Source organism: Polyodon spathula, chromosome 20 (assembly GCF_017654505.1).
Source record: "Polyodon spathula isolate WHYD16114869_AA chromosome 20, ASM1765450v1, whole genome shotgun sequence".
Lineage (NCBI taxonomy): Eukaryota > Metazoa > Chordata > Actinopteri > Acipenseriformes > Polyodontidae > Polyodon > Polyodon spathula.
Genome location: NC_054553.1, coordinates 16,643,364 through 16,787,542, shown reverse-complemented (window position 1 = coordinate 16,787,542; position 144,179 = coordinate 16,643,364). Strand labels below are relative to the sequence as shown.

The window sequence follows — 144,179 nt, the reverse complement described above, 5'->3', positions numbered from 1 at the left end:
GTTTATTGAATAACCTGTAAATAATTCAAAACAAGGATCCCTGGTTGTACTTTTAATGGTCAGTGCAAATTTTGCCATTACTCCATCCATTCACAGACAGTCAACACTAGATGTTTTACATTGAACTGCAGTCCAGAGTTTAAAAAAAAATATATAAATATATTGGGCCAGATAAAATTGCATCTGGGCCAGTTAAAAAAAAAGCTCAGTGGGAGCTTTGTGGTGGGCTTGGATTCTACACTTCAGCTTAAAGTTCATGAGCATGGAGCTACTACAGTACAAGCTGCGCAATGTCAGCGTGCTTAACTAGCCATGAATATTACAGCTCCTAATTCATGCATGCCATTATCTGCAGCAGCTTCCCAGTGGCAGCACCCTACACAAGCTCCAGCTGCGGGACATTAAGCAATTTCATGCAAAGAGCACTGAACATAAAATTGATCAACTCTCATAGCAGTTTGCCCGCATTCAGTGCGATGTTAATATGATTGCGCAACATCCAACTCATGTGCAGCACAGTTCAGACAGCCATGCCTAGAGCAGGATGTGCAGTCCTACACGTTATGACCACCTACCTAGACACCATGGTTACTATTCACCATCGCTTCACCATTCATCCTCACGTGAACACAGGACACATCTTGCCTGTCGCTCATATAGTCCACATGCTGTTGACATAAATCGTTGCCACTGTCCTTTAGACAGGGCTAAGTCAGCACACAGATCACATTCCCCGCATTCACCTCACTGGTGATACTCTCATCAGCCTTCCAGTCCTCCACAGCACACTTATAGGGGGGAGTCCCCTCGTCTGCATACATGGCATGAATCCCCCTCATGCAGCGTGTGCTTCAACACCCCCAAAAGAATCCAGGCGTTTGATGACAGGGAACATCAGGGAAATGAGTAGTAGCTGATATTGCGGACCAAATGCTAGCTCCGCTGATCCAACAGGTCCATACACCCTCCTCTGAGTTGCAAGCAGGTGCAGTCCCAATGTCTTTTATTCACCTGATTTTGGAAGGAACAGAGGTCAATGCTTTTGTTGATACAGGATCAGGAATTTCACTCATTACAAAAAAAATGTAAAAATCACTATGATCACAATTCTAGTGAAATCCTTTGTTTTTGCTTCCTCCGTTACAGGATGCTTTTTGGACATGCTGGGCTCTCTTAATGTGCAGCTGTGTGTTGGAAACCAAAATTTACACCATGTGTTTCGTGTTGTGTGTACTGCAAGTCACCCTGTCATTCTAGGCTGGGACTTCCTTTCACAGCACCATGTTATCATCGACCTGCCACATGGACATTTAACATTCTATGGCAACAATTTGCCTCTTTTACTGACACCCCACTGCAGAGCAATGCTGTTATTCTCTCTTCTGTAACTGCCACCATTGTCTGAAATGACTGACAGCCAGCCTGGGCAGCAGTGCAGTGCGTGGCCCTGTGAACCATGCCAGTGATAATTCAGGATTAGCTGTGGCCAGAACGCTAACCACAGCACATAACAGCATAGCAGTAGTATGTGTAGTAAATCCATCAAGCCAGCCTGTGCATCTATCCACCAGACATAATCTTGGACTGTTCTATTCCATAACTGGCTGTCCACATGAAGAATTTCAAATTGTGAGTGCCATCACAGCCTCCATGGAGCAGCAGGCTAAACCTTTGGTGAATGTTAACAGTTCCTGCTTGGCCTCCCAACAAAAGTCTCAACTTGAGAGTCTCCTGCTCAAATTCTCTGACATCTTTAGTACTCATTCACATGGCTATGGTCAGACAGACCTCACATCAGGACTGGTGATGCCACTCCAGTCAAGTTATACCGCACATCACATCCAAAACAAGCTGTAATGCAGAGTGAAATAGCAAAACTGCTTGAACAGGGCGTTATTGAAGAGTCTCACAGCCCGTGGTCTTCCCCTGTGGTCCTCATCTGGAAAAAGCATGGTACATATCGGTTCTGCGTGGACTACAGGAGATTGAATGCTATTACTATCAAAGACTTGCATCACGTGCCACGTGTTGACGACACCCTGGACAGACTCACTGATGCGCGTATCTTCAGTACCATAGATCTTATGTCAGGCTACTGGCAAATTTCCCTCAATCCATCAGACAAGGAGAAAACAACCTTCTCCACAGAGTCTGGATTGTACAATTTCGCATGATGCCAATGGGAATTTTTAATGCACCTCCAAGCTTCCAATGCCTGATGGAGTTGGTTTTGCGCAGCCTTCACTGGAGCATCTGTCTCATCTATTTAGATGACATCATTGTCTACAGTGCAGATTTTGATCAGCATCTTAAACATCGCAGAGACATTCCGTTCAGTCGGCTAAAACTCAACCCTCAAAATGTCACCTAGCTCAATCTACAGTTACCTTCCTGGGACATTCAATTTCCAGTGAGGGTGTGCAGCCTGACCCAGCTAACACAGAGAAGTTACAGACATGGCCAACACCACAATCTCCCACACAGGTCAGAGCTTTCCTAGATCTACTCTTATTACAGACGTTTCATCAAGGACCTTGCCCACAAGAAAGTGCCTTTTGTTTGGACTGACACTGTGAAGGTACTGACCTTCCAGACAGGTGTCAGGCAGTATCCTGGTCAAACCTACTACGGAAGAACAATATGTCACTGCGAAGTGTTACCCAGGATTTGGATGAAATGCCTTCTTGTTATACAAACTCCGAGAACGCTTCACAGCATGCTATTCAAAGGGTCACTCCTTTGCCACCAAAAATTTTACGGATAATAGCTAGAAAAAATAGTTTTTGACTCTTTCTTATTTCTTCGTCGATATGTCAGAAAATAATTTAATCGAATGAAGCCCTTCCGGCCGGAACTTAAAATTGCCATATTAGAGCTTTACGTCAAGGCAGATAGCATTGTAGAAGAAATAAACTAAACATAATGAAAATTAATTAATAGCTTACTTAACGGGAAGGCTCCGCCTTAACATTTTTCAGTATAGAAGAAATGCAGTGCTTTGCTATTGTTTGCCATCATTATTTGCTTTCATTCTCTATGATAGTGTTGACTTGCATTATCGATATCAGTCTAAAGATTGTCGAGACTGACTACGTGACGAAAATTATCAAAGGAAGGAATAACGTCTAGTCACAACATCCTTATCATCCTCTGTCCGACACTTCAGCTACTGTACTTATATGGAACACGCTTTGTTTTTTTCCTTCCTTGGTGCAGCCACCATGTTTAGTTTCAGTAGAGACATGGAAGTGAAGTCACATAAATAAAACTGGTGCAAAACTCAAAAAAATAATACGACATGGTACGTCTCCTTCCTTCTTCTTTACTCTACACTTTTAAATGTGTATTTTTAACTACTGAACTGATTGTATTTTTACCAGCATCAAAAACGCTTGAGATGATTCTGAAATGGTCGTATTTTTTTCATAAAATTATGAATACAACCAAAACCGTCAAAGTGAATATTTGTGATTTACTAATAAATAATGATATTACTAATAAATAATGCAGGAAGATTGTACTTCACTGATTTTAGTATCCAATCACATGATCTTAAAAAGTGTAAAAGTTCATGGCGCGCCCAACACGAGCGAGCACTCTAGAGGTAGATTTGCCCTCGCCTGGTTCGTCCCCAGCACGCACAATGAATTTAGTGCCACCTTAGTGATTCATGTGTCCCTGGGGATGTGCTTGCTGTCTGCTATCTGCCAACAGGAGCGTGTGATTCCTCAATAATGCGCGTGATTTGTCATTGCAATCCACTAGACTAGAGCAGCGCCTGCTGCAGGTGGGTAAGTTTATGAGGTCTTGTGACGAATTGTAGGTGTATTTTTCACAGACCACAATAAACAAATTGAGACACTCTCATTTACATTTATTTATTTATTATTACCACACAAGCAATCTACCACATGTCAGGTGGGTAATTAAATGAGGTCTTGTGACGAATTGTAGGTGTATTTTTCACAGACCACAATAAACAAATTGAGACACTCTCATTTACATTTATTTATTTATTATTACCACACAAGCAATCTACCACATGTAACTGAAAACAATTATTGTATAATTCAGTTCACGGGGCGTGAGCTAGGGGGTAGGGATAGGGCAGAAGAAGCAGAAGGGAGTGGTAAGTAGGACAAAGTGCCAGCTACAGAGGACCGGACCTAGGATAGAAGAGCAGGCGAGGCCCACTCTAGTAGCAGACCAGCGAAGCTGGACATGGAAGCTAGGATAGAAGGTGGTCACTGACTGAGGGCGGTGATGCCGACACGAGCCCAGGGGCAGAGGACCCAGCAACCGAAACCGGATAGAAGGATGGTCACAAACTGAGGGTGGCGATGCCGACACGAGCCCAGGGCTGAAGGACCTAGCAACTGAAAACACGTATGAGAGTTATGACTAGGGGAGCCGCCCCTCAGAGGAAGACAGTCCCGGAAGACCGGGACATGAAAGGAGATAGAGAGGGAGAGGTACCCAGCGTCTGAGACTTCTGTAAAGGGGCGCTCGTTAGACCCCCCAATTGGCTGAAACTTCACGCTGCCTGGGACCTGAGATAAGAACAAGGCATAGAGGTTAGAATGGGACTCGTAGCCACGTCCCGAACTGAAACAGAGTATAGAACAGAGCCTTGAGTGAGGCAAGATAAGCGCAGGACTGACATGGTGAGAACCCCCCTGAAGGTCAAGGGAGGCTGAAGCCTGACCTGAGGTCAGGGAAGTGAGATCACTTGCCCCCCAAAAGGATGGACCCCTGGCTCCTCACTAAATCTCCCACACCGTGAGACAAACAAAAGACAGCACATGCCAGTGCATAACAAACAAAAGACTAGAAGGACAAATGGGACAAACAGGAGGATGGTTAGTAATTTAGTGGGATATGACTATGTGTATCCCTGCTGCTCAATGGAGAGGAAAAAAACCCTTGAGGCTGATTAACGGAAAACCTCTAGTGGCCCCGGCAGACAGGTAGCCCCCACTCCGGGCATGCTAGCATTTTTAGAAGGAGCAACAACTATATCAGGGAAGGATGAATGAATGTAGGAATCCATTGCAGAGGCGGACCGGCTCCCCCACATTCATGATCAGGCTGGGAGGAAGGGGAGAGTCGAGGAGGGAGGCCTGCTCTGGAGGCGAGGGTGGAGAGGAGGGAGGTCTGCTCAGAGGCGAGGGTGGAGAGGAAGGAGGCCTGCTCGGAGGCAAGGGTGGAGGAATGGAGGGAGGTCTGCTCGAAGGCAAGACGAGTGATGATAGGAGTGAGAGGAATCAATAAACAGATGGTCTGAGGAGGGGGTGCTGGGGGGGGGGGTCCTGCTGTGGAGATACCCTGAAAAGGGGAATAGGGGACTTGATACTTAACGGGTGAGTGGACCGACCACGCTGAATTGAACCATCTTGAGGTATGCAGCCAAGTGATGGAGTAAGCATGGAAGGTGGCCGAGAGGCAGCTGATCTCCATGGGTAAATCATTGTAGGGGGAGAAGCGGCTTTTCTGAAGAGTGGAAATTAGCAAATAGAAAATATATGTTGATATAGACAAACAGGAAGGTGAGGCAGGGGGAAAGCTCTAAAGAATCCCACAGAGGGTCAGGCGGAATGCTGATACGGAGAGACTGGAGGGAGTTGGAGAGAATCCCTAGCACGAACCATGAGAGCCAGGTTTTGATTGAAGGGCTATGATTATTCAAATCTGGGTGCAGAGGATTGAAGACACTGAGCAGGCTACAGAATAGGAGTTCTTGAACAAGGTGGAGGGCTGCAGACATGTAATGCTGAGCAGATTGAAGGAGGTTACTGAGAGTAGGATTCAGTCAAATAGCATCTGGAGAAGTTGAGGATTCTGGATGGGGGTTGTGGAAGCAAATGGGACCAACTGACTGAACTTGGATACTGAAAGTAGAGGCAGAAGGAGAGCTGGAACTGAGGGCTGAGGTGGCAGCTGGACTGAACGAACATGAATCGGCTACTGGGGAAGCACGGCGCCTTTGCGTCCCATATTCTAGAAATGAGCAGAGATGAGATGCCGCCTTTCTATGTGTTAGTTAATACAGGCTCGATCAGCAGTTTGCTACTATCATGTCTGCTTGAAATGGAAAACGCAAACTCACATTCAGAGATTTGGGTTTTGCAACTCCAGTTATTCTCTTAATAGTGGAAATCCTTAGCTCATAATCAAGACAGATTTCCAGTCTCGTACCATGTCTCAAACCAAGTATTAATGCTGTAACATTTGGGAGGATGAGCAGAGATATGAATAGGATTGCTGAGGAAGTGGCCCGTATTTTGATTAGATGGGGATTAGCGTTAGCCTTGATTGTGGGAATGCTGCCACGATCTGCGTATTGGAGGAAGGCTGGAGCATTCTAGGCTCTGGAGAAGTGCAGCTGCAGAATTAAACAGTAAACTAGAGCGACTTTTGCGGCTGCAGTAGTGAGCTGATCTGAAGAGGGAGTGGAGATCTGCTGTAGTGAGGAGCAATTAACAGTAGAGGGCGGGATCTGATGAACAGAGCAGAGGTCTGAGGAGGAAAACAATGGAGTGCTGTCAGTAGTGTGCAGAGTGTGCTGAAGCAGAGATCTGCAATAGAGAACAGAGGACTATGATCGGTGCGGTGGTCTGCTGCAGAGAGTAGGGATCTGCTGAATGCAGTAGATATTGGTCTTTCAGTGTTAAGGCAGATTTAGATGGAGCCAGAGATGGGGCTGCTTTTGGGCAGCGATGAAGATTGCAGAGATCTGAGACTGCTGCAGAACCAGAGAGGATGAAGAATGTGTTGCTCCGAGGCATCTGCAAAACCTATTGATTGGTCAGAAGCAGTTTATTTTCTATTGGGGACTCCTGCGAATCCCTCGGAGTCACAACAAACTGCAGGAATGTATAGAAAAGCTGGAACATGCGAGCTTCACAGTGATAGCAAACCAGCTAGAGACTGTATAAAATTTGTGATGTTATACTGCCATCTAGCGGTTATGATTAGAATTAACCATTGATTTGAGTGAAGCCAGGTAGAATATATTTGGTTATTCTGATTAAAATCTTTGTCGGTGTAGAACAACAATTGCATATTCTTTTAGATTTGAATATCTTCGTACATGTTTTAGGACAGTTAGTCATATATATAAATACATTAACACAGTATTTAGATGTCACAATTCGACGAGTTGAACGAGCCCTCGCAGATTCTGAAAGCGCAGCTGCAGCAAGCCAGAAGATTGCAGTACTGAGGCACGGAGCTCGCAGTACCGGATGAAGCTGCCTGGTCACCATGGCGACTTACCACTCCCCGCAGTCGCTCAATGAGGGCGTTGCCGTGGTAGCCCTGGACTGAGAGGCGCCAGTGGAAAAGTTGCAGAACAGCAGTGTTGTTGGAGCATGTTGTGACTGGTCGTAAGCACAAGCCGCCACACATTGAAATGGAGCATGAAATTGACTGTATAGGTCTTTAAAACGTTGAACGTAGCTAATAGAAATCTAGGGCAGGATCTTCTGAAGTAACGGTAATTTGTGCTGGCTCTGGGAGAGGAGGAGGGGTGCTTGATTGCAAGCGAAGAGTAAAGGAATGTTCAGCTGACAGATCTTTGTGGTGGATTAAAAAGAGGAATTATGGCAAGTCAAACGCTGACGATGGGAATGTCGATGTCTTGTTGAAGGAGCTTTAGAGACTTTAGTGGAGGGCCAGTGTGTCTAATAAAGACGCGGACGAGTTGAGAAATGAAGCTGCGGTTTGGATGGTGCTGTTGCTGGGCTGGAGGCTGGAAAGAGCAGGAAAGACTAACGCTGGAGCTCCTGCAGCTGAATGGAGAAGCTGAATGACGAGAAGCAGCACTGGAGCAGGTAGGAAAACATTCGATAATATCTTGGGAGAGCTGTGCAGAGAACTGACCTCCAGTGAAAGGCAACGAAGTGTAGATTAGCGGTGAAGCACGAAAAGACAGCGTCTGAGCGTTTGATACAAAAACAAAACACTAGACAGCGAAGGTGCAAGTGATCAGGGCTTAAACAGAGAATAGATACTAATTGACAGGAAATTGGAATCCCCATGCTGCACGCCCCCTGAACTACGCTAGCTAAAATTTTAATGCAGTACAATCTTCTAAATGTTTGTTTACTTATTTATTTGTAAGTAATTTCATTCCTGCCAGCTTTTTAGAACTGCCTCACACACACACACACACAGATAAACAAACAGAAATGTTGAACTTGAAGGGAGATTATAATTATTATTTATTTGCCATCTGAAAAAGAATCATAGTAGTGGGTTTTGTCCTGTAGTGCGTTTACAGTGCTCAGCCATGCATTTGTGATGGAAAAACAAGGGGACACTGAAATATAGTGTCCCTCCTGGAAATCAAGCAGCAGCTATCCAAAAAGTACCAAACTTAGACAGTGAGTGTGTCTATCTCAACAGTATACTCAGTAAGGTGTGTCACTCTGGTGTGCACTTGTATGTTCGCATTAAAATTGATCACTTAATGGTACTTTTTTGGGTGATTGTCACCGTTGCCATGTTAATCTTGAATTGTCCATGGTATAGTGATGTTTCATAATAAAAAGAAAATAATGTGCAGTTAAACATTTTAAATGATTGGTAAATACATACACGAAAAACAAACTACTTCATCCACAGTAGTGAAACAGTCTGTTGGTGTGGTTTCTAACTATTTCTAACCCACATGTGAGACTGCAATGTTTGGTGGCCACTAAGAAGTTGTTGTTGTCGAGAATGAATGTTTACCGAAGAATGAATAGTTGATACAGTCCCAAATGTTTAAAGAAAGACAAATGGACTTATGATAGATTTACCCATTTATAAGATGGGAGGCAGAGGGTATTTTATAGTTGACTGGTAAGAATACCTGAGATGTATCTATTTATGCACGTTCTCAAATATGAACCCATAAATGATTATTCCACAGATGATGTCAAATATGAACCCATAAATGATTATTCCACAGATGATCTGAGCAGTCTGTGCCTGTTTTGTGGCGAACAAGACATTTTGGAGGATGCAGTGTCACAACATGAATGGGTAAGTTAGTAATGAACACTTTAGTTGTATTTTTAAACTTTCAATTGCAGCTCCAAACATCTTATCAAAATTAAAAGTAACTAAATAAAGAGAAGTAGATGTTTTGTAAAAGTTAATGCAAATTAAATGTATATAGCTTCCATACTTCATAATGATTTCCTAATTAAACTCTCTACACTACATTCGTTTTTCTACAACCTCTACATTCCTTTGTATTTTCCAGATCCCGTACAATGGCTGCAGCAGGTGGTTCCACAGCACAGATGTTGGACAGTCGTCAGTTGAACTCAGCTTTTTTTTTTTTTTTTTTTTTTTGTGCAGCATGCACAATATGAGGACACACTTGTGGTGTTAAAGTAACACGTAGGGTATGTGTTGAACAGGATGTTAGAGGTGTGGGACAGAATATCCTGGAAGCAGGCTGCAGGTTGCTGTGTTAAAATAAAACAGTTAAATGTACCACAGTTGTCTTGCCGTTATTTAGTTAATACAACCACACTAACAGTATACTTTGGTATTGAGTGCAAATGCACACCAGAGTGACAAAGTCCTATTGACAAAGCATGCAGATGAGAGAGAGGCACACTAACAGTATAAGTTTGGTACTTTTTGGAAAGCTCCTGCTTCATTCACAGAGGGGGCACCACATTTTCCAGGGCAACTGAAAAAAATGGTACCTCCTTGTCTAAGTTTGGTACTTTTTGGATAGCTGCTGCTTGATTTCCAGGAGGGACACCACATTTCAGTGTCCCCTTGTTTTTCCATCTACAAATGCATGGCTGAGCCTATACATGCACTACAGGACAAAACCCAGTACTATGATTCTTTTTCAGATGGCAAATAAATAATAATTATAATCTCCTTTCAAGTTCAACGTTTCTGTTTGTTTATCTGTGTGTGTGTGACAGTGAAGATTGTACTGCATTTAACTGAATTATACAATAACTGGATTCAGTTACACGTGGTAGATTGCTTGTGTAGTAATAATAAATAAATAAATATATAAACACAGTGTCTCAATTTGTTTATTGTGATCTGTGAAAAATACACGTACAATTCGTCACAAGGCTTCATTTAATTACCCACCTGAATCCGTTGCTGAAATCACAAGTTTACACAAGCATCTGCCGTCCAGAAGCAATAGAAACTTGCTCCCTTTTGCAGCAGGCGCTGCTCTAGTCTAGTGGATTGCAATGATAAATTACGCTCATTGCGCCGTGAGCGAGGAATCACACGCTTCCGTTGGCAGATAGCAAGGTTTGTTGCAAGCGCATGCTCACATCCATCAGGGACAGATGAATCCTAACAGGCACTGAATTCGTCGTACCACCCATCCTGTACAAGTAGATTCACTGGTGCCCGAGAGAGTTCTGTACGAATGTGACGTGTATTGAATCAGCAGCTGATTCAAATTCAGCACTGTTCTGAGACACGGGGAAGGGGAGGAGCCAACAGCACAGAACAACGCAGCTATAAATGAGGCAGTGTTCCCAGCAACAACGAGTGGAAGCGACAGCGTCGGAGAAATACAGGCGTGGAAAAGTGCAGAGCAGTTTGAAGCAGTTTGAAAGCAGGTTGACGGCTGCAGAAGAAACTGAACTTCAAAAAAAAAAAAAAAAAAAAAAAAACTCATCAACATGGTCCTCAAGCCAATAATCTGTGACACCCGCTTGATGTGGGAAATCTGAGAAAACCCAGCAGAGCTAAACCAAGTGTGCGTAAAGTGCAGCGTGATCCAGGACTTGCATAAACTAGTAAGTATGCTAGAAATGAAGCTAGAAGAAATGAGACAGCAACAGGATCTTGAGGAGCTGGCACACCCACAATTCATGGAAGTCTGCACCACTCCTAACAGACTGAAAACCACCAGGGAGACAGAAGGCCAGAACAGCTGGGTTCAGCTGGGCAGAAGCAGGGAAAAAAAGAAACTTCGTCAAACACAACCACCAGAATTCAAAACAACCAACAAATTTGAGTCACTTCAAAATTTTGATGAGAAAAACCATCAACAAGAGAACAAAAGGAACAACGTCCAGGACCCTATTGACAGTGGTGACCAGACAGCAAAAAGAATGATTGTTGGGGACTCCATATTGAGAAACACAGCAAGTTCAGTTTGCAGTTTGGACTCCCTTACTACACAGTGTGCTGCCTTCCAGGAGCCTCCATAAGCACAACACTGAAAACGTGGACAGGCTCCTAGAACGAACAGGAGAGTAGTCTTTCACGTCGGTACAAACAACATTCGAAGAGACAGACCAAAATCCCTGCAAAACAAATTCAGAGAGCTAGGAAGGAAATTAAAAGACAAGACCAAAACTGTGGTATTTTCTGGGATACTACCAGCACCTTGCAAAGGACCATATGGACAACACAGGGGCGGAGGGGAAGACCCAGTTCTAAAAATAAACAAACAATATGATTAAAAAGCAGGGCTTTCCTACCGCCCTGCTACATGCGTCAATCTAGTCTCTGTTTCGTACCTTCATAGTTTGCTTTTCTGAAATTGTAAACCTTAGCTTTAGTCATCACTTTTGGGATTTTAAAAAGCACTTCAAATGAGACCATGTTGTGGTCTGAGTTTGCTAGTGGTTCTCTGACCTTTGTTTTAGTTATTCTGTCTTCATTATTTGAAAATACTAAATCAAGGCATGCCTCCTCCTCTAGTGGGTGCCTTGACAAATTGTGTTACGAAGCAGTAATTTTTCATTTCCACCATTTCAATTTCGTCCATTGTGCTACCCACTGGGTTTTTCCATTTTATATGGGGGAAGTTGAAATCCCCCATTAGTATGGTTTCTCCTTTGCTACGTGCATTTCTAATGTCATTGTATAACAGATTATTTTGATCACCGTCTGAATCTGGCGGTTATAGCATGCTCCTATTATTATACCCTTTGAATTTTTGTCCATTATTCTGACCCATATTGATTCAGCTTTATTTTCTTTGTCCAGGTTTAACACCAAGTTTCTGTAACACCTATCACATCATAGTTGCTTGTTAGTGCAATAGTTTCAAGTTCTAAAATTTTGTTTCTTATACTTCTAGCGTTTTAGATAAATACATATGGTTGTCTTACCTGAGTTGTTGTCCTTGTTTTGATGCGGTCTCCGTTCTGTTTTTTTGTTGATATCTTCCCCCTTCCTTTCTAGTTTAAATGCTTCTGAACCTGCTTGAGGATCTTTTCTCCAAGTAGATTGGTTCCCTTTTTATTTAAGTGCAGTCTGTCCCACCTATACAGATAGTCCTTGTTGTAGAATGTGGTCCAATGATCAAGATAGGTGAAGCCTTCCCGTGTGCACCACATCTTCAGCCATGCGTTTAGATTAATTATTTCCAGCTGTCCATATGGTCCTTTGCAAGGTGCTGGTAGTATCCCAGAAAATACCACAGTTTTGGTCTTGTCTTTTAATTTCCTTCCTAGCTCTCTGAATTTGTTTTGCAGGGATTTTGGTCTATCTCTTCCAATGTTATTTGTACTGATGTGGATGACTACTATCGGATCATCTCCTGTTCGTTCTAGGAGCCTGTCCACGTTCTCCGTGATGTGCGTGACGGAGGCTCCTGGAAGGCAGCACACTGTTGTAGTAAGGGGGTCTAAACTGCGAACTGAACTTGTTGTGTTTCTCAATATGGAGTCCCCAACAATCATGACCTCTCTTCTTTTTGCTCTGGTCACCACTGTCAATGGGGTCCTGGATGTTGTTCCTTTCATTCTCTTGTTGGTTTTGGTCATAAAAATTAGAAAGTGGCTCATATTTGTCAGTTGTCATATGCAATTCTCCATTATCAATGTTGCATCCTCAAAGAATCAAGCAGGTTAGTTAGACACGATTGCCCTTTCCTAATATGCTATATCCACCGCTACAGCTGCCACAACAGGGACAACGTGTCTCGCCATATCAGCCTCCCAGCCCTATGGGGAAACGCCCTGCTCTCCCTAACCTGTGGAGCAACCACAACCTCGTCTATCCATCTCACAGCACGGGCTGTCAGGTGCCCCACCTGCTCCACCGAGTACACCAATGCCACTTGTCCGTCCTGGACGACAAAGACACTTGCCTCAACATTTAAGAGACTTATTTATTTATTTTTTCTTTTTCTTTTATTGCTGAGCAGTTTATTACACACAACAGGGAAAAAGTTAGCAATGATGGATAGGTTTTTTTTTTTTTAGTGATAGAAATGAGGGTCCTGCGAGATTGATGCATGCTTTTGTATCTTTTAGAATTGGTTATTGTAATGCTCTATTCTTTGGTACTCATATCCATGGTATGTCTCAACTGCAACTACAAAATGCTGCATCTAGAATTTTAACCAGGACTAAGAGTCGAGATCACATTACTCCTGTGCTAGCATCTCTGCACTGGCTTCCAGACGACCACTCAGATCACAGAATGCCAGGTTGCTTACTGTCCCACAGATTAAAGAAACGACAGGTGGTAGAGCATTCAGTAGTAGGGTCCCAAAATTCTGAATGATCTGTCTAGCTCTGTGTCATTTTTTTTAAAACACCCTTTATAATGTAATGTTTTAATGCTAAAATTATGTTCCTTTTATTCTTGCCTTGTTTTATTGTTCTATGTTTTTCTTGCTTTTCTTACATTTTTTAAAATATTTGTCAATGTTTTATTCATGTGAAGCGGCAATTTTTATTGTGATAGGAGATATATTTTAAAAAAAAGAGTATTATTATTATTATTATTATTATTATTATTATAGTAAATGATTATGCAGCTGTGCTCCATTTCTTCTATTAACCACTGAAGTGTTTTCAAAATGCACTGTTTTATCTCAACAAACAGAAACAAATCTAAAGTGACAGGGTGGAATACTCTCCCCACACACACACACACACACACACACACACACACACACACACACACACACACACTCTCCTGCTGCATTTTCTACTTTTTTGATAGTTTTGTGGGCTGTGTACTTTAATAATTGCAGATGTTGTGCACATTTCTAATATAGAATGTAAATCAGTCAGGCATGTATGCTTCTTAGGGGGCTGGCAGTCTATAGCCACAGTTACCATCGGGGAGCAGTGTCATTACTGGGGCCTGTACCTGAAGCACCTGTGCTATTGACCGCTGTAGAGGTGGGATCAGAGATTCTGTATTTCAGCAGCCTTAAACCAAAGCTTGTTATTTTTGGAGGCAGGGAAGTAGATTAAAGGATTGAGGAAGAAGTTCAGGTTCATTATCGATATTGTAGATCAATTTTGAAAAGCTACCTGGTCTCGCAAGGCACTGCTCCCACAAGCATTCTGATCATGTGCTGAGTGACATGGACATGGAACAACGAAAAGCACCTGAAAACAGCCAGGGTGGCCAGAATGATTTTCTGGGACTTCTGGTGCGAACCTGTTGTGTTGCTACCTCCACATCTGAGATTTTTTTAGACGGCTTGACAGTTTGAGGCCCACTCAAGTGTAACAGTACAGCAGAATGAACAGTGGGGCATAACATTGCAGAAAGCAGGCTAAAATTTACGGTAAGTGCAGACTTTTCAATCATGGAGTACTCCATGCACAGTTCCACATTCTCTTCTTCCTTGTACATGTTCGGTAGAAACAAGACAACACTGTTCATAGCACAAGCAAACACCCAGACAAAGAAAAAAAAAAAACATTTGGCAAAGCAGACTGCTAATACACACTATAAAAGTTATACTGATGTACACATTTAGATAGAAAAGATATCCAGTAATTCTGCTCATATCATCCCCCCGTCTCCAACTTAGACAAAGGGCAAAGTAAGCGATTCTTAATGTTAATATTTTTTTTCTCGGTAGATGATCAATACTGCCAGGCTGTTTACTGTGGTCCCAGCAGTGCAGAGGATGCTGTAATATGCACTGAACCACACAGAGAACTCAGTCATGTTGCCATACATGTGACAGGATGCATTGTCAGAACGGCGGACAGGTTTTGCTGTTGACCACTTCATCTCCCTGAAAGATAAACATGGTGCATTCAGAAAGGACTCCTTGTGCAGGAGTCCAGTGAGCATCATAATGTCTAGCTCAACATTAGTGATGAGAAAAGCTGACTAATAGCATGTTTCATGTACTCATTGAAAGATGTGAAATACAGGAAGTGTATATTATTGTTGGCTGCTTTATAAATTGATATGCCATGGTCAATGTGGCAAAGTGCCTGCCCCTGTGTGTGTATTTTGTGTTATATGTTTTATGTTAATGTTGGTGTATAGTCATTGGTACACGGCATATAAACGGGTCTGTATAACAAATGTAATAAAATGTATATTTGTATTTAGGCACAAGGATTGCACAGCACTTCACATGCAAGTAAAAAGTAATAATATGTGAGCATGGGGAATTGCACTTTATTAATTCATGTGCAGTTGTACCGCGACTCCAATTGAATGATTGATTAGCAATCGAGTCTCAGTACAGCTGCATAAAAGCAGCATGTTTTCACTCACTCGGGGTTGTTGTGTTTTCGGGAGTGGAGAACGGGAGAGAGAGAGAGGAAAAGCATAATTCTAAATATCAATTGCTACGAGTGCTGGAAGCACCAGCACCGTATTTGTTTTGTGTAGCATTCGTCCACCCTATTTTGTTAGTGTCTACTCATTTTGTTTGTCTATTTATTTTGGCCTCACGTGCCGTGTGCTGTTTTTGTTACAAACCTTTTATTTTCTGACTGTTCATTTATTAAATGCTGAGCGAGACCATTCGCTCAGCTCCACCAAACTCCACCTCTCTGTCGTTTATTTCCTGGTTCCTGTTTCTGGTCTGACGTCCCCCACTCCGGCCGTCTTTGTGACACATGATGCCAGAACCGGGACTACCAGCGCCTCCTAAATGCAGACCAGAGCAGGAACCTCAGTTTCTTGTTTAAAAAAAACTAACAAACAAACAAAAAAATGTCAGAAGACACCATCAGGCTGAGGGACTGGATCCAGGACAATGCTGGGCTGAAGGCCCAGTGCATGCCCATAGCCACCCGGCCCTGTGGCTGATGGACAGGGAGCGATGGGAGGCGTATGAGAGGGAACACACCCGAAACTCCCTGGAGGAAGGTGTGGAGTTGGTCCTCTGCTACCTGGATGCAGCTATAAACAGAACAGCAGCCCAGGTAGCAGGGTCTCCAGCGCCCAGGCTGGGGGACAGCGAGAGTCCAGCGCCCAGATGGAGGGACCGTGGGAATCCAAAGCCCGAGAGGGAGCTGTTTCCACTTCCACCAGCAGGGGAAGAATGCCTTCTGTCCCCATCTCCACCAGCAGAGGGTCAGTAGCAAGAAGACTACACGCAGTTCCCACCTCTGCTGCCAGGAGACTACACGGCGCTCTCACCTCCGTTGCCAGGAGACTACACGTCTCCTCCACCTCCATCGGCAGGAGCTGAGCAGCAGGAGCTGCCTCTGCCACCTCCACCAGCAGAGGGTGAATGCCTGCTGGGTCCGCAGGAATCCTAAGCCCGAGAGGGAGCTGTTCCCACTTCCACCAGCAGAGGAAGAATGCCTGCTGACCCCATCTCCACCAGCAGAGGAAGAATGCCTGCTGTCCTCATCTCCAGAGGGTGAGTGCCTGCTGGTATCACTTCCCCTACCTTCACCACCTGGAGGAGAGGAGCAGGTGCTTCCTCTGCCCACACCACCTTCCCCTGCAAGTGAGGGAGAGCCGCACCAGTCCCCTGCAAGTGAGGGAGAGCCGCATCAGTTCCCTGTAATAAGGGTAGACTACAGGCCCCTCCCACCTCCGCCGCCAGGAGACTACATGCCACTCCCACCTCTGCCACCAGGAAACTACACGACGCTCCCACCTCCACCACCAGGAGACTACACAGTGCTCCCACCTCCGTCGCCAGGAGACAACATGCCTCCGCCACCTCCATTGGCAGGAGCAGAGCAGCAGGAGCTGCCTCGGCCTCCGCCACCTCCACCAGCAGAGGATGAATGCCTGCTGGGTCCCTGTCCACCAGCAGAGGATGAATGCCTGCTGGTATCACTTCCCCCACCAACAGAGGATGAATGACTGCTGGTATCACTTATCCCATCATCACGAGGAGAGGAGCTGGAGCTGCCTCTGCCTCCATCACCATCAGGGGGAGAGGAGCTGGAGCTGCCTCTGCCTCCATCACCATCAGGGGGAGAGAAGCAGGAGCTGCCTCACCCTGCACCAGAAGGACCAGGAATAGATGCTGGTGGTCCTCTGCAGCCCTTGCATAGGCTGCTGAGGGAAGTACGGGGAAGAACCGCCCGGCCGCAGTGGACGAGAAGAGGGCCAACGCCCGCACCCCAGCTTGTCCTGACTCCTTGCCTTGCTTTTCCCAAGGATGCCTGTCTCGCTTTGCCCAAAGAAGCCTGCCTCGCTTCGCCCAAGGATGCCTGCCTCGCTTCGCCAAAGGATGCCTGCTTTGCTTCGTCCAAGGATGCCTGTTTCACTTCACCTAAGGATGCTTGTCTCATTTCGCCCAAGGATGCCTGCCTGGCATCGCCTGGGGTTGCCTGTTGCTCTGCATTGCCTGGGGATGCCTGTTGCTCCGCATCGCCTGGGGTTGCCAGCCGCTCCTCGTTGGATTCCAGAGGATGCTGCAATATACACTGAACCACACAGAGAAACCTTTCATGTTGCCATACATTTGACAGGATATATTGTTAGAGCGGCGGACAGGTTCTGCTTTGACCACTTCATCTCCTTGGAAAACAAACATGGTACATTCAGAAAGGACTCCTTGTGCAGGAGTCCAGTGAGCATTGTAATGTCTAGCTCAACGTTAGTGATGAGAAAAGCTGACTAAAAGCATGTTTCATGGGCTGGAGTATCCCCAGAGGGAGCTGCCAGCTATAAAGGGGGGAGAGGTCAGGAGAACACCTTCCCCCACAGCAGTTTTGCTGCCGGAGATCTTGGCGGAGGTCTGGAGACCACCAACCCAAGAAGCTTTTCCGCTGCTGGACTTGTCCCGGCTGAAGGAGTCAGTCTGGGAGCTGTCAGCATGTCTGCTGACAGCCACACCATTGGCAGCATTTCCGCGGCCAGTGGTACAGCGGGAGGAGAGATTCGCCCCCCACTGTCAGCACATCTTCTGACAGCATGGCCAGTAAAGCCTGGCTACTGGTAACATTGCCGCCCATCAACCCCTTAAAGTCCCTGTTCTTGGCCCAGGACTTTGAGCGAGTCTTTTGGGATTTTAAGGGGGGAGGTGGCCATTGAGGCCATGTGTGCTTTGCACAAAGGGCGATATAGTGCCCGGTAAAGTGCCTGCCCCTGTGTGTATTTTTTGTGATGTGTTGTATGTTAATGTTGGTGTATAGTCATTGGTACACGGGATATAAATTGGTCTGTGTAACACGAGTATTTAAAATGTATATTTGTATTTAGGCACGAGGATTGCACAGCACTTCACGTGCAAGTAAAAAGTAATAATATGTGAGCATGGGGAATTGCACTTTATTAATTCACGTGCAGACTTTGTACCGCAACTCCAATTGAATGATTGATTAGCAATCGAGTCTCGGTACAGCGGCATAAAAGCAGCATGTTTTCACTCACTCGGGGTTGTTGTGTGTTCGGGAGTGGAGACACCAGTGTCGTACTTGTTTTGTGTAGCGTTTGTCCACCCTGTTTTGTTAGTGTCCACTCATTTTGTTTGTCTATTTATTTTGTGCTGTTTTTGTTACAAACCTTTTATTTTCTGACAGTCTGTTCATTTATTAAATGCTGAGCGAGACCATTCGCTGAGCTCCACCAAACTCCACCTCTCTGTCATTTATTTCCTGGTTCCTGTTTCTGGTCTGACATCCCCCACTCCGGCCGTCTTTATGACAGTCAATTAAAAGCATGCTAAAGTATAGTAAAGCATAGTGTTCCAGCATGGTCCAGCATGGGCCAGCAGGGTGAAGAATGGATAGGTATGGGAAAGAGAACCTTGATAAGCTATGGTTCTTTAAATCAACAATACTGCAGAAGCAAAGCATTGTGGAAACATGGGATATTACAGCATGCACAGTTACCATGGTCCATACATCTAGGTTAAACATATGTTTAAAAACAAAGGTACAGTAAAGGTACATTTGTGGTTAACCACTATGGGACACTCAACATCTCTGTTCACATCAACTTTTACAGACATCATTTCCTCCTACCATACTAAAATATCTCAAGACTTAAGTCATACATTCTGTTAACTACAGCTATTACCGTGCACAAAATAATATGCACTGTGCCTTACAGAACATGGCAGAAGTTTACAAATCTTTTTAAAAATGAAAACAAGTTTGTACTTTACTAAAGTGCATCTATTTTGTTACCCCCATGTCCAGGCAGTTGTTTTATTGAACAGAAAACATCTCAGTTTTGATTTGGTACCAGAATGGGTAGACTCTGTTCCACTGATATAGAGCTTATTTCCAAGCAGCTCTGGTAAAACAAACCCAGTACTGCAATTCTCTGGGATAGCTGTTTGTGGGGTGTTCCATTGTCCCACTGAGCCGACAGCACAGCAGAACAACGCAGTTAAACGAGGCAGTCTTCCCAGCGACAGCGAGTGGAAGCGACAGCGAGTGGGAGAAGTACAGCGTGGAAAAGTACAGAGCAGTTTCGAAGCAGAAAGGAGAAATTGCATCTTGAATTGCTTTAATCAGAAAACGGAGGACATTGGGGAAACACAGCCGCGTGTGTTTTTCTGATAACAAACAAGCTGAAACTCTGAGCAGCTGATTCAAATTCAGCGCCGTTTTGAGACACGGGCGAGGGGAGGAGCCGACAGCACAGCAGAACAACGCAGTTAAACGAGGCAGTCTTCCCAGCGACAGCGAGTGGAAGCGACAGCGAGTGGGAGAAGTACAGCGTGGAAAAGTACAGAGCAGTTTCGAAGCAGAAAGGAGAAATTGCATCTTGAATTGCTTTAATCAGAAAACGGAGGACATTGGGGAAACACAGCCGCGTGTGTTTTTCTGATAACAAACAAGCTGAAACTCGGAGCAGCTGATTCAAATTCAGCGCCGTTTTGAGACACGGGCGAGGGGAGGAGCCGACAGCACAGCAGAACAACGCAGTTAAACGAGGCAGTCTTCCCAGCGACAGCGAGTGGAAGCGACAGCGAGTGGGAGAAGTACAGCGTGGAAAAGTACAGAGCAGTTTCGAAGCAGAAAGGAGAAATTGCATCTTGAATTGCTTTAATCAGAAAACGGAGGACATTGGGGAAACACAGCCGCGTGTGTTTTTCTGATAACAAACAAGCTGAAACTCGGAGCAGCTGATTCAAATTCAGCGCCGTTCTGAGACACGGGCGAGGGGAGGAGCCGACAGCACAGCAGAACAACGCAGTTAAACGAGGCAGTCTTCCCAGCGACAGCGAGTGGAAGCGACAGCGAGTGGGAGAAGTAAACAGTAAACTGCCAGAGGTTAAAAAAAAAGTTTAGGTTACCAAAAACTGAAAACCAATGTACATTTCAGAGTTATACAAAAAGGCCTTTTTCAGGGAACAAGTAATGGGTTAACAACTTACAGCTGTTCTGTAGCAATGGAAGTAAATTAAGCCTTGAAAGTTGATGCTAACAATTCCTACAGATGTTGATTACTTACAAACCCTCTGTCTGTATAAAAGCAGTGTTGGAACAAACTGTGTTACTACACCCTCTTAAGCATTATTTGGACAGTATTGTACTGCAGGAAGTAGTATATTGTTATCATAATGGTGAGAAAAAGGCAATTAACAAAGGAAAACAGACAGACCATTATAACCATTAAAAGTGTAGGTCCTTCCTTTAGAGAAATTGTAAAGAAGGCCAAGGTGTCAGTGAGTACAGTTTCCTACACCATCAAAAGGCACTTGGAAACTGGAGGAAACTCTGACAGGAAGAGGTCTGGCAGACCCAAAGCCACAACAGAATCAGAAAACAAGTTTCTGAGAGTCAACAGCTTGCGTGATAGGTGGCTCACAGGACAACAGCTTCAAGCACAGCTTAACACTGGTCGAAGTAAGCAAGTCTCAGTTTCAACTGTGAAGAGAAGACTTCGAGCTGCAGGTTTGACAGGTTGAGTGGCAGTAAGAAGGCCATTGCTAAGATGGCAAAATAAGAAAAAGAGGCTTGCCTGGGCCATGAAGCACCGCCAGTGGACTACTGAAGACTGGAAGAAGGTCTTATGGACCGATGAATCAAAATTTGAAATCTTTGGTTCAATACACAATGTTTTTGTACCCCGTCGAGTAGGCAAAAGGATGGTTCCTCGGTGACACCAACTGTCAAACATGGAGGAGGAAGCGTGATGGGCTGGAGCTCTTTTGCTGGATCCAGAGTCGGCGACTTGCACAGAGTCAGTGGCACCCTGAACCAAAACGGCTACCACAGCATTTTGCAGCACCATGCAGTACCCTCTGATATATGCCTAGTTGGTCAGGGGTTCATCCTACAGCAAGATAATGACCCAAAACATACCTCAAGGCTATGTCAGAACTACCTTAAAAGAAAAAAAAGTACTGATTAGAGGAAAAACCTCAGAATGGAGTGTGGTAACCAGTGGTGTACCACAGGGATCAGTATTAGGTCCTCTGCTATTCCTAATCTACATTAATGATTTAGATTCTGGTATAGTAAGCAAACTTGTTAAATTTGCAGACGACACAAAAGTAGGAGGAGTGGCAAACACTGTTGCAGCAGCAAAGGTCATTCAAAATGATCTAGACAAGATTCAGAACTGGGCAGACACATGGCAAATGACATTTAATAGAGAAAAGTGTAAGGTACTGCACGCAGGAAATAAAAATGTACATTATAAATATCATATGGGAGATATTGAAATTGGAGAAGGAATCTATGAAAAAGACCTAGGAGTTTTTGTTGACTCAGAAATGTCTTCATCTAGGTAATGTGGGGAAGCTATAAAAAAGGCTAACAAGATGCTCGGATACATTGTGAAAAGTGTTGAATTTAAATCAAGGGAAGTAATGTTAAAACTGTACAATGCACTTGTAAGACCTCATCTTGAATATTGTGTTCAGTTCTGGTCACCTCGCTATAAAAAAGATATTGCTGCTCTAGAAAGAGTGCAAAGAAGAGCGACCAGAATTATTCCGGGCTTAAAAGGCATGTCATATGCAGACAGGCTAAAAGAATTGAATCTGTTCAGTCTTGAACAAAGAAGACTACGTGGCGACCTAATTCAAGCATTCAAAATTCTAAAAGGTATTGACAGTGTCGACCCAAGGGACTTTTTCAGCCTGAAAAAAGAAACAAGGACCAGGGGTCACAAATGGAGTTTAGAAAAAGGGGCATTCAGAACAGAAAATAGGAGACACTTTTTTACACAGAGAATTGTGAGGGTCTGGAATCAACTCCCCAGTAATGTTGTTGAAGCTGACACCCTGGGATCCTTCAAGAAGCTGCTTGATGAGATTTTGGGATCAATAAGCTACTAACAACCAAACGAGCAAGATGGGCCGAATGGCCTCCTCTCGTTTGTAAACTTTCTTATGTTCTTATGTTCTTATGTTCTTAAAAGAACAAGACGATAGGCTTCAAATCATGGAATGGCCAGCACAGTCTCTAGACTTAAACCCCATCGAGCTGGTTTGGGATGAACTGTACAGAAGGGTGAAAGCAAAGCAATCTATAAGTGCAACACATTTGTGGGAACTTCTGCAACAGAGTTGGGAAGAACTTTCCGAATAACACTTGATTTCCATTGTAGAAAGAATGCCACGAGTGTGTTCGGCTGTTATATCTGGAAAAGGTGGCTACTTTGACGACGAGTCAAAAATTTAGATTAAATTTTGCTAAACAAAACGATTCCATGATTTCACCCACTCACACATACACACCCACATCCAATGCACAGAGTACATCTGAGATAATGCAGACAATCCTAAGAATATATCACATTAAGCTTATTAATGGTATATGGCAAGTTTACTTTTAAAGAAATTCTTCACATAACAATATGAGGTAGCTTAATTATAGTTACTTCATCAAGTTTCACTAAAAGTTATTTCACACACTGTGCAAACTAAATAATTAACAGTTCGATTATATGTGAATGTGTTACAATTAATTAATTTAGTTCCATGAAAGGAAAATGCAACTGGAATTATACTCAACGGTTCCTTGAAGCTTAGACTTTTGGTCCGCTGGTTTGGAAACTCAATCTGTTGAAGAGTCCAGTACAAATTCCAGTACAGTCTCCTCTCAGCGATAAAGTCTTCATCCCACTTTTGGATCAAACTCTGCAACAAAGTTTCAATTCTCAATAAAATCAACAAACAGCTGCAACAAAGTCTCCAGTCCTCAGTATAGGATCCACAACAGCGCCTGTCCACTCTGTCCTCTTTGTTGAATCTTTAGCTAGCAGGTAGCAAGGCACGGTTTCTTTTGGATTCTGTGGGGTTTTAAGTGTACAGCAGACCTAGACTGGTTTGCCTGATAACAGTCGCTGTAAGTTTTATGGCAGTCTTCTCACCGGGCCTCAGTCTTGTTGCTTGTGGTCGCTGACTCGCTTGCAGCTTGCTTCCTCGTCTTGGGTCCGTTCCAGGCAGAGTCCCGTCTTGATTCCATTTTAAGGCAGTCCCGGAGTTGCAGCTTTGCTTAGCAGAGTGACAGCACCTTGTTCAGCATTCAATGTGGAGCGTAAAATATTCAATTCCGCTTTGACTTTTATAGTCTTTTTCACTGCTGATTAGCTGCTTTCATGAGATCATTTGTGTATATTACCTCTTTAAACTCCAAGTTCTTTGATGTTTTAATGTCCTTTTCCACCGGGACATCGCTAGTTTATTTCTTCCTTGCGTCAAAACAATTGTTTTTGCTCGTGTGAATTATCTATACATAATTCAACTGTTCATTCAGCCTAATCCAGGTCAGGCGCCATTCCTCTAATCAGTAGGTCATATAGTTCAGTATGTCTGCAAACCAGAGGCCCCTTTCAAGACACAGCAGTTTGCCGTTTCTCAAGACACAGTTTCATTAATGAATTCAGTTACATTTCTAATACACGTTCATGTATTATCATAATCAGGGATTATGTCCTACACTGGTCTGTTCTCATTTCATCTATAGCTTGATCATGTACGGTACATGGGTCACTTTCCTGCTGACAAATTCAGTGTCATTTAGAGTGCTGGTCAATCGACCATCCATTGTGCTTAACATTTTGGAAGAAGGGGATGTTTCCTCACAATTGTAACATTATTCTTCGAAGGGAGAGGAACACCACTGAGTCCACTACTTAAAAGGGGAAAAAAAGCACATTATTTTAATCTGGTCTTTTTTTTTTAGCTGAGTGCCAAGACTATAACTGGTCTTGATCTCTTTCTATTCTGATGGCCATTAGAAATCTGTTGGCATGCTTAGAGCTGTCCAGTGTTCAATATTGTTTCCAGTGTACTCTCAAAAAAACACAGTATGGCATTGGCATACTCCTTATTAGTTACAGGCCATGTGAACTTGCAAAAAATATTGTACTGGAACAGCCACCATGTAAATTCATGTGTTTATATTTCACAAAACAACCTTTCACCACTTCATTAATGCAGCAGATGTGAAAACAGCGCAACAGTGGAAACATAAGAGGCAACCAGATGAGTCACAGCCAAACTAGTCTATGATGGATTTGCACATTCATATTTTGATTAACTGGTGAGAAAAAGCAGATTGGGGAAAACAAAAATCTACTATTTCTCTAATGAAAACAGAAGGTATTGAAGGTAGAAAAAATATTTTTTTTAAGAGAACAAGCATTGCCTCTTCACGTCATCAGCGAGTCACAGCGGCTCCCAGCTCGAGGCTCCACTGGAAGTGAAACAGGCAGACTGAAGTCTTACTTTTAAAACACACTGAATGGAATACAATCTCCTCAGTGCAGCAGAGTACCTCAATGTTTTGAATGGAATCCTTATATGTGTGTTGTCCTGTGCTGAATACAATAACAGAATATTTATGTCATGTGCTGATCATATACTGTTAAACAATGGGATGCAGCTTAAATTCTCAGCATTATTTCTACTGATTGAGGAATATTGTTCTATATGTGGATGGTATCACTGGTAGTCTTTGAGGATTGTAATGCTTTTCTGAGTTCTAACATTTTCCAGCTACTGAAACATAGTAGAATTAACACAAATATACTCAGCAATGAGTAAGAATCACACATGTGCCACAGTTACTTTTGTGATCAATTTTTATTTTGTTTAACATTTTGGTAATTCAAAAATTTTTGACCATCGATAACATTTCCCAGGTAAGTGAACCTTAAAGTGTTATGTCATTAGTTTAACAGTCAAATATTTAAAAAGGCTGTCAATAGTGAAGCTCTAACCTAAATAAAATGACCAAACCAGTTTCGTTCACTGTCATAATCCAAAAGAACCTGAACAGTTTATTTTACAATTATTTTCAAATAAACACCATATTTTCAATACTATTCCACCATTAAGATTTGATTCCAATCTTGTACCAGTCAAAGTTATAACCCACAGTGATCTCTTCTGCAAAAAAAATTAAACAAAGAAAAAAGGAAATTGAATTTAAAGTTGAGCCAGCATTATTTCAATGTTTTGTTTTTTGCTGTTGCGCCTCCAAAAATTTTAAAGTTTTGCTGTTTTGAAATGTGATTGTTGTCATTTTTTTGTATTTGTATTTTTTTATTTGTTAATAAATGTTTATTTCTGTATTTAACAGAGTGAAAATTTGTTTTACAATTTCCACACATGGTTACAGTTCAGGAGGTGCACACTCACTCAATGTGAACTTCACCCCTGAGCTAGAAAAACAGAGGGGCGTGTGTCTACTTGATCACCTTTTCATGCATGAATCCTTATCTCCATTATTAAACATGTACACACATTATATATATATATATATATATATATATATATATATATATATATACACACACACACACACACACATAGAGACACCAAGCACTGCTTTCTTGTTGACCCCTACAGTTAAAAACCCTTTCTTTATAAATTTTAAACATTCTTTCTCTGCACTGCACAAAGCGCTCTGTAGAAATATAATCTCCCTTAACCATTTTTCTTAACCACCAGTCTTAATTAGTAAACTTAACACCTGTTTTTATACATCACATGGATCCACCAATGGTAAACGTACAGTAGGCTTCAACAAAGAGAAACTGTGGAAAAGATGAGCCTCATGTACTCTATTCTATTCCGCTTCACTCTTTCTTTTTTCTGTTGACAAACACTTTTATTGCACCCGTGAAATCCGCAGATAAAAGTACTTCAGTGTGATCAGTCTTCAAGGCTCCTAAAAGAAAAAAAAACGTAATGAAATCAGTGTACAACATGATCAATATCAAAGATACAAGTTGAGTTAATCTTGTTACTGCATACATTAAAAAACCTGTTCATAAGAGAGCAGGATGAACAATGCTTTATACTGTCCTTGCTATTGAAGAGTTGTCATTCAGTTTGGTTTATCATTCATACAGATCAGATGTAATCCCTTCCCTGCTCTCTTGCAGTCACAGCAGCTCACCTGAAGGGTGTTTATACACCAGGGGTGGTATTCACAAAGCTGACAAGTCTAAGACCAAAAAAAGGGCTTAAGTCGCTTTTGCTGACCGAGTCTTAAGTCTGTTTCACGAAACAATTTTCTGGGGGGTCTTAACTTAGACCAGCGTTTCTGTCCTCGTGTAGCATCTTGACTGTCTTCCACTTGAGAGAAAGCCGTTGCCTGAGGGAGAGATTAATAATTTTGCTTCTACACTGGTACTTAAGAAAAATCATTATATCATGTAAATATAAATATGTCAAATGTATATATTTTATTATAGAATTTCGTAATTTTAAAAAATAGTTATAATTTTATTTAAATGTATGATTAAACTGACTTGTTGAATTTATAGTGGTTAGGCTCTCGTTGATTACTTAAGTAAAATCCCTGTAAAGCTTGTGGGAATGTGGCTGGAGCCTTAATAAGGTAATGGTTTAATGGTTAATTAAGGCTCCAGCGCTCGATATAAAAGACCCACTCCAAGCTCATTAGCAGAGAGGGTTCAGAGTGGAGAACGAGTGAGGAGTTGGGAAGTAAAACTAAAGTTGAGAGATAAGCAATTGCTATATGTGTTGGTTAAAACCAGCACGATACTTGTTTAGTTATTATTATTGTTTATTTGTTTGGTCAACGTTTTGTTTTGTGTTTTTTGTGTTTGTTTAAATATTAGTTTTACTATTTAATACTAAGCGCCACAACTTAGTTTTCACCTGCCAGCAAAAGCGTGTTTTGGTTTCTGTTCCTGGGTCTGACATCACCCCTGCAAAGCCACCCTTTCACAATTGCTCAAAGATATTTTTTCTAAAATAAATAACACCGTCTTAAATATAATAGCTCTCTCTCATCTGGCACTGTTCCTGAGTCTTTCAAGTTTGCTGTAGTACGTCCACTGCTTAAAAATCTGTAAACAATGAACAATTATAAACCTTTTGCAAATCTCCACTTTCTATTTAGTCTTAGAGAGAGGTAGGTAACCAATTAAATTCCTTTTTAGCAGCCTATGACATATGTGAGAAATTCCAGTCAGGTTTCCGCCCGGGACACAGTACTGAAACTGCTCCAGTAAGATTGGTGAACGATGTCCTCCTATGTCTGCGGACACGGGTTCACCTACAGTCTTTGTTCTCTTAGATCTAAGTGCAGCTTTTGACACCATTGACCATGCCACCCTGATTGATCGTCTCCAGCATCTTGTGAGATTGTCAGGCACTGTATTGTCCTGGTTTGCATCATATCCCTCAAATAGGCAACAATATGTTAAAATTGGGGACGACATCTCCTTACTATCTGAGGTTACTTGTGGTGTTCCTCTGGGTTCTGTTCTTGGGCCAATTTTATTTTCATTATATATGCTGCCCTTGGGTGACATTGTCCGTAGACATGGGATCAACCTTCACTGCTATGCTGATGACACCCAGCTACATCTGTCTCTAAAACCAGGTGGTGTCTCTTATATAAAAAATGTGATAAGCTGTCTTGCTGCTATCAAGGTATGGATGTCTAATAATTTCCTTATGTTAAATTCAGATAAAACGGAGATAATGATTTTATGATCAAAAGATAAAAAAAATAGATCTGTCCGCCTTCACAAAGGATAGTTTCCCATACTCTCAGAAAACTGAAATGAGGAATCTGGGTGTAATTTTTTACCCTGACCTCTCCTTTGAGCCACATATTCGGAATATAATTAATGATGCTGAGAGATTGATGCATGCCTTCATATCTTCTAAGACTGATTACTGCAATGCCCTGTTCTCTGGAATTTCAAACTGTGTTCTGTCACAATTGCAGTTTGTACAAAATGCTGCAGCCAGGGTGCTAACCAAAACAAAAAAAGTGAGCACCTTACCCAGTGTTAGCAGCCCTCCACTGGCTCCCGGTGCTGTCCAGGACTGACTTTAAGGTCCTTCTTATTGCCTATAAAGCCCTAAACGGTTTGGCTCCTGCCTATTTGAAGGATCTTTTAGTCCTGTATGCCCCTGGCTGGCCACTCCGATCCCAAGATGCAGGGCTGCTATCTGTCCCAAGGATTTTAAAGCAAAGGACAGATGATAGAGCATTCAGTCACAGGGCACCTGAACTCTGGAATGCTCTACCATACACAGTGAGAGACACACCTACATTGGCAATTTTTTAAAATAAAATGAAAACATACATTTATAATGAGCTTTTATATCTTTATAATTATATATGTATGTGTATCTGTTGCTTTTATTTGCTAAACTTTAAAATGTTGTTTTTCTGTTTTTATTGTTTATATTGTTTTTATTGTACTAAATGTACTTCCGAATGTTCTTTTCTTTTTGTTAAACGCGCCTTGGGATGGCTTGCCATGAGAGGCGCTTTATAAATAAAATTTTCAGTTTCCGGTAATGAAGTAACGAGGCGGAGAGGAAAACAGGGGAAGATACATTAGTAGGGCACAAGAAAAAGGGTACACAGGTTGTAGATTTGTTTTACAGCTGTGGAAAGCTTGAAATACATTTTTGCTTAAAAAAAAACAAAACATGATATAGATAACAAACACAAATCTACAACGGAGCTGGCATTACTTTGTATGTTTCTACCTCTGCTAATGAAGTCTTCATTCCTCTCAAGCCGTGCTTTTGGTGCTGCTTGTTATAAATTAGATGTAGATTTACAGTCCTAATTATAGTTATAATGTTAATGGTATGATCTACATTGCAATAACATATTCAATACTGTAATTTCGAAATAAATAAATAAATAAAATTCACCCGCAACAAAGCTGGAATTGCATTGCTTCGGTTATTTGATGGCGATAGATCGGTATGTAAAATATTTGTTAGGGTTTCAACTGATCATCTATTAAAACGGTATGGGCTTCTCAATTCAGTCTTAGGGTAGAATTGCTTAGGGCAATTCTCATCTGGATGATCAAATAAATTATATACTATCACCTGTCGAGCCATGGGAGAAAAAGAAAAAAAAGTTGTTTCAATGGCAGATCTGGACTTAAGCCTCCTTCAGGGTAGTCTTAAAGTTAAGATCTTACTTATGACCAAAATTCTGTGAAGACTCGTTCCTGAATATGACTTAAGTCCAAATTGATGACTTATGACGCCTTAGACTTAAGTCGGCTTTGTGAATACGGCCCCAGGTCTTACTGTCCTTGCTACTGAAGAGTTGTCATTCAGTTTGATTTTTCATTCTACAGAGTGGATGAAATCCCTCCCCTGCTCTCTTGCAGTCACAGCAGCTCACCTGAAGGGAGGCTCTCTTCTCTGGGGGCGTCAGGGCTCTTGCCCTCCTCCTCAGGTTTGTCTACAGCAGGCTCTGCAGACATAATCAGACTGGGGTTCGGTGCAAAGATAGCGGACGTTACCACTGCGTTGTGGGCTGCAGATTGAAAAACAGGCTTAGTTTAGAGAAGCATTGCTGTTAGCATTCTGGTGCCCTCTTTGCAGTCCAGCTCAGGATCCAGGAGGGTACATGTGTACACATCCCCAGAGTTCAATTTTATTTTATACATTTTTTTTTTTTTTTTTAACAATGCCTAATATGGTTTTCAAATGCAGCTTTTGCTGTCTTCTACCACACCTTGATAACTTTATTATTGACTGCACTCTATATATGCACAATTTGAAACATGTTAAAAAAAGAAAAAAAAAGTTACCTTTAATTCCCTCCCAAAAGTCATTGCGATCTCTCCTGACTGAAGTGAACTTGCTCAGATCATGGTATGTGCTCCAGATGTACACATACCTATCTTCAGACCCACTAATTATGTAGGAGTAATCGTGACTGAAAGGAAGATGAATTTGAGTTGCTTTACCAATACACATTTTAAATACACTTGTCATTACATCAGAAAAGTTCTGTATGGATTCAGCCTTACCTGAAACTGGCTTTAATTTGACTGCTGCTGTTGACGTAACCCTTGTATTTCATAGACAGAGACAAGTCTCTCAGATCGTACAGTCGGATTCTTGAGTCATTTGAGGTGACTAAAATCTAAGAGGCAGACCAGAAAATAAAGACAGCGGTCTTTAGTGGATTACAGGTATCTTTGCTTATTTTCAAGGGGATTAATACTATACACCCTTCCTACAGTAACAAAGTAGTCTTCATCCAGGAACTGCTGCAAGACTTCAATGCTGCAGTGTAGAATGTTCCATAATTGCATACATGTTCCACAACTTATCATGCTTATGTCTAGGAACAATGGTTGCATCATCACCCTTTCACAAGGTTTAAACTGTCATATGAAAACAGAGAAAGTTCTGTTTATCTCTATCTCCTTTAGCTTACATTAGAAAATTATTTTAGAACTGTCAGTGTTGCAGACTTCCCCACTAGCTGCTCAGTGAATCAGCCTCCTCATGGTTAGGACTGGCTGGGAAGCCCTCATACCTTGTTCTCTCCAGGCAGTGGTTCAATGCCAGTGATTTTTCTCCCCACTCGGTTTCTGCCCCTGGTGGACCGTACATGTATCTGCGTGTGGTATTTTAAATGCTGCAAAACAAAGGAATGAACATGAATATCACTACTGTCATTACATATACTATACTAGAATTTGTGGGGTTTTTTTGGGAGTATTTGTCAAAATTGGTTATTTTCGGTTATTAAAAATAAACACCACTCAAACACAAACATTTTCAGTTTCTATAACACACTGAATGTACATTTCACTAATACATACACAAACGTTAACGTATTGCGTTGAAGTGAGGATACCCACATTTAAGATTCAGGAAATGTACAACTCTGCATTTTGAATCCGAGAATTGTGAGAAGTAACAGATTTCGTGTTACGCCCCATACCGCCCGCATATCTATCGCATTTTAATGTTAATATAGTGTTATTACTGCAGCTCACACGTTCTAAAATTTGTTTCCAACTTCTCAACTCACTGCCTGGTTTATCAATTACGCTTACTGAATACAAGACCCTTCAATAACAAACAATGAGAAGGCAAACACTAATAATACACTAATACGGTACTGCAATAACACAATCCTACGCTCCTCCTGCATACTGCAAACACTGATACACTCCTCCTGCATACTGCAAACACTGACACACTCCTCCTGCATACTGCAAACACTGATACACTACTCTTGCATACTACAAACACTGATACATTACTCCTGCATACTGCAAACACAGATACACTACTCCTCCATATTGCAAATACTCATACGCTCCTCCTGCATACTGCAAACACTGATATGCTCCTCCTGCATACTACAAACACTGATACGCTCCTCCTGCATACTACAAACACTGATACACTACTCCTGCATACTGCAAACACTGACACACTACTCCTGCATACTGCAAACAGACACACTCCTCCTGCATATTGCAAACACTGACACACTCCTCCTGCATACTGCAAACACTGATACACAACTCCTGCATACTGAAAACACTGATACCCTATTCCTCTACTCCTCCTGCAGACAGAGCTGAAGTTGAAGCAGACTATCGGATCCTTCAAGAATACACTGGATGTTGTCATTAACAATACTGTATAGCCTTCTCATAAATACAGCCTTTAGCCAGCTGCCTGGAGGGTGGGCGATCTATCTAGTCATGGATTCCCAGAGGTTTCATTTCCCCTAACCTGGTTAGGGTTTTTTTGTTTGTCCTTTCTGAGTGCTAATGGACCACGCTTGCAACACAGTGAGCGAGCATAAGTGGGCCGAATGGCCTTTTCTCGTTGTAGAATTTCTTATGTTATGTTTTGCTTCTAGTTAAATAACACCTTCAGTGTTAAACTACACCACTAATGTAGAACTGTAAACATAAGTTCATGGTTTGTCAACATGAAATGGTTGTTTTGTGAAAACAATTTGAATTTGTAACAATTACACTTGCTTGGGACTAAAGTCTTTGTAGGCTCCCTCATGAAACGGCTTCCCAATTATCAGGGTAGGCAGAGATGGCTTTATCCAATTTTATTGGTGTGACAGGGCGGCTAATTGCAGGGGCTGAAATGGAAGCTTTGTGAGTGCATTTAGCAACATGTTTAGCCTCCAGCGAGGAACAATGTCCTTCATAGCAAAATGTTTTTTCCAATATTACAACAGCAAGAGAACATTCAAAGAGGAGATTAAATGTTTAAGAGATACAAATGGCAAAATCATAGATGAAGAAAAAAAAATAGCAAATATATTAAATGATTACTTTTCACAAGTTTTTACAAAGGAAGATACTGACAACATGCCCCACATGTCATCCAGTTCCTATCCAGTTTTAAATAACTTTAGCATAACTGAGGCAGAAGTGTTAAAGGGACTAGGAGATCTTAAAATAAACAAATCCCCTGGGCCGGATGAGATCCTCCCAGTAGTACTCAAAGAAATGAAAGAAGTTATTTACAAACCGCTAACCAAGATCATGCAGCAGTCTCTTGACACAGGGGTGGTACCGACAGACTGGAAAATTGCAAACGTAATACCGATCCACAAAAAGGGAAACAAAACTGAACCAGGTAACTACAGACCAATAAGCCTGACTTCTATTATATGCAAACTTATGGAAACTATAATAAGATCCAAAATGGAAAATTACCTATATGGTAACAGTATCCTGAGAGACAGTCAACATGGTTTTAGGAAAGGGAGATCGTGTCTAACTAACTTGCTTGATTTTTTTGAGGATGTAACATTGATAATGGATAATTGCAAAGCATATGACATGGTTTATTTAGATTTCCAGAAAGCTTTTGACAAAGTCCCGCACAAAAGATTAATTCTCAAACTGAACGCAGTTGGGATTCAAGGAAACACATGTACATGGATTAGGGAGTGGTTAACATGTAGAAAACAGAAAGTACTGATTAGAGGAAAAACCTCAGAATGGAGTGTGGTAACCAGTGGAGTACCACAGGGATCAGTATTAGGTCCTCTGCTATTCCTAATCTACATTAATGATTTAGATTCTGGTATAGTAAGCAACCTTGTTAAATTTGCAGATGACACAAAAGTAGGAGGAGTGGCAAACACTGCTGCAGCAGCAAAGGTCATTCAAAATGATCTAGACAAGATTCAGAACTGGGCAGACACATGGCAAATGACATTTAATAGAGAAAAGTGTAAGGTACTGCACGCAGGAAATAAAAATGTACATTATAAATATCATATGGGAGATATTGAAATTGGAGAAGGAATCTATGAAAAAGATCTAGGAGTTTTTGTTGACTCAGAAATGTCTTCATCTAGACAATGTGGGGAAGCTATAAAAAAGGCTAACAAGATGCTCGGATACATTGTGAAAAGTGTTGAATTTAAAATCAAGGGAAGTAATGTTAAAACTGTACAATGCACTAGTAAGACCTCATCTTGAATATTGTGTTCAGTTCTGGTCACCTCGCTATAAAAAATATATTGCTGCTCTAGAAAGAGTGCAAAGAAGAAAAACCAGAATTATTCCGGGCTTAAAAGGCATGTTATATGCAGACAAGCTAAAAGAATTGAATCTGTTCAGTCTTGAACAAAGAAGACGACGTGGCGACCTAATTCAAGCATTCAAAATTCTAAAAGGTATTGACAGTGTCGACCCTTATGTTCTTAAGTCCCTTTAAAAAATTGCGCTGCCAGGAAGTGAGCTCCTGGGAAGAGTCCTGACATGGCAAATTGCAGTATTACTGCCATGGGACAAGTTGTGGGGTTGAACCCACGAGGCAGATACCATGTCTGAAAGACGCTCCACTGGTACCCGTACTGGGAACGTGTGGACACTGCTCTGACATTCTGTAGACTGTCAGTAACCCTGTGGGACAGACCCAGCCATTCAGGGGCCAGACCTAGAGCTGTACGCTCGATGGGTGGAGAAGCCATAAGGTCCCCCGTGCCTAGGGTGATCAGATACCAAGAGTGAAAAATCGGGACACTTTCAGTTGGTAAGGGGAGGAAAGAAGCTTCATGAACTATTGCACAACGCAAGCGACGCAAACTACATATCTTTCTTCTGTAGATAGGCTTTTTTATTCCTTTGTCTTCCTGTGTGCATTGCACTTAGGCAAAAACAAAAACTTAGAGAAATATAAAAAAAAAAAAAAAAAAAACCCAAAATGGTTGCATTTCTTGTTTACTGTTCAGACGACAGCAATGTTTTTATCAGCCTATCAGTGCGTCTGGACTGGCTTTTCTGTGGTCTGCAGTATGTAGCAGATTTAGGTTGCTAAAATCTAGTTTTCAGCATTAGACGTAAAATACCAAAAATGGACAACAAAGCAAAACAAGCAAAGTATACTTCAGCTGAGGATCATGTCAAGACATTTCCCAAATAAACTGTACATACAGATGTAATTGCCAATTGTTTAATTGGTAATTGCTTTGCACATCTTGTAATGTGATAAAGAAAATACGACTGATCGCTGTAACTTCAGAATCACACATTAAAACAAAAGTCTACTACAGAGGCTGCTGAACAGAGCGTAAAACAAACAACAGCTTTCAGAAAACAAACTGGAAAGTCAGCGCAGGCAAAAAAGTATTTCTGTGTTGGTTGTACCGAAGTTAAATCAGCACTACAGGTACAATGGAGCACAGCAGCCTCGGTTCAAACAACCTGCTGTTTACTTTTTAAATGCAGTTAGAATTTCAGACCCAAATAGGTACGTTTTCTTTGTTTTGACTTGGTACTGATAAAATAAATTACTGGATGGGACAAATAACATGACAACGAACATGCTGCATATATGGACTTTATTAAAGAATGCCAGATACCTTTGGGTAACCGAGTTGTGGGACTGTTTCTAATTGATGTCCACATCTATACAACTTGGCAAAGCTTTGCTTTGCACTTCCAATCAATTCAGTGGATGCAGACGTGCAGTCTCAATGTATGGGCAAATCCACATCAGACAGAGTTGGGAGAGGTTGTGTACTTGCCTTTTAACATGTGACAGCACTCTGTTTTAGTAAGGAAGCAAATACCACTATTTTTAAGCTTTTCTAGTGCTCTGAAATATTAGGTGTATTTAATGTTTAAACAGTTCCACAAAATGTTAGTGAAATCCTAATTATAATCCGAATCCAAATTTTTTCCCCCACTGCATTCTCTCTTTTTTGCATTTTAGTGACAGGTCAACAACACCAGCCATCATGACAGTTCGCCAGTAAAACCGGACGCACAGGTGCACACACCAAGAAAAACACATGACGCATACTGCATCATATGACTGCAGGTTAATGTGATTGGATAGCAAACAACTCACTGAAACAACACTCCCTAAACCAGTAGAGTATGCTGTTGCACCGCGAGGCAGTACAACAGCCACATATACAAATTTCCTAACAAGAAAACACATTTAACGCTTAGGCTTTCAACGTTTACTCTAAAAATCAGGGCAAATGGTGTCCCGACAAAGCCCCTAATATCATGACAATCCGGATTTTAACGGGAAGTCTGGTGTCACCAGCTGTGCCTGGCTGAGCAGGTTGCGGTGCTTGGGCAGTCTCCACAGCTGGGCGTTCAGGAGCTGCATCAGGGTTGAAAGCCACCACTGTTGTGTTGTCTGTACGGACAAACACATGTCTCCCTCGAACCTCCGGCAAGGCCAGGTAACCTGCCTGCAACTCTAAAACATTGATGTGGAAACCTTGCCAAACACACACCTTGCAAATCTGAGGGCGCATGCACAGGAACCCAATCAAAGGGTCTGGGAAGCTGCTGCTGTCAGGCCCAGAAGTTTCTGGAATGTTAGTACTGTGAGTGCTCTGGGCTGAAAAAGCTCCAAAACAGATGGCTATTCTGTGCACTCTGCCATCCGACAGAGTGGCTAGAATGGCCCTGGAGTCCATGCACATTCCTAGATAGGAGGCTGTCTGGGAAGGCGTGAGCTGGCTCTTCGCATGATTCACCTTAAGGCCCAACTGTTGAAGGTGGTTGGAGACAAGTTCTGTCTGGGTCTGTGCTGGAGACTGAGCACAAATTAGCCAGTCGTCCAAATAATTGAGTACTCTGATACCTTTGAGTCTCAATGAGACCAAGACAGTTTCCATGCACTTTAAGCCACGGGGAGCTAGGGAGAGGCCAAATGGCTAGACATAAGAACTCGTTCGCTGTTCCCTGAAAGGCGAACCGCAGGTATTTCCTGTGCGCTGGTTTTATGGGGATGTAGAAATAGGAGTCTTTGAGATCCACCGTGGTGAACCCGTCGCCTGGCCTGATTGACTACAACAGCTATTGCACTGTCAAGATTTTGAACTGCCTTAGGCTCAGATACAAGTTGACTAGGATTGGTCTGAGGTCACCATCCTGCTTGGGCACAAGGAAGTACCTGGAGTAGAACCCTTGCTCCAATTGGAGGGGGTCTATCATGCAAATAGCCGGTATATACAGCAGAGCTGCTACCTCCTGAGACACTACAGCGGCGTCCTGTGGGTCTGTGACTGATGTTGCAGTCATGCCCCGAAAGAGAGGGGGATCATGCTTGAACTGCAGCGAATAGCAGGTCTGAAAGGTAGGAAGCCAGATGTCTGTGGTGCACTGATGCCAACAGTGCAGATGGCTCCCTGACATAGGGCTCTGGGCCTGTGGCAGCAAAGCTATTAAACCGTCCGGTTCCGAACATCACCTCTGGCAGCCGGCACAGCCGGCTATGCCAGCCTTTGAGGCTGCTGGGGCCTAGGACGGCAGCTCCTTAGTGGATTACTACACGCAGTGAGAGTGCTGCAGAATCTTGTCCACCGCGGGACCAAACGTATGCCCTGGAGTGATCAGGGTGTCCAACAGTGGTGCTTTGTCCAAGTCAGACACACGTACCTGGGAATGGCAAAGCTGCTTACGTGCAGCTACCAGCGCAGCCAAGTTTCTATACACAGCCTGTCTGTTGATCTTGGACACACGGAGCAGGTTTTTGTTAACCAGACGCAGCTCATCCAGCTGTTGTGGTGAAAGCCTGTGGTTCTTAGAGAAGGACCGCAGCAAATGCAACTGGTAGGCTTACCAAGATGCTATTGTAGTCCCTAGCTGTGCGGCAAATACGCTGGCTGAATAGACTCTCTTGATGATCACCTCAAAAAGACCCGGCACTGCTTGTTAGGGTAGGCAGCGTCCTTGGATGGGTGCGCTAAATTAGGTGCCTGGACCAGGCGGCAACAGAATCCTCAATCGGCGGAAAATGGGCCAGGCCTAGCTTTTCCGCATCATGCACCCTATAGTGCGTCCACAAAACTGGATCTCAAAGAGAAAATCTGAATCAACTGAGGTGGATATGGGAGAGGTAGGGACAACATCGGGTTGGTACCGGCGTGGTAACCTTGGTCCCAGTTCAGTTCCGGTACAGTACTGAGTCGAGAGCAGAGCGGGTCAATGTCCTTGGAACGGGTCCACCGTTTTACAGTAACCGCGGGTGGCAACATACAGGGATGCCCACCTTTAGTGGAACGGTATATCAGGTAAAATATTATTTTAATTAATGCATTACAAAAGAAAGCTAAATTGGTATATTGAAACAAAAAGTATGGTACATAAAGCGTGTGGACCTAGTCAGCGCATTCAAGGATAGGCCATTGGGAGAGAACACATAAACCACACATTATGACACAGAACAAAAACAAAAGCGGGAAACACACATAAAGCAATAATGTTGGGCACAGTGAATACTCAGGACCAGAAGTAGTGTATGAATGAATGTTAATGTGGTTTACATATTCTCTCAGCGAGTCAACGACCACTTGCTGTTCTGACTTGCACTGGTTGTTCTTGCTCTGTGCTGCTCGACATGATTGCCACTTCTACATTCAAAATTGAACCTTGTGGTGACGCAAGTGCATTCTGTCTCTTAAAGGGATTGTTGCCTGGTCCTGATTGGATAGCATATTCCAAAACCTACTCAGTATTGATTGGCTGGGCACTGTCAGTGCACCACTAAAACGCGCTTACGCTGGGTTTTTAATTTCATCAGAATCACACTTTTGGAGAAGCCACTCCTGGGGCAGACGTGACTGACTTTAACCACTGCGTTTGGGATTCCACTCGTTTCATCAGAATAGAGCCCGTAGTCTGCATTCTTAATATAGCTGTTTACCACGCAGACAAAATCTCTTTTCCTATGAAGGTAGCTTATGTCTGATAAATTTTGTTTCCATCAAGTAAGATAAGTAGGTGCTTTAAAAGAAGAGTTATCATTCTGGTACAGTAGTCTCCGCGTATAGGAACACCTCCTAAGAGAATACTTCTCCTATGGGAACACCCATTGTAAATGCTCCAGCTAAAGGAACAGGAACTTCGCTTAAAAGAACACCTGCCTGCCACCACTACCAATTTGTTCACAACTGATACAGTACTGTTTTTTAACCTGATAACTCATTATTCAATATTTATTCAATATTTTCAAATGTGACTTGTCATCACGAGAGTGTCTTGAGGCACACTGATTGGTTTATTAAATCTTTCCAGAACCACCGTCATATCATTGACTCTGTTTGTAAAGTGATTTCCCCAAGTGCACCTCATCACTACAAAATGCCATGTAAACAAACGGTGAAATGCAACGTTGTTTCTCGTGCTAGAAAAAGCTGAAAATTGTTCAAGCTCTTGAAAAAAAGTTGTCGAGCAATTTGGTGTTACCGTTCTGGTGAGTTGCTTCACCATTCTGTTCAATAGTCTTGTATATTGCTACTGCACTTTTTTAACGTGTTAATTTAATTTGACAGTTACATTGTTATTACAGTTTATTAACATACACTTGCCTATTGTTTTGCTTTTACTTATTCAATTCATATGTTGATGCATGTGCATCATGACAAGTAATACATATATATTTATTTATTGAATGATTGATTCATATTGTTACTGGTGGCTAACTCCGTCTTAGCGAACACTTCAGGTATAAGAACACTTTGCTTGCTTCCCAAGGGGTGTTCCCTTAGCTGGACACTACTGTACTTATATATCAGGAAATTTAACTGCAGCAAAATTAGGTTTCATCAAACAAAACCGATTTCATAACACTAGTCACCACTGTATTGAATATTTCCCTCCAATGGTAATATAATGTATATAAAACACTGGCTTCTCTCACAAGTCTCCTCCTTGTTTGAGCGTTGAGTTTTGAGGGACGGCCTTTTCTTGGCAGTGCTGGGTGGTGTGATGCAGCTTCCACTTCCTGATTATTGATCCAACTGTGCTCACTGGGATATCCAAACACTTGGATATTATTTTGTACCCTTTCCCAATCTATGCATTTGTATTACTTTATCTCTAACTTCTGTAGAGAATGCTCTTTGGTCTTCATTTTCCTTCAGATTCACAGCCTTACCAATGATCCTTCGACAGTGGGGTTTTTATCCAGAAAATGTGACAGCAACTTTAATGGTTCACAGGTGGAGGCCAATGGTAAGGTAATTGGGTCCTCGTTAGGGCATTGGGTCCTCAAGAAGCTGCTTTATTTTGGGCAGCTATTAACAACCAAACGAGCAAGATGGGCCGAATGGCCTCCTCTCGTTTGTAAACTTTCTTATGTTCTTATGTTCTAATTTCATCAGTGAAAACTGGGAGCTTCCACAGCACAGGGGTTTAATACTTATGCAAGCAAGATATTTCAGTTTTTTATTTTTCTTAAAAATATTTCCCAACATAAAACCAATGTCACCTTACAATAATTGATTCTGAGTTTCAGTGTTTTAAAATAAAATATCAAACAGAACAAAATTTCAATGTACCATTTGTAATTCGGTAATATGAGAGAATTGGTCAGGGGTCTGAATACTTTTGCAAACCACTGTGTGTGTGTGTGTGTGTGTGGTGTATGTGTATGTATGTATGTATGTATGTATGTATGTATGTATGTATATATATATATATATATATATATATATATATATATATATATATATATATATATATATATATTATACACACACACACACACACACACACGCACACACACACACACAGTGGCCATTAACAAACTGACATTTTCTGGATAAAAACCCCACTGTCGAAGGATCATTGGTAAGGCTGTGAATCTGAAGGAAAATGAAGACCAAAGAGCATTCTCTACAGAAGTTAGAGATAAAGTAATACAAATGCATAGATTAGGGAAAGGGTACAAAATAATATTCAAGTGTTTGGATATCCCAGTGAGCACAGTTGGATCAATAATCAGGAAGTGGAAGCTGCATCACACCACCCAGGCACTGCCAAGAAAAGGCCGTCCCTCAAAACTCAGTGCTCAAACAACAAGGAGACTTGTGAGAGAAGCCACAAAGAGGCCAACAATCATTTTGAAGGAGCTACAGAGTTCAGTGGCTGGGAGTGGAGTAATGGTGCACCAGTCAACCATATCAAGAGCTCTGCATAACACTGGCCTGTATGGGAGGGTGGCAAGAAAGAAGCTGTTACTCAAAAAGTACCATCTGAAAGCACGTCTGGAGTTTGCCAGAAAGCATGAGAGTGACACAGCTGCAAGTGGGAAAAGGTTTTGTGGTCAGATGAGACTAAGATAGAGCTTTCTGGCCAAAACTCAAAGCGCTATGTGTGGCGCAAACCTAACACTGCCTCAAGACACACCATCCCTAAAGTGAAGTATGGTGGTGGCAGCATTATGCTGTGGGGATGCTTCTCATCAGCAGAGACTGGGCATCTTGTTACAATTGAAGGAAGAACGGATGGAGCGAAATACAGGAAAATATTGCAAGAGATTCTGCTTCAGTCCGCTAAAAAACTGAAGCTTGGGAGGAAATTCACCTTTCAGCAGGACAATGATCCCAAGCACAAGGCCAAAGCAACATTGGAGTGGCTCAAGAACAAAAAGGTGAATGTCCTACAGTGGCCTGGTCAAAGTCCTGATCTCAAACCCACTGAGAATCTGTGGCACTATTTGAAAATTGCTGTCCTCAAGCGTCGTCCAACCAACCTGAACAACTTGGAGCAAATCTGCCAAGAAGAATGGGCCAAAATCACTCCGACACTGTGTGCAACGCTGGTACAAAAGATTTAGAAGTAAGTAGTTTTTCGAGATTTACGATTATACTGTATATCTGTCCTTCTTCGCCAGATAGTTCTTCCACAACTTTGAGGTGTGTTTCGGGTCATTATCTTGCTGAAGAACGAAGGACTGCCCAACTAGCCGTAATCCTGATGGAATGGCATGCCTCTGAAGTATGCTATGATAGCCATGCTGGCTGAGCTTGCCATGTACTTGGTAAAGATCACCAAGTCACTAGCAAAGCAATCCCAGACCATGACACTGCCTCCTCCATGCTTGACAGTGGGAACCACATATGCAGAACTCATGCGCTCACCCTCTCTGCATCTTACAAATACTCGGCGGTTGGACCCAAATATTTCAAATTTTGACTCATCGGTCCATAAGACCGCCTTCCACTCCTCAAACGTCCAGTTTCTGTGTTTTTTGGCCCAGGCAAGTCTCTTCCTCTTATTCTGCACTCGTAACAATGGTTTCTTTGCAACAATTCTTCCAGTCAGGCCAGCTTCACGAAATCTCCTCTCAACAGTTGATGTTGAAACATCTGTACTTCTAATAGCATTTAGCTGAGCTTGCATTTCAGGGGCAGTTAATCGCCGGTTTTGCAGACTTGTGACTCGAATGAACTTGTTCTCTGATTCTGAGGTCACCCTTGGCCTGCCGACCTTGTTCGGTCCTCATGAGTGCCAGTTTCTTTAAATCGATTGATTGTCTTGGCAACAGCAGTTACAGACACTTGCAAAGTTCTTGCGATTTGTCTTAAAGATTGACCTTCATTTCTTAAAGTAATTACAAAGTAAAGTAATTAAGTCTTTTTTATTTGCTTAACTGAGCATATTTGCCATTTTCTGCTCCCTTACATTCAGGAATGACAAACTTGTGCCTATGCTACCTATATTTATAGTAACCATGGACCCTCACCTGTTAACAATAATTGGTGACAAAAGGTTAATTAGGTAACATGCTAGTTAACTCAGAGAACATCTAACAAAGACACTTTTATACTTAGGCCAGTGTTCTAACACCGTGTTGTACACATTTCGGACTTTTAACTGACTTGGGCTTCAACTGAAATCCCCTTGCTTTGGGTGACCATTTCATTGAAATTGAAAAGATTTACATTTTCATTTAAAAATTAAATTTCTGAATGCAATTCACTTATGATTATCAGCTTATATAAGTACATATTTTTTGTATATATATGTACTTAAGCATATTTTTAAAACATGATATATATATTTATAATATAGATCTATATATATAGATATATATATATATATATATATTATATATATATATCTAATATATAATTAAATTATAACATATAAATATTTAAAACTACCAATGTTATAATGTTAATAATAAATACAAATATATTTTAATTTCCACTTGTCACCTTACAATAATTGATTCTGAGTTTCAGTGTTTTAAAATAAAATATCGAACAGAACGAAATTTCAATGTACCATTTGTAATTCAGTAATATGAGAGAATTGGTCAGGGGTCTGAATACTTTTGCAAGGCACTGTGTGTGTATATATATATATATATATATATATATACACACACACACACACACACACATACAAGATTTACATTTTCATTTAAAAATTAAATTTTTGAATGCAATTCACTTATGATTATCAGCTTATATAAGTACATATCAAATTTTTGTACTTATGATATATATATATATATATATTTTTTTTTTTTTTGATAATTGTATCATCTTATAAATTTTGAGTGATATATGATGTTATTATTGATATAAATATACAAACAAAATCACTGATTTAGTAGGTTAGTAAACTCGTCCTCTGCCAGGAATGTTTAAAAACCCTGTGGTAATGTGTGGCTGTCGGCTAGTGCGTTGTTAAACTAGCCGGCAGTCACACAATTAATAAAATCATGCAGAATGTGGCCGAGGGGTAAAGAGAGAATTGAGAGTTTAACCCCTCGGCCATAGTAAATAAAAGCCTGCAGCTCTCTGAACGCTGTGTGGTGTTCGGAGGTGGAGAACCGGAGAGCGAGAGGAGAGAGAATATAGGAACAGTGAGGGCGATTTGCAAAACTTGACCTGTGTGTTCGTGATTTATTTTTGTTAACCCGTTTTATTTTGCTCTGCCATTTCCTGCCACACGTGGTGTGCAACGAGGGATTACCAGCGGCTACTGGACTCAGGCCAGAGGAGGTACTTCAGAAAGGGTACTGCAGCTGCAGCAACCACCCGAACGTCCTGCGCCTAAGTGGGAGGAGCCCGAATGTCTTGCGTCTGAGTGGGAGGAGCTGGAGCGTCCACAGCCCAAGAGGGGGGAGTCGGTGCGTCCACAGCCCAGGTACCCACTAGCAAAGGGAGAATACCTGCTGGTTCCACCTCCACCGCCATGGGAGGATTGCTTGTCATTTCCACCTCCACCAGCAGAGGGAGAATACCTGCTGGTTCCAAAATATACAGGAACAGTGAAGGCTATTTGCCCAGCCTGACCTGTGTGTTCGTGATTTATTTTTGTTAACCTGTTTTATTTTGCTCTGTGAGTAGTGTTTATTTTTGTTTGAACATTTTATTTATTTTTGTATCTAAAATAAAAACGTTGCGCGCTGCACGTGTTTGAACTGCAGTACCTACCTCTGTGTTTTTGTTCCAACTTCTGGCCTGATGTCACAGCAATCCCATTTCCTGCCACAGGGCTGTTCACTGTTTTCTGTATTTCACGATTTTTGGATTTTCAAGCCAGAGGCAACGCTATAATAATATTTTATATATATTTACTTTTTAATTAAAAGCAAAAAGTAAATCTAATTTAATTTCAGTTACCTCTGTGTCATAGAAGATGCATCTCCCATCGTAAGTGCCAATAACAGCATACTTCCCATTCTGACAGAAGTTAGCAGCTGTTATCAACCTTGTCTGGCCGTCCACTTCATTCCAGAGTGCCACTTTCTTGTCAGGAATGTTCCACAGACGCAGTTTGCCATCCAGGGACCCACTTAAGAAATACCTGTCATCCTAAAGAGGAAACAAAATTCATAAAGCGGGTGAGAGAAGCAAGGTTATTCTTTACACAGAAACACATGGTAAAGAAATGATCTTCTCATTCAAGCTATAATGTTGAGCAGGTTTTACTTTAAACTAAGTATCTATGCTTCTTTCCTCTTATTAATGTAGAATTAATCTTACTAGTATGTTAATAAATGTTTATGTATTGTGTTCATATTTTCTAGAGCGAGCTTTAAATAGTTAAAATACACAGACATAAAGAGGGGATCAAGGCTGACTGTAGACCCTGAATGCACTGACTAATCATTTCTACTCTCATGAACGCTCCATCGCAAATGTTACACACGCATGTCTCGAACTACAGTATATAAAACAGTTCACAAGAGGGGAACAATATTCCAGCATCATGCACTGATGACGCTCTTTATTATACCGCCAGTCCGTGGCACTACTGTGCCACAACAAAGAGCTTCACAGATATGATGGCAATGGGTTCCACCAACAGTGCACTCTAAATGAGCTCAGTGCTAAAGTATAAAATGTGAAGCGCTTACCCTGGGATGGAAAGCAATTGCAGTGACGAAGTCAATATGCTGAAAGCAGCATAAACACTCCCTCCGGGATATGTGCCACAATCTCACAGTCTTGTCCATGGACGAAGAAAGCAAAAAGTAGTTCTGCAGAAAAAAAAAAAACTGACTAGTTCATATGATTGATAACCAATAACTACAGTAAAGGATATTATATTCCAATCTCCTGCTGTGTAAACTTGGCACTTCTGGTTTTCAGTTTTTACTTATGACCATTTTCTTTTTATAGATGTCTAAAAATCAAGAGTTTATCTGAGCTTTATATTTTATTATGCCGTATGAAATGTGAATGTTATTTCTAGCATTCTGGAGTTTTTCTAAACTCCTACCTTAGACCAGGAGAGGTCAAGCAGATCTGCAGTGTGGCCTTTGTACTTGCAAAATGGCTGTTGTCGGAAAGGAATGCTTTTATCATCAAGATCTGGATCTTCAGGAACATTATTCACCTTGGAACAGAATTAGGCAGGTTAAGATGCTGACTTCTTCAGTGCTGTGATGTATTTTCATTATTTGTAATATTACCGTGTCATGTTTGTACAATACAAGAACAAAATGAGTGCTGTTCTGATTTAGCACTTGGTGTTCTCAGGCTGTTTCAAAAACATCTATATAATTTGGCACAGGCATTACAGACAGGAATTTCAACCTTACAATACTGTGTATTGTGGCCGATAATAAAGACAACACTGTATACCTCTGTATTTATTTTATAACAGCAAAATACACTTACTCCAGTGTCTGTCTCGGACTTTGAAGAATTCAGACTTTCTTGAGAAGGTGAAGGAGACACACGACCTAAAGAAAGCCAAGGCAAGAAACACTTATCATAGATTTACAGTAACAAACAATAGAAAGAGCTTTACCTTGTGTCTATATTAGAGGAAATAGCATCAATGTTCCTGGAGTGCTGTAATCATTCCACGAATGAGGATGGCTGAATAACCCATGGTTCGGAGTAAAATAACCACAGCACTCCACAAACGCCCACAATACTGTTTATACAAGTAGTACAATGTATGCAAAAGAAAGTATTTTTAAAGCTAAGTTAAAAAAATAAATAAATATGGAATTCAAGAAAATTATTATTTCCTTTGTTCTTGCACCCACAAGCAGAGCTTGAAGTACAGCAACTTACTTAGGAGATTTCCATCATTGCTTGTCATGGCTCTAATTTGTTTCAAAATGTGCTACTATATCTGTTTAAAAATTCACTTAACCCTTTGCGGTCCTATGTCGGATCAGGTCCGACGTTACAATTTTCTCTTTCCAGTCCAATGTCGGACCCTGTCCGACATCAAAGAGACATAAAGCACAGGTCGTTTTTTCTCCGGGAAAAGCAGAGAAAACCTTTCAGTGGCCGAGTGAGACCGACAGGAGCCGAATGAAGCCGAAAAAAGAGCGTATCTGATGCACCACAGAGATAAAACAAACATAAACAAAGGAGCTAGCTGCTACTGCATCCAGCGCTCAAAGAATATCACGTACATTTGCAGAGCTTTCTGAGATGTCATAGTAATAAAATAATGACTTGGATCGCATTATTGAGGAGTTTGGTGATAAAATGAGTGATCAGGAGAGGATTTATCAGTATGCACGTCTACAAAGAGTTATGTGAAAAATACAGTGAACAAGGGGTGGGGCTTAGCTGGAGATACAGTACTGAGTGTCCTTTTGCGATTCAGTGCCTTTTAAACCTGTCTTACTCTGTAAAAAAATATTACATATTAATGTTACTCAAAAAAACAGCGCGTGTAAAATAAACAGCGCGTGTGAAAATAAACTGGCCTGAAAAGCGCTGCATAAATGGACAGCAATGGACTGCAAAGGGTTAATCACCTTCAGTGTTGTATTTCATTCTCATGTTGCTGAAATAGTCAAAGGCATTTTTCAGAACCCATATTCGGACTACTTTGTCTTGCCCAGCAGTCGCCAGTAATCTTCCACAGTGAGAGAATTTCATGGTCCACACAGCGCCCTAGAGGAATGTAATGAACCACGCAGTTAGAAAACTGGACAGCATTCACATTTATCATCTTCGGTTAATGTGCAAGCTATTCTTTACTTTCTTTTTTTACACAGAGAATTGTGTCTGCAATCAACACCCCAGTAATGTTGTTCAAGCCGACACCCTGGGATCCTTCAAGAAGCTGCTTGATGAGACTCTGGGATCAATAAGCTACTAACAACCAAACAAGCAAGATGGGCCAAATGGCCTCCTCTTGTTTGTAACCTTTCTTATGTTATGACAGCTTGATTGGTCAGTACCTTTACACTAGCACAACCTACACAGGCTACATCTCTGCCACAAAGAGTCTTACCACAGTATATGAGGGCTTATATTTACCATTAGATGCTGCTAGAACATGGCTGACTGAAGTAGCAGAAGTATGTACTATATGCTAATTGACAACAGTGAGTCAGATTAGTTTACTACCCACCAGTAAACCACATTGGAGAACACTCCATGAACAGGATTCAAAAAATCTGTTACATTTTTCCCTATCAAGCGATCGACAATTATTCAAAACCACCCTATACTTTTTCCTACTACATTTACACCACCAGTCCCCAACAAGCGTCGGGACAGATGATCATACAAGTCCTTCAGGGAGGCACAACACATTACTGCAGCCAAATAACTACAGAGAGTGTGTGTTTTAAGAAGGGTCTGCTTTACTGAAATTAAGCTTTAAAAAAAAAAAGGGGGAGATACTTATTTCAACTGAAACTGAGCTTAATTGCATTAAAAGTAGAAAATAAGTCCCTGATTTATATATATATACACACGGTACTGTGCAAAAGTTTTAGGCAGGTGTGAAAAAATGCTGTAAAGTAAGAATGCTTTCAAAAATAGACATGTTAATAGATTATATTTATCAATTAACTAAATGCAAAGTGAGTGAACAGAAGAAAAATCTAACTCAAATCCATATTTGGTGTGACCACCCTGCAAGTGTACCTAGAAGAATTGATGCTGTTTTGCCTTCAAAGGGATTTTGTAGGCATATAGTCAGGTGTATGATTAAACAATTATACCAAACAGGTGCTAATGATCATCAATTCAATATGTAGGTTGAAACACAATCATTAACTGAAAAAGAAACAGCTGTGTAGGAGGAATAAAACTGGGTGAGGAACAGCCAAACTCAGCTAACAAGGTGAGGTTGCTGAAGACAGTTTACTGTCAAAAGTCATACACCATGGCAAAACTGAGCACAGCAACAAGACACAAGGTAGTTATACTGCATCAGCAAGGTCTCTCCCAGGCAAAAGAACAAGGCAGACATGGGCTTCCAGATGTGCTGTCCAAGCTCTTTTGAAGAAGCACAAAGAAACGGGCAACGTTGAGGACCGTAGACGCAGTGGTCGGCCAAGGAAACTTACTGCAGCAGATGAAAGACACATCATGCTTACTTCCCTTCGCAATCAGAAGATGTACATCAGCTCAGAATTGGCAGAAAACAGTGGGACCCTGGTACACCCATCTACTGTCTGGAGAAGTCTGGTCAGAAGTGACCTTCATGGAAGACTTGTGGCCAAAAAGCCATACCTCCGACGTGGAAACACGGCCAAGCGACTCAACTATGCATGAAAACGCAGGAACTGGGGTGCAGAAAAATGGCAGCAGGTGCTCTGGAATGATGAGTCAAAATTTGAAATATTTGGCTGTAGCAGAAAGCAGTTTGTTCGCCGAAGGGCTGGAGAGCTATACACGTGAGTGTCTGCAGGCAACAGTGAAGCATGGTGGAGGTTCCTTGCAAGTTTGGGGCTGCATTTCTGCAAATGGAGTTGGGGATTTGGTCAGAATTAATAGTCTCCTCAATGCTGAGAAGTACAGGCAGATACTTATCCATCATGCAATACCATCAGGGAGGCATCTGATTGGCCCCAAATTTATTCTGCAGCATGACAACGACCCCAAAAATACAGCAAAAGTCATTAAGAACTATCTTCAGCATAAAGAAGAACAAGGAGTCCTGGAAGTGATGGTATGGCCCCCACAAAGCCCTGATCTCAACATCATCGAGTCTGTCTGGGATTACATGAAGAGAGAGAAGCCACTGAGGCAGCCTAAATCCACAGAAGAACTGTGGTTAGTTCTCCAAGATGTTTGGGCCAACCAACCTGCCGAGTTCCTTCAAAAACTGTGTGCAAGTGTACCTAAAAGAATTGATGCTGTTTTGAAGGCAAAGGGTGGACACACTAAATATTGATTTGATGTAGATTTTTCTTCTGTTCACTCACTTTGCATTTTGTTAATTGATAAATATAATCTACTAACATGTCTATTTTTGAAAGCATTCTTACTTTACAGCATTTTTTCACACCTGCCTAAAACTTTTGCATTTTTTGTCTACACACACACACACACACACACACACACACACACACACACACACACACACACACACACACACACACACACACACACACACACACACACACACACACACACACACACACACACACACACACACACACACACACCACACACACACACACACACACACACACACACACACACACACACACACACACACACACAGTGGTTTGCAGAAGTAGTCACCCCCCTGCAAAATTTTCACATTTTGCTGGCACCTGAGCGTACCCCACGACGCTTTCAAGTTAGACTTTACATGTAGAATCTGCACAAACTACTCCACATTGATAAAGTTAAAAAATGCATATAAAATATAAATAAGAAAGATTTACAGAGAAAAACATATTAATTTCAGTTACATACGTATTCAACCCCGTTGCTAGTGTAGCCCTAAATCAGCTCAGATACAAATGGTTTGTTTGACAGGTCACAAAATTAGTGAAATGGTTTCAGCATGTGTGTACTCAAAGTGCTTTAACTTGTAGATAATTTTCCTCGGCTATATAAAGACTTTCAAGTTGCTACTCGCATAGTGATCCAACAAAGCAACCATGAAGACCAAGGAGCTTTCAAAACAACTCAGGGATAAAGTGGTAGAGAGGCACAGAGCAGGATACGGGTACAAGAACATTTCAAGACACTGATTATCCCTCTCTGTACAGTGAAGTCCATCATTAAGAAGTGGAAGATGCATCATACCAGACACTACCCAGATCAGATCACCCTCTTAAAAACCAAGCAGCCGGGCAAGCAGAAAACTGGTTCAGGATGTTACTCTGAAGCCATCAATGACCTTGAGATATCTGCAAAGTTCTGTGTCTAAGATGGGAGTCAGTTTTCACACATCAACAATAAGCCGGTCCCTACACAAAGCTGGCCTGTATGGATGGGTGGCAAGAAAGAAGCCATTATTCAAAAAGCCTCATCTTAAAGCAAGTATGGAGTTTGCGAAAAAAGCATGTAGATGATACTGCAGACATGTGGAAAAAGGTTTTGGGGTCAGATGACAGAAAAAATGAAATTTTTGGTCTAAATACCAAGCGTTACATCTGGTGCAAGCCCAACACTGCACCCAGTCAACACCATCCCAACCAATTCACATTTCAGCAGGACAATTACCCGAAGCACAAAGCCAAAGCCACACTGGAGTGGTTGAACAAAAATAGAATTAATGTTCTTGAGTGGCCCAGTCAAAGTCCTGACTTAAATCCAATCGAAAATTTATGGCAAGACTTGAAGATTGCAATCCATCGACGATCCCCAACAAATTTATCAGAACTAGAGGAATTTTCCTGCAAAGAATGGGCAATAACTTCACCATCCTACTGTGCAAAACTAGTAGAGACCTATCCAAAAAGACTCATAGCAGTAATTGCTGCACAAAATGCTTCTACCAAGTACTGACTTAAGGGGCTGAACACGTATGCAACCAGTAAATTTCATTTTGTACATTTTCTTTGGGTTTTGCTGACATTGAACTTCCTCCTCATATAACAGTGTTCAGTTTAACCACTACAGCTTTGAATAAAAAAAAGGTCCTTTGAAAAACTGTGCAGACATTACTTGCAATTCAAGAAAATGTGACAATATTGGTAGGGGGTGAATACTGTAAAACATTGTGTGTGTGTGTGTGTGTGTGTGTGTGTGTGTGTACAGTACCGTGAAAAAGTATTTGCCCCGTCTGATTTTCTGCATTTTTGCATATGAATATTATCAGATCTTCAACCAAAATCTAATATTAAATAAAAGGGACCCTGACTGAACAAGTAACAAACTTTTGATACTTATTTCATTTATTTATTAAAGCAATGCAACACCCACTGCCCCCATGTGAAAAAGTAATCGCCCCTTAGACTGAATAACTGATCATGCTACCTTTAGCAGCAATAACTGCAACCAAACGCTTCCTGTTGTTATTGATCAGTCTCTCACACACCGTGGAGGAATTTTGGCCCACTCCTTCATGCAGAACTGCTTCAACTCAATGGCATTTGCGGGTTTTCAAGCATATACTGCTTGTTTCAGGTCCTGCCACAACATCTCAATGGGGTTAGGTCTGGACTTTGACTAGGCCATTCCAAAACTTTAAATTTCTTATTCTTCAACCATTCTGATGCAGACTTGCTTGTGTGTTTCAGATTATCGTCTTGCTGCGTGACCCTGCTGAGCTTCAGCTTCAGCTGACGGACTGATAGCCTGACATTCTGCTGTAGAATTCTATGATACAGAGCAGAATTCATGGTTCCTTCAATGATGGCAAGTCGTCCAGGTCCTGATGCAGCAAAGCATCCCCAAATCGTGACACTAACACCACCATGCTTAACTGCTGGTATGAGGTTCTTAGCGTGGAATGCAGTGTTCGGTTTTCGCCAGACATAACGGGGCCCATGTTGGCCAAAAAGTTCCACTTTTGACTCTTCTGTCCATAGAACATTGTTCCAGAACTTTTAAAAGATCTTTTTGTGGGTTTTAGTTGATCAGATCTTTTTGTGGGTTTTAGTATATAGAGGGTGTCAGAGAAAAAATGACACCCAAGTTTGGTGCTTCTTTCATTTGTTTGGTGTGCAAGGTAATCAAACATGCAATCTTCAGGTGTGAAAAAGTTATTGCACCCCCCAGTTAACTCAACCCAATTAAAAGGATAATTAGGGTCAGCTGTTTGAATACTTTGGTTAACTATCAGGCCTGATTTGGGCCAGCCCTGCCCAATATAAATCTAACTAACTTTGGCCCTTACCATCAGAGTGAAGTTATCATCACATAGTTCCAGAGGCACATCATACCACAATCAAAAGAAATTCCTGAAGAGCTCTGGGAAAAAGTTGTTGATGCCTATCAGTCTGGAAAGGGTTACGAAGCCATTTCTAAGGCTCTGGGGCTCCACCAAAACACAGTCAGAGTCATATTGTCCAAATGGAGAAAGTTTGGGACAGTTGTGAATCTTCCCAGGAGTGGCCATCCTGCCAAAATCTGTCCAAGAGCAAGGCATAAAATCATCCAGGAAGTCACAAAGAACCCTAGAACAACATCCAGGGATCTGCAGGCTTCTCTCGCCTTGGCTAAGGTCAATGTTTATGACTCCATCATCAGAAAGACACTGAGCAAAAATGGGGTTAATGGCAGAATGGCAAGGCAGAAACTACTGCTCACTAAGAAGAACATGAATGCTCATCTCAAGTTTGCCAAAAAGCACCTGGATGATCCTCAAGAGTTCTGGAACAATGTTCTATGGACAGAAGAGTCAAATGTGGAACTTTTTGGCCAACATGGGCCCTGTTATGTCTGGCGAAAACCAAACACTGCATTCCACAGTAAGAACCTCATACCAACAGTCAAGCATGGTGGTGGTAGTGTCATGATTTGGAGATGCTTTGCTGCATCAGGACCTGGACGACTTGCCATCATTGAAGGAACCATTAATTCTGCTCTGTATCATAGAATTCTACAGCAGAATGTCAGGCCATCAGTCCGTCAGCTGAAGCTGAAGCTCAGCAGGGTCATGCAGCAAGACGATAATCTGAAACACACATGCAAGTTTACATCAGAATGGTTGAAAACAAGAAATTTAAAGTTTTGGAATGGCCTAGTCAAAGCCCAGACCTAAACTCCATTGAGATGTTGGGGCAGGACCTCAAACGAGCAGTTTATGCTCAAAAACTCACAAATGTTGAAGCAGTTGAAGCAGTTCTGCATGAAGGAATGGGCCAAAATTCTTCCACGGCGCTGTGAGAGACTGATCAATAACTACAGGAAGCATTTGGTTGCAGTTATTGCTGCTAAAGGTGGCGTAACAAGTTATTGAGTCTAAGGGGGTGATTACTTTTCCAAGTGGAACATTGGGTGCTGTATAACTTTCTTTAATAAAAAAATGAAATAAGTATCAAAATTTTGTATTCAGCCCCCTTGGACTTTTCCACATTTTACTGTGTTACAACATGGAATCAAAATGGATTTAATTAGGGGTTTTTGCCACTGATCAACACAAAAAAAGTCCATAATGTCAAAATGAAAAATAAAACCTACAAATTGTTCTAAATTAATTACAAATATAAAATAGAAAATAATTGATTGCATAAATATTCGCCCCCTTTGATATGACACACCTAAATAAGCTCTGGTGCAACCAATTGTATTTAGAAGTCACATAATTAGTTGAATGGAGTCCATCCGTGAGCAATTAAGGTGTTTCACATGATTTCAGGTTAGATGCACCTGACTCTGGGAGGTCCCACAGTTGGTTAGTACATTTCCTAACAAAAACTACATCATGAAGACAAAGTAACATTCAAAGCAAATCCGGAATTAGGTTCTTCAAAAGCACCAATCAGGGGTAGGATATAAGAACATTTCCAAGGCATTGAATATCCCCCGGAGCACAGTAAAATCCATTATTAAGAAATGGAGAGAATATGGCACAACTGTGACTTTGTCTAGAACAGGCCATCCTCAAAAACTGAATATCCGGGCAAGAAGGGCACTAGTCAGGGAGGCCACCAAGAGGCCTATGGCAACTCTGAAGGAGCACGAATATTCCCCGGAGCACGGTCAAGACGATTTTTAAGAAGTGGAAGGTGTATGGCACCACTGAGACCCTGCCTAGATCAGGCCATCCCTCCAAACTGGATGACCGAGTAAGGAGACTGATCAGAGAGGCTACCAAGAGGCCAATGGCAACTTTGCAAGAGCTACGGGCTTTTAATAATCGTCTTGAACGTGCTCCAAGGGATATTCAAGGCCCTTCACATTTTTTTTTATACCCATCCCCTGTTCTGTGCCTTTCAACAACTTTGTCCCGGAATTCTTTTGAAAGCGCCATGGTGCTCATGGTTAAGTCTTTGCTTTGAAATGCATTACCCAGCAGAGGGAACCTACAGGAACTGCTGAATTTATCCTGAAATCATGTGAATCTGTAAAATTTAACACAGATGGAGGCCATTTAATTTGGTGTGTGATTTTGAAGGCGATTGGTTAAGAGCTAATTTAGGACTGCTATTACAAGGGGGGTGGACACTTACCCAACCAAGCTGTTTCAGTTTTTATTTTTAATTAATGTTCTACTAATTTCTAGAATATTTTTTCACTTGGAAGTTGTGGGGTAGGATGTGTAGATCTATATATTATAATATATATATATGCATTTTAATTCCAGGCTATAAGGCAACAAAAGGTGAACATTTTAAAAGGGGGTGTAGACTTTCTATAGACATTTTGTGTGTGTGTGTGTGTGTGTGTGTGTGTGTGTGTGTGTGTGTGTGTGCGTGTGTGTGCGTGTGTATACAGCTCTGGAAAAAATTAAGAGACCACTGCAAATTTTTCTTAAATCAGCATCTCTACATGTATGGCAGCCATTCCATTCCAGTGTCTGTTGAATTCCAACACAGGCACACCTCATTCTACTGAATGAGGTACTGATTAGGGGATCACCTGAACCAAATCTTATTTAACGAGGAAAAGTATAAAAACCACTCCTGTGGTCATCACTATCCTCTTGCAATAGGACCAGCTGGATGGCAAAACAGTGCTAGTAGTACCTCAAAAGTAATTGGAATAAAAAAATAACTACTGACCATGCCCAAAGAGTTGAAAAGGAAAGTTTTGAGTGAGGAAAAGAAGGGTTCAATTCTGGCTTTACTGGCAGAGGGATACAGTGAGTGTCGGGTTGCTTCCATCCTTAAAATTTCAAAGACGGCGGTTCATAAGAACAAGGTCAAGCAGCACACATTGGGGACAACAAAGCTACAGACCGGCAGAGGGCAAAAACGACTCTCCACTGACCGGGATGACCGCCAACTCATTCGAATGTCACTCAGCAACCATAGGATGACATCAAGAGACCTACAAAAAGAATGGCAAACGGCAGCCGGGGTGAAGTGCACGGCGAGGACGGTTCAAAACAGGCTCCTAGGGGCAGGGCTGAAGTCGTGCAAAGCTAGAAAAAAGCCCTTCATCAATGAGAAGCAAAGAACAGCCAGGCTGAGGTTTGCAAAAGACCATAAGGATTGGACCGCAGAGGACTGGAGTACGGTCATCTTCTCTGATGAGTCCAATTTTCAGCTTTGCCCAACACCTGGTCGTCTAATGGTTAGACTGAGACCTGGAGAGGCCTACAAGCCACAGTGTCTCGCACCCAATGTGAAATGTGGCGGAGAATCGGTGATGATCTGGGGGTGCTTCAGCAAGGCTGGAATCGGGCAGATTCGTCTTTGTGAAGGACGCATGAATCAAGACAAGTACAAGGTTGTCCTGGAAGAAAACTTGCTTCCTTCTGCTCTGACAATGTTCCCCAACTCTGAGGATTGGTTTTTCCAGCAGGACAATGCTCCATGCCACACAGCCAGGTCAATCAAGGTGTGGATGGAGGACCACCAGATCAAGACCCTGTCATGGCCAGCCCAATCTCCAGACCTGAACCCCATTGAAAACCTCTGCAATGTGATCAAGAGGAAGATGGATGGTCACACGCCATCAAACAAAGCCGAGCTGCTTGAATTTTTGCGCCAGGAGTGGCATAAAGTCACCCAACATCAATGTGAAAGACTGGTGGACAGCATGTCAAGACGCATGAAAACTGTGATTGAAAATTAGGATTATTCCACCAAATATTGATTTCTGAACTCTAAAACATTAGTATTGTGTTGTTTAAAAATGAATATGAACTTATTTTCTTTGCTTTATTCGAGGTCTGACAACAATGCATCTTTTTTGTTATTTTGACCAGTTGTCATTTTCTGCAAATAAATGCTCTAAATGACAATATTTTTATTTGGAATTTGGGAGAAATGTTGTCAGTAGTTTATAGAATAAAACAAAAATGTTCATTTTACCCAAACACATACCTATAAATAGTAAAACCAGAGAAATTGATCATTTTGCAGTGGTCTCTTAATTTTTTCCAGAGCTGTGTGTGTGTGTGTGTGTGTGTGTGTGTATGTATGTATGTATGTATGTATGTGTGTGTGTGTATATATATACACACACACACACACACACACATATATATATATATATATATATATAGTTATATATATAGATATATATATATATATATATATATATATATATATATATATATATAGTCCTGCTCAGGATTGTGCTGTTGTTTAATGCAGCCTTGCTGTTCCAAATTACATTACAAGGGTCTTTGGGTCCCGCCACTCACCATGTGTTCTCCTGTTAAATCCTGAACAACTTTTATTTGGTCAAAGTCAAAAGGCCCTTTAAAGCCATGAGCTGCCTTGAACTTGACAGGCCTTGTGTATGGCATTCCCTCATCATCACTCGAGGAGGGGTCATCCTGATCAGTGTGGAACACTGTGGAGAAACACAACACAGCACTGATTCAGCTGAGTGCAGGGCAGAGAGTGGGATCACTCATTGCAATGCTCAGCACACATCATTTAGTTTCAAGTGAACTGAGAAACACTCTGGAACCAGCAGTGCTTGAAGCCCCACAGAATATGAAAGACTGGAGAGTAAACCAGCAATTCAGTGACGTGAGTATTCCGCCATGAGTGTAAATATAAAATGAGACCTATCAGTATTATGAATGTATCACCACGACCTTCCATATCCACGATATGCACATGTGCAAACATAAGCTTGCCACACAGACAGCTAATGCATGACCTGAGGAAGTTTCATCCCAATTGACTAAGCACTTATCTAGATAAATATCAGTGTGACAAACAGACACTAGGGCAGACAGCCTCCACATACCACCCGATTCTGATTCAATATCATGAACCCCTTTCACACTGGCATACTCTACCCGAGTCAGAACCTACCCGGGTCAAGACCAGGTGTCATGCAAGTCGGGTATGCGATTTCACGCTGCTTTTGATAAAGCAGGGTTGACCTGGGTAAATGACGCAAGTGCACAATGCACATATCAATGCCCTGGAAGCAGCTTGTTACTGATGCCTCCATCCAAGCTTCTCCGGATTGAACCGTCAGCCGAAATGTTGATCAGAGCAAATGTTTCTACATCTCTGTATCAATCTGGCTCATGGTGTGTCTCAATCAACACAAATATGGCTAAACAGAATAAGCAGAAATGTTCCTTGCGGAAGTGAAACTTTCATGCAGGCGTGGCTGTTTGTTATTGCGTCGGCTCACGAACGGCCGTCAAGCATTTTGCCTTGTTCAACCCGGGTCAAAGCGTCTCAACCCACATCCTGAGATGGGTCACTGGGACCCAAGTTAACCTGGGTACGACACAGGTATGTGGTTTCACACTACACAGGATTGTGACCTGGGTAGCCAAAACCCAGGTCCGGACCCAGGTAGGCGTGCCAGTGTGAAAGAGGTTCAGGTTTAAAAAGAGTCCTTTAGCTGCAGTAGTTTTTCAATCCGCTACAGTGCGGAATGTTTTATTTTTCAGAACCCTGCTACTCAGTCTTTAAGCCAAACTGCAGGAATGATCTGAAAGTGCTGCCTGTTCATACCTTCATCTCGGACACTTTTCACCTTGTTAACAGCCTTTTCACCATACTCTTCAGCAAGATGTTTGGCCCTCTTCACAGATTTACCCAAAAACTTCTTAAACTGTGTACTAGAATTGGAAAAAAATAAACAGTTCAGGTTTTTGCTAAAAAAAAAAAAAAAAAAAAAACAGAACAGTGTTAAGTAATATAAAACTATGACAAGCTATGAACCACATTAAAATATGTTTGGCAATGTTATGAGTAGCAAGGGTTCAGCATTATGGGTCAGTTGTAGCTATATGTCCCTATTGTACCTTCAAAAACAATAATATTGAAATTCTTACGTTTTCTGTTTTAGTTTTCCCCCATCAGTGTCAGCTGACTGTGACTTATCTTCATCATCTGACTGTGCTGCATCGTTACTGTGAAGAAGAAAAAAAAAAACATTCAGCCGTTGTTCAGCCAGAGTGCGATTTTTATGCACGCAAGAGGAACGTCACGACAGCATCAGGTAAAAACAGATTCCCAAGGGTAGTGTGAGATAGCAGGGAGGGGGTTAAAATCCTTCCCTGCTAAAAACATGTGGGAATGCACGTTTGGGTGAATGGGCTAAAGGTTTTTAATTGTTTTATTGTTTAGTTATCCCCTGCACCTGGTGGTAATTGTAAATTAGAGCCAGGTGAAGGGTATTTAAGAGAGGCAGCCAGTCTGCTCAAGGCTGCTGCTAAGAGAAGAGCCCGACTGTGTGTGTGAGAGCAGTCATATTCAAAGTAAGGTATTGTGTAAAACCTGTGAAAGTTTGTTGTTTTGGGTACCGGTAAACAGCTTAGCTGTCCGGGATAGTAGTTAGGTTCCTGGTGAATGTTTAGTTAGTGCTCCAAATAGGAGCTAGGTGTTTGTTTTGTGTCTATTTCATGTTTATTAAAAATGCATGTGAGCACTGTTTCAGTTCAATCCTGTGTGTTGGGTCGTGACTTAGAAGGGAGAAGAACCCGTAAGAGCCTGTGTGGCGAGCCAAAAGGTGACAGTAGGTATATTCAGTACACTGAGCTTATTACATATCCACTGGGGCTAATCTAGTACATATTAACCTTGAAAGGGTAAAACTGTTATGCAATACGAGTCTTATTTCCATCCCTCTACTGCATTGCATGATAATACAGAACTTACAGCCTCAAGACAGGAGCAGATGGATTAAAGTACTAATACCATTATTTGTTTAACCAGTAGTTTTTGATGCCCAGCCTGCTTTTTCTAACTAAGGAGGCAAAGCAATAACCACAGGCAAGTGAGGACAGCAATCTTCTGATTCCAGCTCTGCATGTCTGCTGAGAATATTTACAAATGCACATTTTGCTTTTCCAGTTGGATTACACTGATGGCAATGCTATTATTGAAAGATGTTTTTCCCGAACTTGGTCATCCAGTTCCATTGTGTCTAGATCCCTATAACTAGGGGTCTACTTAAATCGCGGTAAATTTACGTATTTTTCACGGGTAGGTTGCGGAATAAAATTAGGATTTCACGGACATTTCGAGGACCTGTTTAAACATTAAATAAACCCAAGCAGACAGTATTTCAGAACATTATAAAGCCCAAAAAAATAGTGGTACTTGCTTCCTTACTAAAACAGTGTGCTGTCATTTGTTAACATTGCACATTCTGCATCCACTGAATTGGTGTTAAGGCAAAGCTTTGCCAAGTTATACAGACGTGGAACTCGATTAGAAACGGCCCCAAAATTCGGTTACCAAAGGGCATCTGGCATGCTTTAATAAAGCACGTTTGTTGTGTTATTTGTCCCATCCAATAATTTATTTTATTAGTACTGTACCGAGTCAAAACAAAGAAAACGTAGCTATTCGAGTCTAAAATATTCCAACTGCGAAAAAAGTAATCAGCAGGTTGAAGTGAGGTGGCAGTGCTAGATTGTTTTAGTAATGATTTAACTTGCAGACAGGAATACTTTTTGTCTGGGCTGACTTTCCAGTTTGGTTTCTGAAAGTTGTTTATTTTACATTCTGTTCAGCAGCCTCTGTAGTAGCTTTTGTTTAATGTGTGATTCTGAAGCTAAACAGCAATCGATCGTATTTTTTTTCAGACACATTGATATGCTAAATAATAACCTCAATCTGCATGTACAGTTTCTTTGGGAAATATCTTGAAACGATCATTAGCCGAAATATACTTAGCTTTTTTGTCGTCCATTTCTACTATTTTACCTCCAGTGCTGAAAACTAGATTTTAGCAACCTAAAGAAAACAATGCTGCAACTTTGTCCCACCCCGTACTGCACATTACAGGTCACAGAAAATCAGTACAGACGCACTGATAGGCGGATTAAAACTTTGTTCTCATTTGAATAGTAAACAACAACGTTAACTGCTTTTGGAGATTATTTTTTTTTTTTTTATGTAAATGTTATTTGTGGACGTTTGTTTATTTGTTTTTTGCTTACGTGCAACGCACACAGGACAGCGTAGAAATAACAGAAGATGCGTAGTTGCGTCTCCTTGCGATGTGCAGTTGTTAATTTAAATTAGGTTTCTTTTTTTTTTCTCCGTACTTGTCCATATGCATTGTCCCCTAAAAGAGGTGAATTTCACGGTGACCCCTCAATTTCACAATTTCTGCAAAATCGCGATTTAGGTAGACCCCTACCTATAACTCATTCCAGACACTCTCTCAACACATCACCTTCTGCTAACCACAACAGGATTTAGTCTAGAGACGCTGTTCCTGTGCACCAGTCCCCACAGATCAGCTAGTTCATGGCCACACACAGTAATTATGACTTTCAAAAGTTTGGGGGGGGGGGGGGTAGTAGTCTGCATTCAAATACATTTTTTAAATTTAGTAGTCGGCAATTGATTTTTTTTATCATTTTCTCTCAATTTTAGAGTAGCCAATTGCAGGCAAGCCCGCAGGTGCCCGGCCAGACTACAGGGGTCGTTGGTGCGCAGTGAGCTGAGGACACCCTAGCCAACCTAAGCCCTCACCCCTCCGGGTGACATGACCCTTTGGACTCTGACTCTCAAACAAGCAAACAGAATGTGACACGAGCAGGAGGACTTGGACTCTCTCAAACAAGCAAGGAGCATGTGACACAAGCAGGAGGACTCGGACTCTCTAAACAAGCAAGGAGCATGTGACACGAGCAGGAGGACTCAGACTCTTACGTCACATATTCCTTTGTTCTCCTCATGATGTGCAATGTCAGCGGATTGATTCCTGTGGGCAGCTTTTCTTCTGCTAAGCTGAGCGGGATCTCTTCCCCGGTGTCCAGGTTTTTGATCATCACACTTGCCAAAATTTCCTGGTGAAAAAAGTAAAAACCAAAAGTTTTTACAGGAGCTTGCCAATGTGTCTCATCCTTTATACAGTATACAGGGATAATACTGTTGGAAATAATGGAAGGCATTAGCCAAAATTTCTAGTGGACTTTCTTCTAGTTTCGATAATCTAAGAGGTTTACAATTAGGTTACCTCGTCAGTGAGCTCACGTCCAGAGTTGGATCTGGGTCTTTGTGGTCCTGAAGCTGCACTCCCATCGGTGGTGGAGGACTGTCCATCAGCTGCCTTGCCATTCTCCTGCAATATGGGAGATGCAGTTTTGTAAATTGCATGGGTATTTAGATGTAGGAGTCTCTCATTTCAGCGTGTGTAAAGAGCCAGACTGCCTCCCTTCTAGGACTGTCAGTTTATGATTAATTTCCTAAACATTTAAACTTTAGGATTTACACATTCAAAATTGAAATTTTAACATATGTACTGAGATGGTGTAACCAATCAGAAAAGCCATCATAAAATCCCTCTATCACTATTTTATGAATGACTGCAACAGGCCTTTGTGCACAAGATTGTATGTCAGGTGCATTTAATAGTACAACATATGGAAATAACTAAGATGAAACAGGAATTAAATTAACTGACACTGTATACTTACTACTATGTAAACACTAAGGCTAATACCTAAATTTGGCCTGCATGTTTACGATAACATTCTAATTGTTTAACAGTTGGTTAACATTTAAATTAATGCATTCTAAACAATGAATGAGTCTCTGAGAGCCCTTTTAAATCAGAATTCCGACTAACCTGAGCTGTGACCACTTTGTCCCCACTGGTTGCGCTGGCCAGATCCAAAGAATGCTGCAGATCTTTGGTGATACATTCAACGGCAGTGTTGGGAGACACAAGACCAATGGATTTAACTGTGTCTGATGGCACTACACCAAAAATAAATTTAAAAAAGGCAAATAAAACACAAAATAGGCACAAACATGGTTCATGAAAGAACATCATAGCAATTGTGAATTTGTATTTCAAATAGTTGTACGACAGATCTCCAGGAAACTACTAATTACCAGTAATGGGGAGCAATTTAAAGTGGTTGTATCTAAAAAAATAACTGCATAAACCGGTTTTCCCTTCACTATACAGGTATAGTTTGAAAGAAACCTGTGTTTCGTGTACTAGTTTTAAACAAATGAGTACAAAGGGAGCACAGTAAGAGATACTGTCCCCACCTTCCAGTGTAGACGGCCGCTGGGACTCCACTTCGAGGTCACTCTTTTTTTTACGTGGGGGAGGGGCAGGTCGAGCAGGCGGAGGGGGTCTTGGTGGGGCGACCCCTGCTGGAGGGGGGGGTCTCACTGGGCCGGGCCTCTTGGTGCTAGCTACAATATCAGGCTCCAATGTTAACTGGCGTGGGGGTTTGGCAGGTGGTGATGTGTCTTCAAAATCATCCACCGTCACATGTTCTAAAATGTCAGCTTTCTTTTGTTCCTTTGACTCCTCTGTTGTTCCCTGTTGCACAGGCACGCTCGAGTTCTCAGTGACCTCCTTCACAAATGCACTGGTGAGATCCAGTGACCTGATCGCATCCGGAGCCTTGGCAGAGGTCTGGGGAACACCCTGGCCCTGCTTCTCTGTCTGGTCACCCAAGATGTTCTGTTCTACAGAGTCCTCGCTCCTTTCACGCCTTTGCTTTTCTGTCGCTAGCGGTTCAGGGAGCTTGTGCAGTAGCTCTGCTGCCACTAATGAAGGTCCTGGAATCTGATCGACAGGTTCTTTCTGAATTGCTGTCAGAAGTGCGTTTTCCGGATCAATCTCCTTCTGGCTTTCCTCAATAATGCTGTCAATAATCTGTCAAGACAAACACAGTATTGTAAGTAGAGCCTGATGAGTTTCAGTGCCTGTGTTCAAATAAGGCAACAATTTATTTTGAATGAGGTGATGATAGTTCAAGAGATACCAGATAGTGTTTGTACAAAAACATGTTAAATACTGCACTCTCACACACAGGATACTTACAAGCAGGATGAATATTTAATGGGATACTGTAAATGTAGGTATTAGAAACTATTGAGGTACGTACTTTGCATATTTCCATGTGTTGCTGCATTCTACCAATGCTACCCCCTCCAACATCAGGATGAGGAACGCACAACCCCCCCACCCCCCACCACCAAGCTGGAATGCAAAAGCATCTAATAGGAATGTGGTCAAGGCAAGAGTGCACATGCAACCTCGCTCAATAGCAGACACTGGAAGTTAAATTATTTACCACAACTGGGGGATACACAGGGAGTGCTGCTACAGGACTGAACAGGTAATAAATAGAATTTAAAAAAGGTTAGCAAACTCCTTTATAGCAGTGCTCAGAGCAAGACAACAAACAAACAGACAGACAGACACTCAATGAAAAGAATCTTGGCAACAGTGCAAATATTTCTGTTATTGCTTATCTTCAAAAGGGACTTTAACGCTGAATTTGGTCCCTGTGGCACCAGTAATACCTATTCATTGCCTTTTCATTTTATTGTTAGATTTATTCTACTTGCACAGTGGCCAACAGAGATACCATTGTACTAATTCATGTATAATTGCTTTATAATTGTTCAGGACAAGGACAAAAGTAGATGCAACAAACTAAAGTCCTAACAGCTCAACAATTACTATGAATTACATAGCTCCATTAAACAATTAATCAGTAATAATAAAGAAAACTACTTCCAGGTAAACATAACATAGTGGAGTTTTTAGAAAACACAAAAAAAACATAAAAATGTTTACAAACGAGAGGAGGCCATTCGGCCCATCTTGCTCGTTTGGTTGTTAGTAGCTTATTGATCCCAGAATCTCATCAAGCAGCTTCTTGAAGGATCCCAGGGTGTCAGCATCAACAACATTACTGGGGAGTTGATTCCAGACCCTCACAATTCTCTGTGTAAAAAGTGTCTCCTATTTTCTGTTCCGAATCCCCCTTTGTCTAATCTCCATTTGTGACCCCTGATCCTTGTTTCTTTTTTCTGGTCAAAAAAGTCCCTTGGGTCGAAATTGTCAATACCTTTTAGTATTTTGAATGCTCGAATCAGGTCACCGCATAGTCTTCTTTGTTCAGGACTGAATAGATTCAATTATTTTAGACTGTCTGCATATGACATACCTTTTAAACCCAGAATAACTCTTCTTTGCACTCTTTCTACAGCAGCAATATCCTTTTTGTAGCGAGGTGACCAGAACTGAACACAATATTCAAGATAAGGTCTTACTAATGCATTGTAAAGTTTTAACATTACTTCCCTTGATTTAAATTCAACACTTTTCACAATGTATCCGAGCATCTTGTTGGTCTTTTTTTATAGCTTCCCCAAATTGTCTAGATGAAGACATTTCTGAGTCAACAAAAACTCCTAGGTCTTTTTCATAGATTCCTTCTCCAATTTCAATATCTCCCATATGATATTTATAATGCACATTTTTACTGCCTGCGTGCAGTACCTTACACTTTTCTCTATTAAAAGTCATTTGTCATGTGTCTGCCCAGTTCTGAATCTTGTTAGATCATTTTGAACGACCTTTGCTGCAGCAACAGTGTTTGCCACTCCTCCTATTTTTGTATCGTCTGCGAACTTAACAAGTTTGTGTACTATACCAGAATCTAAATCATTACTGTAGATTAGGAATAGCAGACTACCTAATACTGATCCTTGTTGTACTCCACTGGTTACCACACTCCATTCTGAGGTTTCTCCTCTAATCAGTACTTTCTGTTTTCTACATGTTAAACAGTATTGTACATACTGTGTCATAACATTACATTAACTACACATACAGCAGTTTCACTACAGGCACACAGATCAAATGCACATTTCATTGGAACAATTTAAACAGCCAGCAAGAGTTCAGCAACAGACCTCAATGGGATCCTCTGGGTTCAGTTCCTGCACCGCAGACACCTGTCCTGCATCCTGAGCACTGCTCGCTGCTGGGGGTTCCTATTAAATCAACAGCAAACAGCCTCATTAGGGAGAACATACACTACAAACATTATAGCACTATCATTTGCAATGAAGCAGGGGTTCGAAACTGGGGGGCATACGGCCCTTTAGGGGACCTGAGGAAGTTTCAAGGGGTCCTCCACGTATGATGTAATAGATCCATTTCAACAGGACATTACAAAGCAGAGGAAAAATCATTGGAAACACACAATAAATACCAGATATGGATACATTTTAATTAGAACATCAGCATCAGCATCAAAACATCAAAACCCAGAGAATAACATCCCTAAAGCAGACAAATCTAATCTAAATGTAAAACTAAATGGCCAAAATGGTTTAATAGATCAATTAAAAAAAATATTCAGCGAAAAAAGGCACTTTACAGAGCATTAAAAAAGGACCAAAAAGAAAGTACAGAGAAAGAGTACACAGAACTGCAAATGCAAGTCAAAAAGGAAGTTAGAAAGGCCAAGAGAGAAATAAAAATGAACATTGCTAAGGGGGCTAAAACCAATTCCAAAATGTTTTTCCAATATTACAACAGCAAGAGAACATTCAAAGAGGAGGTTAAATGTTTAAGAGATACAAATGGCAAAATCGTAGATGAAGAAAAAAAAAAGCAAATATATTAAATGATTACTTTTCACAAGTTTTTACAAAGGAAGATACGGACAACATGCCCCACATGTCATCCAGTTCCTATCCAGTTTTAAATAACTTTAGCATAACTGAGGCAGAAGAGACTAGAGCTCTTAAAATAAACAAATCCCCTGGGCCGGATGAGATCCTCCCAGTAGTACTCAAAGAAATGAAAGAAGTAATTTACAAACCGCTAACCAAGATCATGCAGCAGTCTCTTGACACAGGGGTGGTACCAACAGACTGGAAAATTGCAAACGTAATACCGATCCACAAAAAGGGAAACAAAACTGAACCAGGTAACTACAGACCAGTAAGCCTGACTTCTATTATATGCAAACTTATGGAAACTATAATAAGATCCAAAATGGAAAATTACCTATATGGTAACAGGGTCCTGGGAGACAGTCAACATGGTTTTAGGAAAGGGAGATCGTGTCTAACTAACTTGCTTGATTTTTTTGAGGATGCAACATCGATAATGGATAATTGCAAAGCATATGACATGGTTTATTTAGATTTCCAGAAAGCTTTTGACAAAGTCCCGCACAAAAGATTAATTCTCAAACTGAACGCAGTTGGAATTCAAGGAAACACATGTACATGGATTAGGGAGTGGTTAACATGTAGAAAACAGAAAGTACTGATTAGAGGAAAATCCTCAGAATGGAGTGTGGTAACCAGTGGTGTACCACAGGGATCAGTATTAGGTCCTCTGCTATGCTTAATCTACATTAATGATTTAGATTCTGGTATAGTAAGCAAACTTTTTAAATTTGCAGACGACACAAAAGTAGGAGGAGTGGCAAACACTGTTGCAGCAGCAAAGGTCATTCAAAATGATCTAGACAAGATTCAAAACTGGGCAGACACATGGCAAATGACACTTAATAGAGAAAAGTGTAAGGTACTGCACGCAGGAAATAAAAATGTACATTAGAAATATCATATGGGAGATACTGAAATTGGAGAAGGAATCTATGAAAAAGACCTAGGAGTTTTTGTTGACTCAGAAATGTCTTCATCTAGACAATGTGGGGAAGATATAAAAAAGGCTAACAAGATGCTCGGATACATTGTGAAAAGTGTTGATAAATCAAGGGAAGTAATGTTAAAACTGTGCAATGCACTAGAAAGACCTCATCTTGAATATTGTGTTCAGTTCTGGTCACCTCGCTATAAAAAAGATATTGATGCTCTAGTGCAAAGAAGAGCGACCAGAATTATTCCAGGCTTAAAAGGCATGTCATATGCAGACAGGCTAAAAGAACTGAATCTGTTCAGTCTTGAACAGACAGAAGCAAACAAAATTAACACTCACGGTAATTAATTACTTCCGTTTCCCAAATGGGTCCTTTCAATAACTATAACGAAGGAACAGATTACATTTTCACATCTCCTGTTATACCCTTAGTCACGTCCACTGCAATAGCTAGTTCAATCACGTCTCCTTCAATTCACGACTGACACCGCATCAGGGCGATGACTTTGTGACTTGTGACTCTACTACCAGTCTGACACTACATCCTGCGAGTTCCTACATCCTTCTATGGCTGAAAAACACTTTAAAAAGGGAGGTTTTCAAGTACACTGCAATATAGTGATTTGCAACTGTCTAAGACAAGCTGTGAAATGGGAACCAACCAGCTAGATACTTGTGCTTCTGGATTTATTATCTGCATATCCTACAGATATGCTGTATAATGCACAATGCTGTTTGTGAATCTTTTTTCTTCTTATAATTCAGTCTTTGCAGGAATCAATCCAGAAACACTAGGACCAGTTACAGACTACCTTTCTGATACCATATCCATTTAAATTGAGTTCTTAACCCTTCTGTTGCTGAAAAACATTTTATAAAGCTGCTATTTACAAGTATAGCGCAAGAGTGCATTTTCGTCCATCTAAGACAAGCTGCTCCATGGGAACCAAATGAGCCAGACACTTGTGCTTATGGATTCATTTTCTGTAAGTCCTACAGGTGTACCAATTGTACCAAACCGTCTTAGCTAAAGAAAATGAGTTCCTTCGAGTTCATAAGATCCACGACCGCCATTTGCCGAGCCTCACTCGATGGTGTTTTTATAATGGGATTTGCCATAGGGAGGGGGTGGTCTCTTATCGTACCATTATCTCCATGACCCCTGGGCTAACAAACTCAGAAGGGCACTCTTTCCATGCACAAGAGTCTTCGCTTAAGAAAAGACACCCCACCGCCAAATGGCGAACATTAGCCCGAAACATTTATGTTCATAAAACGTGACTGTTTTTGAATGGGATTTGCCATAGACACTTTTCAGGGTTCTGGGGGTTCCCGAGACTTGAAATTCGGTATTCGGCCCCTGTCGATCCCTCCAAGCAATGTGTCCCTGGCTGGAAAGGACCCCAATTTAGACTTGTCTTGCAAACGAGCTCAAAAGCTACTGAAAATCCAACCTTGACACGCCATTATGCTGAAAATGTGAAAATTTGTTGAAAATGTAGCATTTGAAAATGGGTGACTCCCTGTGAAAGAGGGCCCCCAGACATGACCCTAGAAGTTCAACCCGGGTTCTTGGCCCCAAGATCATGAAGATATGACCCCGAGAATGGACGTTTTTTGGACATTTTTGACATGGCGTATCTCTGGCTCTGTGGGGGTTAGGAACTAAAAATACTGTTTTCAATACATCTCAAAATGCATTTTAGATATCTCATTTAAAGCTCCATTTAGAGATATATGTAAATCAATAGCTCAATGTATTTCAGATATCTTAATTATTTAGAGATATCTTTCAATATTCAGAGATATCTCTAAGTGAATTTGAGATATCTCTAAATGATAATTCAGCTTGCCATACATACCACACCATCCTTTTAAACATACTGTATTTTTTTGCAGCACCAAAAAGTACAGACACACACACACACACGAGATGGTAACTGCAGTAGAATATTCCAGTTCTGGAACATGCTGTAGGCTTTTTCAGGAACAATCCCACTAGTTTAAAACACAAACTGTAAACTAGTAGACCTGCTTAGAGTTATGGCGATCCCTTTGTATAAATGTTTTTGCTGCTTTGCTTCACTTGTAGTTTTTCCAATAGTTGAACTGGTTGCTGTAAACCAAAGTTATCACAGCTAAAGGATGGTTTATATTTCTGACTGCAACCCAATTTTTGGTCTCAGTCAGTGGTCCCCGATGGTTGGAATGATATTATCCATGCTGCCTCGAGCTGCATCGTTTTAAAAAAAGCTGTACAGTCTTTTTTGTGTGTGCCACAGCAAAACACACAGGATTGGACGATGTTGAAAAAAATTATTAAAATAATTTCAAACACGCCTCTAAACTGAATGAAATTAAAGTGCAAACGAACCTTTGCTAAAATGAATACCGGTGCTTACGTAGGCTACGATGTGCAGCAACCACTTGTATAACAATAACACTAGAGTTGCTAGCAACTATAAAGGCTTCCAAAGAAAACATGGTTCAATCATCACAAATAATCGCCGATACAGCTCGCTACATTTCCTATAATTAGTTAATGGGCTACTTAAGTTGTATCATAATCTTACGCTGGAGTTTAAGTGCACTGATCTGTGTTAGATACAGCTGAGGAGCTATAGGCACCATAGCAGAGGACAAAATCTTTGAATATTTTGTGCAAATCCAACCGTCCAATTGATTTTCTTTCAACGTTTTTTTTTTTTTTTTTAATAGGCCATTCGTGCACTATCTGCTGACATTGTCAGATCTCAATCTAAAGTTGTTTTTGTCGACAAAAATTTTTTTTGAAAAATTGTCCAATATTTTCACAAGATCCAGCCTAGTGGCCAAACTGTGAAGTTTTTCCACTCAGGGACACCAGACTGGTTGTCCACACATAGGCATCTACTTATGTATGCGTTTTCATGACTCTGCGACAAACTTTTGGCGGAAGAATAATAATAATAATAATAACTAGAACTGCCAGGCAGTTTTACGGCTCACAAGCCCCAGTATCAGTACCCATCTAAGCGTGTTTAGTTCTCAATATGCCAAGTATAAAATTTCAACAGTTCCACAGAAGATTTTGAAAGTTTTTTTTTTTTCCAAAAATACACCAGGTGGCAAAAAGTAAAACCACTGTTTAATGCACAAATGCCATTTTTGAAAATGTAAATTTTACCGACAAATTTTAATTTTGAGTTAATCAAGTGAACCATTTTTAAACTGAAGCAGTTTTAAATATAAAAATAAAATGTAGGAGTGGCAGCTATATTGTTTCACGAAACATAACCCTTAACATATTTGTATTCCGTTCACACCGGAACGATGACTATCAAGTTTGAAGTCTGTTGGTCAGGCAGTTTTCAAATAAAAGCAGTCTGCTGTTAAGGGTGCGTTTCGGTGAAATTTGCGGCAGCCATTTTACTACTGAATTGTATCACAGCAGCTTCTACTTTGCAAGCAGGTTTGGATGGTGATAATATCTGCCAAGTGTCAGATCAATCACTTCAACGGTGCCAAAGAAGAACATTTTAGGAGGTTTCAAGAAGAAATGCGTCACACGGCCATTTCAGTTTAACACCAGTTTCTTAAAAGTCAGTTGTATTTCTACAGTGTAAAGGATGATGCTTGTGAAATTTCGAGTTAGTCAAGTAAATCGTTTGTCAACAGAGGCGGTTTTAAATTTCGGATGTAAACGTACACCTGGCGGCCATCTTTTTTTTTTTATACAGTACTGTGCAAAAGTTTTAGGCAGGTGTAAAAAAATGCTGTAAAGTAAGAATGCTTTCAAAAATAGACATGTTAATAGTTTATATTTATCAATTAACAACATGCAAAGTGAGTGAACAGAAGAAAAATTTACATCAAATCAATATTTGGCGTGACCACCGTTTGCCTTCAAAACAGCATCAATTCTTCTAGGTACACTTGCACACAGTTTTTGAAGGAACTTGCAGGTAGATTGGCCCAAACATCTTGGAGAACTAACCACAGCTGTTCTGTGAATTTAGGCAGCCTCAGTTGCTTCTCTCTCTTCATGTAATCCCAGACAGACTCGATGATGTTGAGATCAGGGCTCTGTGGGGGCCATACCATCACTTCCAGGACTTATTGTTCTTCTTTATGCTGAAGATAGTTCTTAATGACTTTTGCTGTATGTTTGGGGCCAATCAGATGCCTCCCTGATGGGGATATTGCATGATAGATAAGTATCTGCCCGTACTTCTCTGCATTGAGGAGACCATTAATTCTGACCAAATCCCCAACTCCATTTGCAGAAATGCAGCCCCAAACTTGCAAGGAACCTCCACCATGCTTCACTGTTGCCTGCAGACACTCATTCGTGTACCGCTCTCCAGCCCTTCGGCGAACAAACTGCCTTCTGCTACAGCCAAATATTTCGAAAAAATTTTGACTCATCATTCCAGAGCACCTGCTGCCATTTTTCTGCACCCCTGTTCCTGTGTTTTCGTGCATAGTTGAGTCGCTTGGCCTTGTTTTCACATCAGAGGTATGGCTTTTTGGCCGCAAGTCTTCTATGAAGGTCACTTCTGACCAGACTTCTCCAGACAGTAGATGGGTGTACCAGGGTCCCATTGTTTTCTGCCAATTCTGAGCTGATGGCACTGCTGGACATCTTCTGATTGTGAAGGGAAGTAAGCATGATGTGTCTTTCATCTGCTGCAGTAAGTTTCCTTGGTCGACCACTGCGTCTATGGTCCTCAACGTTGCCCGTTTCTTTGTGCTGCTTCAAAAGAGCTTGGACAGCACATCTGGAAACCCGTCTGCCTTGAAATTTCTGCCTGGGAGAAAACTTGCTGATGCAGTATAACTACCTTGTGTCTTGTTGCTGTGCTCAGTCTTGCCATGGTGTATGACTTTTGACAGTAAACTGTCTTCAGCAACCTCACCTTGTTAGCTAAGTTTGGCTGTTCCTCATCCAGTTTTATTCATCCTACACAGCTGTTTCTGTTTCAGTTAATGATTGTGTTTCAACCTAAATATTGAATTGATGATCATTAGCACCTGTTTGGTATAATTGTTTAATCATACACCTGACTATATGCCTACAAAATCCCTGACTTTGTGCAAGTTTACCTAGAAGAACTGATGCCGTTTTGAAGGCAAAGGGTGGTCACACCAAATATGGATTTGATTTAGATTTTTCTTCTGTTCACTGACTTTGCATTTAGTTAACTGAAATATAATCTATTAACATGTCTATTTTTGAAAGAATTCTTACTTTACAGCATTTTTTCACACCTGCCTAAAACATTTGCACAGTACTGTAAAACATAACCATTTTGACATATATGTATTCCATTGTTACTAGGACAATAACTACCAAGTTTGGAGTTTGTTGGTCAAACAGTGTTCAAATAGCAGCAGTTTGCTGTTAAGGGTGCGTTTCGTTAAAGTTTGTGGCAGCCATTTCAACATTAAAATTTATTGCAGATACTTCTGCTTCGCAAAGTTGATGCGGGTTTGGATGCTGATGATATATGCCAAGTGTCAGATCAATCGCTTCACCAGTTCCCAAGAAGAATATTTCGCAAGGTTTCTAAAAAAATGCATCAAACGGCCATTTTCGTTTCCGGTCAACACAATTTTTTAAAAGTCAGTTGTATTGATACAGTATCAGGGAAGATGCTTGTGAAATTTGGAGTTAGTCAAGTAAATCGTTTGTCAACTGACGCAGGTTTAAATTTCAAATGTAAACGTATAACTGGCGGCCATCTTGTTTTATAAAACATCACCATTTTCACATATTTGTATCCCATTGTTACTAGGATGATAACTACCAAGTTTGGAATTTATTGGACAAACTGTTTTCAAACAGCAGCAGTTTGTTGTTAGAGGCGCGTTTCGATAAGATTTGTGGCAGCTATTTTTACATTAAAATTCATCACAGCAACTTCTGCTTCGCAAACTTGATGCGGGTTTGGATGCTGATGATATATGCCAAATTTTAGATCAATCACTTCACCAGTTCACAAGAAGAAGATTTTGAAAGGTTTTATCGAAAAATGTGTCAAGGCGCCATTGCAAGGACGCAGCAGCAACATTTTTTCAGAATCTGAAAGCCAATGTATCCAAAAACAAAACAGACACTAACAAACAGGGCACGAACACTTAACACAAAACAAGTACGGTGCTAGTACTTCCAGCACTAGTGGCAGTTATTTTCTTTACCTTTTTATTTTACTCGCCTCACTCTCTCCCATTCTTTTGCCCTGAACACACAACCCAGAGTGAGTAAAATGTGAATCTACTTTTGTGCCGGGATTGAATTACAAATTAATTATTCACTTGAATCCCAGCACGTGAACCCCATGCTCACATACTATTAAATACTTTAAATGCACATGAAGTGGATTGCAATTCCTGTGCCTAAATACAACTATATATTTTAAGTCACTCATGCTACACAGACCTATTTATATCCCGTGCACATACACCAACATTAACACACCACACGCAACACAAAATCCACATATGAGCAGGGCACACTGCCACAAATTCTCAAAAGACATTTTTTTGTTTTTTGCTTTACTTGTTTCCACAGAATATGAATTATGAAATATGAAACTATGTGCAAAATGTTTACTTAAGTCAGGTTACCTTGTATAGTTCGTTTCCTATGTGCAAAAGGAAAAAGTCCAGCAGTTCTTCACATTGACGTTTTGCAAGCCAAATGGACCAAGACCACCTCTTTAGGTTTGTTTCCCAAGCGGACATCGTTTTTCACACTTCACACCAAATGTACCGAACCATACCGAATGTGGACCAAACCCTCTATACCCTCTATACCCAGTGTGAGCACACCCAACAGGACAAGACCAGGGGACACTGGGAACAGATATATCCAGATAAATGGGGACAGCCTTGCCACTGGGAACATATATATCCATATAAACAAGGACAGCCTTGGCATTGAGGACAGATGGACAGCCTTGGTCCAGAAATGAGTGATCGCAGGGCACTAAAACACATTATTCATTTGTTGACCTGGTTTTCCCTCATTGGCATTTAAAGCATATGACAATGGATTAGTTTCATGAAGCAGAAAAATTTAATCAATCTTTGTTCTCCCAGAGGATTTGTACTAATCCATCCTTTTTGGGATACAAAACTTTTTTTGATTTGCATTCGACAGCCTTAGAGAAGAAATGAGGATCCCAGATTTGGCCAGAGCTGTATTTACAACTCTGGCCAAATGTTTTGCAATACCCTATAGAATTAACTGATAAATGTTGAATGAAACCTGCTGAATAATATTAAGTTAACATATTGAATTAATACTGCTTTGTAATTTTTTTTATATATACTACATATGAAAAACTGACAAATTAAAATGTGACATTTCAAAATGCAACATGAAATACTGTACTACTATTATGGCTTCCGGCAGACTTTTGCAATATCATTTTGTAGTATCTTTGATTACATTATGTTAAATAAAACATTCAAATTATGTTCATTTAGTTTTTTTAAAAAATGATGTCTTCAATCCTAAAATTCTATGTGATGCAAAACTTTTGGCCATAGCTGTACAGTACAAATCTAGCAAGAACCGGCCTCAGTCTAAACTGAATTATTCAACTGTCAGTGTCCAGTACCCAGAATTTCTGAAAACCACAGAATCACTGTTCACATATCACATATCCACAACTATTAAAAACTCATTGGAATAGTCTTTTTCAGAAACGTTTGTCACAGCTTGGCTGTGGTGCCATACTGTGTGTTGTATCCAGCACGGTCCAGGAACGGATTAATCGGTTCATTGATTTAACATAGATACGCATTTCTGGTTAAACTTTAAAACTATAGTTACTGCAATCATACCGATTCAACACTTGGTTTATCATTACTTGTGATACATTTAATGAGTCAATGTGAGTCTGAAGTTCTCTGAACAGAAAAATCCAATTAAAACATGTTTTACTGCAAGTAATTTAAGTCTTATGTATAGACTTAGTTTGGAAACAAGACACAATCAAACCTACAGAGCTGCACTGTTTATTGCACATATAAAAACCTAACTTGCATTTGGTTGTGAACCTTTAGGTTTTGAAAAATAGCCAATTTGAGCCAAGACACAAATACTGCTGAACACATGGGGAGAGCGTCACAAAAGCACTTCAGGCACTTAGCAGGCTGTAGCTTGTTAAAATACCCCATCTGTGTACTTTCTTCCTGTTTTCACAAAGCAATATTTCAGCTCAGCCAGTCTGTGTAGAAAATAACTGGATTCAGCACACTCCTGCCCCCCTGAACACTGGGTAGAAATAAACAGCTTTCACAGGTGCACCAGTGTTTCAGCTGACAATCAACACAAAGACATGCAACACAATGATTGAGAATACTGCTATACAATACATACCTTTACTGAGGGAAGGGCCAACTTTGCCGGCGACCTATGGAACACAAGAAAGTATAAGAAGTCATTCTGTTAAGTTCAGCTGTAGTTAAGTGTTAATGAACAGGCTGTATGGTTTTAAAAACAGTGCATTACTAGCTTCTGCTTTGTTGTACGTATTCTTGCAAAATCTTTTTCAATATAATTGTGATAGATTTAAGAACATAAGAAAGTTGACAAACGAGAGCTTATTGATCCCAGAATCTCATCAAGCACCTTCTTGAAGGATCCCAGGGTGTCAGCTTCAACAACATTACTGGGGAGTTGATTCCAGACCCTCACAATTCTCTGTGTAAAAAAGTGCCTCCTATTTTCTGTTCTGAATGCCCCTTTGTCTAATCTCCATTTGTGACCCCTGGTCCTTGTTTCTTTTTTCAGGCTGAAAAAGTCCCTTGGGTCGACACTGTCAATACCTTTTAGAATTTTGAATGCTTGAATTAGGTCGCCACATAGTCTTCTTTGTTCAAGACTGAACAGATTCAATTCTTTTAGCCTGTCTGCATATGACATGCCTTTTAAGCCCGGAATAATTCTGGTCGCTCTTCTTTGCACTCTTTCTAGAGCAGCAATATCTTTTTTATAGCGAGGTGACCAGAACTGCACACAATATTCAAGATGAGGTCTTACAAGTGCATTGTACAGTTTTAACATTACTTCCCTTGATTTAAATTCAACACTTTTCACAATGTATCCGAACATCTTGTTAGCCTTTTTTATAGCTTCCCCACATTGTCTAGATGAAGACATTTCTGAGTCAACAAAAACTCCTAGGTCTTTTTCATATATTCCTTCTCCAATTTCAGTATCTCCCATATGATATTTATAATGTACATTTTGATTTCCTGCGTGCAGTACCTTACACTTTTCTCTATTAAATGACATTTGCCATGTGTCTGCCCAGTTCTGAATTTTGTCCAGATCATTTTGAATGACCTTTGCTGCTGCAACAGTGTTTGCCACTCCTCCTATTTTTGTGTCGTCTGCAAATTTAAAAAGTTTGCTTACTATACCAGAATCTAAATCATTAATGTAGATTAGGAATAGCAGAGGACCTAATACTGATCCCTGTGGTCCACTGGTTACCACACTCCATTCTGAGGTTTCTCCTCTAATCAGTACTTTCTGTTTTCTACATATTAACCACTCCCTAATCCATGTATATGTGTTTCCTTGAATCCCAACTGCGTTCAGTTTGAGAATTAATCTTTTATGTGGGACTTTGTCAAAAGCTTTCTGGAAATATAAATAAACCATGTCATATGCTTTGCAATTATCCATTATCGATGTTGCATCCTCAGAAAAATCAAGCAGGTTAGTTAGACACGATCTCCCTTTCCTAAAACCATGTTGACTGTCTCCCAGGACCCTGTTACCATATAGGTAATTTTCCATTTTGGACCTTATTATAGTTTCCATAAGTTTGCATATAATACAAGTCAGGCTTAGGTTAAGAATTATATATTTACCCTTGTGGAGCATGAAGAAAGGTTTTTGAGCAAGAATGTTTCAAAGTTTTGCAAGTCCAGTTGTAAAAGAGTCCATTAAATGTGCAAAACCAATCATTTGCGATTGACCCAAAATGTAACCTCATTGGCAGTTGTCCTTAGAAAAAGGTGTGTCCTTGATCTTCAAATAATTCTTGTCCACGCCTTGGATAAGGCTGTCCATCAAATATCTTCATAAAAGGTAACTTAAGAAAAGTCTATTTTATTAATAACTCCACTGTACTCCTTCTTGTCTCTATAAAACCTTCACTTTCATGTTGCCCACAAAAAGATGAATAACCCCATACCTTATTATATATGGCTGCTCAGAGCCTGAGTAACACAAATTATATTTGTTTATAAAGTACTATTAGTTCATTTTAAACTAACTTATTCTTGACAGATTTAACCATGTATGTGCCAAATGTCATTGTAAAGCGCAAAACAAACATTTTCAATCCTTAATATCATACCGACAGTTATCAAAATACAATTTGACAGACAGCAATCATCACAATGTGTATAGTGTTTGGTATTGTTAGTTTAAGAAATTTATGAACAAAATGTTAGTGTCATCATGTATTTAGAAAGTTTTAGGAAAACTATGTATACTCACCTAAACATTTTAAAGGTTTGCTGACTGGCAAATCTACTTCAAAAGACCCACTTAGAGTTACTCATAATTTTCAATAGACATTTAACACCTGGGCTAGAGACATTTTATCAGAGTCTGACCATTTAGAAAAACAGACACACTTTCTTGAGCCACTTGGCCTGACATCTTGATCTAATCAACATAATCTTGTTAATTTCTTCCTGGCCCTGGCTAGCAGATCTTTTGAAGCTTGCATTTTAAGTTGGGTGAGGGGAGATGAGAGAAAGAATGCAGGATTAACTCAGCACATACAAAAAAAATATAGAATTATATTAGAATACATAAATTTCCCTCACAATTACACATATCTGTTTGTTTCATGAAGGCAGAACAATGCATACATCTAATTCGTTAAAGAATTAAAACGCAGTACAAAAAGCAAAAATCCTGAATTGAAGCTGAACTTTTATTCAAAATCAATCTGACATGAATTGTGCACCAAATCTTATCCAACATGCAAGAATCCCAATTGATCTTTTAACTCCAAATCAACCCAACATGAAAAATTTTACATGAAAGAGTTATTCAGATAAAGTTTTTTCGTGTTTTTTATTTTATTTATTTTTATTTAAATAAATTTTGCTTTGCCGCGTGGTTATTGAACACACCAAAAAACAAAGTGCTTTTTGACAACCTATATTCATGACAGAGCTATGCCTGCATTACTCATTTTTTTCAAACGATCAATACAGTTTCCAGATTTATTGCAACATAAAATAAAATGGCAAACTTACATACCTGAGATGTTGACAGTGTGTGTGTATTGTAACAAAAATGCTTCACGCAGTAAGAATGAGCCTTCAGTCGATTCAGGGCCAAACTCGATATTTATTACACTAATACATGATCAAAGATAATCTGCCAATTGTTAACTAACAATTAACAGGTAGCCGTGGCACTATTCTGTCTCTGTTTATTCACTTCTCTCTCTGCTTCACAACAACACACTCCCCCTGTTTAGACCCAGCTAGTCCTGCCTCATCCTACTTTACAGCCAAATCACCAGCAGCTCCTGTGGTCCATGCCTGTCCCCCATAGGTTCGACTGAAGTGACACACAGCCGCTCCTACTCCAAGTGTTCCTGCACTTCACAGACCTCACATAGTATGCATTACAATATCATATTATTATTATTTGGAGTCCAGGGGCCAAGTTCATTATAGCCGAAGGTTCTTTTAATGAAGGGCATTACAGCGAGGGTGTACTGTACTTCAAAATGTTCAACAATTGACAGCTAGCTACAACGCTATCATGCTACATTGGTTAAAACGTAAGGTTGTGGATGTAACCCTGGTTCTCTGAAAGAGAAAATAGCCATCAACTAAAATGGGTATCGCAGTCAGGTGATAGGATTCTGCTGAGCTTGATATAAAAGCTGCCTCTAGGTCTCCACAGCTCTGACGTCAGCGCCCCGCCCCTCAGGTGCTGAATAACTATGCAGAGTGCAGGAACCTCAGTCTCTTTTTGCGACCTCGCTGCTTGATGGCTGTTTTCTCTTTCAGAGAACCGGGGTTGCATCCGCAACCTTACATTCTCTTTTAATTGGAAAATAGCCATAAACTAAACGGGTGATGTGTACCATGGCAGTGGCGAGGGAGACCATGCGGCAGTAGGACAAGATCGGTCTATAATAATACAAGGAACAGCGCCTGGGCTCGATTGACATATGTCCCAATACTGTTCTTTATGAACAAAAGGTCTTTACGAGATCATACCGGATACCATTACCACTGCGGTAACGCTGAAGAGAGTACTCGGAGAGTACAACAACAGTCATAAGAAACATAAAGTTTAAAAACAAGAGAAGGCCATTCGACTCATCTTGCTCGTTTGGTTGTTAGTAGCTTATTGATCCCAGAATCCATCAAGCAACTTATTGAAGGATCCCAGGGTGTCAGCTTCAACAACATTATTGGGGAATTGATTCCAGACCCTCACAATTCTCTGTGTAAAAAAGTGCCTCCTATTTTCTGTTCTGAATGTCCCTTTGTCTAATCTCCATTTGTGACCCCTGGTCCTTGTTTCTTTTTTCAAGTCGAAAAAGTCCCCTGGGTCGACATTGTCAATACCTTTTAGAATTTTGAATGCTTGAATTAGGTCACCGCATAGTCTTCTTTGTTCAAGACTGAACAGATTCAATTCTTTTAGCATGTCTGCATATGACATGCCTTTTAAACCCGGAATAATTCTGGTCGCTCTTCTTTGTACTCTTTCTAGAGCAGCAATATCCTTTTTGTAGCGAGGTGACCTGAACTGAACACAATATTCAAGATGAGGTCTTACTAATGCATTGTAAAGTTTTAACATTACTTCCCTTGATTTAAATTCAACACTTTTCACAATGTATCCAAGCATCTTGTTGGCATTTTTTTATAGCTTCCCCACACTGTCAAGATGAAGACATTTCTGAGTCAACAAAAACTCCTAGGTCTTTTTCATAGATTCCTTCTATTCTAATTATATCTTTTTCATAGATTCCTTCTAATTAATCTTTTATACAGGACTTTGTCAAAAGCTTTCTGGAAATCTAAATAAATCATGTCATATGCTTTGCAATTATCCATTATTGATGTTGCATCCTCAAAAAAATCAAGCAGGTTAGTTAGACACGATCTCCCTTTCCTAAAACCATGTTGACGGTCTCCGGGATACTGTTACCATATAGGTAATTTTCCATTTTGGATCTTATTATAGTTTCCATAAGTTTGCATATAATAGAAGTCAGGCTTATTGGTCTGTAGTTACCTGGTGCAGTTTTGTTTCCCTTTTTGTGGATTGTTATTACGTTTGCAATTTTCCAGACTGTCGGTACAACCCCTGTGTCAAGAGACTGTTGCATGATCTTGGTTAGCAGTTTGTAAATAACTTTTTTTCATTTATCTGAGTACTATTGGGATGATCTCATCCGGCCCAGGGGATTTGTTTATTTTAAGAGCTCCTAGTCCCTTTAATACTTCTGCCTCGGCTATGCAAAAGTTATTTAAAACTGGATAGGAACTGGATGACATGTGGGGCATGCTGTCCGTATCCTCCTTTGTAAAAACTTGTGAAAAGCAATCATTTAATATATTTGCTATTTTTCTTTCTTCATCTACGATTTTGTCATTTGTATCTCTTAGACATTTAACCTTCTCATTGAATGTTCTCTTGCTGTTGTAATATTGGAAAAACATTTTGGAATTGGTTTTAACCCCCTTAGCAATGTTCATTTATATTTCTCTCTTGGCCTTTCTAACTTCCTTTTTGACTTCTGTGTACTCTTTCTGTGTACTTTGTTTTTGGTCCCTTTTTAACGCTCTGTAAAGTGGCCAGGTTTAACACCTGGGCTTCAAGACTGTTTCTTATGTATAGTGCTAGCCCTCCGCCTCTTCTGTCCTGCCTGTCTTTCCTATACAGTGTATACCCACAAATATTATATTCATCCACATCACCCTCAGACAACCAAGTTTCTGTAACACCTATCACATCATAGTTACTTGTTAGTGCAGTAGCTTCAAGTTCTAAAATTATGTTTCTGATACTTCTAGCATTTAGATAAATACATTTAATGGTTGTCTTACCTGAGTTGTTGTCCTTTTTTGATGCAGTCTCCCTTCTGTTTTTTTGTTGAATTATCCCCCCTTCCTTTCTAGTTTAAATGCTTCTGAACCTGCTCGAGGATCTTTTTTCCAAGTAGACTGGTTCCCTTGTTATTTAAATGCAGTCCATCCCATCTATACAGATAGTCCTCGTTGTAGAATGTGGTCCAATGATCAAGATAGGTGAAGCCTTCCCGGGTGCACCACATCTTTAGCCATGCGTTTAGATTAATTATTTCCAGCTGTCCATATGGTCCTTTGCAAGGTGCCGGTAGTATCCCAGAAAATACCACAAACTCCAGAGACTAAGTGTTCTCTTTCACTGGTGTAACAAAATCCAAGACCGATGCTCCAAAATATGGAACAGAGGAATCCAGTACATTCAGTCTACAAAACCTCATAAAAGTGTGTGGCATAGCCCAGCTAGCCGCAGCACATATTTCCGACACTGGGACACTTCGAAAGAGGGCCCAGGATGTCGCCATATCCCTGGTAGAATGTGCCTTCAATTGTCCCGGGGGTGGGGGAGATTCATAAGCCAGAGCAATGGCATCCACTATCCAATGGGACAGACGTTGTTTAGACAATGCCTGGCCCCATGTTCTAGAACTACAACACAAACAATTGTTTGGTGTTTCTGGCACCCCTTGAACGGTCAATATAGAATCTTAATGTCTGCACCGGGCAGAGAATGTGCAAACGTTGCTCCTCCAGAGAAGAGAAGGGAGGAGGAACTAGAATGCCATCAACTCCACAGATTGGTTCACGTGGAACGGGGATATTACCTTCGGCAGAAATGCTGAGTTTGGTCGCATGGAGACTCTAGAACCGTCTCCAGCAAAACGAGCTCACCCATTTTTGGAACTTCTGACAGCGCCTTCTGGCATATATAAGAACATAAGAACATAAGAAAGTTTACAAACGAGAGGAGGCCATTCGGCCCATCTTGCTCGTTTGGTTGTTAGTAGCTTATTGATCCCAAAATCTCATCAAGCAGCTTCTTGAAGGATCCCAGGGTGTCGGCTTCAACAACATTACTGGGGAGTTGATTCCAGACCCTCACAATTCTCTGTGTAAAAAAGTGTCTCCTATTTTCTGTTCTGAATGCCCCTTTTTCTAAACTCCATTTGTGACCCCTGGTCCTTGTTTTCTTTTTTCAGGCTGAAAAAGTCCCTTGGGTCGACACTGTCAATACCTTTTAGAATTTTGAATGCTTGAATTAGGTCGTCGCGTAGTCTTCTTTGTTCAAGACTGAACAGATTCAATTCTTTTAGCCTGTCTGCATATGACATGCCTTTTAAGCCCGGAATAATTCTGGTCGCTCTTCTTTGCACTCTTTCTAGAGCAGCAATATCTTTTTTATAGCGAGGTGACCAGAACTGCACACAATATTCAAGATGAGGTCTTACAAGTGCATTGTACAGTTTTAACATTACTTCCCTTGATTTAAATTCAACACTTTTCACAATGTATCCGAGCATCTTGTTAGCCTTTTTTATAGCTTCCCCACATTGTCTAGATGAAGACATTTCTGAGTCAACAAAAACTCCTAGGTCTTTTTCATAGATTCCTTCTCCAATTTCAGTATCTCCCATATGATATTTATAATGTACATTTTTATTTCCTGCGTGCAGTACCTTACACTTTTCTCTATTAAATGTCATTTGCCATGTGTCTGCCCAGTTCTGAATCTTGTCTAGATCATTTTGAATGACCTTTGCTGCTGCAACAGTGTTTGCCACTCCTCCTACTTTTGTGTCGTCTGCAAATTTAACAAGTTTGCTTACTATACCAGAATCTAAATCATTAATGTAGATTAGGAATAGCAGAGGACCTAATACTGATCCCTGTGGTACACCACTGGTTACCACACTCCATTCTGAGGTTTTTCCTCTAATCAGTACTTTCTGTTTTCTACATGTTAACCACTCCCTAATCCATGTACATGTGTTTCCTTGAATCCCAACTGCGTTCAGTTTGAGAATTAATCTTTTATGCGGGACTTTGTCAAAAGCTTTCTGGAAATCTAAATAAACCATGTCATATGCTTTGCAATTATCCATTATCGATGTTGCATCCTCAAAAAAATCAAGCAAGTTAGTTAGACACGATCTCCCTTTCCTAAAACCATGTTGACTGTCTCCCAGTACCCTGTTACCATATAGGTAATTTTCCATTTTGGATCTTATTATAGTTTCCATAAGTTTGCATATAATAGAAGTCAGGCTTACTGGTCTGTAGTTACCTGGTTCAGTTTTGTTTCCCTTTTTGTGGATCGGTATTACGTTTGCAATTTTCCAGTCTGTCGGTACCACCCCTGTGTCAAGAGACTGCTGCATGATCTTGGTTAGCGGTTTGTAAATTACTTCTTTCATTTCTTTGAGTACTACTGGGAGGATCTCATCCGGCCCAGGGGATTTGTTTATTTTAAGAGCTCCTAGTCCCTTTAACACTTCTGCCTCAGTTATGCTAAAAGTTATTTAAAACTGGATAGGAACTGGATGACATGTGGGGCATGTTGTCAGTATCTTCCTTTGTAAAAACTTGTGAAAAGTAATCATTTAACATATTTGCTATTTTTTTTTCTTCCTCTACGATTTTGCCATTTGTATCTCTTAAACATTTAATCTCCTCTTTGAATGTTCTCTTGCTGTTGTAATATTGGAAAAACATTTTGGAATTGGTTTTAGCTCCCTTAGCAATGTTCATTTCTATTTCTCTCTTGGCCTTTCTAACTTCCTTTTTGACTTGCATTTGCAGTTCTGTGTACTCTTTCTGTGTACTTTCTTTTTGGTCCTTTTTTAATGCTCTGTAAAGTGCCTTTTTTCGCTGAATATTTTTTTTAATTGATCTATTAAACCATTTTGGCAATTTAGTTTTACATTTAGATTTGTCTACTTTAGGGATGTAATTGTTTTGCGCCTCTAGTACTACGTTTTTGAAGAACAACCATCCTTCTTCTGTGGGTGTTTTCTCTATTTTACTCCAATCTACTTCTGTTAGTCTCTGTTTCATGCCTTCATAGTTTGCTTTTCTAAAATTGTAAACCTTAGCTTTAGTCTTTACTTTTGAGGATTTAAAAAACACTTCAAATGAGACCATGTTGTGGTCTGAGTTTGCCAGTGGTTCTCTGACCTCTGTTTTAGTTATTCTATCTTCGTTATTTGAAAAGACTAAATCAAGGCATGCCTCCCCTCTAGTGGGTGCCTTCACAAATTGTGTTAGGAAGCAGTCATTTGTCATTTCCACCATTTCTATTTCATCCTTCGCGCTACCCACCGGGTTTTCCCATTTTATATGGGGGAAGTTGAAATCCCCCATTAGTATGGCTTCTCCTTTGCTACACACATTTCTAATGTCATTGTATAACAGATTATTGTGCTCACCATCTGAATCTGGCGGTCTATAGCATGCTCCTATTATTATGCCTTTTGAATTTTTGTCTGTTATTCTGACCCATATTGATTCGGTTTTATTTTCTTTGTCCAGGTTTAACACCTGGGCTTCAAGACTGTTTCTTATGTATAGCGCTACCCCTCCTCCTCTTCTGTCCTGCCTGTCTTTCCTATACAGTGTATACCCACAAATATTATATTCGTCCCCATCACTCTCAGATAACCACGTTTCTGTAACACCTATCACATCATAGTTACCTGTTAGTGCAGTAGCTTCAAGTTCTAGAATTTTGTTTCTGATACTTCTAGCATTTAGATAAATACATTTAATGGTTGTCTTACCTGAGTTGTTGTTCTTGTTTTGATGCGGTCTCCCTTCTGTTTTTTTGTTGATTTCTCCCCCCTTCCTTTCTAGTTTAAATGCTTCCGAACCTGCTCGAGGATCTTTTCTCCAAGTAGACTAGTTCCCTTGTTATTTAAATGCAGTCCATCCCGTCTATACAGATAGTCCTCGTTGTAGAAAGTGGTCCAATGATCAAGATAGGTGAAGCCTTCCCGTGTGCACCACGTCTTCAGCCATTGGTTTTAGATTAATTATTTCCAGCTGTCCATATGGTCCTTTGCAAGGTGCGGGTAGTATACCAGAAAATACCACAGTTTTGGTTTTCTCTTTTAATTTCCTTCCTAGCTCTCTGAATTTGTTTTGCAGGGATTTTGGTCTGTCTCTTCCAATGTTGTTTGTACCGATGTGGACGACTACTACCGGGTCGTCTCCTGTTCGTTCTAGGAGCCTGTCCACATTTTCAGTGATGTGCTTGACAGAGGCTCCCGGAAGGCAGCACACTGTTGTAGTAAGGGGGTCCAAACTGCGAACTGAACTTGCTGTGTTTCTCAATATGGAGTCCCCAACAATCATGACCTCCCTTCTTTTTGCTGTCTGGTCACCACTGTCAATGGGGTCCTGGATGTTGTTCCTTTCATTCTCTTGTTGTTGGTTCTGCTCATCACAATTCTGAAGTGACTCAAATCTGTTGGTTGTTTTGATTTCTGGTGGTTGTGTTTGACGAAGTTTCTTTTTTTCCCTGCTTCTGCCTACCTGAACCCAGCTGTTCTGACCTTCTATCTCCCTGGTGGCTTTCAGTCTGTTAGGGGTGATGCAGACTTCCATGAATTGTGGGTGTGCCAGTTCCTCAAGATCCTGTTGCTGTCTCACTTCTTCCAGCTCCATTTCTAGCATACTTACTAGTTTATGCAAATCCTGGATCGCGCGGCACTTTACGCACACTTGGTTTAGCTCCGCTGGGTTTTCTCGGATTTCCCACATCAAGCAGGTGTCACAGATTACTGGCTTGAAGACCATGTTGAGGTTTTTTTTTTTTTTTTTGAAGTTTAGTTTCTTCTGCAACTGTCAACCTGCTTTCAAACTGCTTCTAAACTGCTCTGTACTTTTCCACGCCTGTACTTCTCCCACTCGCTGTCGCTTCCACTCGCTGTCGTTGGGAAGACTGCCTCGTTTAACTGCGTTGTTCTGCTGTGCTGTCGGCTCCTCCCCTCGCCCGTGTCTCAAAACGGCGCTGAATTTGAATCAGCTGCTCCGAGTTTCAGCTTGTTTGTTATCAGAAAAACACACAGCGGCTGTGTTTCCCCAATGTCCTCTGTTTTCTGATTAAAGCAATTCAAGATGCAATTTCTCCTTTCTGCTTCGAAACTGCTCTGTACTTTTCCACGCCTGTACTTCTCCCACTCGCTGTCGCTTCCACTCGCTGTCGCTGGGAAGACTGCCTCGTTTAACTGCGTTGTTCTGCTGTGCTGTCGGCTCCTCCCCTCGCCCGTGTCTCAAAACGGCGCTGAATTTGAATCAGCTGCTCCGAGTTTCAGCTTGTTTGTTATCAGAAAAACACACGCGGCTGTGTTTCCCCAATGTCCTCTGTTTTCTGATTAAAGCAATTCAAGATGCAATTTCTCCTTTCTGCTTCGAAACTGCTCTGTACTTTTCCACGCCTGTACTTCTCCCACTCGCTGTCGCTTCCACTCGCTGTCGCTGGGAAGACTGCCTCGTTTAACTGCGTTGTTCTGCTGTGCTGTCGGCTCCTCCCCTCGCCCGTGTCTCAAAACGGCGCTGAATTTGAATCAGCTGCTCCGAGTTTCAGCTTGTTTGTTATCACGCGGCTGCTTCATGACCGTGTCCTGTACGGGAGCTACACAATTGTGAACTAATATTCGTTTAAGAAAGTTCAAAGTTGTTAAAGACAACTGCGAAAGCTTTTAACTGTCCATGAAAGGTGCGCACATGAAGAAGGTGATAACAGCGAGGGTGGCACTCAGCGAACATCTATCCTTCTGACGGAGCAAATTGTAAGTGATTGTATATAAGTCATTGTTATTATATGCAGGTCAAGGCCGAGACAGCATGTTCTGGTCCAAGGCATGAAACACAAAACTCACTTGGGTCCTCAAGAGGCATGTTCCGGCTGCAAGAGCCGCACTCGTGAAAGCTCGGCATAGTGTGCATGGCAGTGCACGCGCTCAGGTTGCACGGTGGAGCGCACGGGCACAAGTGTGCACGGGTCACAGGTGTGCACAATGAGTGCACGGGCATGGGTGTGCACGGGCACAGGGGTGCACGAGGCATGAAACAGAATTGTTTTGTACAATGTTAAATATTCCCTTTGAACTGTGCTGTAGCCTATATGCTAACTGAATCAACCCCATTCTCTCTCTCTCTAAAGGGGAGCGCAGACTCATCTCACATAAGGCAGTTAGCGTGGAAAGAAATAAACTAAACAATAATGAAATACGCAATTAATTTAGCTTACTTAGTTCGGGAAAGCTCTGCTAAGTGCAGTACCTTAGCTCTTACTTTTTCAGCAAAGAAGAATGCAGTGCTTTGCCATTGTTGCTGTCTTCTTTGCCTTCTTATTCTCAACGTGTGTACAGAACTGGCATTATGATATTTAATGGTATTGACTCGTACATGATCACACGAATTACAGCAAAACTTTAAGAATATTATCGCGCCATCCTCATATAGATAAGATTTCTTTTAGCTCTGTCTTACTGAAACATTGCTTTTTTTCTTTGTTGGTGCAGCTGTCATGTTGAGTTTCAGCAGAAACATTGAGTTTAGTCACAAGATGAACACACTCACAAAAAATAAATAATGGACATGGTATGTCGTCAATTACTGTACTATACACTTAAATGTGTACTTTCGACTAATGTGCTGGTTACATTGTTACCAGTTTCAAAACGCTTGAGATGATTTCTGAAATGGTTGTTTTTTAAAAGGGAAATAAAACAAAAAAATGTCAAAGTGTGAGTATTGTGATTTTTTCTTATGTTTACCGGAGTATATACATATAAATAATGCAGGAAGATTGTGCTTCACTGATTTTAGTATTCAATTATACGACGAGTAAAAAACTGTAAAGCTCATGAGCAGCACTCTCTAGAGGCAGAATTGCCAGACGTCTGCTTCACCCACCCTGTACCAGCTGATTTGCTGGTGCCAAAGCAAGCTGTGACGTGCATTTTACAGAGAGAAATCAGAGAATCAGCTGCAAGACAGGCAAAAATTTGCTTATGTTAATGCTTTGTAAAAATGGTCTCAAAATAATAGGTTTACCTCGAGAGGCTGGAGCCTCGATTGAGGTTGATATTTATGATAATAACTTGCTAAGTTAGTAAACTGAGTGTGGAGGTTGTTGCCAGTTACTGTGAAAAATGCGCACATTTTAGCCTTAGAGGGAACGCTGCATTCCACAGTTTGACTCCTAGTCCTAAGAACCTTTACACCTGCACTTATCGTTAGAGCTAATGTTTGTTCTACGCTGTCAAAAAACCATACTGCATAAGACTGGGGGTGGATAAAAGCAGTTAGCAGCAACAGAAACACTATTCTCCTTCAATAACTGTTAAACAGTAGGCTATAAGAAAGTTACTTGACCTATCAGTCCAATTAATGCTTTACGATGTACTATCATGTGGCTTTTTTACTTTAAAAATAAAAAGATGTTATTTTTACTTTACAACCAGGGCAGGATTTAAGGGGGGGGCAACCGGGACATTTGTCCACGGCCCTTAGCTGCCAAGGAGGGCCGCAGCCCAGGTTAAAATAAATACATGAATAAAAATTGTTATTTTACAGTTTAAAATCCAATCCACTTGCCCCATGATCACTCTAGCTAAACACTTGCGTCTCTTACTGGTCACGTGCATGCTGGGGGATAGTTAGAGTGAGAGAAAGAGCCAGAGACAAGAAAAAAATGGAAAAACTTGCAGCGAAGCGAAAAAACTAAAGGAAAAGCAAACTAGTGAAAATTGCCTGCTGGAACAAATTCAGAGACGTTCAGTTTTAAATCGTACAAAAATGCAGTAACGACAACAACAAATGAACCTGAACAACTAGTCAACAAGAGTTTTGGCAGCGCTACTGTTCCAAATAACAGGCCTGTCGAACAAGTCGAACCCAGTCTGCCCACATCGGCAATTAACGATCAAAGTAACTTCAATATGCCTTTTGCTTTAAACCACAGACTTGTGCAACAACTCTAGAGAGATTTGAAACTAGCAAATCCATTCAAGCAGAAAACATCAAACTGTCAGTGGTAGTTGAATTACTTGAATCTCAGAAAACATTTCTGGATGACAGTCATGATCATTTTAATGATTTTGAAAACAGTGCAATGGAAATTGCAGTGCTGAAGAAATACTGAGACGACATAGACAACCCTGGTAGAAATCTTGACAGGATCCTACACTGTTCATGAACAGGATCCTGGAAAAAATCCAGTTCAGGACCAGGATCTTAGTGAAAATCTTGTTCCAAAACGGGATCCAGCTCAAAATCCTGTGCAGGAACGGGATCCTGTTCCAAAATCCTATTCAGGAACAGGATCCTGGACTCATTGCCATTAAAGCTAAAGATCTTGATCAGGAATTTGAGTATGTTAGGAAATATCAGGAGTAACTAGAAATATATTTGTCAGGTTTGTGAACAAAATAAGCAATACAAATAAAAAATTGAGGTAAAGAAATTAAAAACAAAAAGTCTGGATAACCAAAATTCTGTCACAAGACCATTTTCATTTATGTGCTTAGCCCTTATCCAGAGCAACAAATGTACTACTGCATTGTTTGTAAAACAGCATTTAGACCCTCCCACAACAGTTATGGTTTCTTTGAGCTGTAGCTTGGCACATAGTATTGTGAAACATGACCTTCATAAAGAGACCATCATCTCTGGCTTGGGAATACATACAGTATAAGAAATACAATCAGTGAAGCATATTTACTGTATACACACAACAGTATATACGTGACCTCTGGAATTATACCCTTCATGGACTATAATTTTTTTTTTTGTCAAAATAGATACAAGGGTACACTCAGTATCTGTTTTGCATAAATTAATGGAAAGATTACTATTTTCAGACATTCGGTATTGGACAATATATTGATTCTTCAAAGGAACTATTTTTAGTCATGCTGATTTAATACTGATGAAACATATCCATCAACACCATCATCATCACTAGGTACCAAGACAATTCTACTCTGTACCTACGAACATTTTATAAACTTATAATCCCTGGTTTCTATAAATATTGATAACTGCAAAACCATTATTCCCATCTTTGATAAAATACTCCACCTGACCAAAACTGACATCACCGCCAATTTCTTGTAAACGGACTAAATAACTTACAGCGCTCCGTTTGTTTTTATAGATGAGGCTATGGTAAACTTCACTATTTCTCATCATTCTTTGGGCAACCATGACAGTGTCACCAGAGAAACCATGAATAATTCTGTCTGTGAGGAATTCCAAGTTTCAATGGATGGAAAAAGTTGATGCCATCATTCAAAGTGATCACTTATGTTGCCGTTTCAGGTTTCAAAAGGTGTTCTACAAAATCTGTAGCATCCTCATTGCCTTAGCCATTGTCCACAGCGTGCTTAGTTGCATGTTGTGCGATGGCCAATCTCTTCACAATTTGCTCAGATATACCACGAGTGCCATGGAACAATTGCTTAAGATGTGCCAGCATACTCAAAAACAAAGCCAGAATGAAGAATTAAGGGTCAATGTCCTCGCACTTGCTCAGACAGATATCCAGAACAACCCCATTGTCGACATGGAATGGACAATTAAAGAAGGCTTCCAAGGAGTGTACCAAAGACTCAACACTCTAATTGATCTCATGAAGCACAGGAGTGATGTGGTTGCATCACCTTCCCCTCCACCATCCAAGAAAGAAAAATTGGATTCCCCTGGAAAGACTGTAAAGACGGCGAAAACCTAAGGGGACCTTTCTGACATTTCAAGTGCCGCTCAAGTCATGTAAGCTCACAGTACGAATGCTAAGTGTCATCTTACGATACACCAAATTAATTGTCTTGGGCCTTAGAGCTTACGTCCTGATCGGAAAAGGAACGTTACTGGAAGGGTATTACACACAGCCCCCCCCTGTGGAAACACTGTGGAGGTGCCCTCCAATCAAATGACACTCGAGTTCAAACCACACACCTTACAGAGTGAGTGAACAAGTTTGTGTGAGGAATGTGTGGGTGCCTGGCGCTAATGAGGTGCGAATTGCCCAATTAGCCCAGGCACCTGTATAAGTGGTTGGGAATGTTAGTTGGCGAGTGTTTGCGAGAGTGAGAAGGTGTGTATGGAGGCCGGCGAGTGTGGTGCTGGCTCCAGTGTTGTGTGCAGTGGCGTTTGAGTGTTTTGTTTTCTGTTGGACATCTAGCCGTTTGTTTTCTTTATTATTTAATAAAAGTATTTTCATTTAATCCGCAATCTGCGTCTGTGCTTCACACAAGGAGTTATCCTGATCATAGCATATTATAAGAATTGCTCTGTACTTATTACATTTATGGTCAGGGAAATAAACTCAGTGCGGCATTTAAATGTTGTTTTGTGTTTAGGTGCCTCTAAATGAAACTGAGGAAATCAAGGCGGCTGAAATGGACAATGACACATTTGTAAGTTATTGCCCTTTATTGCAATGGGTTATGGTAGATATAAAACAAAACCTAATGTGGAAATTACCAGAAAGGGCTAATTCTACACTTAGGTCTACAGCTAAACAATATACCCCACTGTTATTTTATCTGAATTCATAACAATGATTTTCATTCTCACACGTGGAGAATGGCACCCACCTAATAAATGACATTAGGATCAAATACAGGAAATCTTCTTAATATGCCACAGCACTCCAATCACATCTCTTCTATGATGAAGACATGAGAAATGGTTGCTTTGAACCAACTGGGCCAACAAAGAAAACCATGCTTGACCAAGAGAAAATTAATGTCATCAAAACTGTGTATGACCCTTTTTTCATATCAATAGAAACAATTGGTTAAATGACATGAATTAGTCCACTTGTACGTGTTTTGTATTTTGACATTTTTTTATGCTTTCAGAGTGCATTGGGGTAAAATTTGGGAAAAAGGTTCTGGAAAAGTAATGATGCGTAAAAAATTACGAAAGTGCTCCGTACCCCCTTTTAAACCCTTGCTCCAAGCCTTTTCACATAAGAAAGCTTTTTACAAAAGAGAGTGATGCTTTGATCGCTTATTGATCCCAAAATCTCATCAAGCAGCTTCTTGAAGGATCCCAGGGTGTCAGGAGTCAGTCTTAATCAGAAATGCTTAAAAAAAAATGAAAGCATGGAAAAAGCTACAGTAAATTAAAAAAATCCTGTACCCACCTAAAATTAGATACAAGCAATTGCTTGTGGATGCTTAATTTGTTGTTTCTATGTTTTCTGGGAAATAAAACAGATGTGTAAAACTGTTTCTAAACTGTTTTCTTTGTGGTAGTAACTAAACATGTTTTATCATACTCCAGATCTTTTTATACTGTTTCATGACATATTGTATGACTTGTGCAGGATGTTCAATACCATCTTGTAAAATGTAGGGGGATCCTGAGCAGTCTTGAACAGTACTCTGTATAAGGTTACAATAATATTTAACTTAGCTGACACTTATCATGGCTCACACATTTCCATTCATACAGCTCATACAGTTTAGGATTATTGGTACATCCTAAAAGATCATTAATTGTAGAAGACCTATATTTGGAATTATCGATTCTATACAGGATCTTACAAGATCCTACAGGATTTAGGAGGATCCTTCATGATCTTGGAGGATCCTATAGAATGTTGTGAAAATCTTACAAGATATTGTAGGATCCTTCAAGACCTTGCAGGATCATCTGCAGGATCATAAAAGATCTCGAAAGATCCTGCATAAGATCATGACAAGATCTTGCACTAGATCCTACTGTAGGATCCTAAAGGATTCTTCAGGATCTTCCACAGGATCCTGTTCAAGATTTTTACCAGGGGACCACCCAGTACTCTGCAGGATCACGACTCCCCAGTGTAATAAAGTTTTACTACAGGGCAGAGAAAGATTTCATGTCCATATTTTCCTAAATATTCTGGATATTCTTTCAACAGATTGCTTGCACCAATGTTTCTTTGGCTTCCTTACCGACTTTGAGAACATGTCACAATATGACATCAAAAACAAAGCTGCTACACTCATGCAAACCCATACTTCAGATCCGGATGACTATTTCCCATCAGAAATGCTCCAGTTTACTAAATCTGTTTCTGGCAAGGACAAGAGAACAGTGTTTGACCACCTTCAACTTATCCTGAATTCTCAAGTGATTTCCACGTTTCGGAATGTCACCAATGCTCTGCGCATTTACCTATCCTTAATGTGCACTAACTGTTCTGGAGAACACTCATTCTCACGCATGGGACGCATTAAGAATGAACTGAGAGCCACCATGAAACAGGATCGCCTAAACAGCCTTGCCATCGTGTCCACTGAATCTGATATACTCAGAAAACTGGATTTTACTGACATTATTAGAGACTTTGTACAGATGAAATCAAGAAGATTAATTAAGGTAAGTGCACGACTTAATTACTCTGCAATGTCAGGGTTACACAGAACAGAGGTGAGTAGAAGAATTTAAGTAACATGATGTTTATTTTTAATGTTAAATTGTGGTATTGAGCACTTACTAACATTTAATATTCCTACCATTGTCTTTTAAAGGTTGTTTTCATATTAATCAAGTTATTAAAAGTTGTGTATTTAAGTCACTAGATGGCACTGTGTAATGCCAAGTCTTTTATAGCTAACTAGCTGAAGTACCCGGCGTTGCCCGGGGAAATTCAATATTTCAGTATTTCATGCATGACAAATTGGTGAACAGTAGCCTTATGGTATCGCACAATGCGCTTGGACCCCTTTCCCTTTTTTAACTTAATTTCTTGGGGGGGGGTTTGCCATTTTTAAATGTTAAAATTTTTGTTCATTTTATTTTATTTTTTGGTTTTCTTTAATTTGAGATACATGGCTACTGTAGTGATCCAGTGATGGGGTTACCAAATAAAGTACCATAAGGGTCAACATTTTGGATCCAAACATAGCCTTCGACCTTCCCCTGGATGAAAGAGGAGGCCATGCAAAGTTTGGTTCCACTGGCTCCTGCAGGGTCCGAATGCATAAAGGAACAGACTTCTTTATATATTATTAAGATTAAGATAAAGATAAGATTAAGATTAAGATTGTTTCATGACTGTATTGCACATTTGGTATTCCCATTAAAAAATGGAGTGGTTGGTTATTTGAATCTGGTTCAATTTGAATCAGTCATATTTTCTTTCAACACCATCTTTTACATTGTTATAACAGTATTAAAGGGGACGGGGGACAGGGGACTGGGGGCGGGAGGTCTTCTCTGGTTCCCTGTCCAGGGGCCCATGATACCAAAATCTGGCCCTGTTTATAACCTGTACCCGGTGAAACCCTGTGATTCAATAATATTTTTGGCAGGAAAGTGGGGCACCAATAGATCCTAGTTCCTGTCAGATGCCAGTTATGGTCATGTAATGCACAACTTCAGATATGACAGCTTGCAGAAATGCACTATACAACTTCTTAAAATCACCCTAAAACAGAATCACAGTCAATACTAAACTCGTTGGTTTATACTCTTGAAGTACAGTACATTTGTGTCACTCATCAAGACCGCTGCTATATACAAAGTAAAGCACGGCATAACCAGTCATGCTGGTGACTTCCATGCAGATTGAGCAGGGCTGATTCACCAGTGTACTGTATCTGCCCACTCTGAAATATGCACACTGTACCTGGTCCTTGGCCACAGTATCTATAGTGCTACGCAACAGGGTTGTATCCAAAAATCAAAGTCCCAGAGATTAAATTATTAGTCCATTGCATAGCTTTTCCACCCACTTTACTGTTAGTTCAATGACTCATGCTGAGCACTTTAAACATTGCATTAGGAAAAACACACATGAGAAAGCTTAGGTAGGCCTTCTTGAGATCACAGTAAAACCTGTAATGGAAGTCTTTGTCAGTGTGACTGAAGCATCCGTCTACATTCCAACCTTGTTTCTTTTAGTCCTACTACTGTATCAATGCTATGATTGAGATGTGTAATTAAAAGTTATGTATTAGTGTATTATTACTAACAATAATAGGTTGGTTAATAAGGCAATATGGATTACTTGAATATCACTTCAAATAGCTTTTACTGTATTAATTAATCCTTTACCATATTAACATATCAGCAGTATCCGAATGTAGACTGTTCCTGGTAAATAATTCAAATTGAAGAACAGGTGGATGGCAACTAATCTACACTGTGTGAAGATGCAGGGATCACAAGCATACTGACTACGAATAGGCAGGTCTAGCAATGCTGACTGGTTGACTGAAGTAGTACTGTAGATACAGCCACATTGTTGCAACAGGTCGTACTTAGTATCAGTTACAAGGTTTAAATAAAGCAAACCTATTACAATGCTTTGGTAGGGGCTTTCCACTGCACAGCTGCATGTACAGTACCTGCTAAATTAAACAGCACACTGCTAGAGGAGTGCTGTGCGACTTGGTTTAAGTACACTTAAACACTGTATCTACTGTCAGTAAGCAACATACTGAGGAGATCAAAAACACTTCATGCACTAGGATTTACTTCCCCCAATGTAATGCAGCTTTATTATTAGCCAACTGAATATCAAAAATTAAACTTAGTCACTGCTGAGAAGCGATTACTAATACAGCAACGGTACATCAAAATAAACTGTAGAATAAAGGACAGGACGTCATCTTCTCCTAAACGTTACACATCATAACGAAATTAATTTTGATTCCGATAACGCCATGACACCTTCTAAATAAACGTATGTTTACATTGAACAACATCCAGAAAATTAAACATCTGTTTTTAAAAATATATATATTAAAAAATGGTACAGTTAGATACTTGCACTGTAAAGATCTGGGTTAATAAACAAATAAATACATAGATAAATAAATAAATAAATGTACTTACACAGTAGGAGAGGAAACCAGACTGACATCTTCAGCAGCATCATAGAATTCTTCTGTGTCACTAGTGTCTGACGCCATTTAGTACAGTAAGCAAAGGCTGAAATACCAAAGCTTAGATGCCCTGGCACCAGAGCTACAGCTGCGCTAATACCAGCTCACGAAAAACTGAAAAAAGAAAAAGTAACTTCAAAGATGATGCTGCTGTTTTTTTTTTTGTTGTTTTTTTTTGTGTGTGTGTGTGTTCCCCAGTTCAGAGACAGGGAAGGGAGAGGCCTCCGTCATCAATGTATGAACTGACCAAACCTTGAGGCGTTTCAGCCAGTGGGAGCTACAGAAAACCCTTCTACACAGTGCTGTCAGTGTCGGGTCTATCCTGCCAACCCCTTTGCCAATGATTTCAGTCTGATTACCAATAGCCCGGTTGGATATTTCCAATCATATTCGTGTTGGGCGAGACAGGAAAGACAAGCGACGCTATTTCTGCGGCAAAGCTGTCAGAGCTCTCGCTCTTTCCCAGCACCACAAACACGTCAGAAGAACTCGCGAGACTTCACAACAAAAAAAAACGCTCCTTGCGAGTCATGTGAGATGAAAAGTTGCAAGAGGTGTAGGATCAGGTGCTAAGCAGTGTGTGCCTCGTACGTTCAAAATATATACCGTATATAGTATATATAATTAGAATACGTGAGTCTCGGAAGTGGCGCTTCTATCGTTCAGTTTCACCTACTCCCGACCCTATTTCCGGGGTGGGTCTGAGAGTCTGTACTATATACAGGTCGAATTGGTATGGTTTGCGGAATTTAGACTGATGAGAAAATCTGTTGGTAATTGGCAACTATACATGCAGGATTATTAAATCTGCTCAAAAGTATTCTCTTTTTGTCACGTGATTAAAGAGGTAGGAACAGTGTGGGGTGGGTAAAGGAGCGAACCCTGAAAACAATAATGCCCTTACAACAAGAAGATGGTAAGAACAGAATAAAGATACATATCATCTCATCAGTACTCCCAGTGAGGGATTGTGCAATAGCAAAATAACTACTCTAGTTTTGTACTTATTCTATGTTTTATATTTGAATTTAGGGATAAAGACATGACAATATAAAATGGCTTAAACCACAGGCAATGATGGATTCAATTTGTGTAAGCAGCAAAACATATTAATGTGCATTTACATCTAAATTCTAAGATAATTCAAGAGAAATATTACTTGTTTTTACTTAACATTAAGTATTGGAATGTTTGTATTTTGCTGATGGTAATCTCGATTAACATCATAATTAAGGATGTTGTTTAAAAGTCTTTAGTTTAGGTGACCACTTAAGCCCCTTTCACAGTGGCACACATACCCGAGTCCAGACCCGGGTTCTTAAGCCCCTTTCACAGTGGCACACATACCCGAGTCCAGACCCGGGTTCTTAAGCCCCTTTCACAGTGGCACACATACCCAAGTCCAGACCCAGGTTCTTAAGCCCCTTTCACAGTGGCACACATACCCGAGTGCCAGTGTGAAGGTTTCACTTCTTGCAGGAACATTTCTGTTTAGCCATATTTTTGTTGCTTGAGACACACCATGAACCAGATTGCGGCAAATATGAAGAAACATTCACTGTAGTCAACATTAAGGCCGAAGGTTCAATCCAGAGAAGCTTGAAAGGAAGCATCAGTAACAAGCTGCTTCCAGGGCATTGAAACGCGCATTATGCACTTGCATCTGTCACCCAGGTCAACCCTGCTTTGTCAAAAGCAGTGTGAAATGGCGTAGCCGACCCACATGACACCAGGTCCTGACCTGGGTAGGTTCCGACCAGGGTAGAGCATGCAAGCATGAAAGAGGCTTTAGTTGAGAGAATAGTGAAAAAAATTATCCTGTATATTCTTAGATTTTGTGTGTCACAATACTTACACAAGGTTTCAGTAGGTTATAGTGTGAATACCTATCAAAATATGTTAGCATATTTTATTGTTATTTGTTTCAGCAAACTACATAGATTTCTCAAAAAACAGTTTCAGGAGGATATACAATATATTTCCGGAGTATGAGCTGTCTACTGTATATGCAATGTTATGTAAGTCATTACCTGTAGGAGCATTTTAAATGTTGTCTCTTCTTTACACCTATGGTAATAATTTTCTTTGTGATTTATTTGTTCAGATCCTGTTGTCATCTCTCTGTGGGGATTGTTGTATGTTGCTACTAGTTTTCAGTGAGCCATGTTGTATATAATGGGTCATACCCCTGAAGATGAAGTGTAAAATTATCTTAGTTCTCTCCCCCATTACTTTCTCTCTGTATATTAATATCTGAAATGCCATCTACTATTTTAATATATTAATTCATCATTTCAAAAAATGTTACATGTCGATACTGTAACATTTGATTTTGTAAATAAAACATTTAATTGCATTACAACTCTCTGTGTTGTTAGTCATTGTGTCCAAATATATTTTAATATACTCAGATACATTTCCTGCAGGAATCCTGCAAAACTTGTATTTGAGTCCTGCAGCATTACTGTAATTCCTGCAAGACTGCTCTGCTGCAGAACACCTTCACAATTCACATCCTTACTTTTTTATAAAGGTACATTAATTTGACACATCGAGGGTATCTCTCTTCATGAAAACTAGACAGTCAATTATAATTGTATACGCCACAGTACCATCCAAAAACTGGGACTAGTAAGTATTAATCAAAATGAGTGTGGGGCATCGTTCCCGTTTGATTCACTCAGACAGAACCCCTACCTAATTTAATATACAGTGCCTTGAAAAGGGATTCAGCCGCCATCCCTTTTTTCACATTTAAGAGTCTCATATTCAGAATTTGAAATAGATTAAATTAAGATTTTTTTTCCCACTGATCTACAAAGCCTTGAGCACCATGTCAAATCAAAAGAAAAATTCCAAAAGCTTTCAACAATTTACTAAAAATGAAAAACGGAAATTATCAGATTAAAAAAGTATTCATACCCTTTGTAATTGCAAGTCTAAATTTGCTCAGGTGCAATATATTACCTCAACAAGTCGCACAATTTGTTAATGGACTCCACCTGTGTAAGAAGTTAGTGGATCACCTGCTATAAATTAATCTGTGAGGATAAATACCGCTCTCTTTGCATGGTCCCACAGTATGGTAGAGACTTTCAAAAGAAAGAATCAAAATTAAGATGAAAGAGCATTCTAAGCAAGTCAGGGTTGTGAGTATTGAGAATCTGGGGAAGGGTAGAAAACCATTTCAAAGGCATTGAACATCCGTCAGAGCTCAGTGCAGAAGTGGGAAAAATACAAAACTACCACCACACTGCATAGATCAGGCCACCCCTCTAAACTTAGTTGCCAGACAAGAAGGGCACTTCTTAGGGAAGCTACTGTGCCGCCAACTGTGACTCTGAATGAGTTACAGAAGTCAGTGGCTGCGATGGACGATGATGTTCATGTACCAACAATCTTCAAGGCATTCCACAAAAAGGGCCTTTATGGGAGAGTGGCAAGGAAGAAGCCCTGGCTGGAAAAAAAAAACATCCTTGCCCGCAAAGAGATCACAAAATGTCACCTAGAAGATACTGCAGTTATGTGGCAGAACGTCTTGTGGTCTAATGAGACTAAAGTGGAACTTTTTGGCCTGAACGCTAAGCGGTATGTGTGGCGCAAATCAAACACTACGCACCAGCCAGGTAACACCATCCCCACTGTAAAGTATGGCGGTGGTAGCATCATGTTATGGGGATGCTTTTCAGCAGTAGGGACTGGCAATATTGTCAGGATTGATGGGAGGATAAATGGCGCACAATACAGAGAAATCCTGGATAAAAACCTACGCCCCTCTGCCAAAAAACTCAAACTGCAGAAGAAGTTTGTCTTTCAACAGGACAATGATCCAAAGCACACTGCCATAGCAACACTGGTGTGGCTTTAAATGAAGAAATCCCATTACAAATCTTTGGCAAGACCTCAAAATTGCTGTCCATCACCGTTCCCCAACTAACTTGACACAGCTTGAGCAATTTTGCAAGGAGGAATGGGCAAATACTGCTCCATCATGGTGTGCAAAGTTAATAGAGTCTTATCCGAAAAAACTACTGGCTGTAATAGCTGCCAGAGGTGGTTCAACCAAGTATTAGAACATAAGAACATAAGAACATAAGGAAGTTTACAAACGAGAGGAGGCCATTCGGCCCATCTTGCTCGTTTGGTTGTTAGTAGCTTATTGATCCCAAAATCTCATCAAGCAGCTTCTTGAAGGATCCCAGGGTGTCAGCTTCAACAACATTACTGGGGAGTTGATTCCAGACCCTCACAATTCTCTGTGTAAAAAAGTGTCTCCTATTTTCTGTTCTGAATGCCCCTTTTTCTAAACTCCATTTGTGACCCCTGGTCCTTGTTTCTTTTTTCAGGCTGAAAAAGTCCCTTGGGTCGACACTGTCAATACCTTTTAGAATTTTGAATGCTTGAATTAGGTCGCCACGTAGTCTTCTTTGTTCAAGACTGAACAGATTCAATTCTTTTAGCCTGTCTGCATATGACATGCCTTTTAAGCCCGGAATAATTCTGGTCGCTCTTCTTTGCACTCTTTCTAGAGCAGCAATATCTTTTTTATAGCGAGGTGACCAGAACTGAACACAATATTCAAGATGAGGTCTTACTAGTGCATTGTACAGTTTTAACATTACTTCCCTTGATTTAAATTCAACACTTTTCACAATGTATCCAAGCATCTTGTTAGCCTTTTTTATAGCTTCCCCACATTGTCTAGATGAAGACATTTCTGAGTCAACAAAAACTCCTAGGACTTTTTCATAGATTCCTTCTCCAATTTCAATATCTCCCATATGATATTTATAATGTACATTTTTATTTCCTGCGTGCAGTACCTTACACTTTTCTCTATTAAATGTCATTTGCCATGTGTCTGCCCAGTTCTGAATCTTGTCTAGATCATTTTGAATGACCTTTGCTGCTGCAACAGTGTTTGCCACTCCTCCTACTTTTGTGTCGTCTGCAAATTTAACAAGTTTGCTTACTATACCAGAATCTAAATCATTAATGTAGATTAGGAATAGCAGAGGACCTAATACTGATCCCTGTGGTACACCGCTGGTTACCACACTCCATTCTGAGGTTTTTCCTCTAATCAGTACTTTCTGTTTTCTACATGTTAACCACTCCCTAATCCATGTACATGTGTTTCCTTGAATCCCAACTGCGTTCAGTTTGAGAATTAATCTTTTGTGCGGGACTTTGTCAAAAGCTTTCTGGAAATCTAAATAAACCATGTCATATGCTTTGCAATTATCCATTATCGATGTTGCATCCTCAAAAAAATCAAGCAAGTTAGTTAGGCACGATCTCCCTTTCCTAAAACCATGTTGACTGTCTCCCAGTACCCTGTTACCATATAGGTAATTTTCCATTTTGGATCTTATTATAGTTTCCATAAGTTTGCATATAATAGAAGTCAGGCTTACTGGTCTGTAGTTACCTGGTTCAGTTTTGTTTCCCTTTTTGTGGATCGGTATTACGTTTGCAATTTTCCAGTCTGTCGGTACCACCCCTGTGTCAAGAGACTGCTGCATGATCTTGGTTAGCGGTTTGTAAATTACTTCTTTCATTTCTTTGAGTACTACTGGGAGGATCTCATCCGGCCCAGGGGATTTGTTTATTTTAAGAGCTCCTAGTCCCTTTAACACTTCTGCCTCAGTTATGCTAAAGTTATTTAAAACTGGATAGGAACTGGATGACATGTGGGGCATGTTGTCAGTATCTTCCTTTGTAAAAACTTGTGAAAAGTAATCATTTAACATATTTGCTATTTTTTTTTCTTCCTCTACGATTTTGCCATTTGTATCTCTTAAACATTTATGAATGTTCTCTTGCTGTTGTAATATTGGAAAAACATTTTGGAATTGGTTTTAGCTCCCTTAGCAATGTTTATTTCTATTTCTCTCTTGGCCTTTCTAACTTCCTTTTTGACTTGCGTTTGCAGTTCTGTGTACTCTTTCTGCGTACTTTCTTTTTGGTCCTTTTTTAATGCTCTGTAAAGTGCCTTTTTTCGCTGAATATTTTTTTTTAATTGATCTATTAAACCATTTTGGCAATTTAGTTTTACATTTAGATTTGTCTACTTTGGGGATATAATTGTTTTGCGCCTCTAGGACTACATTTTTGAAGAACAACCATCCTTCTTCTGTGGGTGTTTTCTCTATTTTACTCCAATCTACTTCTGTTAGTCTCTGTTTCATACCTTCATAGTTTGCTTTTCTAAAATTGTAAATCTTAGTTTTAGTCTTTACTTTATATATTGTATTGACCCAGGGGGATGAATACTTCAAAAATGATGACATTTCAGCTTTTTAATTTGTATTACTTTATTGTTTACTATTTTCTTTCTTTTTTTTTTGGGGGGGGGGGGGGGGGACTCTGTGAAGAAGAATGTGTGACTCACAAATAAAAATTCACAATCTAATGCTTCAAAATCCCAGGCTGTGAGACTCTTAAATGTGAAGAAAGGGATGGGGCTAAATACTTTTTCAAGGCACTATATATTGGTTACCCTAATTTGATAATTGAACACCACTCAGACACACAAAAAATATATTTTGTTTTTTTAAAATATTTTTGAAATTTTTAAAAATATTTAAAAAAAAATATTTTGAGAAATATTTATATAAGAACATAAAAGCGTTGTGTTCTCCAAATATTTATTTTATATATTTTTTTATAATTGTGTTTTGTATAATTGTGCAGTACAATACTACACCATTATGATATGCTTGTATGCTGCAAGTGAATTTCTTTTTGCACCTCAGCACTCCAAAACACTGTCTTTAAGTGTGATTATATTAATCTGAGCCTAATATATTCCCTCTTCACCTTTTCAGTTTAGTTTACTTTCATATATAGGTATGTTAAAGTGTGGAACAAAAAGACTGTAGGGGTTTATGACAAGCCTTTGAATAAGCATACAGTGGTCAGTTCAGTTATTTCCATTTAAATTTAAGCTATAATAAAACATGTTAAACATAATAGCTTTATATTAACTTGTGTCATGCTTGGACTACAATTGATCCTTCTGTTTCTAAAAGTTGCCTGCACTAGCAGGTTTCCACACACCTCGTTTACTTGCCAAGCCTAATGTTTTAATTAATATGAAACTCCACTGTAAGCACTTTTCCAAATTCACTGCATTAATTCATTTTTTGGCCGAATCAAGAGACGCCTGGACCAGTATCTTTTCAGATAATACAAAAAAAAGTACATCCTAATTTTTGTAATAAGCTCTCATTATTTTCTTATACTATAATGAAATTCTGGAAAAGTGGTGAGAGATTACAGATGAATGCAATGCAGAAACAGACAATGATTTCCAGGTGCAAGGGTGTTTGTTGAATTAATTTGCAATGTCCAGAGCCTTATGACAAACACCTGTAAATAATAAATGTTATAAAGTGATATAGCAGTGTGTATCACTTTGTTTGTAATCCCTGGGTTTGATCCGCAATGAAAAGTCCCGTTCTTTTTCACCAACACGTAACACAAAACACAGATGCAGGTACTGCAGTGAGTGAATTAGTGCTTGTGGTGAAACGACAGTTCTCCATGAAACAAAGGGAAGTGCTGGTGTCCGGGTTTGATACTGGCCTCCGGCAACAGCTCCAGATCATGTTAGTAGTCTAAATAACAAACAACAGTTTTTACTAGACAACAAAACAAACACAACACTCATGTTTCTCGTATCACATGGTCTCCTTCTAGGTTGTTTCTAACCATTTATAAGGAAAAGATCACTTACACTACGCCCCCTATTTACACCCTCACCAATGACGCCTAGATTAATGAGCGCATCCACTCCTCCAATCCTCGGATGCCATGCCGTCTCCCATCCGAGTCATTGAGATTGGGTGCCGTAGCTCAGCCCCCTTCCTAAATGACCGACTTCCACCTACCCTAAAGAATAAATTGTTGTGCCATTTGGTTAAGGGTACTCCTTTCCTTTTACATAGTGCCCTCACAGGTCAGGAGGGAGATCTAACACCAAGAATCATTTGATCGCTGAAGTTTCTGTGTCATATGGCGTAGACTCAAGAAAACACCTCTCTCCACCGTATTATTTTTTCTTACATCTATACAGTTAACTCAACAATATACCAAAATATTCAGTGAAACTCACCAACTACAACACGAAATGTCTAAATCGAAGGGTAGGTGTCCACAACCTTCAGAGGATCATTTAGGTCACGATCCGATAGAGGAGGAGTGTGTAGGCCCAGCCGCCACAAACTCTTCACTGGCTGTGCAAATTACTGAGATCCTGCTTTTGGAAATGTCGTCCTTCAGATCAGAGTTCCACAAATTCAGGGCTGATACGTATACCGAATCCCAAAAATTCCATACCGAGGTAAGGACATCCCTCGAAGCACTTAAAGAAGTGTTGATGCATGCAAGATCTCGAACACTCGGTGACAGATATTGATTGCAGGGTTATGTCTTTGGAAACCTTGTGTTTCACCCTAACGGATCAAAACAAGGCCTTACAGGATAAAGCCAACGATTTGGAAAATTGCTCCAGAAGAGAACTTGTGCATTATTGGCATCCCTAAAGGAGAGGAAAGCAATTATTAAACTGCTTCTATGTCCTCATTCTTTTCAAAAGTCACTGATGTAGTTGCTTTCCAGAAGAATCCCGAAGTCGGCCGAGCTCACAGATCTCTTGACCCGAAGCCGAGGACCAGGTTAAAGAAAAGGGCCCACTGAAGTATAACGGCAGTAGAATCCACATCTTACCTGATCTGAGTGCAGACCTGGCACGAAGAAAAGCATCCTTCAATGGAATTAAGTCTAAGTTCGAAGTGCTGGGATTCAATATGGCCTTTTACACCTGGCTCGTTTGAAGATGACCATTAATGGCACAGCACACTTTTTACGACTCCAGAAGATGCATCTCTCTACTTTCAGAACCACATTCAACTGAGCCACGCTTCGGCAGACACTTCAGCCAAGTCTTAAACTGTTAAGTATCATATTACATCTTTTTTCTGTCTTTTTAGCAAGATGGACAGTATCATTGCTTATGTCTTGGAATAAACTGTACGTATTTAAACATTCCTTTCGACATCGGAATGGACATTGTACAAAGTCTTGAAGTGCCCAGCAAGTTATTTCACTTGTCCAGGGATACCAATGGTTTTTAGTTTTTTTTTTTTGGGGGGGGGGGGGGGGGGTGTTTAATCACTATTATTAGTATTTAGTATTTGTTATTTTTAATTAGTATTTTCTCTCCGCCTTTTCACATTTTTAAATGTTTATGTGCTGGGGGGATAGCTGAACTGTTCCTAAATTTATTTATTTTTCCTTTAGTTAGCTTTTATTTAATTCTCTGTTTCCCAGCAAATCGCCTCCAGTAGATTGGCAATCATATTGTTATTTTATGTGATTTCCTTTTACAATAATAACTGTTTTTGTTGTATTATTAGAAGGGATTAAACATGCAACTAAAGTCAACTACTTTAGCATGGCAGGGAGCTCTGTGAAGTGTACAGCGCCGCTGCAGTTTATCGATTGTGTTGTTTTATTAACTTTTTTTTTGCAAAAAGCTGTCCTGTGAACTATGCTGTTTATCTCCTAATATGCACTTACGACCTGTATGCACTGTTAATGTGTTTGCTTTGATGTGTGTGTGTGTGTAGATATATATATATACATATATATATGGCACAGGCTGGCCGTAATTTGGGTTCATTCCCCTTTAAAATGTGACCCAGAGAAGAAAACTTTGCTTTTAGCTCTTACGCACACTTTTATTCACAACCAAACATAAACACAAAAACAAACAAACAAACCCCTAGCTCCCTCAAAGTACTAACTAAACATATGCAGGTCCCTGATTAATTTGCTGGCCAGCTAAGCTGTTTACCAGACATATAACATGAAACAAAACACTAATACAAAGTTCTATAAAACCAAAACACAGACCTTGATGACTTCCAGTCAGCTTCGAGCAGACTGACTGCTTCCCTTTTATATCCTGCACCTGGCTCTAATTTTTAATAATTGCCAGATACAGGTGTTAATTAAACAATTAACAATTAAATTAAACAATTAGCTTGGCAGGGAGGCTTTTTAACCCTGTCCCTGCCATAAAACAAACATCCTTAGGATTTGCAGGCCCTTGGACTTTTCCACATTTTATTGTGTTACAACAGGGAATCAAAACAGATTTAATTAGGAGTTTTTACCACTGATCAACACAAAACATGTCCATAATGTCAAAATGAAAAAATAAAATCTACAAATTGTTCTAAATTAATTACAAATACAAAACAAAAAATAATTGATTGCATAAGTATTCACCCCCTTGAGTCAATATTTGGTAGAGGCACCTTTGGCAGCAATTACAGCCATGAGTCTATTTGGATAAGTCTCTACCAGCTTTGCACATCTGGACACTGCAATTTTGCACATTCTTCTTTGCAAAATTGCTCAAGCTCCGTCAAGTTGGATGGGGACCTTTGGTGAATAGCAAATTTGAACTCTTTCCACATATTCTCAATTGGATTGAGGTCCGGGCTTTGACTGGGCCACTCCAGGACATTGTTTTTTGTTTTTAAGCCACTCCAGTGTGGCTTTGGCTGTATGTTAGGGGTCATTGTCCTGCTGGAAGATGAGTCTTCTCCCAAGTCCTAGGTCTCTTGTAGACTTCAGCAGGGTTTCCTCCAGGATGTCTCTGTACTTTGCTGCATCCATTTTTCCTTCTATCTTCACAAGCTTTCCAGGCCCTGACGTAGAGAAGCATCCCCATAGCATGATGCTGCCACCACCATGCTTCATGGTAGGTATGGTGTTCTCAGGATGATGTGCGGTGTTAGGCTTGCGCTTAGCGTTGAGGCCAAAAAGCTCTATTTTGGTCTCATCAAACCATAGAATCTTCTTTCACTTGGTCTCAGAGTCTTCACCTATCCCCGGTATTATATCAAGATATATATATATATATATATATATATATATATATATATATATATATATATATATATATATATATATATATATATATATACACACACACACACATATGTATGGAGGTATATACATGCATAATATGCATTTATTCTGGTGACAGACTGTTATTATTCATATTTAGCTAACATTGTTTTAATTTAATTTCATGTTTTGGTGGGATAGGTGTTAGGTATTATTTCACTAGCTGTGTTGCATGTTAAAGAACAGGCACTTAACAAAGTGGGTAAGCTTCTGCTTTAACTGGGGAGGCAGTTCGGGGGGTGGGGCTTGGGGTAATTTTTATTTTCTTTCTCTTCTTTCTATCTTTCTTTCATTTCAGGGTCATGTCTGGTTGCATTTTGTATGTTATGGTTGCTCTGGGGGCACAGTGGCCTAGCTCTCATTCTTGGATATTGCTGAAAAAGCCCAGTTCATTGCTCAATAAATTTTATTAGCTGGAATGTAAAGGTCTCAATCACCTGGTAAAATGCAATAAGGTGCTAATTCACCTCCAATACCTTAAAGTGGGTATTGCCTTCTTACAAGAGACTCACCTTCGAACAACAGATCATTTTCAATTACGTGTGGGGTGTGTGGGGCAGTTTCACAAAGATGGCTGGAGTGGGGGACATCTGACCAGAAACAGGAACCAGGAAATCAACAAAGAGAAGTGTAGTTTGGTGACGCTGAACAAATGGTCTCGCTCAGCATTTTATTAAATAAACAGATGGACAGAAAATAAAAGGTTGCAAGACAAACAAAAACACATAGGACATGGCACTTTCTCCAAAACAAAAAGACAAACAAAACGGACTATACAGTAAACAAACATGGTGAGCTGATATTTTTTACTATTATTATTATTTATTATTATTATTATTATTATTATTACCTCCGTCTCCAGTCCTGTTCTCCACTCACCGAATGCACAACCCAGAGTGAGTGGAAACATGCAGCTTTTATGCAGCTGTACCGTGACTCGATTGCTAATCAATCATTCAATGGAGTCGCGGTACAACTGCACATGAATTAATAAAGTGCAATTCCCCATGCTCACATATTATTACATTTTACTTGCACGTGAAGAGCTGGGCAATCCTTGTGCCTAAATACAAATATACATTTTAAACACTCTTTTTACACAGACCCATTTATATCCCACGTACCAATGACTAAGATTAACACACAACATACAACACAAAATACACACAGGGGCGGGCACTTTGCCACATATACCCCCTTGTGCAAAGCACACATGGCCTCAATGGCCACCTCCCCCCTTAAAATCCCAAAAGTCTCGCTCAAAGTCCTGGGCCAAGAACAGGGACTTTAAGGGGTTGATGGGCGGCAATGTTACCAGTAGCCAGGCTTTACTGGCCATGCTGTCAGCAGATGTGCTGACAGTGGGGGCGAATCTCTCCTCCCGCTGTACCACTGGCACTGGAAATGCTACCAATGGTGCGGCTGTCAGCAGACGTGCTAACAGCTCCCAGACTGACTCCTTCAGCTGGGGAAGTCCAGCAGCAGAAAAGCTGCTGGGGTTGGTGGTCTCCAGACCTCCGCCAAGATCTCCGGCAGCGAAAATGCTGCAGGGGAAGGTGGTCTCCTGCCTTCTCCTCCCTTTTTCATAGCCAGCAACTCCCTCTGGTGGGGCTCCGGCCACATTGACCCTTGCGCCCAAGCAGAGCTGACTGCCACCTCTGGTGAAGCAGTTACAGCGACCCCAGGCAATGCGAAGCAGCTGGCAACCCCAGGCAATGCGGAACGGCTGGCAACCCCAGGTGATGCCAAGCTGGCATCCTTGGGCAAAGCGAGGCAGGCATCATTGAGTGAAGTGAGACACGCATCCTTGGGCGAAGTGAGGCAGGCATCCTTGGGCGAAGCGAGGCAGGAATCCTTGGGTGAAGTGAGACAGGCATCCTTGGGTGAAGCGAGGCAGAGAGTCAGGACAAGATGAAGTGCGGGTGTTGGCCCTCTTCTCGGCCACTGCACCAGGCGATTCTTCCTTGTGCTTCCCTCAGCAGCCTATGCAAAGGCTGCTGAGGACCGCCAGTATCTACCTGGTCCTGCTGGTGAAGGGAGAGGCAGCTCCAGCTCCTTTCCTCGTGATGGTGGGGGAAGTGATACCAGCAGGCATTCATCCTCTGCTGGTGGAAAGGGACCCAGCAGGCATTCACCCTCTGCTGGTGGAGGTGGTGGAGGCAGAGGCAGCTCCTGCTGCTCTGCTCCTGCCGGTGGAGGTGGCGGAGGCCCTCCTGGGCTCTAGTTTCTCTTTCATCCTGCACTTTTTTTTTCCCCATACACAAAAAAAAAAACAACCGTCTTTTTTTACCCAAAAAAACTGTCGTTCCTGCTCTGGTCTGCGTCTAGGAGGCGCTGGTAATCCCATGATGACACCACGTGTCACAAAAATGGCTGGAGTGGGGGATGTCAGACCAAAAACAGGAACCAGGAAATAAACAAAGAGAGGTGGAGTTTGGTGAAGCTGAGCGAATGGTCTCGATCCTCATTTAATAATGAACAGACGGACAGAAAATAAAAGGTTGCAAGACAAACAAAAACACACAGGACACGACACTTTCACCAAAACAAAAAGACAAACAAAACGGACTATACAGTAAACAAACCCTCTTCTCCACTCACTGAACACACAACCCAGAGTGAGTGAAAACGTGTTGCTTTTATGCAGCTGTACCGAGATTCGATTGCTAATCAATCATTCAATTGGAGTCGCAGTACAACTGCACATTAATTAATAAAGTGCAATTCCCTGTACTCACATATTATTACATTTTACTTGCACGTGAAGTGCTGTGCAATCCTCGTGCCTAAATACAAATATACATTTTAAACACTTGTGTTATACAGACCCATTTATATCTTGTGTACTAATGACTACACACCAAGATTAACACACAACATACAACACAAAATACACACATGGGCGGGCACTTTGCCACAGGCAGATGTTTCATTCTAATTTTCATAGCAGAGCTAGAGGGGCAGGGATTTTGATAAATAAAACAGTTCCTTTTGTGGCTTCTCAGATAACTGCTGACCCCAATGGTAGGTATATAAAAGTTGTGGGCAAACTGTACGAGACTTAGTTAATTTTGGCTAATGTATACACTATCAATTGGGATGATTGTTTTGTAGCTAACTTTTTTCACTTCCTGCCTGATTTGAGAACACATAAGTTGGTACTTGCTGGCGATTTTAGTTGTGCACTGAATCCCTCTCTAGATCACTCTTCTTCGGTGCCTACGACCCCTTCTAAATTCGCTTTAGTTATCTGTGATTTTTTCAACAATCACAGGGTCTAGGATCCTTGGAGGGTTTTTTATCCTAATTCGAGACAGTACTCGTTCTTTTCCCCTGTACATCACATTTATTATTGATTATTGATACGGATTGATTATTTCTTTATTGTTAATAAATTACTCCCCTGTGTTCATTCTTGTAATTATCAAACTATAGTTATCACTGACCACACCTCACTTGTTATGGAGCTTACAGTTTCAAATCAGCCCTCCCCTCACTGCTCTTGGCGCTTTAACGCACTTCTACTCTCAGATAAAAAATGTATTTCCTCCCAAATAACCTTCTTTCTGGAGACTAACATCACCCTAGGAATCTCCTCAGCAACTTTATGGCAAGCTTTGAAAACTCTTTTAAGGGGCCAAATAATTTCGTACTTGTGCAATCAAGAAAACGTTATTTGAGCAGATTGTCTGAAGTCACAGATCTTATTCTAAAAATAGATGAGGAATATGCAAATACCCCAACCCCTGACCTTAACAAAAAACGGTTGGCCCTTCAAACGATTTACTGTCCACAAAAGAAAAATCTGAGCAGATATTACTTAAATCATGTTATACATTTTATGAACACAGAGACAAAGCCAGTAGGATACGAGGGAAGTGTCTAACCTTATTACAGAAATAAACACCCAATCTTACTTAACAACTATCAACCAACAGGAAATCAATGATGAATTGAAAAATAAAAAATCTACGCTTTCTACACTTTACTCCTCAGAATCTTTGGACAATCTTGCTCAAATAAATTCATTTTTTGATAAACATAACATTCCCACTCTTAACCCCCAAACTAAAACTGAATTGGACGAACCCTTAAAGCTATTAGAAATAAATGAAGCAATAAAATCTATGCAGAGCTGAAAATACCCAGGATCTGATGGTTTCTCCACAGAGTTTTACAAAAAATTTGCCCCACAGCTGTCTCCTTTGATGTTATCTATGTTTTCTGAAGCCTTAACCTCTCAAATAATCCCTAAGAGTCTAGAGAATGCCTTACCCTCTATTATTTTATCGGATCAGACGGGGTTCATTAAGGATAGGCAGTCTTTTTTAACCTCCGTCGCCTTTTTAATGTGATCTATACACAGTCCACTTCACAATCTCCCGAGGGCCTTGTTTCTCTAGATGCTGAAAAGGCATTTGATAGAGTCGAATGGGACTATTTATTTGCCACTCTCCACAAATTTGATTTTGGCTCTGTGACGGTGCTGTGGGTGTGTTGATGAAACAGACGTCACAGAGTCACTAGTCCAGGTGCAAATAACCCCAATACCAGCAATGGCAGAGGGTGTGTTTTATTTACAGGAATGAAGTCTAAAGCAGCAAAACAATACAAATCATATGTCCCAATAGAGCGAGTCTCTCTCAGCTCTATTGTGCACTTGCGGGGTGGTGGAAAGTGCAGGTGCTCAGGTGCTGACATGTCCAGTTCAGTTGTGCGGGGTGTGTGGTGTCCAAGGTGAAAGTGCTGGCAGTAGTGCGGCAGCTCCTTGTCGTGACGACTCCCTCCGACCCCGGTCCTGACAATAAACAAATCAAAAACTCGTAGCAAACAAACTAACGGCTCAGTAACCCAGGTTCCGTGTTACCTCCAAAAGCCCTGCACTTGCAAAATGACAGCCCTTAAAGACCAGGAGACTCCACCCCATGATCAGCGCATCTCAGCACACCTGCCAGTTGTCTAATGCAGCACAGCTGATCACAGTAATCTTGTTCCGTAATATGGTCATTCCGCCCTGCACCAAGATGTCCGACTTCCTTTTCCGCCCCTCTCTCCAAGCTGGCCCGTCTCAGTACAGGCGTGCAAGTACCTCTGCTTTGGATTGGGAGGGAGATTTACAGCTCAGATCCTCTCGCTTTCTGTTACAAATTCATATCTTGTATCAAACTGTTATATTCATGCCCTGAGGCCTCAGTTCGCACAAATAGCACAAATTCTGAATACTTTACACTCCATAGCTGTACTAGACAGGGTTGCCCTCTTTCTCCACTCTTTTTTGCTATCGCTATTGAACCACTGTCTATCTCTTTGCGGGATAGTGGGGAAATTCAGGGAGTCATTCGACGCGGGTTAGAGCAGAAAGTCTCCTTATACACGGACAACCTTTTACTATATATTTCTATCAGCCAATCTACTAGGAGAAAAGATCCTTGAGCAGGTTCAGAAGCATTTAAACTAGAAAGGAAGGGGGGAGAAATCAATAAAAAAACAGAAGGGAGACTGCATCAAAACAAGGACAACAACTCAGGTAAGACAATCATTAAATGTATTTATCTAAATGCTAGAAGTATCAGAAACATAATTTTAGAACTTGAAGCTACTGCACTAACAAGTAACTATGATGTGATAGGTGTTACAGAAACGTGGTTGTCTGAGAGTGATGGGATGAATATAATATTTGTGGGTATACAATGTATAGGACAGACAGGCAGGACAGAAGAGGAGGAGGGGTAGCGCTATACCTAAGAAACAATCTTGAAGCCCAGGTGTTAAACCTGGCCAAAGAAAATAAAGCCAAATCAATATGGCTCAGAATAACTGATAAAAATTCAAAAGGCATAATAATAGGAGCATGCTATAACTGCCAGATTCAGACAGTGAACAAAATAATCTGTTATACAATGGCATTAGAAATGTGTGCAGCAAAGGAGAAGCCATACTAATGGAGGATTTCAACTTCCCCCATATTAAATGGGAAAACCAGGTGGGTAGCACGATGGACGAAATTGAAATGGTGGAAATGACAAATTACTGCTTCCTAACACAATTTGTCAAGGTGCCAACTGGAGGGGAGGCATGCCTTGATTTAGTTTTTTGAAATAACAAAGACAGAATAACTAAAATAGAGGTCAGAGAATCACTAGCAAACTCAGACCACAACATGGTCACATTTGAAGTGCTTTTTAAAACCCCAAAAGTAATGACTAAAGCTAAGGTTTACTTTTAGAAAAGCATACTACGAAGGTATGAAACAGAAGTAGATTTGTGTAAAATAGAGAAAACATCCACAGAAAAAGGATGGCTGTTCTTCAAAAATGTAGTACTAGAGGCCCAAAACAATTACATCCCTAAATTAGACAAATCTAAATCTAAAACTAAATTGACAAAATGGTTTAATAGATCATTTTAAAAAATATTCAGCGATAAAAGGCACCTTACAGAGCATTAAAAAAGGACCAAAAACAAAGTACACAGAAAGAGTACACGAAACTGCAAACGCAAATCAAAAAGGAAGTTAGAAAGACCAAGAGTGAAATAGAAATGAATATTGCTAAGGGGCTCAATTCCAAAACGTTTTTACAATATTACAACAGCAAGAGAACATTCAAAGAGGAGGTTAAATGTCTAAGAGATACAAATGGCAAAATCATAGATGAAGAATATAAAATAGCAAATATATTAAATTATTACTTTTCACAAGTTTTTACAAAGGAGGATATGGACAACATGCCCCACATGTCAACTAGTTCCTATCTAGTTTTAAAACAATTTAGCATAACCGTGGCAGAAGTGTTAAAGGGACTTGGAGCTCTTAAAATAAACAAATCCCCTGGGCCGGATGAGATCATCCCAATAGTACTCAAAGAAATGAAAGTTATGTACAAACCGCTAACCAAGCTCATGCAACAGTCTCTTGACACAGGGGTTGTACCGACAGACTGAAAAATTGTAAACGTAATACCGATCTACAAAAAGGGAAACAAAACAGATTCCTAATAATTTAGATTCTGGAATAGTAATCAAACTTGTTAAATTTGCAGATGACACAAAAATAGGAGAAGTGGCAAACACTGTTACAGCAGCAAAGATCATTCAAAATGATCTAGACAAAATTCAGAACTGGGCAGACACATGGCAAATGACATTTAATAGAGAAAAATGTAAGTACTGTATTTATGTAATATCATATGGGAGATATTGAAATTGGAGAAGGAATCTATGAAAAAGACCTAGGAGTTTTTGTTGACTCAGAAATGTCTTCATCTAGACAATGTGGGGAAGCTATAAAAAGGGTCAACAAGATGCTCGGATGCACTGTAAAAAGTGTTGAATTTAAATCGAGGGAAATAATGTTAAAACTGTACAATGCATTAGTAAGACCTCATCTTGAATAATGTGTTCAGTTCTAGTCATCTCGCTACAAAGGGATGAGATCCTCCCAGTAGTACTCAAAGAAATGAAAGAAGTAATTTACAAACCGCTAACCAAGATCATGCAGCAGTCTCTTGACACAGGGGTGGTACCGACAGACTGGAAAATTGCAAACGTAATACCGATCCACAAAAAGGGAAACAAAACTGAACCAGGTAACTACAGACCAGTAAGCCTGACTTCTATTATATGCAAACTTATGGAAACTATAATAAGATCCAAAATGGAAAATTACCTATATGGTAACAGGGTACTGGGAGACAGTCAACATGGTTTTAGGAAAGGGAGATCGTGCCTAACTAACTTGCTTGATTTTTTTGAGGATGCAACATCGATAATGGATAATTGCAAAGCATATGACATGGTTTATTTATATTTCCAGAAAGCTTTTGACAAAGTCCCGCACAAAAGATTCATTCTCAAACTGAACGCAGTTGGGATTCAAGGAAACACATGTACATGGATTAGGGAGTGGTTAACATGTAGAAAACAGAAAGTACTGATTAGAGGAATGTGACAGGGTCTTCCTCGGGTCACACGCGTGGGTCGCCGCTGTTCAAGCATACAGAGAGACTGAGGTTGGTGTTGAAACGCCGGCACAGGCGCGCAGGATTTATTAACAACAAACAGAAAGTGAAAGTAAAATAAAGGCGGTCATGTGACGTTACCAGCGATGGTAACGCACAGAGGACAAATACAGTAAACCGTACAAAAAAGTGCAAAATAAAACACAATACCCCAAACTATAACTCAAAAGGTGCCGTGAAAACGGCAGGCCTTACAGCAGCCCCGATCACAGCGATCGCCATGCTTTTATCTTGACGCTCTGTTGAGACACGCCCACCTGCCTGCTGGAACAGCTGATTGCTTTCAGCTGCTGCTCCACGCAGACCGGTAATCGTCCCCAGCGGAGCGCCACAGCAGCTAAACAATTAAATCAATTGTAACAATTAACACAAAAACATACAATAAACTACATATTTCACTGTGCAAGGCTTACGCTTTGCCACAAGGAAAAACCTCAGAATGGAGTGTGGTAACCAGTGGTGTACAACAGGGATCAGTATTAGGTCCTCTGCTATTCCTAATCTACATTAATGACTTAGATTCTGGTATAGTAAGCAAACTTGTTGAATTTGCAGACGACACAAAAATAGGAGGAGTGGCAAACACTGTTGCTGCAGCAAAGGTCATTGAAAATGATCTAGACAAGATTCAGAACTGGGCAGACACATGGCAAATGACATTTAATAGAGAAAAGTGTAAGGTACTGCACGCAGGAAATAAAAATGTACATTATAAATATCATATAGGAGATACTGCAATTGGAGAAGGAATCTATGAAAAAGACCTAGGGGTTTTTGTTGACTCAGAAATGTCTTCATCTAGACAATGTGGGGAAGCTATAAAAAAGGCTAACAAGATGCTCGGATACATTGTGAAAAGTGTTGAATTTAAATCAAGGGAAGTAATGTTAAAACTGTGCAATGCACTAGTAAGACCTCATCTTGAATATTGTGTGCAGTTCTGGTCACCTCGCTATAAAAAATATATTGCTGCTCTAGAAAGAGTGCAAAGAAGAGCGACCAGAATTATTCCGGGCTTAAAAGGCATGTCATATGCAGACAGGCTAAAAGAATAGAATCTGTTCAGTCTTGAACAAGACTATGTGGTGACCTAATTCAAGCATTCAAAATTCTAAAAGGTATTGACAGTGTCGACCCAAGGGACTTTTTCAGCCTAAAAAAAGAAACAAGGACCAGGGGTCACAAATGGAGATTAGACAAAGGGGCATTCAGAACAGAAAATAGGAAGCACTTTTTTACACAGAGAATTGTGAGGGTCTGGAATCAACTCCCCAGTAATGTTGTTGAAGCTGACACCCTGGGATCCTTCAATAAGCTGCTTGATGAGATTCTGGGATCAGTAAGCCACTAACAACCAAACAAGCAAGATGGGCCAAATGGCCTCCTCTCGTTTGTAAACTTTCTTATGTTCTTATAAAAAGGATATTGCTGCTCTAGAAAGAGTGCAAAGAAGATCAACCAGAATTATTCTGGGTTTAAAAGGCATGTCATATGCAGACAGGCTAAAATAATTGAATTTATTCAGTCTTGAACAAAGAAGAGTACGCAGTGACCTAATTCAAGCATTCAAAATTCTAAAAGGTATTGACAATGTCCAAGGGACTTTTTTGACCTGAAAAAAGAAGCAAGGACCAGGAGTCACAAATGGAGATTAGACAAAGGGGCATTCAGAACAGAAAATAGGAGGCACTTTTTTACACAGGGAATTGTGAGGGTCTGGCATCAACCTCAGTAATGCTGTTGAAGCTGACACCCTGGGATCCTTCAAGAAGCTGCTTGATGAGATTCTGGGATCAATAAGCTACTAACAGCCAAACAAGCAAGATGGGCCGAATGGCCTCCTCTCGTTTGTAAACTTTCTTACGTTCTTATGTTCTTACTGGAAGCAGGATGATCTTTGGCAAACAAATTGAACATCTGTGAAACTGCAACAAACATTGTAATGACTATAATGTGTTTTAAAGAACATACAACTAGTAGAAAGTATTATTAGCAGATCTGCACAGGCCTGTCTTGGTGCTCACAGAACTAGTCAGAGCTAAGCCTGGTGCAGAGTTCGAATCCTGTTGGGAACGTGCTGAGTTATTAGACATGAATTGGATGATTTAAACTAGCCTGTATTAATTGAAATAATATGATATACTCTTTGTCAGTAATTATAATAATACTGTATATGTTCCTTTCAAATAGATCTGTATACTCAGTGGCAAATATTATTAGCAGTCTATGAAAGCACCCACTGGAAGGAGTCAAACTTGGCAGGCTTTTATCTTAAGGCCATCATATTCCATCATATCATATTCCAGTTTTATGAGAAAAAGTAGCCAGTTTCTTTCATTACTTTACTTTCACTACTTTTGGATAACAGAAGTTAGGAGTATTAGAAATCAACCCTAATACTGGCAACAAGCAAAGGTGGCCTTAAAATCTGCTTCAAATGGATTTTGTATGAACAGCGAAGAGGTCAGACTTAATTCAGTTAAATAATATTAGCAATTGTTATACTGAAGTAACTGAATTAGAAATACATGTTATAAAATTATTTAAAGTCAAACTGTTCTACAAATAACAGTATTATTGTTGAAAGAACATATTACACTTAAAAATGAAAGAAGTTCAGTACTAACTGACACTGTCAGAATATTGTAATAATTGTACTGTGTTTTAAAGAATATCAAATAAGCATAAATAATATTGCAGAAAATTACGAACAGGTTACAATGATTTGAACTAAGAAAACTGAATAAATCTTAATGTTAGAATAAAAAGCTTGTCTTTGTGCCTTTGTTAGTCGTGCACTTTTGGAGGCCGACCAGACTATTGCGCATGGAGGCCTGTGGCCTTGAAAGAAGCAGGCATCTGGGGGAACTAAACAGGGAGGATAGGTATTGCAAATTAGCAAAAACAAAAGGGTAACCCTTTTTAGACGGAAAGACCTATTTGATTGTATTTGATTGTGTTGTTACTAATTATAGAGGTTTTAAATTTTAAAAAAAGTATTCTGATCTAATAACAGAGTGACAAAACTCTCTGAAGAGAAATAATGTTTTAAGTATTTTGGTCTAATAAGAAACATAATATTTAAACTTGCAAGTGTTTTTGCTTGTTTAAGACTCTACCATAATATAAATAGACTGTAAAAGCAAGAGCGAGCATTTAATTTAATCAATTTAAGAATTAGTTGATTTTCTTTCTTCAACTAAACAAAAAATATTTTTAGACATTACAATATCCATTAAATTAAATAATATAAATGTTTAGTTTATATAAAGGTTTTATTGCAATAAAAAACAGGAACTGTTTGGTCAAAAAATTAGACAAATAAATTGTAAACTGTATTCAATAATTTTAGTAAACCAAAAACCGACAGAAAAATAACCTTTCCCTTATCTGCTTGCAAGCACAGCAGTGCTAGATATAAAAGGTTCTTTAGGCAGTTTTTACTTGTAGTCCACAGTTTTGAATCCAGGGTCTTTCTATGATAAGAGGATCTGGCAGTCGTATCGAGCATTCCATGAATTAAGGGAGTTGTGTCCAGTATTAGTTATTATCAAATAAGTAACTTGGGACTTCTAATGTATTCAATGGAGGCAAAATCCTATATAAGCCCAGAGCAAGACCCCATTTGATATCGCTCAACTTGCTAACTACAGTTGTGTGATCCATGCTCTGAGGATCTCTGAAAAATTGATTGCTATTTGGTCAAAGTCAAGTCTCTGCCTTTTGTATTGTGCAGGGAATAATTATGGGTTGTAGTCCCGTAAATAATAATAAACAACAATCCGGTACAAACACACACAAAATACAAACACCATCACCAGTCCAAATTGTGTGCTGTAGTGCTCGTTGTGAAGCACTATTTATCCATGATATAATGTGTAGGGTTCTCTGGGCTTAGTACTGGCCGCAGGCAACAGCTCCGAATTGTGTTAGCCGTCTAGTCTTAATAAACAAACAAACAATATGTTTTAGACAGACAGAAAAAACAAACAAAACTCTCACAGTAATAACCACAGTATTGGCCCTTTCGGTTCTTAGCATAAACATCACAAGGAACAAATCACCTCACTACGTCCCCTTGGGTAACGAGCGCATCCGCTCCTCCGATCCGCGGATGCCACACCATTAACCTTCTGGGTCAATGATTTAGTGTACCGTAGCTCAGTCCCCTTTCTAGATGGCCGACTTCCCTGGGAATTAACTGTTGGGGCATCCAGTCCAGGGTACTTAGTTCCCTAGCTCTCTCACAGTTCAGGAAGGTGATCTAACACCAAGAATCATTCGATCTCTGTCACATTAACAAATAATCTTTATCAAAGATCAAACAAGTTTATTTTGTTTAAAGTATTCGTTCATGACAAGTATTGGCACAGCTTTTATTACGTCTTTCAAACATTGTTGACAATTCTTAACCAGTACTGTGTGTTACATCTTGTTGGTGAAATCTGGACCCATTCTGTCTTGCATATTTCCTTCAGCTCAGACAGACTGGACACAGTGGTTGGCTACATCTTTTTTCACATCAGTCCAAGGCATTTCTATTGGATTATGATCTGATGATTGCAAAGGTCATTCCAGAAATGTTGTTTTTGTTTTCTTAAATTCCAGACTTAGCCGTGTGTTTTGGGCCATCGTCATGTTGGATGATAACCTGTCTGCCAATCATCCTACAAGCAGATGGAGTCATTGTACTGTGTAGAATATTGTGATACATGGTTCTTCCGATTATACAGTACAACAGTAATTGAATACAATAACAGCGTAACTGTTTGTGGCAAAGTGGTTAAGTGTGCAGGTGCAGGTGATCAATAAACAGACAGACAATTATAATCCAGGTGCAATGTTTAATGGTTTGTTTGCCTGTGGCATAACAAGAGTAAATAATAAACAATGTTAACAGACAATACAGAGGCATGTATTGCTCTGTTTAAACCCACGGTTGGTTCTCAAATAATAAACAGTCCTTATTCATTCATTCACCCATACGTAACACAAACACAAATATAAGTCCACAAATATAAGTCAAGTGCTCGTAGTGAATATACAGTCCTTAATGAAACAAAGTGCAGTGATGTTGTCCGGGTTGGTGCTGGCCTTTATCTAAACAATAACAAACAGTATTTTCAGACAAGACAAAACAAACAAAACACAATATCTTTCAAAACACTGGTCCTTCCATTACCATATCGATGAGTTAACCCTTTGCAATCCATTTATTCAGCGCTTGTCAAGCGCGTCAGGTCCAATTTATTTTCACACGCTCTATTTATTTTACAAGTGCTGTTTAAAACATTTTTTTAGAGTAAAACAGGTTTTAAATGCATTGAATTGCAAAAGGACACCCAGTAGTGGATCTACAGCCAAGCCCCACCACTTGTTCGCTGTATTTTTCACATACCTCTTTATAGACGTGCATACTGAAAAATCCTTTCCTAATCACTCGTTTTATCACTAAACCCCTCAATAATGCGATCCGTCATTATTTTATTACTATAACATCTCCAAAAAGCTTTGCAAATGTCCATGATATTCTTTGAGCGCTGGATGCAGAAGCAGCTACCTCCTTTGTTATGTCTGTGTTATCACTGTAGTGGATGGGTCTATGAGATATGCCCCTTTTTTCGGTTTCATTCAGCTCCTATCGGTCTAACTCAGCCATTGAAAGATTTTCTCGACTAGAGACTTGTGCTTTACGTCGTTTTGATGATGGGACATAGGACTGCAAAGGGTTAATGTACTGAAACTCCGCCCCTTTTCTAACGACGACTTCCTTTTAACCTTAGGAACAAAGTGTCAGGCCACAGTCCAGGGTACTCTGTCCGCGTTACTTAGCACCCTCACAGGTCAGTAGCAAGATTTATCACCAAGAATCATTGTCTTTCTGCCACACTATTATAAAGAGGGGAGGGGGGGAAGTAAAAACTGCTGCGATTGTAATTCTATTTGTGATTTTATTTTACTAATTTTCTTTAATTATTTTGGTTTTTTTTCTCTTCTTCTTATTACTACGACTACTATTTTTTTTTTAAGGAAATAAAGTACTAAGCCATCTTTTACATCTAAAAGTAGGAATAGCTTTCCTCCAAGAAACTCACTTTCACACTACTGTTCAATTTTGAATTCTTAGGGGATGGGTGGGGCAGCTGTTCCACTCTAAATGTCATTCCAAATCCAGAGAGCAGCAATATTGATTCAAAAAGATATCCCTTTTACTTTTGATCAAGTCATGGCTGACTCTAATGCAAGGTATGTGAAAGTGACAGGTAATCTCTTTAATAATCAGGTGATTCTGGATCACTGTTACAGAGAGCGAATGAATCTGAAACAGCAATCTCCCTCTCGACATGTGATTGCACTGTACAGCAGGAACTGTGTTCCTCGTACTGAATGTTTGGGCAGTTCATTCCAGAGGCAGTCGGAAGCCGGTCATTCAGGAAGGGGGCAGTGTCCCGGTACCAGGAGTCCTCGCCCTGGTACGGTAAGCGAAGGTTCAGTCATGAATTGGAGGAGACGTGATTGAACTAGCTATCTGAAGGGGGCGGGGCTTTGGGTACTTTAGGGGGGGCGTGACGCCATGGTCGGTTCCTTTGTTGTGGTTAATGGGAAGAAACAAGGACTGTGGAAATGTGAGTGGAGTGTTTTATCCATTGATAAACTGTATGTATTTGTCTTTGCCAGACGGCTAATACAAAGCTGGGAGCTGCAGCACGAAGCCAGCGCTAAACCCAGACCTGTAAATACACACCACCACTGCTGAAAGCACCAAATCTGCACAAAGAGCACACACAGTCTGGAGACGTGTTTTTGTGTTTGTGTTGCGTGTTTGTGCCTTTTGTTATAGGCTGGCAATACCCTTTCCCAGTCTCAAACTATGGACAGTACAAAATTCATCATTCAATATTATTATATAATATTATCAGAAACAAAATTCTAGAACTTGAAGCTACTGCACTAACAAGTAATTATGATGTGATAGGTGTTACAGAAACTTGGTTGTCTGAGAGTGATGGGGACGAATATAATATTTATGGGTATACACTGTATAGGAAAGACAGGCAGGACAGAAGAGGAGGAGGAGTAGCGCTATACATAAGAAACAATCTGGAAGCCCAGGTGCTAAACCTGGACAAAGAAAAATAAAGCCAAATCAATATGGGTCAGAATAACGGACAAAAATTCAAAGGTCATAATAATAGTAGGATCGTAAGGTCGTAATAATAGGACCATATGGACAGCTGGAAATAATTAATCAAAACGAATGGCTGAAGACGTGGTGCACACGGGAAGGCTTCACCTATCTTGATCATTGGACCACATTCTACAACGAGGACTATCTGTATAGACGGGATGGACTGCATTTAAATAACAAGGGAACTAGTCTACTCGGAGAAAAGATCCTCGAGCAGGTTCGGAAGCATTTAAACTAGAAAGGAAGGGGGGAGAAATCAACAAAAAAACAGAAGGGAGACCGCATCAAAACAAGAACAACAACTCAGGTAAGACAACCATTAAATGTATTTATCTAAATGCTAGAAGTATCAGAAACAAAATTCTAGAACTTGAAGCTACTGCACTAACAGGTAACTATGATGTGATAGGTGTTACAGAAACGTGGTTATCTGAGAGTGATGGGGACGAATATAATATTTGTGGGTATACACTGAATAAAAGACAGGCACGACAGAAGAGGAGGAGGGGTAGCGCTGTACATAAGAAACAGTCTTGAAGCCCAGGTGTTAAACCTGGACAAAGAAAATAAAACCGAATCAATATGGGTCAGAATAACAGACAAAAATTCAAAAGGCATAATAATAGGAGCATGCTATAGACCGCCAGATTCAGACGGTGAGCACAATAATCTGTTATACAATGACATTAGAAATGTGTGTAGCAAAGGAGAAGCCATACTAATGGGGGATTTCAACTTCCCCCAAATAAAATGGGAAAACCCGGTGGGTAGCACAAAGGATGAAATTGAAATGGTGGAAATGACATATGACTGCTTCCTAACACAATTTGTGAAGGCACCCACTAGAGGGGAGGCATGCCTTGATTTAGTCTTTTCAAATAACGAAGATAGAATAACTAAAACAGAGGTCAGAGAACCACTGGCAAACTCAGACCACAACATGGTCTCATTTGAAGTGTTTTTTAAATCCCCAAAAGTAAAGACTAAAGCTAAGGTTTACAATTTTAGAAAAGCAAACTATGAAGGTATGAAACAGAGACTAACAGAAGTAGATTGGAGTAAATTAGAGAAAACACCCACAGAAGAAGGATGGTTGTTCTTCAAAAATGTAGTACTAGAGGCGCAAAACAATTATATCCCTAAAGTAGACAAATCTAAATGTAAAACTAAATTGCCAAAATGGTTTAATAGATTGTGGCAGGCTGGCGAGTGGAAAGAGGCCCAGAGACAGACTGCAGTTCAAAAAAAATAACTATTTTATTATAAATAAACACAAAAATGAAAGGGCACAAGGGCCAAAACAAAGCAATTTCAACACAAAGAAAGACAAAAAGCAAAACTTACAAAAATAACAATTTCCAGGCTGGGCAATGCCTTCACTGGATTCAAACTTTCCAAGCAACCAAAAAAAACCCAACCTGCTTCCTCAGCTCCCTCTCCCAAATGAGAAGCAGAGGCCTCCTTTTATATCAGGTGGCTGGGCGCTGATTGATCGTTAATCAACCTAATCAACTAATCAACCCCAGCCACCTGAACATAATAAACCCTGGCAGGTAGGGGAAGTTAACCCCATCCCTGCCAATTTAAAGGGCAGAGCTTTGCTCTGCCACACACCTCCCCCCATGTACAACGTACACCGGCCGCAATCGGCCAACTCCCCCAAATGTCCAAGGTAGCATGGCGACGGCGGCCCGGCTCCCTCTGGTGGCGGAGGCGGCGACGGCGGCCGGGCTCCCTCTGGTGGCGGAGGCGGCGACGGCGGCGGCCCGGCTCCCTCTGGTGGCGGAGGCGGCGACGGCGGCGGCCCGGCTCCCTCTGGTGGCGGAGGCGGCGACGGCGGCGGCCCGGCTCCCTCTGGTGGCGGCGGCGGCCCGGCTCCCTCTGGTGGCGGAGGCGGCGGCCCGGCTCCCTCTGGTGGCGGAGGCGGCCCGGCTCCCTCTGGTGGCGGAGGCGGCCCGGCTCCCTCTGGTGGCGGAGGGCGGCCCGGCTCCCTCTGGTGGCGGAGGCGGCGGCGGCGGCCCGGCTCCCTCTGGTGGCGGAGGCGGCGGCCCGGCTCCCTCTGGTGGCGGAGGCGGCGGCGGCGGCCCGGCTCCCTCTGGTGGCGGAGGCGGCGGCGGCGGCGGCCCGGCTCCCTCTGGTGGCGGAGGCGGCGGCGGCGGCCCGGCTCCCTCTGGTGGCGGAGGCGGCGGCGGCGGCCCGGCTCCCTCTGGTGGGGAGGCGGCGGCGGCGGCCCGGCTCCCTCTGGTGGCGGAGGCGGCGACGGCGGCGGCGGAGGCGGCGGCCCGGCTCCCTCTGGTGGCGGAGGCGGAGACGGCGGCCCGGCTCCCTCTGGTGGCGGAGGCGGCGACGGCAGCGGCCCGGCTCCCTCTGGTGGCGGAGGCGGGACGGCAGCGGCCCGGCTCCCTCTGGTGGCGGAGGCGGCGACGGCGGCCCGGCTCCCTCTGGTGGCGGAGGCGGCGGCGGCGGCCCGGCGGCCCGGCTCCCTCTGGTGGCGGAGGGCGGGCGGCGGCCCGGCTCCCTCTGGTGGCGGAGGCGGCGGCGGCGGCCCGGCTCCCTCTGGTGGCGGAGGCGGCGGCGGCGGCCCGGCTCCCTCTGGTGGCGGAGGCGGCGACGGCGGCCCGGCTCCCTCTGGTGGCGGAGGCGGCGGCCCGGCTCCCTCTGGTGGCGGAGGCGGCGGCCCGGCTCCCTCTGGTGGCGGAGGCGGCGGCGGCGGCCCGGCTCCCTCTGGTGGCGGAGGCGGCCCGGCTCCCTCTGGTGGCGGAGGCGGCCCGGCTCCCTCTGGTGGCGGAGGCGGCGGCCCGGCTCCCTCTGGTGGCGGAGGCGGCCCGGCTCCCTCTGGTGGCGGAGGTGGCCCGGCTCCCTCTGGTGGCGGGGCGGCGGCGGCCCGGCTCCCTCTGGTGGCGGAGGCGGCGGCCCGGCTCCCTCTGGTGGCGGAGGCGGCGGCGGCGGCCCCCTCCCTCTGGTGGCTCTGAGAGCAGCGGCGGCAGCTCCTCCCTCTCGGGCTCTGAGAGCGACGGCAGATCCTCCTCCCTCTCTGGCTCTGGGAGCGACGAAGGCTCCTCACCCCTCTCTGGCTCTGGGAGCGACGGCAGATCCTCCTCCCTCTCTGGCTCTGGGAGCGACGGAGGCTCCTCACCCCTCTCTGGCTCTGGGAGCGACGGCGGCTCCTCCTCCCTCTCTGGCTCTGGGAGCGACGGCAGCTCCTCCTCCCTCTCTGGCTCTGGGAGCGACGGTGGCTCCTCCCTCTCTGGCTCTGGGAGCGACGGCAGCTCCTTCTCCCTCTCTGGCTCTGGGAGCGACGACAGCTCCTCACCCCTCTCTGGCTCTGGGAGCGACGGCAGCTCCTCACCCCTCTCTGGCTCTGGGAGCGACGGCAGCTCCTCACCCCTCTCTGGCTCTGGGAGCGACGGCAGCTCCTCACCCCTCTCTGGCTCTGGGGACGACGGAGGCTCCTCACCCCTCTCTGGCTCTGGGAGCGACGGCAGCTCCTCACCCCTCTCTGGCTCTGGGGACGACGGCAGCTCCTCACCCCTCTCTGGCTCTGGGAGCGACGGCAGCTCCTCACCCCTCTCTGGCTCTCGGGAAGGCGGCTCACCCCTCTCTGGCTCTCGGGAAGGCGGCTCACCCCTCTTTATTGGAGTGACCGGGGCATCTCCCATGTCTACAGCCAGGTAATTAACCACCATGAGGGCAACCTCTGGGAAGGACGCCGGGTGGTGTTGTTCCTCCCACTGTTCCCACCTCTCCCCATCTCGACGCCACAGCGTGTTGATAACTATGGGGAGATCGTGGACGAGGTCTGCCTCAGGGTGCATCAACCAGTCCCAGATCTCCTGGTGAAGGTGGTGGTGCTGGAGGTAATGGGGTGGCCCCTGATGCCCGGGGTGAACACGGCACCTCTTCTTGGGCCTGGTTGTAGGGGCATCCTGCCCAGTTGTGGCCGTCCTCCTCACACCGGCCACACCAGTTTGCCGGTGGCACGTCTGGGCAGGACCGCCAACGATGGTCCTCCTTCCCACACCAGGAACACCAGGGGAAGAGGCTGGCCGGGTCCTCCAGCGGTGGCTGCAGCAGCTTACATTTCTTCAGCTGCTGCTGCTTTTCCTGCTTTTGTCACTGTCTGCTCTTTCCCATTTTTTCTTTTTTTTTTTTTAAAAAAAAAAAAAAAAATAATTTATCCCAAAAATTCCACAAAACAAAACAAAAATACTGCTCTGAGTCTCTAGGTGGCGCTATCCCACTCTGACACCAAATGTGGCAGGCTGGCGAGTGGAAAGAGGCCCAGAGACAGACTGCAGTTCAAAAAAAATAACTATTTTATTATAAATAAACACAAAAATGAAAGGGCACAAGGGCCAAAACAAAGCAATTTCAACACAAAGAAAGACAAAAAGCAAAACTTACAAAAATAACAATTTCCAGGCTGGGCAATGCCTTCACTGGATTCAAACTTTCCAAGCAAACAAAAAAAAAACCAACCTGCTTCCTCAGCTCCCTCCTCCCAAATGAGAAGCAGAGGCCTCCTTTTATATCAGGTGGCTGGGCGCTGATTGATCGTTAATCAACCTAATCAACTAATCAACCCCAGCCACCTGAACATAATAAACCCAGGCAGGTAGGGGAAGTTAACCCCATCCCTGCCAATTTAAAGGGCAGAGCTTTGCTCTGCCACATAGATCAATTAAAAAAAATATTCAGCGAAAAAAGACACTTTACAGAGCATTAAAAAAGGACCAAAAAGAAAGTACGCAGAAAGAGTACACAGAACTGCAAACGCAAGTCAAAAAGGAAGTTAGAAAGGCCAAGAGAGAAATAGAAATAAACATTGCTAAGGGAGCTAAAACCAATTCCAAAATGTTTTTCCAATATTACAACAGCAAGAGAACATTCAAAGAGGAGATTAAATGTTTAAGAGATACAAATGGCAAAATCGTAGAGGAAGAAAAAAAATAGCAAATATGTTAAATGATTACTTTTCACAAGTTTTTACAAAGGAAGATACTGACAACATGCCCCACGTGTCATCCAGTTCCTATCCAGTTTTAAATAACTTTAGCGTAACTGAGGCAGAAGTGTTAAAGGGACTAGGAGCTCTTAAAATAAACAAATCCCCTGGGCCGGATGAGATCCTCCCAGTAGTACTCAAAGAAATGAAAGAAGTAATTTACAAACCGCTAACCAAGATCATGCAGCAGTCTCTTGACACAGGGGTGGTACCGACAGACTGGAAAATTGCAAACGTAATACCGATCCACAAAAAGGGAAACAAAACTGAACCAGGTAACTACAGACCAGTAAGCCTGACTTCTATTATATGCAAACTTATGGAAACTATAATAAGATCCAAAATGGAAAATTACCTATATGGTAACAGGGTACTGGGAGACAGTCAACATGGTTTTAGGAAAGGGAGATCGTGTCTAACTAACTTGCTTGATTTTTTTGAGGATGCAACATCGATAATGGATAATTGCAAAGCATATGACATGGTTTATTTAGATTTCCAGAAAGCTTTTGACAAAGTCCCGCACAAAAGATTAATTCTCAAACTGAACGCAGTTGGGATTCAAGGAAACACATGTACATGGATTAGGGAGTGGTTAACATGTAGAAAACAGAAAGTACTGATTAGAGGAAAAACCTCAGAATGGAGTGTGGTAACCAGCGGTGTACCACAGGGATCAGTATTAGGTCCTCTGCTATTCCTAATCTACATTAATGATTTAGATTCTGGTATAGTAAGCAAACTTGTTAAATTTGCAGATGACACAAAAATAGGAGGAGTGGCAAACACTGTTGCAGCAGCAAAGGTCATTCAAAATGATCTAGACAAGATTCAGAACTGGGCAGACACATGGCAAATGACATTTAATAGAGAAAAGTGTAAGGTACTGCACGCAGGAAATAAAAATGTACATTATAAATATCATATGGGAGATATTGAAATTGGAGAAGGAATCTATGAAAAAGACCTAGGGGTTTTTGTTGACTCAGAAATGTCTTCATCTAGACAATGTGGGGAAGCTATAAAAAAGGCTAACAAGATGCTCGGATACATTGTGAAAAGTGTTGAATTTAAATCAAGGGAAGTAATGTTAAAACTGTACAATGCACTAGTAAGACCTCATCTTGAATATTGTGTTCAGTTCTGGTCACCTCGCTATAAAAAAGATATTGCTGCTCTAGAAAGAGTGCAAAGAAGAGCGACCAGAATTATTCCAGGCTTAAAAGGCATGTCATATGCAGCCAGGCTAAAAGAATTGAATCTGTTCAGTCTTGAACAAAGAAGACTACGTGGCGACCTAATTCAAGCATTCAAAATTCTAAAAGGTATTGACAGTGTCGACCCAAGGGACTTTTTCAGCCTGAAAAAAGAAACAAGGACCAGGGGTCACAAATGGAGTTTAGAAAAAGGGGCATTCAGAACAGAAAATAGGAGACACTTTTTTACACAGAGAATTGTGAGGGTCTGGAATCAACTGCCCAGTAATGTTGTTGAAGCTGACACCCTGGGATCCTTCAAGAAGCTGCTTGATGAGATTTTGGGATCAATAAGCTACTAACAACCAAACGAGCAAGATGGGCCGAATGGCCTCCTCTCGTTTGTAAACTTTCTTATGTTCTTATGTAATAGGAGCATGCTATAGACCGTCAGATTCAGACGGTGAGCAAAATAATCTGTTTTACAATGACATTAGTAATGCATGTAGCAAAGGAGAAGCCATACTAATGGGGGATTTCAACTTCCCCCATATAAAATGGGAAAACCCGATGGGTAGCACAAAGGATGAAATTGAAATGGTGGAAATGACATATGACTGCTTCCTAACACAATTTGTCAAGGCACCGACTAGAGGGGAGGCATGCCTTGATTTAGTCTTTTCAAATAACGAAGACAGAATAACTAAAACAGAGGTTAGAGAACCACTGACAAACTCAGACCACAACATGGTCTCATTTGAAGTGTTTTTTAAAACCCCAAAAGTAAAGACTAAAGCTAAGGTTTACAATTTTAGAAAAGCAAACTATGAAGGTATGAAACAGAGACTAACAGAAGTAGATTGGAGTAAAATAGAGAAAACACCCACAGAAGAAGGATGGTTGTTCTTCAAAAATGTAGTACTAGAGGCGCAAAACAATTACATCCCTAAAGTAGACAAATCTAAGTGTAAAACTAAATTTCCAAAATGGTTTAATAGATCAATTAAAAAAAATATTCAGCGAAAAAAGGCACTTTATAGAGCATTAAGAAAGGACCAAAAAGAAAGTACGCAGAAAGAGTACACTGAACTGCAAACGCAAGTCACAAAGGAAGTTTAGAGAGAAATAGAAATGAACATTGCTAAGGGAGCTAAAACCAATTCCAAAATGTTTTTCCAATATTCCAACAGCAAGAGAACATTCAAAGAGGAGATTAAATGTTTAAGAGATACAAATGGCAAAATCGTAGATGAAGAAAAAAAATAGCAAATATATTAAATGATTACTTTTCACAAGTTTTTACAAAGGAAGATACTGACAACATGCCCCACGTGTCATCCAGTTCCTATCCAGTTTTAAATAACTTTAGCGTAACTGAGGCAGAAGTGTTAAAGGGACTAGGAGCTCTTAAAATAAACAAATCCCCTGGGCCGGATGAGATCCTCCCAGTAGTACTCAAAGAAATGAAAGAAGTAATTTACAAACCGCTAACCAAGATCATGCAGCAGTCTCTTGACACAGGGGTGGTACCGACAGACTGGAAAATTGCAAACGTAATACCGATCCACAAAAAAGGGAAACAAAACTGAACCAGGTAACTACAGACCAGTAAGCCTGACTTCTATTATATGCAAACTTATGGAAACTATAATAAGATCCAAAATGGAAAATTACCTATATGGTAACAGTATCCTGGAAGACAGTCAACATGGTTTTAGGAAAGGGAGATCATGTCTAACTAACTTACTTGATTTTTTTGAGGATGCAACATCGATAATGGATAATTGCAAAGCATATGACATGGTTTATTTAGATTTCCAGAAAGCTTTTGACAAAGTCCTGCATGAAAGATTAATTCTCAAACTGAATGCAGTTGGGATTCAAGGAAACACATGTACATGGATTAGGGAGTGGTTAACATGTAGAAAACAGAAAGTACTGATTAGAGGAAAAACCTCAGAATGGAGTGTGGTAACCAGTGGTGTACCACAGGGATCAGTATTAGGTCCTCTGCTATTCCTAATCTACATTAATGATTTAGATTCTGGTATAGTAAGCAAACTTGTTAAATTTGCAGACGACACAAAAGTAGGAGGAGTGGCAAACACTGTTGCAGCAGCAAAGGTCATTCAAAATGATCTAGACAAGATTCAGAACTGGGCAGACACATGGCAAATGACATTTAATAGAGAAAAGTGTAAGGTACTGCACGCAGGAAATAAAAATGTACATTATAAATATCATATGGGAGATACTGAAATTGGAGAAGGAATCTATGAAAAAGACCTAGGAGTTTTTGTTGACTCAGAAATGTCTTCATCTAGAGAATGTGGGGAAGCTATAAAAAAGGCTAACAAGATGCTCGGATACATTGTGAAAAGTGTTGAATTTAAATCAAGGGAAGTAATGTTAAAACTGTACAATGCACTAGTAAGACCTCATCTTGAATATTGAGTGCAGTTCTGGTCACCTCGCTATAAAAAATATATTGCTACTCTAGAAAGAGTGCAAAGAAGAGAGACCAGAATTATTCCGGGCTTAAAAGGCATGTCATATGCAGACAGGCTAAAAGAATTGAATCTGTTCAGTCTTGAACAAAGAAGACTATGTGGCGACCTAATTGAAGCATTCAAAATTCTAAAAGGTATTGACAGTGTCGACCCAAGGGACTTTTTCAGCCTGAAAAAAGAAACAAGGACCAGGGGTCACCAATGGAGTTTAGACAAAGGGGCATTCAGAACAGAAAATAGGAGGCACTTTTTTACACAGAGAATTGTGAGGGTCTGGAATCAACTGCCCAGTAATGTTGTTGAAGCTGACACCCTGGGATCCTTCAAGAAGCTGCTTGATGAGATTTTGGGATCAATAAGCTACTAACAACCAAACGAGCAAGATGGGCCGAATGGCCTCCTCTCGTTTGTAAACTTTCTTATGTTCTTATGTTCTTAACAACCAAACAAGTAAGATGGGCCGAATGGCCTCCTCTCATTTGTAAACTTTCTTATGTTCTTATGTATCCTTCTCCTGTGGACTACAGGCTGGCATGGTACATTCCCTGCATGGGAATGTCTGATTTAATTTTTTTAGTGAGAGTTGCTTAGTTTTAGATTAAACAGGTGCAACAGTTTAATACCTGTACACACCTAAATCCTTCAGATGTTTACATCCTTAGAAAAGTGTTCATAATGGTAATTTATTTCCCTGTTAGAAATGTTCTATCTCTATTTATAATTATTTTATTATTATTTATTACGTCTGTCTCCAATCCCGTTCTCCACTCACCGAACACCCAATGTGAAAACATGCAGCTTTTATGCAGCTGTACCGAGACTCGATTGCTAATCAATCATTCAATTGGAGTCGCGGTACAAAGGCTGCACATGAATTAATAAAATGCAATTCCCCGTGCTCACATATTATTACTTTTTACTTGCACATGAAGTGCTGTGCAATCCTCGTGCCTAAAAACAAATATACATTTTAAACACTCGTGTTACACAGATGCGTTTATATCCCGTGTACCAATGACTATACACCAACATTAACACACAACACAAAATACACACAGGGGCAGGCACTTTGCCACATAACCATAATACAATAATAATACAAAACAATTACTCTTTATAGGAGCAGGGCTCAGCCCTGCCCCCTTCTCCTGCACAGGGCTCCCAGCCCTGTTACTTGACCTCATCCAGAATCCCCACATTGCTCGGGTGTGCACAGAGATAGTCCAAAGGGGATTTACTGAGAGTCCCAAATAATGAGTGCAGAAACAGTAACAAGTGATGACAAGGAACACCTACCATGGCATAATAAACAGATAACAAAAGCAAATATTATGCAGGAAAATGTGATTGTAATGTCATGTTTATCTTACTAAGTACAATAATTAATGCGTTATCAATAAGAAACTGATTCTAAACACACTGTTATTATTAGGCTCTTGTTGACATACATGCTGGCTATATAAAATATCATATAAAATGTACCATTTAATTGAATCCGGCATTGCTTTCTCTGGGGGTTAGGGGGTTCTTGTGTGGATGTAGTCTTATTTCAGGGAATCATTAAAAGCGGCTTCAGGGAATGTGACTGTTTGCGTATAGACACATTGGAAGCTGACTGTGCAGCAATGTGTGATGGAGGATCGCTCTGAGTTTGGCACAGCAGGATATGATTCTGGCACATTCAGATGTGCATTCAGATGCATGTTACAGACTGCAACCATTGTGCACAAAAATAAAGCAATAGCAACACATTCAAAACAAGCAAACAAATCATACTGTGGCAAAGTGGGGTATTCTTTCCTACTACGTTCAGGACCTTCCACACTGTCTTGCTGGTGTAAAATGAACACAGGCCCACAGATATTTTGTAAAACAGGGTGATGCCTGTATATTTATTTGTATTTACAAAAACAAAAAACAAACTCCCCAGGGAGAAAATGTAGTCCAGGGGTTTTGGTGCAAGTATACATCCCCCAGAATGCCACAGGAGTGAGCAAGGATGAGTTACACCTGGCTTTCATGAAGTGAGGGACACTGCCTGTGATTAAGCAGGCAGGTATAAAAGACGTGTGAAATGTTTGTGTGCGGTCTGTGTGGAAGCTGGAGAAGAGACCTGTGTGGTCAGACCGTAAAGAGACAGTGACAGAAAGGTGTTTTGTAACTGTAAAAAGCTTAACTTTCTGGTTTTAGTTAGAACCTGAAAAGGTTAGTTCTAGTACTCATGGTAAGTGTTGGTGAATAAAAGTGCACAGAAAAGTGCTTAAACTGCAAGTTCTTGTGTCTGGGTTATATTTAAAGGGTAAATACCAGCCTTAGCTGGGACGCTACACCACAATACATACACAGCACAGCACAGCACAGGACCAACATTAGGCCAGTTAATACGTAATGAGCCCTGGTTTTTATTTCTGGAATATTGAAAAGCATCTGTATCTATAATCCAAATGAGATAGCACCAGGGAAGGCAGGCTTGAATTCTTGCCAGACACACTTGCTAAAAATGTAGAGCATTAAAACACAGTAATAAAACTAAAAACCAAAGTGCTGCACTCTGCAGCATTCACCCCGACTGTCGCTACTCATATGGCCCGGGTCTCCGTCCCACGCTCAAGCGTTCCCTCACTACCCTAAACAATAATCGGGGTCTGCCCAAGTTTTTCCCCACTGCAAAAATAATCTTTTCTTTCTTTTTTCTTTAGTTGTTTATTTATTTATTTTGCTCGTTCTTTTCCGACCGTGCTCGGTCCGGCAGCAGAGCTTCCGCCAGCTGGCTGGCTCGTTTCCTCTGAGAGGGGGCAGACCCGAGGGACCCCCGGAGTGTCATTTTATCGGTGCAGCAACCCCCAAAGCCCGTCCCTCAGCCACTCAGCAAAGGGGAAAGTCCACATACCCTCTTTCCCACCTCTCTGTGTCAATGCCGTGACTGATAGGCGGATATTGTAGGGCTGCTACCCTCTTCCTGTAGCACTATAAATGCACCCAGAGAGTCAGCGCAGGTGACAAAAGCAAATTTAAAAAAGCATTTATAGCACTATATACAACCAGCCAGGAGCTACTGAGGAGTGTTACATTGGTGCATTCTTGCTAGGCTTATACAGCTCAAACTGGGCCAACTATCATTTGTACTATAATATCTAACTATAGGTAATAGTTTTTTTTTTCTTTTTTAATATGATTTGTGTAAAAGCAATACTCCCCTGAAGGAAGAAATGACTGCTATTGCAGTTAATTATACAAGACCAAGGTGAGTAAGAGAAATAGCATTATAAAAACAGAAATAATATTAAAATATTGAAGATGTGATACATACGTTTATGGGCTAATGCCTTTCTGTCCATGCATACAAATCAATCGTTTGAAGCTGTTGGGCCACAGTGTTCCTTTCAATGGGAGGTCGCAGTCTCTGGATAGAACCCTGTGACAGAGAAAGAATGAATCTTGTTTATAAATCTGTGAGGGCACTGTGTAAAGGGAACAGAGTGCCCCGGATTGGATAATCTGACAATTCATTCCTAGGGAAAGGTGGAAGTCAGCCATCTAGAAAGGGGGCAGAGCTACGGTACACCAAGTCATTGCCAAGGAGAAACGATTGCACTCGCTAACCAAGGGGGTGTGACTGTAAAAAAGGGGAAGTGGCTAGGTGATCTGTTCCTTTGTTATGGTGAAAAGAGAACCGCTGAAAGGAAAACTATAATTGTACCATTAGTGTTTGCTTGTTTTGTCATTTCTAATTATATAACATGTGTTAACAGCTAACACGTACAAGGAGCTGTTGCTTAAGGCCAGCACCAACCTGGACAACACCTCACAACTGTACACAAATAAATTGTATTTTACCTCTTTCACGTTAGCACTCACTCTGGATCGTGTGTGTTAGACTGTGTGACAGAAATACAATGATTCTTGATTGTAAATCTCCCTCCCGACCTGTGAGGAAGCAGCGAGAACAGAGTTCCATGGACAGGCTTGTATGACATTTCTTTCCCAGGGTTAAAGGGAAGTCGGCCAGTCTGGAAGGGGACGAGACTCTGTTGCAATAACTAGGGCCAAGGAAAATTCATGATTTCATGGAAATCGTGTGTTTGACTGCATACACATTGCTGTGTATTGCCTAGGATTATTCTTTGCGGTCACCAGACCAGGATTATTAAAATAAATATGTTTGGATAGTGAACTTTGTGTCTGTTTTCTGTTTTGTACTCACATCACCTCTACATTTGCGCACTGCAAACCACTTTGCCACACGTGGTGTCAGAACATGGGATGGATTACACTACACTTTTGGCGCTGTTGGAGGTGCTGGGTAGCAGATGGGAGGCCGAGGAGAGAAGGAGAGAGGAGAGGTACACAACTCTAATTTAGAGAGTCGGTATTGCAAGGATGACAGCCCCAAAGGCTCGAGCACAAAAGATGACGGCAGAGGATGACCCAGAAGCATAACTAGTCTGAACGGTCATGGTCAAAGGAGTTCTGGGCTAGCCAGCTAGGGCCTTGCCTGATCAGGCAGCCTACCAGGCTATGATGGACGCCGAAGTCACCCAGTACGACCTGGTGAAGCAAGCCATTCTCCACTGCCTGAACATCACAGGGGAAATACACTGGTACGATTCAGGGAATACTAGAGATCAACGGAACACGCCCCAGGGTGGTCACAAATGGTACACTGGCTAAGCCCCACCCGGAAAACGGGGATACAGATGGATGAGGCCATTGTCCCCAACCCCAGGCATGCCGCACCACTGTCCCGACACCCTGGAAGCTGCCATGAAACTGGCAGAGAATTTAAAAGGATTCCCTGATATCTGCCAAGACCGGCCTACACACCACTTCCTTACCATGGAGCAGCCAAGCACTGCCTCATCTCCTAGCTCGACCACTACCGGGGCCTGGACCGAGCCCTCCTAGATCGCTGACCCCAATGGGCAATCTTACCTCCCCATCATGGAGGCCAAGCTTGGTCCCTAGCTGGGGTAGATTTGCTGCCCCCTGCCCCGTTGCCTTATCATGGGTAGAGTGAGTGTGGTCTTAACTTTCTCCATTTGTAGAATATCTGTCTGACAGTGGATTTGGAGCCCCATATCCTTAGAAATGGTTTTGTAATCCTTTCTAGACTGATGAGCATCAATAACTGTTTTTCTGAGGTCCTCGGAGATTTATTTTGATCGTGGCACATTGTGTTTCCACACATCTGTATGGCGAAGACCAAACTCACAAAGTTTCTGATCTTTATGTAGGGTGGGGCCTCCCAAACTCACCCCTGAAGATCTACCTAATTATTAACACATGATTCTAATTATCCTCTTAATTGAGCAGATAAAACCAGGGGTTCACTTACTTTTTCACATACCCTGAATCTTAATTACTCATTTTTTGTTTCAAAAGACATGGAATTGGTTAATATAAACCCTATTGGATATTTAAGAAAATATAGGCTTTGAGTCAGAAGGCTATCATGGTAAAACTATGGAATTTCCATAATTATCATTGGGGTTCACAAACCTTTTCTCGGCACTGTATTTAGCAAAGAAGAAATATGTGTTATCCCAGCCCAGTGATATAACAAGAGTGGAAAACATGAGTGGAAATAACATCAATGCTTAATGGGACTATTTTCAAACCTGTCTTATGGCACGTTAACACTTGGTTAATTTCAAATAATAACCTCTGTTTAGTTTGTTTCCTTTTTTTTTTTAAACTCCTTGTGTACAAACATACGAGTTGGTTTGGAACTGGAGTTTGTTTTCAAATATTTTGTTTTGTTGACATGGTGTAGAGATTATTTTACTGTAGAGCCCAGGTTACCCTAAACAGTACATGTAAGTCTTTCAAAAGGGACAAATACATTATTATACAGTAGGTAGTATGTTACTTATTTTAGTATCTATTGTTCAGGTTTCTACGTTCCTAAAACAAAACTACAGAGCAAATTTAACTTCTGACTGCTACTATACTAAAATGAAATGTAAGCTTCGTTTCCTATTTACAAATGAAGTGAGACTGTCTGTTGTTCACATTTAAGTTTTTCAAACAAACCAAACTCAGTTATTTTGTCAAACGGACCAAGACTACCTCTTCAGGTGGAATCAGTTCGGTTCAATTTGCCAATTGAACTTTGTTGTTTACATTTTTCTCCAAACGAACCAAACCACCCTGAGTACAAAATAAAGCTTGGTGTGAACAGGTCTTTAAAGCGCCCGGTCACTGTTTCTCACCATTACTGGTGGTATGGTGGCATGGAGCTTGTGTTAAATTTGGAATTAAATGTTATGGCTTAACAGTTATTAACAATTAAAGTTATTTTTACCTGCATATTTCTTCACCAAACCGCACAAAAAGCAAAGCTCCAGAATCAGTCTGTATGCATTTCCAAGGAGAGTGTTCATTCTCTTCTATGCCCTGCTGAATTCTACAATCTTCAGAGGACAGTGACCATCTTTGATACCGTGTTTTATTTTTCAATGTAATGGATTCACTGTAAACCGAGTTAAAAAAGATAATGAAAACTACTTTCTTAACAATCAGTGCATTCAAATCTTTGACAGTAAATCAATCTTCTGCCTGATCACTGCTAATTTACATGCTACTTACTTTTCTGAGCAAGATGCTAGCTCAGTTGCTTTACCGTCAATGGCTGAAGTGCTTGCCAGTTCATACCTATATTTTTAATGTTGCCTATTAATTTTGAACCCATTTCTCACTAATTTAGAATGTCCAGCTGTTAATATTCCCTCACTACAAGCTACTCCATGCAGAAGTCCAGGAAACATAAGGCAAGCAGGTGTTCTCTGATCCCACTTCTAAGCAGTACAATCATTTTGAAAATATAAAACCTTGCCATATTGAAATGAGTAGTCTTGACATAGAATATCATTTAATACACCAAAATGCAAGCACAAAAAGTAGAAGACAGAAAGGTGTCACCATCTAGCAGCTTGGCCTTGAGCATCCTGCAGGCCTGATGTAGAGGGTCATGTAGAATGCTAATATTTGTGCCGCGGGAGCAGTATTGTAGTTAGATTGGACAATTCCACTATTTGGTGGCTTGGAGGTGCACATTGTAATGTCCATTGGCTCTGTATTAAGAGAACCAGGTTGCATCTGTGTTTTTCTTAGCTGTAAAAGTTTCCTGCAATTGTTGACTCCAGACTGCAACATCTTCAACGGTGCTGCCTAGGGAAATTAAATAAATTAAAACACAAATTAATAATATTTAATAAAACAGTAGAGATGTGTAATGTTTTATATTGTTAATATAGTCCCTAGTCTGTATAAGAAAATACATCCTCAGAACTGAAATACATTATTTTGTCTCTATAAGTAAATGTGGCTTACAAACTATATTTGTGAAAAATATGGATAGACATATTAGATGATACAAAATATTAATTAAAATGTTTTTCTGCAATACTGAGTAGAGGTGGATAGTCCAGCCGTCAGTTTCCCTCCACATCAGCCTTGCCCTGGCTGACCTTGCAGTCCATCTCATGCTGTGCAGCTCAACAGAGAGGCAAGCCAACAGTAAGAACTATGCAGTGAGCTCAGTACTGTTATATACTGTGGATTTTAATGTGCATGTACCTGGTATTGTCTTCAAAAACTGTTTCACCTCCTCATTTGATTCATGTTCTGTTTGGATGCTTTATCCATATTTTCTGTTGACGTGAATGTGCTTTAAACATAATTAAAACTGAAATTACATGATTTCAAAACTGTTTTCATTAGTTATACAAACAAACTAGGTAATATGGTGGCATGAAGCTGTGAATATACAAGCTTGCACTGTTCAGATTATTAATTGGGGAAATTCCAAGTGGGTCACCAATCATACAGAAATGACTACTGATGTGCGTTGCTAGTGTTTTTTCAAAGTTATAAATAAATTGTGGGCTATTACTATTAACATTCAACTTGAGTTCCCGAGTAAAGGTCGTGTAAAATATTGTGAACAAGTAAGTACACAGTAAGCTGTACAAAAAAATACAGTAGTATTACAAAGTTTGGTATATACCCTGTCATCAAATAAACATGAATACCTACCCTGCTTTCTGCTTATCCTCCATCCACAGTGAAGAGCAGCAGTCAGCAAATCAATGCGGCAGGAGTACCTTAAAAGTCTGTGTAGCAGGAGGAGATCTGTGTTGACTCTACGTGCATGTTCATAGTGCTGCAGGAAGAGGGCAGCAGTCGTCCAATAACTGCCTGTGAGTCATGGCAGTGACACAAGGAGGTGGGAAAGGGTGTGTGTGGACTTTCCCTCTCTCTGAATGGCTGGGAGGCGGGTCTTGGGGAGATTGTTAGCCCTATAAGATAATGCTCTATTGTTTCCTCAGCTCTGCCCTTTTAGACGTGCTAAATGTGCTGAAGCGCTGGTCGGGGATCGAGAACCATCGAGGAGAAAGAAACAGACCCAACAGTAAGATAATGACAACAGGGAACCTCTGGGCAAACCACCGAGATATTGTGTAGAGCAGGCTAGTGAGCCATGAGTGTAGGTCGGTGATTCGGGTCGTGCGGGTAGCAGTGACCGGGATATCGCTGCCAAGTGCAGCAACTTTTATTTGTAGTTTTATTACTGTTTTATTTTCCCTTTTCCTTTCGCCTTATATTTTTTATTATTCTTTTGAGCACCTGTAAGAGCGCCTGCACACTGAACTGTTTACCGTGGTTTGGTATTCCCGTGGTTCTGTTTATCATGTATGGTAAGCAGACCACAGACCACAGCGCCCTCTGCAGGCTAAAAAAACAAAAGCACCACTTGAAAATAAAACTGGGCACCTGTGTGGTGTTTTCAAGTACACCTGTCTGTCTCCTGTGTCAGTGAATTACCCATCACCCTTCCACAGTCTGTTATAATCTAATTAATATATACTTTTATTTACCTGACACCCCAGATCATGTCCACAGGCATGAAAGGCTGGCACTGCAAAAATGGTGCCGTCCAATAGGTCAGGATAATATTTCTATGAATTGAAAAACAATTGTTAATATTTTAATTTTTAGGGCATAACCAGACAACAACATGTTATGCGTACATTTATGTGAGACACTGCACTTGTAACTTGATGATACCATAAAAAGCATTATATTTAGTGAGAATAATATTTTGCCATGATGATCATCTTCATTTTTTTAACAAGAACACTCCATTGACAAACTGAACAAAAATGTTATTGGACATTATTCAGTTATGTGTCTTGAACAGATATGCTGTCTAAATACACAGATGTTTTTATTAACTATATTGTATTTATCTATCCCTTTTTCAATTAAAAAAAAACTTGTGGGTGTTCATGTTTGCAGGCTATGCCAAAAACTCCTGTTTCATCCACTTGTGTGTTTTTTTCCTTTGGCGCTGAAAACCTAGCATCCCTGAAAAGGTAACAGTAAGATTAAAGGTAGGCTTCTCTCAATTATTACATTATGAGGTCAAATAAAGTATAAAGACCATATATAATAATAAGGGATACATTATATATTATAGTTTTTTTTCACAAATAGCCTCAAATTAAATGAATAGTTCATAGTAATACCTTATTTTGAGTGTCATAAATATGTAATTAATATGCAATTAAGCAGTTGTGCAAGCTACATGTTAATAAACTGTCAATAGAGATCCTATGCATGTGTGTATCTATCAGACTGGTATATGTTGAGCATGTTGGAGACATGTGCGCTATCGGCACACAATCAAAATAATGCACATTTAAACCACAAAACCACATGATTGCCAACCAACACATAAAAGAAACATGAGCACACTCATCATCGGTGTTGCTTCAAGAAGATATCATACAGGTTAAAAGCTGTAAATAACATGGGTGTTTTACTTATAGTTTATTCTTGAAAATTAAGCAGAACATTAATTGAAAATTAAAATACTTCTTAAATATTGGTACAATAAATATTTTTATAAATAACAGCAAATCTAAAAACAATTAATAATGTTGTTTACAATGTTGTAATATATTGTTATTATGTAAGCAATTCATTTTTAAATGCTAACCTTAAACAGACATAGGCAATAATGTGTTTGATGTCTACATACCTTCATATGTGAACTGGTATACTGGATAGCGACACATATACCGTTTAAAGATATCCCACATTCAAGCTGCAAATTACAAATGTGTTCTAGAAGGGGGATTGCAATTGTTGTCTTTGGTTGTAGAGGACTGGCTGGCCATAAATCATAATGCAGTAGTGTTATTGGTTCAGGCTCACAAATACAGAAGTCAATCCATGCATCATGTGTTCTTCCTGAAATGAAATGCAGTATTCAGGAATAAGATTGTTTTACAAATAGATCTAAAACAATACAGATAAAATAAAGTAACATTAGTTTAAATGTGTAGTAAAGTATTAACTTGCCTTCAATTCAGTGTCATCACTTAGTTCAACTTTAACACTACAGTATGTTAAAGAATCAAAGAAACAATCAAGCTACACAACGCAGCACATTACATTATATTATACCTTGGCTATCAACAACATTGACAAGGCGTTGATATGACTGTGGTGGCATGACCATCCCTTCTATTTCGTTCCCATCTGAATCCAGCAGGAGCTTTTCTTCACAAATTCACCTGCTAAATGAGGTGGTTTTGATGATATTGTGAATTACTTGACAGATTCAAAATGATATTTAAGGAGCCTTTTACACCACAATATGTATTAGAAAAGAAAACACTGTTAATCTCTTTAACAGTGATGATTAGTAGAAACTAAAACAAAAAAATACTAACCTCCCATAATTCCATCACATGCATCATGTTATGATGATGGTGAATTGTACTGATACAAGCGTTACAATAATATGTTTCACTACCACGGTCTTTGCACCACCAAATCTTGGAACCCTTCAAACCCGCATTGCAAACTGTACACCATGACCTCTCTGGTCAACACAGAAGCTCAACAGCAGGGTCATGAAACCCCTCTCTAATATTTTGCCATGCTACACTATTTTCATGCTTTTTAGCTCTTGAATGAAGGATTTGGTCTTCAGTGTTAAAATGGACCTCGGTGGAGCAAAAAACAGAAGCAATGCTTCCACTGAGCAAGGGCTGCTCTGCTGAAGATGATGTACTGGTAAACCCGGGTGGTGTAACACAATACTTTTCAATTCGCACTCGGATGAACAGATTTTCTTTGTGGCATTTTTTTTAATTCCTGGAAATACAGAAGACATGGTTAGAAATAAAAATAGACAACTTACACACACTGTTAATATTTCATACATTTCATAATTATTTTATTGCAAGACCAGTATAATTTGCTAGATTTTATTTTAAAAAAGGAAACATTTGAACATCTAATTTTGAAATACCATGTCACAAAGCAGGCTGACCAAAATATAGATGTTAAAGATTCAGATATGCTGCATTATTATTTATTTATTTAAAAAAAGGTCCAAGGTATGACGTAGTAGTTATAAAGTATAAAGCACCGGAAGGAGGCTTCTTAGATGCAGCTCCCGTGACTTGCCTCATTCAGCACAGTTACTCTACATTCAAAGTAATCAGAATTTTAAGTTATAAAAAAATAAACATTTGCTTTAGAATAGGCCCCACACCGGAAACACCTATTACAATGCTCAAATGATCTAAGTTAACGTAAACACATTGATTAATTAGTTTATTCTAAATTGACTGCACTAACTAACATTTTGAAAGTGAGAAGTAACTGGCAATTGCAGGCGATCGCAGGCGCAGACAATCACCATCACAGTTGTCTCGAAGGCGCCCAAGCTCGGCTGAGTGGCGCTTTGCGGAACTGGCAAAGACTGTAAGGGCTCAGCAGACCATGCTGGAGACCCTATTAAAATCTCAGGGCAGGCTGCCCCCTACTTCCGGGCAGCCCCAGCCCCCACAGTCTCATTTCCCCATCCCCTCTGCCTAGATGAGCTGTCCTTCACGGTGTCCAGATCGGACGTCTCGGACAGCCACCTCCATCAGGCAGGTCACAGTGGGGGGCTCCTTGCCACCCTTGCCACATGTATCGCAGAGGGAGGAGCTCCAGATGTTAATGCAGCATGCAGCTGCAGCCACGGACGACCCCTGGCTGGCAGAACAGGAAGGAAAGGGAAACCGCTTCCTCCAGCAGAAAGGGCACCCACAGCATGCCCTCCCCTTATGCCAGGCCTGCCTGGATTTGGTGCGCTCCTCCTGGGGCAACCCAGTGTCTGCACCCTCAGCCTCTAGAACAGCAGAGTCTCTACTTCTTACTGCAGGAGCCCAAGAAGCAGGCCTAGACACATTCCCCACTATCGGGGCCACCGTCACGGTATTGATGCAAGGTTCCACCTTCACCTAGGGGGATAAGGACCCAACCTGCCGTCCAAGCCTTGCAGGACAACGGCAGGAAAGAGCTACAGAGGCAGACACAGAGGAGCTCCAGGCGGTGGCTAAGGCGATGACTGTTAGAGTTAGAGTCAGGCATCCGTGAGGTCGCTGGCGGCGGTGATGGCCGCCCGCCGGCACTTGTGGCTGACATAAGCCAAGGTCGTGGAGACCGAGAAGGTGGCACTGCTGGATGCCCCCATTACACCAGGGCAGACTTTTGGGACGACCATTGATGTGAGCCTTGAGAGGTCCTGCAAGGCCACGGAGGTCACCTCCAAGTTTCGCACCTTCCGGCTTACAGTCAGCGCCAAAGGTGGCATTTGCAGCCTGCTGGGGTAAAAGGGTCTGAATACCACACTCCACCCCAAAGTAGGCAAGCAGGCAGAGGCAGACACAGCGGCAGGGGACCACCGCAGGGCAGGAGTAACAGGTTCTCCGGCTAGAGAATGAGGCCGAGGCCTAAGACCCGTCCCCTCCCAAGCCCAAGGGAGCTCCCGGCTGCCATCAACCCCCCCCCCCCCCCCCCCCACAACCGGACTGACCAATTCCGCAGAGGTCCACCACCCTTCAAGGGTGTGCTCCACACCACCGTCGAACTTCATATTCCTTCAACAGGAGGTCGCCAATCTTCAAAGGAAGAACGGAGCCCAAAAGGGAAGGCGGTTTCAACCAATTATGGACCTCAGGGTCCTCAACTTGTTCCTCAAACAGAGGCAGTTCAACATGTTGACAGTACAGCGAATCTTCCAGTCCGTCCATCTGGTTCGACCTGCAAGACGCCTACTTTCACGTCCCAATCCGTGAACGTGATCCCGATCAGGATTTGGTCATTGGAGGCCACACGCTCCCTATTCAGAGAGGATGCTCTCCTACAGGTCAAAGTATATCAAAGGTTGTTGGGGCTGATTGCAGCCGCCTCAAGAATCTTTCCACTAGGGCTGCTGAGAATGCTCCCGCTTAAAGCCTGGGTGAATATGTTCAAGGTGCACTCGGTCCGAGATCAGTACTGGCTGGTGTGAGTGTCCAGACAATGCTAGAAAGCACTTGAGTGGTGGCTCTGTCCTGGCAAGCTGAGCCTTGGATCTCACCTCGGATCCCCCCACAGAAGGGAAGTGGTCACTACAGATGCCTTGAGCCTGGGCTGGGGAGTGGTCTGGAATGGAAGAGGCCAGTGGAAGGGACTTGGCAGCAATCGCACATAAATGTGCAAGAGCTGCAAGCAGTGAG

The 144,179-nt window shown here is 41.1% G+C and overlaps 1 protein-coding gene across 1 annotated transcript; it reads right to left on the bottom strand.

Moving 5' to 3' along the window:
* Positions 1–25,158: 25,158 nt before the first annotated feature.
* LOC121295566 (WD repeat-containing protein 44-like) lies at positions 25,159–96,186 on the bottom strand. The gene is made up of 20 exons (XM_041220349.1): positions 95,658–96,186; positions 75,103–75,136; positions 65,024–65,104; positions 62,351–62,969; positions 61,920–62,050; positions 61,308–61,412; positions 61,001–61,137; positions 58,165–58,242; positions 57,842–57,948; positions 56,557–56,708; positions 46,853–46,991; positions 45,747–45,811; positions 45,346–45,462; positions 44,981–45,103; positions 44,244–44,435; positions 30,891–30,992; positions 30,376–30,491; positions 30,154–30,281; positions 29,742–29,876; positions 25,159–26,267 (listed from the first exon to the last, which is right to left on the bottom strand). The coding sequence occupies exons 1-20, from the start codon at positions 95,732–95,734 to the stop codon at positions 26,176–26,178; spliced, it is 2,730 nt and encodes a 909-aa protein (XP_041076283.1). The 5' UTR covers positions 95,735–96,186; the 3' UTR covers positions 25,159–26,175.
* Between the last annotated feature and the right edge of the window lie 47,993 nt (positions 96,187–144,179).

Bases quoted from the DNA above. Each gene is read 5' to 3' on its own strand.
- LOC121295566 (XM_041220349.1), bottom strand. From the start codon at position 95,734: ATGGCGTCAGACACTAGTGACACAGAAGAATTCTATGATGCTGCTGAA. The intron at 58,243-61,000 runs GTAAGAGTCTGA...TCTTCTTCACAG, and splicing joins AGAACAAAGGAATATGTGAC to TAACGATGCAGCACAGTCAG. The intron at 30,282-30,375 runs GTAAGGCTGAAT...TCTTCCTTTCAG, and splicing joins CAAATTAAAGCCAGTTTCAG to TCACGATTACTCCTACATAA.